General features: G+C 39.1%; 2 protein-coding genes, 1 non-coding gene and 1 pseudogene across 9 annotated transcripts; 2 read left to right on the top strand and 2 right to left on the bottom strand.

Annotated features, from left to right (window-relative positions):
- Nucleotides 1–926: 926 nt before the first annotated feature.
- On the bottom strand, nt 927–2,108 carry Dnajc14-ps2 (DnaJ heat shock protein family (Hsp40) member C14, pseudogene 2; annotated as a pseudogene).
- Nucleotides 2,109–35,646: 33,538 nt separating this feature from the next.
- Nucleotides 35,647–47,109, top strand: Mettl21c (methyltransferase 21C, AARS1 lysine). Its single transcript, NM_001106908.2, is given in 5 exon segments — nt 35,647–35,674; nt 38,509–38,599; nt 42,019–42,170; nt 45,518–45,635; nt 46,041–47,109. Coding segments are annotated over 4 exon segments (747 nt in total). The 5' UTR covers nt 35,647–35,674; nt 38,509–38,517; the 3' UTR covers nt 46,436–47,109.
- Nucleotides 47,110–52,448: 5,339 nt separating this feature from the next.
- Nucleotides 52,449–137,516, bottom strand: Tpp2 (tripeptidyl peptidase 2). Of its 7 annotated transcripts, XR_015628945.1 has the most exons (31): nt 137,277–137,516; nt 130,284–130,412; nt 107,984–108,079; nt 106,200–106,304; nt 104,110–104,234; nt 102,586–102,749; nt 100,937–101,091; nt 99,948–100,024; nt 97,259–97,386; nt 95,882–95,981; nt 92,377–92,525; nt 90,983–91,098; nt 90,166–90,334; nt 89,197–89,354; nt 88,474–88,550; nt 86,456–86,562; nt 78,694–78,848; nt 77,323–77,439; nt 77,024–77,124; nt 75,932–76,028; nt 74,648–74,785; nt 73,121–73,365; nt 72,820–72,898; nt 71,010–71,048; nt 65,971–66,122; nt 63,402–63,498; nt 62,318–62,448; nt 57,396–57,603; nt 54,110–54,229; nt 53,046–53,339; nt 52,449–52,970 (listed from the first exon to the last, which is right to left on the bottom strand). XR_015628945.1 is itself a non-coding variant. In XM_087567831.1 (30 exons), exons 1-30 carry the CDS (start codon nt 137,439–137,441, stop codon nt 53,250–53,252), a joined length of 3,789 nt encoding a protein of 1,262 aa, XP_087423957.1. In that variant the 5' UTR covers nt 137,442–137,516; the 3' UTR covers nt 52,449–53,249.
- On the top strand, nt 119,632–119,738 carry LOC120094976 (U6 spliceosomal RNA). Its single transcript, XR_015630062.1, has one exon. It is a non-coding gene; the product is annotated as a U6 spliceosomal RNA (small nuclear RNA).
- Nucleotides 137,517–144,179: the final 6,663 nt, after the last annotated feature.

Genomic DNA, 144,179 nt, shown 5'->3' with positions numbered 1-144,179 from the left:
AGAAAGGACTGAAGGAGCTGAAGAGGTTTGCAACCCCATGGGAAGAACAACAATATCAACCAATCAGACGCCCCCCCCCCCAGTGCTCCTGGGGACTAAACCACCAACCAAAGAGTACATATGGAGAGACCCATGGCTCCCATGGCATATGTAACAGAGAATGGCATTGTCTGGCATCAATAGGAGGAGAGGGCCTTGGTCCAGAGAAGGCTCGTTTCCCCAGTGTAAGGGAAGGCTAGGGTGTTGAGGTGAGAGTGGGTGGGTTGGAATGGGAGCTTCTTCATAGAAGCAGGGAGAACAGGGAGGAGGTATGGGAGAGGGGGAAAAGGTGATAACATTTGAAATGTGAATACATAGAATATGCAATACAAAATTAAATTATGGCCATCCTTGTAACAACAAGCTTGAAATTAGGTAGCTTACCCATAAAGTCAAAGTCAGAGGAAAAAGTTTCCACTCTTGAGTTCTGTATCCCCAAAATTAGGGCTACATGCTTTTCTTTTAGTTAGTATAACAGGATAAAGAGGGGGAACCCCTGAAGTGGGTTAAGAAGTCAGATACACTCATTTGAAAGGGATTGTTTTTCATATGCTTTAAGATGCAAATGATAAAAATAAAAGTTTACAGATCCCAGAGAAATCCCCAGTTCCCACACCTCAGAAACGTATTGTCTGGACTGAGTCCAGATCCTTAGTTCTTTGCTCTAGCCACCTGTTTCTTTGGTATTATCAAAAAACAAGATTCCATTCCTGGGTGTTGGGGAATAGGGAGAAGAGGCTACGGGCTTGCTCCAAGTACTGAATGAAGCATTTAAAATGTTTTCCTTTTAAAGTATTTTAAAATAAATCAAATTCTATCCCGTGCTGTACACAGCCCTTTTGACTTCCTGACATTGATTTGAGGAAGGAGGAGAAGGGGTGTCATCGTTAGGAGGGCCACCTCACTTTCTTCTACCGTTTATGTTTGGCTTCTTTCTTGGGTACTGAACTGTTGAGCCTTGAAGTTGAAGTGGTTCCAGGGCCAGGGTGAGGTGAGGCAAAGAAGGTCCCACTGGACATCGGCCCGGGAGGTACTTGAAAGATCTGGCTCAAGAAATCCTGCAGCTCAGCAGGAGAAGACTCTGGAGTGACCCTAGGCCAATCACTGGTGCCCAGTACCCAAGAAACAAATGAGAAGTGGTAAGGAATCCTGTGAGTATCTGGACTGACATCCAGGCCACTCTGTGATGACATACACCGTTCAGTCGATCAGTGCAAAACAGGAGATCTTGAGGCCCAACATCCTTGACTCTACCCAGAAGACTCCTTCCTCAGCAGGATGAAGCCTGTTACAGTCAGCACAGTATCTGGCACTCTTGGGTTCCCAGTCCTTTTCAAACCCCCTATTCTTTCCTTGGCATCTACTGCATATCATAGTATTCATTGCCTTCTTGAGGTCATCTTGTAGCTTCGACAGAAACTCATTCACTAACCGGCTGAGCTCACTCTCTGCCATTCATTTTATCTCATATTCCTTCTGCCTCTCTGGGTTGCTGACAATGTCCCAAGCTGCCCGCAAAACTTTGAAGGCCTCCTCAGCCTTGGGATTGTGATTTTTATCAGGATGGATCATTACCACTAGTTGCCTATAGGCCTTCTTCAGTTCAATATCGGACGCTGTAGCTTCAACCCCTAGCACATGAAAAGGGTTTAGTTCATCCTCAGGAAACCCAGCCATAATCAAGAGTCGGGCTACTTCCTCTTCAGGCTGGCAGTATCTCCCGCTAGCTACAGGCGCATTGCTCTGTTTCTTAGTCCTCTGCATGACTCAGAGCAGCTCCAGCCAGCCCCACTGAATTAATCTCACCAGCTGCTGCCATGGCCTGCTACCTTTCAACAGCGTCAAGCAATGATGCAAGGGTGGAGAATCCAGTCACGAGAACAGCCAAGTGGACTTATCTCTCTAGCCAAACCAGTCACCCAGTCCCACCAAAACCTCCAGCCCAGTTGTAGACAGTCCAAAAAGAGGGCTAGAGCCAGGAGGAAAAGAGCACCCACTACTCTAAGCAAATGGGTGAACCACCCTGCCGCACAGAAGCTCTGTCAGATAGTCTTATAAAAGATATTCATGTAAAAGGAATTATAAATTCTAGCTCCCCTGTATAAAAGACACAAAATCCTGGTATTTTATTTACAAACTGTAAGCCTAGATAGGGCAGCTTTTGGAGCTATTCCTCTTACATCAGAGCCATATGTCCCTTGTCACTTGTGTTTCTCCTGTGCTCACAGTCCATTGACTCTTATGGCTGCTTCCTCCTCTCTTCGTCCTTTCTCCTTTCCCCCTCTCTACCTGCAACCCTCAGCCATGTAACTGAAAACGTGCCTACCTCTATCTACTGCCCAATCACAGGTTTTAGCCTTTTATTGACAAATTAACTTGGGGGGGGGGAGGTTCACACCACACACACACACACACACACACACACACACACACACACACACACACAGAGGCTGGTATAAATGAGGACCCACTAGTCTTGGAGCAACTAGATCTTGGGGTATAGAATTTGAATACAAGCAGCATCAGATCAATCCCTATTCCACCTTTTTGCCTAAATAAAAAAGGCTCTTTCTCTTATAATAATAAGAATCTACAATATGAACAATTTTGAAAACTATTAGGTAAAAGTTATATTTAAAAAGTCCAGTCTGTTTGTATTTGGCAATCTTTGGATAAAATATCCTATCATCCACCTATCTTGGTAAGTTTAGAGTTTTGTATCTAAATCATTTTCTCATTACCATCTTAAGCATTTAAATCCTCTAACTTTTGTAATTTGCTATTACCAACCTTAAAACATCCATTTATGACTTAAACCTTCATCTTCTGCCTGGCCTCAGGCCTGAAGCGATGGAGCCAGCTGACCAATGCCTGAAACCATAACTCTATAGAAGTTGATCCTTTTGTTTCTCCCGGGTGTTTATTACAGTGACAAAGGCTAAGACAAAAGCAAAATGTCATTTGTTAAAGAACCCCAAATTTCCTTATGATTTGAAAAGTGCCTTCATTATTACTAAAATTTCTATTACCACTTGTTTCTGTTTATAGATTTTTATTTAAATGAAAACACTGATTTGTTTTAAAGTGTTATTTCAAATTTATAGTGATGCTAAATTATATTTCTCATATCTGCTTATGTATCTAAAAGAGAAAGAAATAAAATAAAAGAGGTATAGGTGCTTGGATCAGACCTCATCTACTGGCCCAATCAATCTGGGGTATAAGCCCCCTTCCTACATCTGGCAATGCTGGTCTATTTCCTGGATTAGGCAACACAGGCCTGTCCTCTACAGCCATTCACCCGGAATTTGGTTATTACCACAATACTTACATGGCTACTTTTCCCACTGGGAATCCCCAGAGGCCTTTAGATCAGAAATGTCCTCATTCAGGGTAAAATTTGAAGGCACAAAGACACAGAACATCTGTTTTCTGTTAGCCTCTCATGAAGTCAGAACACAGAGCTTAAATTCATCTATTTTAAATAATTTTTATTTGTTTTAGTTTGCGTTTGAGTGGTTTGCCCGCATGTATGTATGTGCACCATGTGTGTATAGTACCTACAGAAGTCAGAGAGAGGTTGATTGATGGTTGTGATACACCATGAGGAATCTGGGACCAAAACCCAGGTCTGTGAAAGAGCAAAAAGTGCTCTTAACTGCTGAACCATCTCTTGAACCCAGAATTATCTGTTTGTTTTTTACTTCCAAATTTATAAAAGTCAACCCCTTCCTCAGACCACCATGGAAGATGGCAGAGTTTCTCTTGTCTAAGCTATTGGCTTTACAGAAAGCTGGGAATATAGAAGCAAAGAAGCAATGAAGGTCCAAGTTAATACCAAGTACAGACAGTTATTCCTAATGTGGTGTTTTAGACCCAGAATGTGCTGCTTTGGTTACATTCCCCCTGTGTCTTGAACTGCTTTCCACGACAAGGAGACACAGAGAGGCAAGAGAGTGGCCTACGCTATCTAGGGGATCAGTTCTCATGTTGGCTTTCCCTAGAAGAGTCATGCACTTCCTATGACCCAGAACAGGATATGGATGAGTCTAAGGAATTTGTATTTTTTGTTTGTTTTTGTTTTTGAGACAGATTTTCTCTGAGTAGACCTATATGCCCTGTAACTCACTCTACAGACCAAGTGGTCTTTAACTCAGAGATTTGCCTGTCTCTGCCTCTGCCTCCTGAGTGCTAGGATGAAAGGGATGCCCTTCCACCTACCAGCTGGTATTTGTATTGTCACCGCCACTGCCACTTATCAAACTCTTAAGTGAGTTTTTGGTCAGGAAGAAAACAGAAGCAAAGTAACAGAAGCCATGCTTACCAGGACAGGTAAGCCAAGCAGCAGACAGGCAAACTCACCATCAAAGCTTCAAGATAGATCTCAGCTTGGACCTCCAGAAACAAGGAAGGAACCGAAGCAGCTCCACATGGTTATCATTAGCTTCCTGGGAAGTCCTTTAAGCTTAAAGAATTCTAGCTGAGACCCAACCAGGAGTTGTGACTTTAATGCCGACACAATAAACATGTTTTACTATAGGCAAGGAAAGATACGAAAGGCATTGGAATGAAAGTATAACTTCCCACAGGAGAGCTCTCTGGTTTCCATCCCAAATCAGGGCCCATGGAGCTGGAGATGAGGCTGAGTAGTTAAGAGCAATCATTGCAGGGGTTGGGGATTTAGCTCAGTGGTAGAGCGCTTGCCTAGCAAGCACAAGGCCCTGGGTTCAGTCCCCAGCTCTGAAAAAAAAAAAAAAGAGCAATCATTGCTCTTACAAAGGGTAATGATTCAGTTCTTAGCTCTCACACAGTGGCTCACAATCACCTGTAATCCATTTCCAGGGGACCCCAAGCCCTCTTTCACCTTCTACTGGCACAGCACACATGTGGTGCCTATACATACACTCAAGCATACACATATACATATAAAATTAAATAAGTAAACAAGCCATAATGTTTTCCTTTGATGCAGAATTCTGTTCTGAAACAGAAGACAAGATCAAAAAGGGACGATGCTGTTCCCAAAATTTTTCTGTAGTTCTGATACAATCTCTAAATACCTTTAAAATTTCTGACATCTCCCTTTAACCTAGGTGTATCTTTAGAACTATTATTTTCTCTACCTTAGCAATTTTACCACTTTAGTTTCTTTCAAATTCCAAGTAACCATGCTGCCCATTTGGGATTTTTTTAAAAAGAAAATTAGTTAAGCATGCAAAGTAAAACAATTTGGAGACAGTAAATATTACTTATTGAGAAACATGCAAGGTGAACTTATCACTACTTACATTCCTTTCCTCCCACATTTTGCTAAGTTGAATTAACACACTAATCAAATATAGAAACACTTGACAACAAATATTCACCACCCTATACATGTCCCCCTTCCTTAGTTCAGTGTTTGGGGAGGAGAAAGAAAGGACCCCCACCAAGATTAACAACCCCAAATACCTTCAGAATTCTGAAAGCCAATGAAAACCGAACTGATTGTCAAAAACCAAGATTCTTTCAAAGCCAATAAACAAGAAATGCAAATGTGCAAAATTGAAAACAAGCCTGAAACAAAAAGTTATTTAACAAATGGTGGGTCCAAAACAGCCAAAGAGCTCAACACAGTTTACCAGAGAGATAATGCCAGGTGGCTCTTTCTCACTGGGTCTGTGCTAGGACTCTACATGGAGTGTTATAATTGTCAATGTAAAAAACAAAACAGAACAAAAAATCCTGACCTCACAGAGGATAAGAAATGGTGTCTTTTGAAGCCAAAAATATAAGCTACTATGTCCTGGGAACACAGATTTAGGCTACGCCCAAATCCAGGTTCTGATATGGTAAGAGTTTGATGAACTTTTTACAGTAATAGAAAAAGTAATCAATCAAGGCACTTTCCAAATACATTGCAATATTAAGTAGACAGGTAACTGCAAAGCAGAAAGCATCCACTACAAGTCTCAGATGCTGTCTGATAACATTTTTAGTCTTTTTGTTCATGGAAATTAGCGTTTTCTTAATGCATCCACAAAGGTTTTATCTGATAGTCACAGAGTATTTGGTCAGAAACACAGGTGAGCAAGGAATGACTGTGTATGGAGCTAAAAGTAACCAAAGTTAGATTCTGGATCGGCAACAGCCCACCCTCCATGCCACTGATGTTCTGCCTCACGGAAGTTCACTTAAAGTGATTCTCTCCAGAAACTTTTTTCATGTTAACAATGCTCTGTTTTTCCAATTGTTTAAATCAACTTATGTCTTTTACCTCTACTTAAGAGTTTTAAATAACCATACTTACAAGATAAAGATGAGACAGTCTGTACTTTTGTCATCTCTATAGAATATTATGTTAAATGGTCTAGCTGATAGTATATGATCAGAAAAAGAAATGAAAGACATTCTGACTGGAAAAGAATAAACAAAACAGTATTGAAAGACATAATTTCATAAAAGAGAATCCAATGAAATCTGCTTTTAAAAGCTACTTGAAAAGATTTTAAATATTACATATAATAAATAAAATTTATATGTGTATATTATGATGAATAACCAGAAATTTACCCATGATAAAGGAAATTGTAAGAATTATCTGGGCAAAGAAATGCAAGAATTTTTCAGTGGAGGGTAGGGGGAAAATAGCTTTTTATAGAAAAGGCAGCAAGTTCAAATTTTCACCTATGAAATAGTGAAACGGAGAGAATAGGAAAAGATTCCCCATAAGTAAGATGTGTCAGTAAAAATGAGTCTAAAACAATTTAAGATGGGTCATACGAAAAGCATTTATGAAAGATCAAAGATCCATCTTCTCTAGTTGTACTAGAAAATCAAAAATCAGAGATGCCATATTTGGGTCCTAGTCCATTCCTAGTCTGTCTACTAATGTAGAAGCTTTTAAATTGTTAGAATAACTGGACATTACAGCTACAGGTGACATATATGGGGGCAGGTTAGTAATGCAGATCTCCTTAGTCAAATGCACATTTAATCACATTCATTCTCTCAAGGGAAAGGAGTGTGCCATTTTCATTCTCTGTCCTGATTACACTGCAATTCTGAAGAGACTCTTAAAAATAACCAATGGAAGGGGAAGCCCTTGGTCCTGCCAAAGTTAGACCCCCAGTGTAGGGGATTGTGTGTTGGAGGGGTGGTAAGGGGAGGTGGGTGGGGAGGGGAACCCATATAGAAGGGGAGGGGAGGGGTTAGGTTAGGGGGCTGATGTACAGGAAACCGGGAAAGGGAATAACATTTGAAATGTAAATAAGAAATAGCCAATTTTAAAAAAGGGAAAAAAATAATTAAAAAAAATAAGGGTCCTGTTTTCCATTCGTGTACGATTGTGTATTTCTGATCTCGTTGTCTATGTATTAAGGTATGCTGCAATCCTTTCCTTTACGAAGAGCCACTATGTTTTTATTTCAACATCTAGAGTGACTCATATGTGAGTAATGGAAAGACGATCCTCTGTGAGAGCTGCTGCTGATGCCACCATTATTTCTGTGCCAGGCAAAGAACCAAGCCTGTAACCAATGGGCTGATCTTTTTACATGTACAAAGCATTTAAGCTGCCCTGCAGTCAGTGTTTCAGCTTGCACTGAGTTTATGATTGAATTTTGAATGCTACTCAGGGCTTTCTACTAACATTGTGAGAAAGAATCCACAGAATATTGACCTGCAAGTTTTTTTTTTCCTTGTGGTAAAGATCTCATAACTAAAATGTGAAACCTTGATTTTTGTTGACATTCATTTTTGTTGAATCTGAAACTTGACAAATGGATTTTTAAAGTATAAGTTTTAGGTCACAGTATAATTGTGTAATATATCCTTTCACAGCTGTCTGCCAGTACCTTGAACCACAGGGGCACACTGTTAAAATCAGTCTATATTGACATCATTATGGATTTAAGGACTAGAGTCTCTGGTGCACACTGCAGCTCACTCTCAATGCTGCACACCCTCTGGGTTGGATAAACGTTATGGCATGTATTCACTGTAGCAGTATTACAGAGTAATTATACTGTCCTAAAGGTCCCCTGTGCTGTCCCCAATTCCCTACTTCAACCCACTTAGCAACTAGTGGTCCTTTTGTTATCTCTGTTGTTTTATCTTTCCAGACAACTTGAAATGGATCAAATGTAAAGTGTTTACCCTAAAGATTCATGTGTTGAAGCTTTGTATCCAGTATTGAGTAGTTGGTACATGAACCTGTTGACCTGCAGATTAACCCATTGACAAGTTCATAACTAGATGGGTGTGTTGGTTACTTTTATACTGTGACAAAAAAAAGCCTGACAGAAGCTCTCCAGGGAGGAAGGATTTATTTTGGCTCTCAGTTTCAGGTACTACCAGACCATCAAAATGGGGAAGCATTCGGCAAGAGCTTTTAGAGACTTGTTTTTTTTTTTCCATATTTTATTAAGTCTGTTAAATCACAAGTGGAAAGATAAACATAGCTTAAAATTTGAAAATATATTACTTCAAATCTTCAAAGGAACCATATTAAATATAATGCATTATATAAATAAACTGGCATACATAACTGAGCTAATAATTGACAGTGGAGATCTGAGGGTAAATGATCAACTCAAATCATTTAGTTTTAGACCTGAAAGAAGGTGTTAAAAGAGTTGGTAGAAAGGAAAATGCCATGAGAATTACGCCAAATAATACAGTCTTCACATATTTTCAGAATTTAGTTATAAGACTATATAAATATGTGGCTTTTTTTTGATTTTTTTTTTATTAACTTGAGTATTTCTTATATACATTTCAAGTGTTATTCCCTTTCCCGGTTTCCGGGCAAACATCCCCCTCCCCCCTCCCCTTCCTTATCGGTGTTCCCCTCCCAACACTCCCCCCATTGCCGCCCTCCCCCCATAGTCTAGTTCACTGGGGGTTCAGTCTTAGCAGGACCCAGGGCTTCCCCTTCCACTGGTGCTCTTACTAGGATATTCATTGCTACCTATGGGGTCAGAGTCCAGGGTCAGTCCATGTATAGTATTACGGTAGTGGCTTAGTCCCTGGAAGCTCTGGTTGCTTGGCATTGTTGTACTTTTGGGGTCTCGAGCCCCTTCAAGCTCTTCCAGTTCTTTCTCTGATTCCTTCAACGGGGGACCTATTCTCAGTTCAGTGGTTTGCTGCTGGCATTCGCCTCTGTATTTGCTGTATTCTGGCTGTGTCTCTCAGGAGCGATCTAGATCCAGGTCCTGTCCGTCTGCACTTCTTTGCTTCATCCATCTTGTCTAATTGGGTGGCTGTATATGTATGGGCCACATGTGGGGCAGGCTCTGAATGGGTGTTCCTTCAGTCTCTGTTTTAATCTTTGCCTCTCCCTTCCCTGCCAAGGGTATTCTTTTTCCTCATTTAAAGAAGGAGTGAAGCATTCACATTTTGATCATCCGTCTTGAGTTTCGTTTGTTCTAGGGATCTAGGGTAATTCAAGCATTTGGGCTAATAGCCACTTATCAATGAGTGCATACCATGTATGTCTTTCTGTGATTGGGTTAGCTCACTCAGGATGATATTTTCCAGTTCCAACCATTTGCCTACGAATTTCATAAACTCGTTGTTTTTGATAGCTGAGTAATATTCCATTGTGTAGATGTACCACATTTTCTGTATCCATTCCTCTGTTGAAGGGCATCTGGGTTCTTTCCATTTTCTGGCTATTATAAATAAGGCTGCGATGAACATAGTGGAGCACGTGTCTCTTTTATATGTTGAGGCATCTTTTGGGTATATGCCCAAGAGAGGTATAGCTGGATCCTCAGGCAGTTCAATGTCCAATTTTCTGAGGAACCTCCAGACTGATTTCCAGAATGGTTTTACCAGTCTGCAATCCCACCAACAATGGAGGAGTGTTCCTCTTTCTCCACATCCTCGCCAGCATCTGCTGTCACCTGAGTTTTTGATCTTAGCCATTCTCACTGGTGTGAGGTGAAATCTCAGGGTTGTTTTGATTTGCATTTCCCTTATGACTAAAGATGTTGAACATTTCTTTAGGTGTTTCTCAGCCATTCGGCATTCCTCAGCTGTGAATTCTTTGTTTAGCTCTGAACCCCATTTTTTAATAGGGTTATTTGTCTCCCTGCGGTCTAACTTCTTGAGTTCTTTGTATATTTTGGATATAAGGCCTCTATCTGTTGTAGGATTGGTAAAGATCTTTTCCCAATCTGTTGGTTGCCGTTTTGTCCTAACCACAGTGTCCTTTGCCTTACAGAAGCTTTGCAGTTTTATGAGATCCCATTTGTCGATTCTTGATCTTAGAGCATAAGCCATTGGTGTTTTGTTCAGGAAATTTTTTCCAGTGCCCATGTGTTCCAGATGCTTCCCTAGTTTTTCTTCTATTAGTTTGAGTGTGTCTGGTTTGATGTGGAGGTCCTTGATCCACTTGGACTTAAGCTTTGTACAGGGTGATAAGCATGGATCGATCTGCATTCTTCTACATGTTGACCTCCAGTTGAACCAGCACCATTTGCTGAAAATGCTATCTTTTTTCCACTGGATGGTTTTGGCTCCTTTGTCAAAAATCAAGTGACCATAGGTGTGTGGGTTCATTTCTGGGTCTTCAATTCTATTCCATTGGTCTATCTGTCTGTCTCTGTACCAATACCATGCAGTTTTTATCACTATTGCTCTGTAATACTGCTTGAGTTCAGGGATAGTGATTCCCCCTGAAGTCCTTTTATTGTTGAGGATAGCTTTAGCTATCCTGGGTTTTTTGTTATTCCAGATGAATTTGCAAATTGTTCTGTCTAACTCTTTGAAGAAATGGATTGGTATTTTGATGGGGATTGCATTGAATCTGTAGATTGCTTTTGGTAAAATGGCCATTTTTACTATATTAATCCTGCCAATCCATGAGCATGGGAGATCTTTCCCTCTTCTGAGGTCTTCTTCAATTTCTTTCCTCAGTGTCTTGAAGTTCTTATTGTACAGATCTTTTACTTGCTTGGTTAAAGTCACACCGAGGTACTTTATATGATTTGGGTCTATTATGAAGGGTGTCATTTCCCTAATTTCTCTCTCGGCTTGTTTCTCTTTTGTATAGAGGAAGGCAACTGATTTATTTGAGTTAATTTTATACCCAGCCACTTTGCTGAAGTTGTTTATCAGCTTTAGTAGTTCTCTGGTGGAACTTTTGGGATCACTTAAATATACTATCATGTCATCTGCAAATAGTGATATTTTGACCTCTTCTTTTCCAATCTGTATCCCCTTGATCTCCTTTTGTTGTCTGATTGCTCTGGCTAGAACTTCAAGAACTATATTGAATAAGTAGGGAGAGAGTGGGCAGCCTTGTCTAGTCCCGGATTTTAGTGGGATTGCTTCAAGTTTCTCTCCATTTAGTTTAATGTTAGCAACTGGTTTGCTGTATATGGCTTTTACTATGTTTAGGTATGGGCCTTGAATTCCTATTCTTTCCAGGACTTTTATCATGAAGGGGTGTTGAATTTTGTCAAATGCTTTCTCAGCATCTAATGAAATAATCATGTGGTTCTGTTCTTTCAGTTTGTTTATATAATGGATCACGTTGATGGTTTTCCGTATATTAAACCATCCCTGCATGCCTGGGATGAAGCCTACTTGATCATGGTGGATGATTGTTTTGATGTGCTCTTGAATTCAGTTTGCCAGAATTTTATTGAGTATTTTTGCGTCGATATTCATAAGGGAAATTGGTCTGAAGTTCTCTTTCTTTGTTGTGTCTTTGTGTGGTTTAGGTATAAGAGTAATTGTGGCTTCGTAGAAGGAATTCGGTAGTGCTCCATCTGTTTCAATTTTGTGGAATAGTTTGGATAATATTGGTATGAGGTCTTCTATGAAGGTTTGATAGAATTCTGCACTAAACCCATCTGGACCTGGGCTCTTTTTGGTTGGGAGACCTTTAATGACTGCTTCTATTTCCTTAGGAGTTATGGGGTTGTTTAACTGGTTTATCTGTTCCTGATTTAACTTCGATACCTGGTATCTGTCTAGGAAATTGTCCATTTCCTGAAAATTTTCAAGTTTTGTTGAATATAGGTTTTTATAGTAAGATCTGATGATTTTTTGAATTTCCTCTGAATCTGTAGTTATGTCTCCCTTTTCATTTCTGATTTTGTTAATTTGGACGCACTCTCTGTGTCCTCTCGTTAGTCTGGCTAAGGGTTTATCTATCTTGTTGATTTTCTCAAAGAACCAACTTTTGGTTCTGTTGATTCTTTCTATGGTCCTTTTTGTTTCTACTTGGTTGATTTCAGCTCTGAGTTTGATTATTTCCTGCCTTCTACTCCTCCTGGGTGTATTTGCTTCTTTTTGTTCTAGAGCTTTTAGGTGTGCCGTCAAGCTGCTGACATATGCTCTTTCCTGTTTCTTTCTGCAGGCACTCAGCGCTATGAGTTTTCCTCTTAGCACAGCTTTCATTGTGTCCCATAAGTTTGAGTATGTTGTATCTTCATTTTCATTAAATTCTAAAAAGTTTTTAATTTCTTTCTTTATTTCTTCCTTGACCAGGTTATCATTGAGTAGAGCATTGTTCAATTTCCACGTATATGTGGGCATTCTTCCCTTATTGTTATTGAAGACCAGTTTTAGGCCATGGTGGTCCGATAGCACGCATGGGATTATTTCTATCTTTCTGTACCTGTTGAGGCTCGTTTTTTGACCAATTATATGGTCAATTTTGGAGAAAGTACCATGAGGAGCTGAGAAGAAGGTATATCCTTTTGCTTTAGGATAGAATGTTCTATAAATATCCGTTAAGTCCATTTGGCTCATGACTTCTCTTAGTCTGTCGACATCACTGTTTAATTTCTGTTTCCATGATCTGTCCATTGATGAGAGTGGGGTGTTGAAATCTCCCACTATTATTGTGTGAGGTGCAATGTGTGTTTTGAGCTTTAGTAAGGTTTCTTTTACGTATGTAGGTGCCCTTGTATTTGGGGCATAGATATTTAGAATTGAGAGTTCATCTTGGTGGATTTTTCCTTTGATGAATATGAAGTGTCCTTCCTTATCTTTTTTGATGACTTTTAGTTGGAAATTGATTTTATTTGATATTAGAATGGCTACTCCAGCTTGCTTCTTCTGACCATTTGCTTGGAAAGTTGTTTTCCAGCCTTTCACTCTGAGGTAGTGTCTGTCTTTGTGTCTGAGGTGTGTTTCCTTAGGCAGCAGAATGCAGGGTCCTCGTTGCGTATCCAGTTTGTTAATCTATGTCTGTTTATTGGGGAGTTGAGGCCATTGATATTGAGAGATATTAAGGAATAGTGATTATTGCTTCCCGTTATATTCATATTTGGATGTGAGGTTATGTTTGTGTGCTTTCATTCTCTTTGTTTTGTTGCCAAGACGATTAGTTTCTTGCTTCTTCTAGGGTATAGCTTGCCTCCTTATGTTGGGCTTTACCATTTATTATCCTTTGTAGTGCTGGATTTGTAGAAAGATATTGTGTAAATTTGGTTTTGTCATGGAATATCTTGGTTTCTCCATCAATGTTAACTGAGAGTTTTGCTGGATACAGTAACCTGGGCTGGCATTTGTGTTCTCTTAGGGTCTGTATGACATCAGTCCAGGATCTTCTGGCCTTCATAGTTTCTGGCGAGAAGTCTGATGTGATTCTGATAGGTCTCCCTTTATATGTTTCTTGACCTTTTTCCCTTACTGCTTTTAATATTCTTTCTTTATTTTGTGCGTTTGGTGTTTTGACAATTATGTGACGGGAGATGTTTCTTTTCTGGTCCAATCTATTTGGAGTTCTGTAGGCTTCTTGTATGTCTATGGGTATCTCTTTTTTTAGGTTAGGGAAGTTTTCTTCTATGATTTTGTTGAAGATATTTACTGGTCCTTTGAGCTGGGAGTCTTCACTCTCTTCTATACCTATTATCCTTAGGTTTGATCTTCTCATTGAGTCCTGGATTTCCTGTATGTTTTGGACCAGTAGCTTTTTCTGCTTTACATTATCTTTGACAGTTGAGTCAATGATTTCTATGGAATCTTCTGCTCCTTAGATTCTCTCTTCCATCTCTTGTATTCTGTTGGTGAAGCTTGTATCTACAGCTCCTTGTCTCTTCTTTTGGTTTTCTATATCCAGGGTTGTTTCCATGTGTTCTTTCTTGATTGCTTCTATTTCCATTTTTAATTCCTTCAACTGTTTGATTGTGTTTTCCTGGAATTCTTTCAGGGATTTTTGTGTCTCCTCTCTATGGGCTTCTACTTGTTTATTTATGTTTTCCTGGAATTCTTTCAGGGATTTTTGTGTCTCCTCTCTATGGGCTTCTACTTGTTTATTTATGTTTTCCTGGAATTCTTTCAGGGATTTTTGCGATTCTTTCAGGCATTTTTGCGATTCCTCTCTGTAGGCTTCTACTTGTTCTCTAAGGGAGTTCTTCACGTCTTTCTTGAAGTCCTCCAGCATCATGATCAAAAATGATTTTGAAACTAGATCTTGCTTTTCTGGTGTGTTTGGATATTCCATGTTTGTTTTGATGGGAGAATTGGGCTCCGATGGTGCCATGTAGTCTTGGTTTCTGTTGCTTGGGTTCCTGCGCTTGCCTCTCGCCATCAGATTATCTCTAGTGTTACTTTGTTCTGCTATTTCTGACAGTGGCTAGACTGTCCTATAAGCCTGTGTGTCAGGAGTGCTGTAGACCTGTTTTCCTCTCTTTCAGTCAGTTATGGGGACAGAGTGTTCTGCTTTCGGGCGTGTAGTTTTTCCTCTCTACAGGTCTTCAGCTGTTCCTGTGGGCCTGTGTCTTGAGTTCACCAGGCAGCTTTCTTGCAGCAGAAAATTTGGTCTTACCTGTGGTCCCGAGGCTCAGGTTCGCTCGTGGGGTGCTGCCCAGGGGCTCTCTGCAGCGGCAGCAACCAGGAAGACCTGTGCCGCCCCTTCCGGGAGCTTCAGTGCACCAGGGTTCCAGATGGTCTTTGGCTTTTTCCTCTGGCGTCCGAGATGTGTGTGCAGAGAGCAGTCTCTTCTGGTTTCCCAGGCTTGTCTGCCTCTCTGAAGGTTCAGCTCTCCCTCCCATGGGATTTGGGTGCAGAGAACTGTTTATCTGGTCTGTTTCCTTCTGGTTCTGGTGGTGTATCAGGCACAGGGGTCCTGCCGCTCCTGGGCCCTCCCCCACGGGAGTCCAGAGGCCTTATACAGTTTCCTCTTGGGCCAGGGATGTGGGCAGGGGTGAACAGTGTTGGTGGTCTCTTCTGCTCTGCAGCCTCAGGAGTGCCCACCTGACCAGGCAGTTGGGTCTCTCTCTCACAGGGTCTGGGCAAATATGTGGCTTTTACTTAATCATTCCATATAACTGAGTCATTCATAATATTTTTTGAGAGCCGAGGATAGATTTTCACATGGCTTCCAAAGAACTCCTTTTGTTCTTTAGAAGTCCCCAAAGGCAGAGAAGCATCTTTTATTGAACGCTCCCCAACATTTAGGTTTTTATTACACATGAGTAAATGTGAAGATAAAATTCTATATAAGCATTAAAATACTAGACACTGAGACTCAACATGTTTTTATGAGAGGGGACTCTGTGATCAGCGCTTCTGAATCCAGGCAGTTTGAATGTAAGAATGGTGATTACAAATCACAGACTTCAGGTCAGAAAGGCAGAAAGGAATGCATAGGCATCTTATGTCAATTTTTCTTTCAAAGTCTTTACTAGAAATGTTTGAAAACTGAGTTTACTTCTGGTTCCTGCTTGCACCTGGAGCTGACCACTCCCACAGGTCTCTGGACCCATATCCCATGGGGGAGACAGCTGGACTCTCAGAAGTGCAGAGGATCCTGAGATACCGTCAATTCTGTTCACATTCCTGGACCAAGAGGAGCCTGCGTAGTGCCCTCTGGATACAGGAACAAAGAAGTAATCAGCAGCTGGAACCTTCTAGTGTCTGCCTAGGTCCAGATCTGAAACAATCCCACAGCTCTTTGTACTCAAATCCCATGGGGCAAAGAGCTGGACTTGGAGAAGTGTAGACAACCCTGAGAGCTCAGAGGAGAAAACTGCTTCTGCCAACATTCCTGAACCAAGAGGAACCCACCTAGTGCCCTCTGTGCCCTCTGGGCACAGGAACCTAGAAGCAGCCAGGGGCAGGACCCTTCCAGGTTCTGCCTGAGCCCAGAGCTGAAAGTCAGTCACCTGGAGCACTGACACACCTGAGAGAAGAGGTAGGAACAACTCTTCTACCCCAGGAGACGCACCTGGAGGCTTCAGGACAAACAAACCCAGGAGCACATCTTGGTTCCCAGATCTGACTGAAAGAAAAGAAGTCTACAAGAGTGCTGACACACAGGCTTATAGGAGGGTCAACCCACTGTCAGAGGCAGGAAGACAAGCTAACACCAGAGAAAACCTGATGGCAAGAGGCAAGCCAGGAACCTAAGCAACAGAAACCAAGACTACTTGGCATCATCAGAGCCCAGTTCTCCCACCAAAGCAAATACTGGATATCCAAAGACACTGGAAAAGCAAGATCTGGATTTAAAATCACATCTCATGATGATGATAGAGAACTTTAAGAATGATATAAATAACTCCCTTAAAGAAATATAGGACACCACAAGTAAACAATTAGAAGCCCTTAAAGAGGAAACATAAAAATCCCTTAAAGAATTACAGGAAAACACAGCCCAACAGGTGAAGGAATTTAAGGTCCAGGATTTAAAAATGAAAATAGAAACAATAAAGAAAGCACAAAGGGAGACAACTCTGGAGATAGAAAACCTAGGGAAGAGATCAGGAGTCATAGATGCAAGCATCACCAACCAAGAGATCAACACTTTGGTCATCCTTCTTCTGGAGCTTCATGTGATCTGTTGATTGTATCTTGGGTAATCTGAACTTTTGGATTAATATCCACTTATCAGTGAGTGCATACAATGTGGGTTTTTTGTAACTGGGTTACCTCATTCAGGATGACATTTTCTAGTTGCATCCATTTGCCTATGAATTTCATGAAGTCATTGTTTTTTATAGTTGAGTAGTACTCCATTGTGTAGATGTACCACATTTTCTGTATCCATTCCTCTGTTGAAGGGCATCTGGCTTCTTTCCACCTTCTGGCTATTACAAATAATGTGGCTGTGAACATAGTGGAGTGTGTGTCCTTGTATGTTGGAGAATGATTTGGGTATATGCCCAGGAGTGGTATAGCTAGGTCCTCAGGTACTACTATATCCAATTTTCTGAGAAACCTCCAGACTGATTTCCAGAGTGGTTGTACTAGTTTCCAATCCCACCAACAATGGAGGAGTGTTCCTCTTTCTCCACACCCTTGTTAGCATCTAGTGTCACCTGAGTTTTTGTTCTTAGCCATTCTGACTGGTGTTAGGTGGAATCTCAGGGTTGTTTTGATTTGCATTTCCCTGATGACTAAGGATGTTGAACATTTCTTTAGGTACTTCTCAGCCATTTGATATTCCTCAACTGAGAATTCTTTGTTTAGCTCTGTATCCCATTTTTTAATAGTGTTATTTGACTCTTTGGAGTCTAACTTCTTGAGTCATTTGTATATATTGGATATTAGCTCTCTATTGGGTATAAGATTGGTGAAGATCTTTTTCCAGTCTGTTAGTTGCCATTTTGTCCTAATGATAGTGTCCTTTCCCTTACAAAAACTTTTCAGTTTTATGAGGTCCCATTTGTTGAGTCTTGATCTTAGAGCATAAGTCATTGGTGTTTTGTTCAGAAAAATTTCCCCAGTGCCCATGTGATAGAGGCTCTTCCCCACTTTTTCTTTTAGTAGTTTGAGTGTATCTGGTTTGATGTGGAGGTCCTTGATCCACTTGGACTTAAGTTTTGTACAGGGTGATAAGAATGTAGAAGAATGTAGATTTGCATTCTTCTACATGCTGACCTCCAGTTCAACCAGCACCATTTGCTGAAAATGCTATCTTTTTTCCACTGGATGGTTTTAACTCCTTTGCAAAAGATTAAGTGACTATAGGTGTGTGTGTGTGTGTGTGTGTGTGTGTGTGTGTGTGTGTGTGTTCATTTCTGGGTCTTTAATTCTATTCCCTTGATCTACCAGCCTGTATACCAATACCATACAATTTTTTATCACTATTGCTCTGTAATATTGCTTGAGGTCAGGGATGGTGATTCCCCCAGAAGCTCTTTTATTGTGGAGGACAGTTTTCTATATCCTGGGTTTTTTGTTATTCCAAATGAATTCGCAAATTGTTCTTTCTAACTCTATGAAGAATTGAGTTGGAATTTTGATGGGGATTTCTTTGAATCTGTAGACTGCTTTGGCAAGATGGCCATTTTTACTATTAATCCTGCCAATCTGTGAGCATGGGAGATTTTTCCATCTTTTAAGATCTTCAATTTCTTCCTTCAGAGACTTGAAGTTCTTGTTAAACAGATCTTTGACTTGCTTGGTTAGAGGCACACTTAGGTATTTTATATTATTTGTGACTACTGAGAAGGGTGTTGTTTGTCTAATTTCTCAGGCTGTTTTTCCTTTGAGTAAAGGAAGGCTACTGATTTGTTTGAGTTAATTTTATACCCAGTCATGTTGCTGAAGTTGTTGATCAGGCTTAGGAGTTCTCTGGTGGAACTTTTGGCGTCACTTAAGTATATTATCATATCATTTGCAAATAGTGATATTTTGACTTCTTCCTTTGGAATTTGTATCTCTTTGACCTCCTTTCGTTGTCTGATTGCTCTGGATAGGGCTTCAAGTACTATATTGAATAGGTAGGGCAAGAGTGGGCAGCCTTGTCTAGTTCCTGATTTTAGTGGGATTGTTTCAAGTTTCTCTCCATTTAGTTTGATGTTGGCTACTGGTTTGCTGTATATTGCTTTTATTATGTTTAGGTATGGGCCCTGAATTCCTGATCTTCCCAGGACTTGTAACATCAAGGGTATAGAATTTTATCAAATGCTTTCTCAGCATCTAATGAAATGATCATGTGGTATTTTTCATTTTAGTTTGTTTACATAGTGGATTATTCTGATTGATTTCCATATATTGAACCATCCCTGAATCCCTGGGATGAAGCTTATTTGATCATGATGAATGATCACTCTGACGTGTTCTTGGATTTGGTTCATGAGAATTTTATCAAGTCTTTTTGCATTGATATTTCTAATGGAAATTGGTCTTTAGTTCTCTTTCTTTGTAGGGTCTTTGTGTGGTTTAGGTTATAAGAGTAATTGTGGCTTCATAGAAGGAATCAGGTGGTGCTCCTTCTGTTTCTATTTTTTGAAATAGTTTGGACAGTATTGGGATGAGGTTCTCTATGAAAGTTTGATAGAATTCTGCAGTAAACCCATCTGGTCCTGGGTTCTTTTTGGTTGGGAGACTTTTACTAACTGCTTCTATTTCTTCAGAGTTTTGGGACTGTTTAGATGGTTTACAGTATCCTGATTTAACTTTGGTACCAGTTATCTATCTAGAAAATTGACTATTTCATCCAGATTTCCCAGTTTTGTTGAATATAGGTTTTTGTAATAGGATCTGGTGATTAATTTCCTCAGACTCTTTTGTTATGTCTCACTTTTCATTTCTGACTTCGTTAATTTGGACACTCTCTGTGCCCTCTGGTTAGTCTGACTAAGGGTTTATCTATCTTATTGATTTTCTCCAAGAACCAGATCCTCATTTTGTTGATATATAGTCCTTTTTGTTTCTACTTGGTGGATTTCAGCCCTGAGTTTGATTTATTTCCTGCCTTCTTGTCCTCTTCTATTCCTATGCTTCTTCTTGTTTTAGAGCTTCTTTTTTTTTCTATTTTTTTTCTTTATTAACTTGAGTATTTCTTATATACATTTCGAGTGTTATTCCCTTTCCCGGTTTCTGGGCAAACATCCCCCTCCCCCCTCCCCTTCCTTATGGGTGTTCCCCTCCCCATCCTCCCCCCATTGCCGCCTTCCCCCCAACAATCTAGTTCACTGGGGGTTCAGTCTTAGCAGGCTTTCTATTTTTATCACCTCAGCTAACAGTGGAAGAACCGAGAGAGGACTGGGTGCTTCTGACGTGCGGCACAATTGGTCAGGAACAGTGCTCTGCTAGAGCTTCTTGTTCTAGTGCTGTCAAGCTGCTACTGTATGATCTCTCCAGTTTCTTTTTGGAGACACTCAGAGCTATGCGTTTTTCTTTTAGCACTGCTTTTATTATGTTCCATAAGTTTAGGTATGTTGTGCCTTCATTTTCATTAAATTCTAAAAAGTCTAAAATTTTTTATTTCTTCCTTGACCAAGTTACCATTGAGTAGAGCATTGTTTGACTTTCCTGTGTATGTGAGTTTTCTGTCCTTTTTGTTGTTATTGAAGACTAGCCTTATTCGGTGGTGATTTGAGAGGATGAGTGGGATTATTTCAATCTTCTTGTATCTGTTGAGGCTTGTTTTGTGACAGATTATTTTGAAGAAGGTACCATGAGGTGCTGAGAAAAAAGTATATTCTTTTGAGGATGAAATGTTCTGTAGTTAGCTGTTAAATCCATTTGGTTCATAATGTCTTTATTTTCTCTGTGTCTCTGTTCAGTGTCTGTTTCCATTTCAGAAAGTGCGGTGTTGAAGTCTCCCACTATTATTGAGTGAGGTGCAATGTGTGACTTTGAGCTTTAGTAAGCTTTCTTTTATAAATGTAGTTGCCCTTGCATTTGGAGCATAGATATTCAGGATTGAGAGTTCATCTTGTTGAATTTTTCCTTTGAGGAATATGAAGTGTCTTTCCTTATCTTTTTTGATAACTTTTGGTAAAAAGTCAGTTTTATTCGATATTAGAATGGCTACTCCATCTTGTTTCTTGGGATCATTTGCTTAGAAAATTGTTTTGTAGCCTTTTACTCTGAGGTAGTGTCTGTCTTTGTCACTGAAGTGTGTTTCTTGTATGCAGCAAAATGCTGGGTCCTCCCTACATATCCAGTGTGTTAGTCTATGTGTTTTTATTGGGGAATCGAGGACATTGATATTAAGAGATATTAAGAAATAGTGATTGTTTACTCGTATTTTTGTTGTTAGAGGTAGAATTATGTTTGTGTGGCTCTCTTCTTTTGAGTTTGTTGCAAGAAGATTACTTTCTTGCTTTTTCTAGGGTGTAGTTTCCCTCCTTGTGTTGGAGTTTTTTATCTATTATCCTTTGTACGGCTGGATTTATGACAAGATATTGAGTAAATTTGGTTTTGTCATGGGATATCTTGCTTTCTACATCTGTTAATTGAGAGTTTTGCTGGATATTGTATACTGGGCTGGCATTTGTGTTCTCTTAGGGTCTGTATAGCATCTGCCCAGGATCTTCTGGCTTTCATAGTCTCTAGTAAGATGTCTGTTGTAATTGTGATAGGTCTGCCTTTATATGTTACTTGATGTTTTTTCCTAACTGCTTTTAATATTCTTTGTTTTGTACATTTGTGTGTTTTGATGTTTTGACTATTGTGTGATGGGAGGAAAGTCTTTTCTGGTCCAGCCTATTTGGAGTTCTGTAGGCTTATTCTATGTGTATGGGAACTTCTTTCTTTAGGTTAGGGAAGATTTCTTCTATAATTTTTTTTGAAGATATTTACTGGCCCTTTAAGTTGGGAGTCTTCACTCTCTTCTGTACCTATTATCCTTAGGTTTGATCTTCTCATTGTGTCCTGGATTTCCTGGATATTTTGGATTAGAAGCTTTTAATATTTTATGTTATCTTTGATGGTTGTGTCAATGTTTTCTATTGTATTTTCTGTCCCTGAGATTCTCTCTTCTATCTCCTGTATTCTGTTTTTGATGCTTGTGTCTATGAATCTTGCTCTCTTTCTTAGGTTTTCAATCTTCAGGTTGTCTCCCTTTGTGATTTCTTCATTGTTTCCATTTCCATTTTTAGATCCTGGATGGTTTTATTCAGTTCCTTCACCTGTTTGGTTGTGTTTTCCTGTAATTCTTTAAGGAACTTTTTGTGTTTCCTCTTTAAGGGCTTCTAATTGTTTACTTGTAGTGTCCTATATTTCTTTAAGGGAGTTATTTATATCATTCTTAAAGTTCTCTATCATCATCATGAGATGTGATTTTAAATTCAGATCTTGCTTTTCTGGTGTGTTTGGATATCCAGTATTTGCTTTGGTGGGAGAACTGGGCTCTGATGATGCCAAGTAGTCTTGGTTTCTGTTTTTAGGTTCCTGCACTTGCCTCTTGCCATCTGGTTATCTCTGGTATTAGCTGGTCTTTCTGTCTCTGACAGTAGCTTGACCTTCCTGTAAGCCTGTATGCCAGCACTCTTGGAGACCAGCTTTCTACCAGCAGAATCTGTGTCACGGTGTCAGCTCAGGAGCAGGCAGAAACTGGAAGGATCCTGTTCCAGACTGCTCCTCAGTTCCTCTGTCCAGAGGGCTCCATGTGGGTCCCTCTTGGCCCAGGAATGTGAGCAGAAGTGGTCCTCTCACCTGTTCTCTCATGTTTGTCTGCACTTCTGAGAGTCAGACAGAGAGATGTGGGACCGGGTCAGCTCCAGGCACAGGCAGAAACCAAAGGATCCTGTCCCAAACTGCTCCCAGGTTCCTGTGTCGTGAGAGCTCCAGGTGGTCCCTCACAGCATTAGTGGTGGTCTTACCTCTGCTTTCAGGTGAGTCAGTGCTCCTGGAGACTGGCTTTCAGCTTCAGGTGCAGGAAGAGACTGAAAGAATCCTGTCCCTGACTGCTCCTAGGTCCCTGTGTCCAGGGGGCTCCAGGCAGGTTCCTCCTGGTCCAGGTATGTGAGCAGAAGTGGTGATCTCCACTGTGCTCTCAGGATTGTCTGCACTTCTGAGAGTCCAGCTCTCTCCCCTACTGGATCGGGGTATAAAGAACTACAGACTTATTATAGCTTGGAGGATCAGGAAGAATTAACACCCTCAAGACACATTACCTCAAGCTAGCTACTATCTAGGCACTGTAAGCTGAGATCACCAAATGTTCGACACAGGAGGTTATGGAGATTTATATACTTACAATAAGAGTACTTGGAGCATGTTTCTTTTTAGGGTATAATATGTCTTGACCCTAGAACCTTCCACCATCTCTCTGCTTTCTGATCTCCCTAAGAAATGTCAAGTAGTTACTTTTCTCATGGCTGTAACAAAACAGCTAACCAAAGCAAGTTATCAGAAGGAAGGGTTTCTTTTTGGCTCACAGATCAAGGGCAGAGATGTTGGCAGAGAAACCATGGAGGCAGAAGCTTGAGATGGCTGGTCACACTGCATCTGTAGCCAGGAAGCAAACCGAGTTGAATTCTGATGATCAGCTTGCTTCATTTTTATTCAGTTCAGGATCATTCCATGCACTGGTGTCATTCACACTGAGGGTCAGGTTATGGATAATTTTTACCTCATTTTACTCAATCTAGAACCTTCCTTCTGAAGTTTTTCTCCTAGGTTGGCTCTAAATCCTTGCAAGTTGATAATCAAGAGTGATCAGCAGAGCAGACATGCTCCTCTACATATTGTTTTAGATGCAAGATAACTGAGTCCTCTTGTGAAGCTGGAGTTCCATTGGTTGAGCAACTTGGAAATATGCAGAATCTGCCCCTGGCATAGCCCCGTTCAACAGGGCCTCTGGAGATTAATTTTGATGTGTATTTCATGAAGTTCTTCAGAAGTTGAGTTCTGATTGCCTGTAGTAATAAGCAACTGGAAATCCATCCATATACTGAAATTACCTTTGTATTTCTCTCCCTGGTCCTAAAGACCATTTCTAACTATTCCTTAAGAGAAGCACAGGTTAGTACAGCAAAGAAAAGAAAAATACCCAAAATGCAACCATCCAGATGTCATGAGTATTAACACCTGGATTATCATTTATTTATACATGGGATCACACCGCAAATAATCTGCATAACTAGATTTTATTATTATCATTATCATCATAATTTTTATTTCTTTGGACTACTTATTAATTTCTTCCTTGTTCCTACCTAATTTCTTCTTCATCAGTTCCCACTAATATTCCACTAATATCTGTTCCCACTAATGCCTTCTGAGACAAGACCATTCACACAACCACACACATATGAGTCATAAGCCAGTTCACTCTGGAATCAAGTGAAATAATAATTATTGTGCTCATGTATTCCCACAATTTTTTGTGTTAACCATATAGGATGGTGGCAAAACTAACTGTTTGGGGCAGCTTTCTTCATGAGGCAGCTCAGCTTGATGGAAAGATTCCATCAACTCTCTACCCAGGTTTATGCTTCATCTAGAGCTGAAAAGAAAAACAAGAGATTGGCCCAGATGTGTTTCCTTTCAGAACATTTTGAAGTTGATATACTTAAGGCATTATGTCTCTGATAGAAGGAGAAAGATCCTTAGAGACTGGCTTGTCTGAGATTACAAAGTCAGAGTGTGGGAGGCAAAGTTTCCAAGGGACAGAAGCTTGATCAGTTTCTAAAGGCAGGATTGGTGCTTGATTAAAATTAAGCATACTTCTCCAAGAACTGACAGTGTAATCTCACAGAACTGCCTCTTGAACTATTTACTGTAGAAGGGGTGCGGGGAGAATGGAAAGCATGTCATAGCATTGAACATTTCAGGATAGTTCCTCCAGTAAACACCTTCTTTCATATTAAAATTGATTTCATATATATATACATATATATATATAAACTGTGTGTGTATGCACACTCAGGTGCATGCATGAACACATAAGTGTGTGTGTCAGAATATGTGAGAGTCAGAAGACAACTTTCAGAGTTTTCAGGGATCAAGTTCATCTTCAGGATGTACTTGTGGCTGCTGAGCCATCTTGCTAGTCATTGAAAAGTTTTTTCTATCAGAATTTCTCATCCAAACCTGTTTCTCAATAATGGTATCCTTCTTGTAATTAATTCTCAGGCTTATAATTCAGTCCCAGGGCATTTTGGCTAGTATGGTAACATGCAACCTGCTGATTGCCAGTTGTGATTTATACACAGCTAAAGTTGTCTTACTATTACAGTCATAACAAAGTATGGAAGCATGTTTTAAGAACTAGGGCAACCCCTGATCATGGATCAGAAGAATTCACATTGTGAAAATAACCATCCTACCAAAAACAATGTACAGATCTGAAGCAAAATCAGTTAAAAATCTCAATGCTAATTTTTATAGAAATGGAAAAAATAATATTAAAACTGTATGGAAATAAAAAAAAAGACCCAGGTTAGCTAAAACAATCTTGAGCAAAGACTGTCCTTTTCTGTTGATGTGATAAAATATCTCAAAAGGCGACTGCATACAAGAGCTGCTGCAACTGTGATCCATGGAGGCCAGGCTAGACCTGGTAACAGAAGTTGGAAGCTCATCCATGTGGGAAATGGTCAGGTTTATCACACCAACCACCCCACTCTCAGTACTGTTTTCGGTATTAGTGGCAGATCACTCATATGGTATTAATTTTTCAGCTTCTTTACTGTGTTAATTACACTTTACAAATAAAATACTTTCATTCGAATCACAGTCTCTGTGTTTGCTTCTTGGAAAATGGAAACTCAGTAACAGCAGGGCTGCTGGATACTTGGAAGACATTGCTCATACTGTTCCTGTGCAGACTGCGCTGTGAATGCCAACCCATCTCTGTTTCATACACGAGGATGCCGAGGGGCAGGGGAGCTAGGCTACCAAGCTTGCCCAGACAGCAGACCGTTTTTTTTTTTTCTTTTCTATTTTCTTCTTTTTTTTTTTTAATTAACTTGAGTATTTCTTATATACATTTCGAGTGTTATTCCCTTTCCCGGTATCCGGGCAAACATCCCCCTCCCCCCTCCCCTTCCTTATGGGTGTTCCCCTCCCAACCCTCCCCCCATTGCCGCCCTCCCCCCATAGTCTAGTTCACTGGGGGTTCAGTCTTAGCAGGACCCAGGGCTTCCCCTTCCACTGGTGCTCTTACTAGGATATTCATTGCTACCTATGGGGTCAGAGTCCAGGGTCAGTCCATGTATAGTATTAAGGTAGTGGCTTAGTCCCTGGAAGCTCTGGTTGCTTGACATTGTTGTACTTTTGGGGTCTCGAGCCCCTTCAAGCTCTTCCAGTTCTTTCTCTGATTCCTGCAACGGGGGACCTATTCTCAGTTCAGTGGTTTGCTGCTGGCATTCGCCTCTGTATTTGCTGTATTCTGGCTGTGTCTCTCAGGAGCGATCTACATCCGGCTCCTGTCGGTCTGCACTTCTTTGCTTCATCCATCTTGTCTAATTGGGTGGCTGTATATGTATGGGTCATATGTGGGGCAGGCTCTGAATGGGTGTTCCTTCAGTCTCTGTTTTAATCTTTGCCTCTCCCTTCCCTGCCAAGGGTATTCTTTTTCCTCATTTAAAGAAGGAGTGAAGCATTCACATTTTGATCATCCGTCTTGAGTTTCGTTTGTTCTAGGGATCTAGGGTAATTCAAGCATTTGGGCTAATAGCCACTTATCAATGAGTGCATACCATGTATGTCTTTCTGTGAATGGGTTAGCTCACTCAGGATGATATTTTCCAGTTCCAACCATTTGCCTACGAATTTCATAAACTCGTTGTTTTTGATAGCTGAGTAATATTCCATTGTGTAGATGTACCACATTTTCTGTATCCATTCCTCTGTTGAAGGGCATCTGGGTTCTTTCCATTTTCTGGCTATTATAAATAAGGCTGCGATGAACATAGTGGAGCACGTGTCTCTTTTATATGTTGAGGCATCTTTTGGGTATATGCCCAAGAGAGGTATAGCTGGATCCTCAGGCAGTTCAATGTCCAATTTTTCTGAGGAACCTCCAGACTGATTTCCAGAATGGTTTTACCAGTTTGCAATCCCACCAACAATGGAGGAGTGTTCCTCTTTCTCCACATCCTCGCCAGCATCTGCTGTCACCTGAGTTTTTGATCTTAGCCAATCGCACTGGTGTGAGGTGAAATCTCAGGGTTGTTTTGATTTGCATTTCCCTTATGACTAAAGATGTTGAACATTTCTTTAGGTGTTTCTCAGCCATTCGGCATTCCTCAGCTGTGAATTCTTTGTTTAGCTCTGAACCCCATTTTTAATAGGGTTATTTGTTTCCCTGCGGTCTAACTTCTTGAGTTCTTTGTATATTTTGGATATAAGGCCTCTATCTGTTGTAGGATTGGTAAAGATCTTTTCCCAATCTGTTGGTTGCCGTTTTGTCCTAACCACAGTGTCCTTTGCCTTACGGAAGCTTTGCAGTTTTATGAGATCCCATTTGTCGATTCTTGATCTTAGAGCGTAAGCCATTGGTGTTTTGTTCAGGAAATTTTTTCCAGTGCCCATGTGTTCCAGATGCTTCCCTAGTTTTTCTTCTATTAGTTTGAGTGTGTCTGGTTTGATGTGGAGGTCCTTGATCCACTTGGACTTAAGCTTTGTACAGGGTGATAAGCATGGATCGATCTGCATTCTTCTACATGTTGCCCTCCAGTTGAACCAGCACCATTTGCTGAAAATGCTATCTTTTTTCCATTTGATGGTTTTGGCTTCTTTGTCAAAAATCAAGTGACCATAGGTGTGTGGGTTCATTTCTGAGTCTTCAATTATATTCCATTGGTCTATCTGTCTGTCTCTGTACCAATACCATGCAGTTTTTATCACTATTGCTCTGTAATACTGCTTGAGTTCAGGGATAGTGATTCCCCCGGAAGTCCTTTTATTGTTGAGGATAGCTTTAGCTATCCTGGGTTTTTTGTTATTCCAGATGAATTTGCAAATTGTTCTGTCTAACTCTTTGAAGAATTGGATTGGTATTTTGATGGGGATTGCATTGAATCTGTAGATTGCTTTTGGTAAAATGGCCATTTTTACTATATTAATCCTGCCAATCCATGAGCATGGGAGATCTTTCCATCTTCTGAGGTCTTCTTCAATTTCTTTCCTCAGTGTCTTGAAGTTCTTATTGTACAGATCTTTTACTTGCTTGGTTAAAGTCACACCGAGGTACTTTATATTATTTGGGTCTATTATGAAGGGTGTCGTTTCCCTAATTTCTCTCTCGGCTTGTTTCTCTTTTGTATAGAGGAAGGCAACTGATTTATTTGAGTTAATTTTATACCCAGCCACTTTGCTGAAGTTGTTTATCAGCTTTAGTAGTTCACTGGTGGAACTTTTGGGATCACTTAAATATACTATCATGTCATCTGCAAATAGTGATATTTTGACCTCTTCTTTTCCAATCTGTATCCCCTTGATCTCCTTTTGTTGTCTGATTGCTCTGGCTAGAACTTCAAGAACTATATTGAATAAGTAGGGAGAGAGTGGGCAGCCTTGTCTAGTCCCGGATTTTAGTGGGATTGCTTCAAGTTTCTCTCCATTTAGTTTAATGTTAGCAACTGGTTTGCTGTATATGGCTTTTACTATGTTTAGGTATGGGCCTTGAATTCCTATTCTTTCCAGGACTTTTATCATGAAGGGGTGTTGAATTTTGTCAAATGCTTTCTCAGCATCTAATAAAATGATCATGTGGTTCTGTTCTTTCAGTTTGTTTATATAATGGATCACGTTGATGGTTTTCCGTATATTAAACCATCCCTGCATGCCTGGGATGAAGCCTACTTGATCATGGTGGATGATTGTTTTGATGTGCTCTTGAATTCGGTTTGCCAGAATTTTATTGAGTATTTTTGCGTCGATATTCATAAGGGAAATTGGTCTGAAGTTCTCTTTCTTTGTTGTGTCTGTGTGTGGTTTAGGTATAAGAGTAATTGTGGCTTCGTAGAAGGAATTCGGTAGTGCTCCATCTGTTTCAATTTTGTGGAATAGTTTGGATAATATTGGTATGAGGTCTTCTATGAAGGTTTGATAGAATTCTGCACTAAACCCGTCTGGACCTGGGCTCTTTTTTGGTTGGGAGACCTTTAATGACTGCTTCTATTTCCTTAGGAGTTATGGGGTTGTTTAACTGGTTTATCTGTTCCTGATTTAACTTCGATACCTGGTATCTGTCTAGGAAATTGTCCATTTCCTGAAGATTTTCAAGTTTTGTTGAATATAGGTTTTTAATAGTAAGATCTGATGATTTTTTGAATTTCCTCTGAATCTGTAGTTATGTCTCCCTTTTCATTTCTGATTTTGTTAATTTGGACGCACTCTCTGTGTCCTCTCGTTAGTCTGGCTAAGGGTTTATCTATCTTGTTGATTTTCTCAAAGAACCAACTTTTGGTTCTGTTGATTCTTTCTATGGTCCTTTTTGTTTCTACTAGGTTGATTTCAGCTCTGAGTTTGATTATTTCCTGCCTTCTACTCCTCCTGGGTGTATTTGCTTCTTTTTGTTCTAGAGCTTTTAGGTGTGCTGTCAAGCTGCTGACATATGCTCTTTCCTGTTTCTTTCTGCAGGCACTCAGCGCTATGAGTTTTCCTCTTAGCACAGCTTTCATTGTGTCCCATAAGTTTGGGTATGTTGTACCTTCATTTTCATTAAATTCTAAAAAGTTTTTAATTTCTTTCTTTATTTCTTCCTTGACCAGGTTATCATTGAGTAGAGCATTGTTCAATTTCCACGTATATGTGGGCATTCTTCCCTTATTGTTATTGAAGACCAGTTTTAGGCCGTGGTGGTCCGATAGCACGCATGGGATTATTTCTATCTTTCTGTACCTGTTGAGGCCCGTTCTTTGACCAATTATATGGTCAATTTTGGAGAAAGTACCATGAGGAGCTGAGAAGAAGGTATATCCTTTTGCTTTAGGATAGAATGTTCTATAAATATCCGTTAAGTCCATTTGGCTCATGACTTCTCTTAGTCTGTCGACATCACTGTTTATTTTCTGTTTCCATGATCTGTCCATTGATGAGAGTGGGGTGTTGAAATCTCCCACTATTATTGTGTGAGGTGCAATGTGTGTTTTGAGCTTTAGTAAGGTTTCTTTTACGTATGTAGGTGCCCTTGTATTTGGGGCATAGATATTTAGGATTGAGAGTTCATCTTGGTGGATTTTTCCTTTGATGAATATGAAGTGTCCTTCCTTATCTTTTTTGATGACTTTTAGTTGGAAATTGATTTTATTTGATATTAGAATGGCTACTCCAGCTTGCTTCTTCTGACCATTTGCTTGGAAAGTTGTTTTCCAGCCTTTCACTCTGAGGTAGTGTCTGTCTTTGTGTCTGAGGTGTGTTTCCTGTAGGCAGCAGAATGCAGGGTCCTCGTTCCGTATCCAGTTTGTTAATCTATGTCTTTTTATTGGGGAGTTGAGGCCATTGATATTGAGAGATATTAAGGAATAGTGATTATTGCTTCCCGTTATATTCATATTTGGATGTGAGGTTATGTTTGTGTGCTTTCATTCTCTTTGTTTTGTTGCCAAGACGATTAGTTTCTTGCTTCTTCTAGGGTATAGCTTGCCTCCTTAGTTGGGCTTTACCATTTATTATCCTTTGTAGTGCTGGATTTGTGGAAAGATATTGTGTAAATTTGGTTTTGTCATGGAATATCTTGGTTTCTCCATCAATGTTAATTGAGAGTTTTGCTGGATACAGTAACCTGGGCTGGCATTTGTGTTCTCTTAGGGCCTGTATGACATCAGTCCAGGATCTTCTGGCCTTCATAGTTTCTGGCGAGAAGTCTGGTGTGATTCTGATAGGTCTGCCTTTATAGGTTACTTGACCTTTTTCCCTTACTGCTTTTAATATTCTTTCTTTATTTTGTGCGTTTGGTGTTTTGACAATTATGTGACGGGAGGTGTTTCTTTTCTGGTCCAATCTATTTGGAGTTCTGTAGGCTTCTTGTATGTCTATGGGTATCTCTTTTTTTAGGTTAGGGAAGTTTTCTTCTATGATTTTGTTGAAGATATTTACTGGTCCTTTGAGCTGGGAGTCTTCACTCTCTTCTATACCTATTATCCTTAGGTTTGATCTTCTCATTGAGTCCTGGATTTCCTGTATGTTTTGGACCAGTAGCTTTTTCCGCTTTACATTATCTTTGACAGTTGAGTCAATGATTTCTATGGAATCTTCTGCTCCTGAGACTCTCTCTTCCATCTCTTGTATTCTGTTGGTGAAGCTTGTATCTACAGCTCCTTGTCTCTTCTTTTGGTTTTCTATATCCAGGGTTGTTTCCTTGTGTTCTTTCTTGATTGCTTCTATTTCCATTTTTAATTCCTTCAACTGTTTGATTGTGTTTTCCTGGAATTCTTTCAGGGATTTTTGTGTCTCCTCTCTATGAGCTTCTACTTGTTTAGTTATGTTTTCCTGGAATTCTTTCAGGCATTTTTGCGATTCCTCTCTGTAGGCTTCTACTTGTTCTCTAAGGGAGTTCTTCACGTCTTTCTTGAAGTCCTCCAGCATCATGATCAAAAATGATTTTGAAACTAGATCTTGCTTTTCTGGTGTGTTTGGATATTCCATGTTTGTTTTGATGGGAGAATTGGGCTCCGATGGTGCCATGTAGTCTTGGTTTCTGTTGCTTGGGTTCCTGCGCTTGCCTCTCGCCATCAGATTATCTCTAGTGTTACTTTGTTCTGCTATTTCTGACAGTGGCTAGACTGTCCTATAAGCCTGTGTGTCAGGAGTGCTGTAGACCTGTTTTCCTCTCTTTCAGTCAGTTATGGGGACAGAGTGTTCTGCTTTCGGGCGTGTAGTTTTTCCTCTCTACAGGTCTTCAGCTGTTCCTGTGGGCCTGTGTCTTGAGTTCACCAGGCAGCTTTCTTGCAGCAGAAAATTTGGTCTTACCTGTGGTCCCGAGGCTCAAGTTCGCTCGTGGGGTGCTGCCCACGGGCTCTCTGCGGTGGCAGAAACCAGGAAGATATGCGCCGCCCCTTCTGGGAGCTTCAGTGCACCAGGGTTCCAGATGGTCTTTGGCTTTTTCCTCTGGCGTCCGAGATGTGTGTGCAGGGAGCAGTCTCTTCTGGTTTCCCAGGCTTGTCTGCCTCTCTGAAGGTTTAGCTCTCCCTCCCACGGGATTTGGGTGCAGAGAACTGTTTATCCGGTCTGTTTCCTTCAGGTTCCGGCGGTGTCTCAGGCAGGTGTCCTGCCGCTCCTGGGCCCTCCCCCACGGGAGCCCAGAGGCCTTATACAGTTTCCTCTTGGGCCAGGGATGTGGGCATGGGTGAGCAGTGTTGGTGGTCTCTTCTGCTCTGCAGCCTCAGGAGTGCCCACCTGACCAGGCGGTTGGGTCTCTCTCTCACCGGGTCTGGGAGCAGAGAGCTGCTGCCAGCAGACTGTTTTTTGAGGATGCCCACAATAATTTTACCACTCTATGGCAATTCCGATCCACCGTCTGTGTTACGCTTTTTCATTTTGGCCCTGTTGACATCTGAGGCCACCTAATTGTTCTTGGTGCTTCCCTGTTTGTTGTGGGATTTTGAGCCACATCATGGATTCCATGCACTCAATGCTAATAGCACCCTGTCCACTGATGTAAAAATTAAGTATGACTCAACACATTGTTCATTTGTCCTCTGTGGGAGGGGAGGATGGATTCCTATGAGCACCAGGGGCGACAGAGGCAGGTTAGGTCAGAAAAGCAAGTGAAAGTGAGGTTTGTGCTGAGGGAGAGACTGAAGTGATAGCGCCTATTGGCCCTGTCTAAGGCTGTCATCCTTCAGTATCTTCTCTCTCCAGGTCCGGACCACTTGCCATTTTGTAGGGCTTCCCATGAGCAGCTGTTCTGAGCAGCGCTTGTTAGAAAGTTCTTTCCTATTGAAGCCCTAAGCCAACTCAGGGATCTTACTTCATCAGTGTGCCCTGCAGAGTCCTAATCCTTCATGGTTCACACTCGAAATAGTGTGTCCCTGTCATCTCCCTGAGATCGCTGTGGACCCCTGGCACTCCGAGGTTCAAGAGCAAAAATAGCAACTACACCTGTCTGGAGGTCAGTGGATAATTCTTGGTTGGAAAATTCAAGCCTCCGGGCTCCTTTTCAAGCTCTAAGTAAGATTTACTGGGGATTTTAAAGCTTCTACAGATTTCTGGCATAGTTTCCTATGGGACACAGTTTCCTATGGGACATAGTTTCCTATGGTCTCCTGTTTAAGAAATTAAGTCATCTGAAATTCAGGAATCAGTTGTGATTTACTTCTTAAAGCACCTATAATGCACGTTGTGCCTTCATTTTCATTAAATTCTAGGTGGATGGATGGAGGGATCTGGGTAGGAGAGTGGACAAGGAGGGGAACAGGGATAGGGATCAGGTGCCGAGAGGAGGGGTGGGAGAGGGTTGGGAGAGTGAACATATGAATGGGGGGGTATTTCTAGGACTAGCTGGAGACCTAGAATTGGAGAGGCTCCCAAGAATCTATGGGGATGATCTAAGACTCCTACCAATTGGGGATTTGGAGACTCAAGTCGCCTCCTCCTATATTCAGGTAACTCTCTCGGTGAAGGGAAGGGGACACCAATGCACTCACAAAATCTTCAATTCAAAATCTGTCATGGCTACAAGATGTGCAGGAATAAAGATGGAGCAGTGCTGGGGGGAATAGCTAACCAGTGACAAGCCCAACTTGAAACCCATTCCATGGGAGAGAACCAAACCCTGACACTATTAATGATACTGGGCTTGCAGACAGGAGCCTGGCATAACTTTGTCTCCCAAGAGGCTTCATCCAGCAAATGATAGAAACAGAGGCAAAACATCAGGTGGACCTTAGGAAGTCATAGAGAAGAGTGAGGGATAAGGTTGAATGAACTGGAGGTTTCAAGGAAAACCACAAGACGTAGAGAGTCAACTACTTGGGCCCACGGGGCTTACAGAGACTGAACTACCAACCAGGGAGCATGCATGGGTTGGACCTAGGCCTTACAGATTTGTACTAGATGTGCAGCTTGGTCTTCATGTGGGTCCCTTAACAATAGAAGTGTGTGGGAGGATATTGTCTCTGACTCTGTTGCCAGCCTCTGAATTCTTGTCCTCTAGCTGGACTTCCTGGTCATGCCTCAGTAGGAGAGGATGAGTTTAGCCCTGCTACACCTTGATGTCTCAGGGCAGGATTGTACCCAAACAAGGCTCCCATTTCTTTGGGGAGAAGAAAAGATGATAATAGGGGGACTGGGAGGAGAGCAAGGAGTGGGGCCTGTGATCAGGATGTAAAGTGAATAAATAAATTAATTAAAAAAGCAGCTCCAGAGACTTTCAAACAGATTATTACACAAACCCTAAAATAAAAGACTCTTCCATCCAGTTGTTTTTATATAGTTTTACAAAAATATAAAAATTGTAAACAATCCCTCTACTTTTTAATTTTAAAATTTTATACCAAAAAAAGTATACAAAAATGACAATACAGAAATAAAATACTAATTAGGTTGATCTTTTCTTATATTATGATTAGATATACTTAATTTTCCTTTTATTCTCTTTTCTTCATGTTGAAACTTTTAGAATGAATATGTTTCATTATTTATAACATATGCAGTGCAGTCAGTTTTAAAGTTTGCAAGCTAGGCAAGCACTCTACCACTGAACAACACTTCCAACCCTTTATTTTTATTTTGAAATAACATGCCCTAAATTGGCCAGGCTGGCCTCTAACTTTTGATCCTCTTTCCTTCAACCAGATTATAGTTGTGTGACACCAAATTGTGATCATGTTGATTCTGTTTTCGTGGAGATGAAGGAAACTGGTAGAAGTAGGTATTAGAAACAACAGTGCAGACAGAGAACTGGCATAATTGGGAGGAAGATAATGTCCAACTGACAGGGTTGGAAAAATAGCAGAGTACCTTATCCCCTCAAGTTACAAGAAAGAAGATCCAGCATGCGTAGAACCCTAGGAATCAGTCAAGGATCCCAAGTTCAGAGAACATGACAAAGTACAATGATGATGATGATGATAGCAGAACGAATATGAAGACTGGATAGAGAAGTAAACGTTGGTTTTTATGTGTAGTCAAATTAACCACTTTTACTCTGGATACTTCATTGCCCCATCTGCCTGCAGCTTCACTTTTCATGACCTGGATTCTATTTTAAGAATTACGAAGCTTCCTCCCCGAGACTTTCCCTGAGCGTCTCTCCATACCTTTTTCCAGGAGGAGTCTTTCTAAAGTTCTCTTCCCTCTGACCCTACTTCAAACAGCCTGCATACAGGTTTAAAGCTTCAACTTTCATCCCTTCTTATGGGCAGATGCTCTTTCTTCCTGGAAACCACTTTCTTCTATCGGGTAGTGGTGCCTGTTGTTCTTGGCTCAGCATCTTGGGCAGTGGCCCAGGCAGGCATGCCTCTTGAACCACAGGAGTGTTTGCAGGTCTGTGTGAATCCCCAACCACCCAAATTATACTTCCTGTTTATTTTTAATTAAATTTCTTTTAGGTTAGTTACAAAGTTCTGGGTTTCTTTATGGGATTTTTCATACGTATGTGTTACACTTTGATCCCATTCATTCCCTCCCCAACTGACCTCCCATTTCTTTCTAGAACTGAAACTGAAATTTCCATTTAACCCTGGCTCCAGCCACAGGGTACCAGTAAATAGAGCTAGTCTCTATTTAGACATTACAGATCATTGGGGGACATTCCATTTCAGGTTGCAAGTGCTCCATGTGTGCTGGATGTGGCAGGAGAGATGGGGAGGGAGAAAGGGAAGCAGGGAGGGAGGGAGGGAGGGAGAGAGGGAGGGAGGGAGGGAGGGAGGGAGAGGTTGAGATTGAGGTGTCAGTCTAGTATGTGTCTGAGAACTCTGGGTAATGCTACCATAAATAACTTGAACTCCAACTGGCTGGCTTTTGGTCATAAAGAGCTTATCATTTCAAGTGCAGACCTATATAAAAAAACACTGGGGACTTGAGGCTACACAAACTTCGATCTCTGCTTCATAAGGTAAAGACATGTTTAAACTGATAGTTTGAAAAGGTTTTGAGGGGTTTAAAGGCAATAACCAGGAGTTGCTTTAAGAAATATTTAATTCTTTAATAGTAAATACTAATATATGTTAAAGTAATGTAAGACTCTAAAGTGATAACAGTAATTGTACTAGATTGATTTTTCAATACACAAGTTGTCTTTGGGGAAAAATTACATCAACAACAGTGGTGGGAGGGTCATTTGATTTCTCAAGAACTCTCACCATTCCTTATCTGAAACATGCTCTCCCTCCCTTGCATGTGAAATAAAAGTGTCTTAGATTACATTAGTGGCATCCCATGGTGTCAGACAGGCACTTTATTACAGGGTTATAGTGCATGCTTATTCTGTACCCTGGAGGCGGTTATACAGTATGTCCACTCCATGGCCCTGGAAGTAGTCATACTGAATGTCCAGTCTGTTGCCCTGGAGGTGGTAAGAGCAGTGGGGGACTGCATGCGTGGAGGCTTTGTTCGATTATAGCTCTCAATCCTCATGTGATAGGTGTCACAATTAACTGCATTTTCTAGGCAGATTCTGCCTAGGAGGCCCAACATTCTAACCCAGCTTCTCGTCAAGGATCGTGTCTGCACCCCACAATAATTGCGTTTTAAAGGTAGAATCATTAACTTCCCAGGTCACTGAAAGGCTGAAAAAGTAAAAGCTAAGGTAAGAAAGTGTCTGCAGGAGGAAAGATGCTCCTGTGAGGCACATGAGTGGAACACTCGTGAGAAGTTTGGTAAACTGGAGAACTGAGGCATTTACTTGAGGGCTTGAGGGCTTGAGCTGACTACACACATCACACCCGTCCACTGCAGTCCAGTGTCTTAGACACTCCCTTCACCAGGATGCCAGGGACGTGGCAGCCACATCACATCCACCGCAATCTCGTTTGACACACATAGGGACTCTGCAGAGGTGGAGGTACAAACGCTTCCTGGCGGGGGTGTCCATGGCATTCACTGCTCATTCACAGGCCCGAGTGGATTTGAGAAGATTCTGCTTTTGGCTGGGGTGCCTGCCCTCAGTAGCTGAAACAGAACGGGGCAGTAAACGCAGATGACAAAATCTACAAAAACTTGTTAGAAAGATTGAAGCTGTCAATGTACAGTGTGAACTTAATATACACTAAGTACTAGGAGTCATTTAAGAAATGGTGAAATAGGCAGCCCCGGGCAAAGTGTGCATTGCAGCTCTATGTCCACTTACGACTCCTGCTTCTGTCACTGACCATCTTTAGTTGGGATTCTCTTCCCTGACCCTCCTTTTTTTTTTTATTAGATATTATTTCTTTACTTACATTTCAAACGTTATTCCCTTTCCAGGTTTTCTGTCCATAAGCCCCCTTCCCCACCCCATTCCCCATACAGGTATTCCCCCTACTCATTCACCTTACTGCCCCCCATATTCCCCGGCCCTGGGGGTTCAACCTTGGCAGGATCAAGGGCTTCCCCTTCCACTGGTGCCCCAACAAGGCTATTCTCTGCTACATATGCAGTTGGAGTCCTGGGTCAGTCCATGTATAGACTTTGGATAATGGTTTAGTCCCTGGAAGCTCTAGTTGTTGGCATTGTTGTTTTTATGGGGTTGCAAGCTCCTTCAACTCTTTCAATACTTCCTCTAATTCCCCCCAAGGGGTCCTGTTCTCAGTTCAGTGGTTTGCTGCTAACATTGACCTCTGCATTGGACATGCTCTGGATGTGTCTCTCAGGAGAGATCTATATCCGGTCCCTTTCAGCATGCATTTTTTTAGCTTCATCAATCTTATCTAGTTTTGGTGGCTGTATATATAGGCCACATGTGGGGCAGGCTCTGAATGGCTGTTCCTTGAGTCGCTGCTCTAAACTTTGCTTCTGTATCCCCTCCTATGGATTTTTTCCCCTTTTAAGGAGTGGGAGCAACCGCATTTTGGTCATCCTTCTTCTTGAGCTTCCTGTGCCTGGCCCTCCTCTTAACTGTTGACTGAACATTAGCTTGGTGCAAGTCAAGTGGTCTACAACTCAGCTACCACTCTGCTTTAATTTTGAGACGTGACCTCTTATATTGCCAGGGCTGCCCTTGAACTTTTGAATTATTTGCCTGAGCCTCCTAGGTAAGTAGGATAGTGATGGGAGTTATTGTGATTTTGAAGACATCGAGTGGATACACACTCCTGCTGGTTCTGTTTCTATTTTATCTCACTAACCTTCATATGGCAGTATCTGCTTTTATACTCAGCAAATACCAAGTGCTCTGAATCTCTCAGGTCCAACAGTTCTGTGGCTTTTGTGCCTATCAGTGGTCTCTGGCCAATTCTCGTTACAAATCACTCTTCTTCTTTGTGAGTGAGGGGATTAAGGAGACTCCAAGTACTGAAAGTAGGAGCCAGATCAGTGTCCTAGCTAGAGCTCTGTTCCAACACAGTCTCAGAGTCTGATCTGGGTTTCTTATCCATGGTTCATTAAACCGCAATCCACAAGTGTCCCCAGTGGCACCCAATGTTGGACAGGCTTTCTTCACTGAAATTGTCTTCCGGAAGTTACTTGAAATAACTGTCCAGAACTTAATGGTGAGCTCCACAGTCCTAGACCGTGACAAGGAACAGCAGCATATGCTCCCAGGTGTACCTCTCTGGACTGCATTCTTCTTGATCATAGGGGCTGCATCTTACTCTGTCAAGCCAGCTCCTTGTGTGCCTGCCTTAATGACCCCAAGGAAGCTCTGATGAGCAGAGGTTTTGCTTGTTTTTGCCTCAGCAAACGATGAAGTGGTAAGCAGTACTCCTGGGAACCTTGCAGGCTGAGTCTGCCATGCCTTTTCCCTCCCAACAGGCTCTAGCTATGGATCAGCATCTCCACACGGCCCAGCAGCCCCTACGCTTGGGGACTCCACAGGAGGATGTTTTTGCAGGACCCTCAGTAGGTAAGCCCTTACAGCATTTCTCAGTCTCAAGATGTGTTTCTTTTAAACTCTAGGACTTTTTAAAACTGTAACAGAGAATAGCAGGAAACAAAAACCAATTACCTTCTAGTTTTCAATGTTATCACTTCCACGACATTTTATCACACGTGCAGGTCTAAGAGTGCTAAACGTTTGAAACAACTTTTAAAACCACCAAAAGGGAATTTAGATTTGTTTTTGCTTCTTGCTCAGATATATTCCTGGCATCTTTTTCCAACAGTGGTCCCCTGTTGGAGGTATTTCCTCTTAGAGTCATGTGCAAGCTTAGAATTCTGTCTAGGTATGGATTCCGAAGCAAATTAGACATAACCAAGGATGAGAACGTGAGAACCACTTAAAACAAGCATTTACAGTAGTCAAAGTTTCACCTCTGCCAAAGAGGATGTAAACTTATTTTTTCCATATTGTTTTCATAAAATTCTGAAATTTTCTAGAATTCTGATCTATTTGCTACTAATAAGTGAAACTATTTAAAGTATAATACAGATAATTTTCTCTTTATAGTCCTTCAGAGGGTCTTACATAAAATTATTTATATGCTTGTGTTTAAAATCTTATTACATTTATTTACGATTTGTTATGCATGTCCTGGCACACATGTGGAAGGCAGGAGATAACTTGCCAGAGTCAGTTCTCTCCTTCTCCTACGAGGGTCTGGGATATGTGTAGGTCCTCAGGCTTGGAAGCAGGCACCTTCAACTGCTGGACTATCTCAGGCATCCAATGGCAGTTTTCATTTTTTTTCTGGTCTCAAGTTTATTTGTAAAAACAGCACAGGACCCTGGTCATCTGCACACAGTGTGTGGGTAGATGTGTCACAGCCGTCCATCTGTCTTCACACACACTGGCAGGAGCCTTTTCTATGGGGCCTTCACAAGGGCCTGGGCACCTTTGGGAGCCTGCGCTGGAGCTGAAGCCTGGGCCTTAGCTGGAGCGTTGGCCTCTGCCTTGGTTTGAACCTTGGGCTTTGGTTCGCAGAGCCTACAACCCTTGTTCATTTAATACATTTTTAACTATGTGTGTGCAAGTATGTGCATGCCACAGTATGTGTGTAGAGCTCAGAGAAAAGCTTGCAGCAATCCGTTTTTAATGTTGATTGACTGAAGCAAGAGCCAGTGGTGCACACCAGTGTCCCCAGGACAGGAGCGGCTAAGAAAGGGGAATCAAGAAAGCAGGACTCACTCGTTTTACATATCGCAAAGTAAATAAATAAATAACAGTGAATACTACTGATAGGGATAGTATAACCGCCAAACTTAATACTTGTCTACTTACAAAATCAGCCCACCAACTTATCTGTAGCACTGAGAGAAAAATTGTTGCCACAACAGTGGTCCTTGGGAGAAAAGGATACACACCGGGTGTGGTAGGTTAGAGGAACCTGATGGCGTGGGTAGGAATCACTGATGGCCATGAATTCCATGAACTTTGGATCTGGTTGTTACTTGTGGCCGAGAAACATTTGATGTTATGTAACTAACAGTTAGATTAAAGACCAAAGTTAACTACACCCACTCGAAATCTTAGGCCGTACAGACTGCTCAATGGTTAAGAGCACTGGCTACTCTTCCAGAGGATCCAGGTTTGAGTCCTAGTACCCACAGGTGGCTCGTAGCCATCTTAATGCCAGTTCCAGATCTCATATCTTATGGCCTCTGCAGACACCGCACCAAGCACTGTACCCACATGGCACACAGACACTTGGAGGCCAAATACCCACAGACATGAAAATACACTTTAAAACTACTCAAATCTCACCCTTAGTTGTCTCACACATCTCACTGTGACATATGCTTTTCATGTTACTTCCATTTTCTCTGTTGCTAGAACACACACTACTCATGGTGGGTATGTTCATACAGGGTCCTTGTAAATACTTGTCAATCAGTGTCTCTTCTTCCTTGTAGAACCCTGGGAGTAAAACATTCTCCACTGTGTTCCTTGGCTTTCTATCTGCTGAACTAGATTCAGTATCAGCTCACAGCCTCATGGTTCTAGGACCTCATCAATCATTCATAACGATGGGGCTTATCTGTCAGGTCACTGTGAAGGCTGTGGGTCTGTGCCCTGCAGCTTTACAGTGAAGAGTGGCCCACGGTCTGCGCTAGCCCTAGATGAGCACGTTCCTTCACACTTATTGAAACTTAGCTGTTGGATCAGTACAGGAGTTTCTCTTTTTTGAGTGGTGTAAATCAGAATTGCCTGTTAATAACCACACCATCAAAGGAACATAGATTAATCTATAAATGACTCAATCACCCTTACTATTGGTAAAAACCTGTTCCTAATATGTCCTACCCTGATACCACCTTAAAATGCAACAAACTTTTAGGGAATAAAAATGAAAACATATATAGACACGTAAACTATGAGCCCCAGTTTATTTTCAAATCCAGTGCAACAGTCAGTGTCACCTGAAGCCCCTGTAGGCCTCCCTGAAGGACGCTGCAGCTGTGTAGTCCTTAACAAACTCTCCTCTGTCCACCTTGTCCTTTGTCCACCTTAACAAACTCTCCTCTGTCCACCTTGAGTGGTTGTTCTGAAAGACATCAAATGTTCATTGATTGCTCTCCCATCTCTTTTCTAGAGACCAGATTCTACTCCTGTCAAAATCTAGTCATATCCCAGGATACAAAGACAAGGGCCACGCATGACCCCTCTGCTCCTAGATAGAGTCCCCATTGTTGGTGCCCCCTTAGTCCTTAGCCAACAGTAGACTATGTGCTCAGCATCCTCACCCTTCCTCCTGACATTTCACCTCAGGGATCCGCTGAAATATTGGAAAACCTATGAGGATTTGTGACTGCATGATACCAGTCCTGTCAGGTGCTCTCTTCCCATGTTATGACATGTGAGAGCTGCTATTGTAGCTTACGGGGCTCAATGAGTATTTAAAGCAGTTGTAATTTAATATCTGGAGTTTGGTTAATCGCCTCCCTGTGCTTGGAAAGCTGGCTCGACTTTGGGTAGCTTATACCTTCTGAGGGTTAGTTGTGGATTTAAGAGAACATGTTCCTGCCAACATGTGGGAATACCATCTCACCCCAAGATCCAAAAATAGCCACATGCATGTTTATCTAGCTCCTCAGTGTTCAGAAAGCTCACACGTTGTTACCACTGTACAGATAACCAGATAACATTACTTTCTCTTGGTGGCAAGAAAGTGGGGATGGAACTTTGCCTATTCTGTCCTCTCCTATGGAAAGACCAGGGGCATACTTTGTCATTTTGTCACATGTGAATTCCGTGTCCCTATCATCCTATGTAATTCAGTTTTGTGTTCTATGTACAGTCATAGCTATTTATGGTTGCCCTCCTGTTAGAGAAAGTTTCATCTATTATCATCTTATTGAGGCCCATATGATTTTTCTACTTCACAGAGTCTGACATGATAGAATCATCTCTTCATAGCATCCAGAAATTTGTTCCTACAGACTATGCCAGCTACACACAAGAGCATTATCACTTCGCAGGCAAGAAGATCATCATTCAAGAATCCATTGAGAACTATGGCACAGTGGTGTGGCCAGGGGTGAGAATTGCTACATTTGTGGTCCAGCTTTCTGGAGATAAAACTTTTTGTACATCCGTGTTGCCTGCAACTGGCCATGTGCCCTCTTACTTGTGTGCTTTTGCAACTAATGAATAACTGCCTGTTATCCCAGGGATTTGAGCACTGGCTTTGAAGTAAAATCCTCTCCCATTCCTCTACCTTCCTCCTCTTGCTACTTGACCATCCTTTTCCTTCCTTCTCATGATAGACAAGTGATCCACCACACACACCCCTACCCTAATCAATATTCAGTGAAATATTTCAATTGATATAAGTAGAGTATATTGAAAATGGGATGTAAAACTGACACAACTACTATATGAGAAAAGTTAAAATTTAATTTAGAATTCCCAATAGGCACTTTTGAGCTCCCCTCATTCTCAGGCATTCAATAATTTCAGACTCTTTCACATGGTAAATGGTACATACTTCAGAAGAAACATTCAGGAGTCATTTCTTTACCTCTTGCTTTCCATGATTGTAAGGATGGTACTGAAACAGACAAAATTCTCTATTTTCAGGTTGTATGATCATGGACAGTCACTGTCCATTATCTTGTGTCCATATTTAAAATGGGAACTACTGCTAACAATTAGTTGCTGACATGATTATGAAGATTAATGAGGCCCACAATAGCTGTAGTGATTGGAACAACATTATTCCTACCTCACAGCTGAGAATATCAGGACTCAGTAAGGTTCTTAGATTTGGTAAACCTCAACTCTTGAGTGGTCTGAGGCCCAGTATTACCAATTTCTCCAATGCAAGGCTGTCCACATCAGAAAGAGTCCAGAACAGAAATTCACAGATGTTTGGGAGCGATATTAAGATATTTAAATATTTTGATTGATGACTGGGTGGGGAAAGGTGACTGTTTCTTAAAAACTGTCTGATACATATACATGGTGAAGGGACTCTAAACTAGAAAGCCATGATGGTGGCACTGTGGAACACTGAATAGTCATGAAGAGGGTCCCATTGGACTCTCCGGGTGGTCTTGCAGACTGGTAATAGATGAGAGAAAAGGAGCCAGGGCTTTAGGTCTGGGAGCTCTTTTAGTAATTTATACACAGGTATGATTTCCTTCCAGCAATGGTCTTTCACCTAACCAGAAGTTTGAAAACACCAAACCTCCTGTTACACCAGGTAAACATGTAACTACAGTGATGGTAAGACATTACAAAAATTAAGGCCTCAGATTGTCCTGCACCAAATGGGCCTGTCTTAGGATTTGTTTCAGACAGTTGCACAAAAAAAAAAAAAATGTATGATTTCTGGTGCAGCTGTCCGTGGGTAGAGTAGGTGCTGAGATGTCAAAATGATACTCTGGATGATACTTCAATATTGGAGGACAGGGTGTTCTCAGAGCTGAGGGAGGCTGGCCTAAGTCATCTTCACAGGATTGCACAGAGTATGCTATCTGGAACACTGTAGGTGACACTCAATATTGAAGACCCACAAAGAACTTTCTCTTTGCCAACCAAAACCCCCTCCCTTGCTCTGTGCTGTCTGACATCTGCTACTCTCACCTGGCAGTCCACATGCAGCTTTACTCAGTTGGCTCACCTCTCCCTGCATCAGGAAGGCAGTACTGACTTCCAACTGACCTTTAGTCTGCCCACTCCCACCTATATGCCTCATTTATGCTACATAAAGCACAGTAATTTGTAACCGGTTCACATGTCTTACACATCACTACAGTACCTTGACAGCATAGCTATTGCCCTTGAATATCCTTCAACAAGAACACAGGATGCAAAGGGGTAGGTTTTTTGTGCTATCCACCCTATGTCTTAGTTAGGGTCTTATTGCTGTGAACAGACACCATGACCAATGTAAGTTTTATAAAGGACAACATTTAATTGGGGCTGGTTTACAGGTTCAGAAGTTCAGTCCATTATCATCAAGGAAGGAGCATGGCAGCATCACAGCATCCAGGCAGGCATGGTGTAGGAAGAACTGAGTTCTACATCTTCACAGGAACAAAGCCAGAACAGACTGAACATCCTCAGGCAGCTAGGAGGAGGGTCTCGGAGCCCACCCCACAGTGATACACACCCTCCAACAAGGCCACACCTTCTAATAGTGCCACTCTCTGGGCCAAGCATACAAACTACCACACCCTATGACCTGCAATGGTGAAAGTTCAGGAATTCCCTGGCCAGTAACTTCCTGCCTAGCCCAAATAAAAAATGGAGTACAAATTAGGGAGCTCAACTGCTTTTCATCTCCATGCCTTCACTGGAACCCTAGTCTGTGTATACGTGGGTTTGTTACTCTTTTGTGAATACTTTATAGTATTTCCCAGGGCATTGCGGATATTTCATTTGCACATGTATATGTGTGTGTCCCCTTCAACTCCCTCCCCCACCAAATTCTGTTTTGGCAGCAAGGTCCCAGCTGTCCTGGGGCTCACCTATGTAGCTGAAGTTGACTGTGAACTCCCAGGGATCCCCTTCCCTTTCCGAGTGCTGGAAATAAAGGTGTGTACCACTATGCCCATGAATCAATGAAATGGCATATATCATTATAGAAGTACAGATTGGTTCATCAGGGCTGATCTAGACATGTAGACCACAAAAGCTAAGGATCTGGACCTTTAACAAACTCTGAACACTTTGAGAAGTACTTTTTGACAATGTTTTTCACCCAAGAGGAGGAAGGGGAGAGAGGAAGTGAGGGAGGAACCCAAACTGGTCAGTTGTCCAATGTAACAAACCTAATTAATCTTTCATAGAGCTGGGAGCAAGGTGTTCAAATTTATATAACTTATATGAAGCACCCAACATGAAAAAGCTGGTAGGATTTGCTATTTTTCAGTGCACATTTCTGACTTAAGAGTAGAACTAATTCTCTAGGTCTTTAGGTAGAATTATTCGTGGCAGAGATGGGTATTAGAGTAAGTTTTCCTTTCTGTTTTGTTCGTTTTTGGACCAGGGAGAAGAACTGCACAGTAGCTCAGGCCCACTCAAGTTCCTGGTGCTTACGGGTCTGACCACTGTATCTGGTTATACTGGTCCCATGGCCCCCATACTGACCACTGTATCTGGTTATACTGGTCCCATGGCCCCCATACTGACCACTGTATCTGGTTATACTGGTCCCATGGCCCCCATACTGACCACTGTATCTGGTTATACTGGTCCCATGGCCCCCATACTGACCACTGTATCTGGTTATACTGGTCCCATGGCCCCCATAGGACACTTACAACACTAGAAATACGTACGGTTATGCTTTGATATTCAACTATAAGCAACAATGGTTTGCTCCTGGCTTCTAGTGATCAAACTTCAAAGAGACAAATTGTTGTTAATGTCTTTTAGGCTACAGCTTTGTGCCAATATTTAGAAGACCATACAGAAGAATTAAATCTCGAAGATGCTAAAATACTTGAAATTGGTGCTGGACCAGGCCTTGTTTCCATTGTGTCCAGTCTTTTAGGTTTGTTTTTTTCTTGTTCTCATTTAAAAAAAAAAATCTCTTCCGTGACAATTTTGATTTCTTACTACCGGCAGGGTGTGGCTTGGCCACAATTTTATTGAATTGCCTTTAAATGTCACTTGACAAGCATCATTAGTTATTTAAATAGTCTTGGAGACATTAGTCTTCAAGTACTTTAATTTACCTAGTTTTCATGCATGGAAATTGAGAGTCTAAAGATATGAAACTGAATCTCTCTGACATTCATGAGTTGGGGTGCTATAGGAGGAAGCTGCCTAGTTTAAAATGCATCAGTTTTCTCAGCCTATATACCATGGGGTAGTAAGGCGATGTTTCTTGTCTATCTCTTAGTAAACTGTGGCTGCCCGTATCTTGAGGCAGCATTACCATTTCTTTTTCTCATAGGAGCTCAAGTCACAGCAACAGACCTGCCTGATGTTCTAGGAAATCTTCAATACAATATTTCAAAAAACACACTAGAATGCACAGCCCATCTACCTGAAGTGAAAGAACTGGTATGGGGGGAAGACCTGGACCAGAAATTCCCTAAGTCATCCTTTTATTATGACTATGTCCTGGCTTCTGATGTTGTCTACCACCACTACTTCCTGGATAAGCTGCTTGCTACCATGGTGTACCTTTCCCAGCCAGGCACTGTGGTGCTCTGGGCAAACAAATTCAGATTTAGTACTGATTATGAATTTTTAGATAAGTTCAAGCAAGCTTTTGATACCACTCTCTTGGCTGAACATTCAGAGTCATCAGTCAAGCTCTTTAAAGGAATATTAAAATGGGACTGAAATGTAAAGAGCCTCTCAAACCATCAGTGTCTTGTGAAGCTGTTATAAGGTATACTATACCATACTGGTAAGGCTAGAATAAATGCATTCAATATACAACTTTCTAAGATGGTAAGAATATGTGGTCAACCTAAGTATCTAAAGAAAGGAAACAGACACATGAAAGTAGACTTGCTGAGTTCCCAGTGTATTAAATGTATTAAATAAGAGCTTACACAAAGAAGTAAATGAACAAGTGGGTTCCTGTTTGTGCTCTAGTACCTGGATTTTACATGTGCCAATATGCTTGTCATAATTGTGGACTCACTGTGTAACCCATGGAAGCTTTGAAATAGATATGCACCTGCCTGATCACGGTCATGTGCCACAGTGACCGCCTCACTGTAGCTAGAGCATATATATGGATTATAGCAGGGAGAGGGTAATACTGACTAAAGATGGAAAATGTGGAAATTGATGGAATGAGAAAACATATGTCTTAAGAACCTCCCCTTTGAGGGGCTGGAGAAATGGCTCAGTGGTTTAGAGCACTGACTGCTCTTCCAGAGGTCCTGAGTTCAATTCCTAGCAACCACATGGTGGCTCACAACCATCTGTAATAGAATCCAATGCCCTCTTCTAGTGTGTCTGAAGACAGCAACGGTGTAACTCATATACATAAAATAAAATCTTTCAAAAAAAGAAAAAAAAGAACCTCCTTTGAGGCGTCGGCAAGATGGTTTAGCAGATAAGTTCAACGGTATGCAGTCATGGTGGCTAGAGTTCAGATCCCAACACCTACAGAAAAAGTTGGTGTTTAGCAAACAACTCTTTAAAGCTCTGAGGGATCTGGATTCTGAACATCACAGGTGCGCATGCGCACACACACACACACACACACACACACACACACACGCACACACACACACACACACAGCTGAGCACAGCAGCACATTCATGAAATCCCAGGGCTGGGAAGGTAGAGACAGGAGAATTCCTGGTGCTTGGTGGACAGCCAGGCCTATCTTACTTAACATCAAGTTCAGAGACGTGTCTCAAAACGGTAGATATTCAATTCTGACTACCATTATTTCGTATATACTTATATGTATTGTGGGTATGTATACACACACACACACACACACACACACACACTGTATAGATTTTAGCTTCTGTGGCAAAGAAAACTTTAAACACAACTAAAAACATAATATAAATGCCTGATGTAATGGTGTTGGGTCAGAATCAGATAATACTTTTGGTTTAGTATTCTACATACTACTTCCATAGAACAATAGCACCTAACTTTTTTTTTTTTTTTTTTTTTTTGCTTTACCATCATTTATAAAAATTAATGTGGTTTTGCTCGTAAAAGCAGACTGTAGCTGATGTGGCTTTCAGGGCACCCTAACAGCCCATAGATGTGTAAGTCATCTGCAGTAGGACTTTTAAGATTTCTAATAGTTTAGCCAAGAAGATAAATGTCAGAATGCAAAGTGCATTATATATTCTAGCCATAGATCTCAGGAACTACAACTTCACTTACAACAGCAGTGCCAAATACTTAGGATGATCTACTAACAGATATGCTAGAATCCTACCCAATTTTACAGTATTATTGAGAAAAACTAAAGACAGTAAGTAAATGGGATGACAAAGCAAGTTCCTACATTAGAAGGCATTCCAAAGATCAATTTCTCCAAGTTTTATCAATGGGTAATGGGAAGTCACTGCCAAATTCCCAACATGTTTCTGTGAGATGAATTTGTTCTGTAGATTCTAACTACACTAAAATGAAAAGGCTAAGAGGTGTCAGGATACTCCTTAAGATTATGGTGGGAAGGCTTGTTTTATAAATACCTGACTAATAAAATCCTATCTCTAGACAAGGAGCTATTTGTAACTGACAGCTACTTACTGGGAAAGGGAAACTCACTTTCTCACTCTTCTTCAATGGAGTCACAGTGGGTTTAACAGCTGACCAACACACACTAGACTCCATAACTGGATTGTGTGTGTGTGTGTGTGTGTGTGTGTGTGTGTGTGCGCGCGTGCGCGCATGCGCGCGCAAGAGTGTTTAAGGTGAGAAAGAATATGAAGATGAGAAAGTAGGTAAGATCTAGGTGTTCATGGAGGAGAAATAATATGATCAAATACACTGTATGAACTTCTAAAAGAATAAAAATAATAAAAAGTGTCCGGGCTAAGATGACAACTCAGTGGTTAAGAGAACTCACTGCTTATTCAGAGGACTGATATTTGTTTGGCCCGGAACCCATATGGTAGTTCACAATTGTAGATGCAATTGTACAGGATTCAACACATTCTTCACAAAGTTCTGGAAATCTTTAAAAAAAACACACAAACAAAAACCTACTAGGGGTTCTATTAGGAGGCAGAGATAGGGGAATCTCCAGATAGCCTGGTCTACATAGTGAGTTCCACGTCAATCAGGATTAAAGAGAGACTGTACCTAAAATAAGATAAAAATCATGCAATTGGATTTACCCCTACAAAATAAAGCACTTTGTGTACCAAAATACATGAAGAACTGAAACATGATAAAAAAAGTGGGCAAAATTTGGAAGAGCCTTCCCCAAAGAAACAATACATGTCTAATAAACACATTATTTATTGTGGGAATGCAGATTAAAACCACAAAGAGATAACACAACCACTACCGAGTTTTAAAAGTAATATCATTAGGTACTGAGAAGGATGAAAACCAAAAGCACCACCACAACAAAAGACCTAAAAAACCCATGACTCTCACTTGGCAACTAAGATTTAAATCAGCCTAGCCATGTTGGAAGACAATTGGAAAGTTTCACACATCAAAAAAAAAAGTTCAATAAACAGTAATTTTGTTTCAAAATATTTACCCCAAAGTAAACATACTCATCATACGCAGATAGGCAGAAAGAGTACATTATGTATTATGTCATGTAATTATGTATTAGTATTAATAGTGTGTCACTCACCACAGCCTACAGTGTGCATTAAACTCAAGAATACTGCATTAAGGAAGACTGGAGAGATTTTGCATTTTGTCAGTCCAAAACTGGAAAAAAACTCAAAATTGTAGTTAGATTAGAAGCAGGCCACGGCTTGTTTAGGGACAAGGTAAGAATGAAAATTGACTACAAATGGATAAATGACTTGTTTAAAACAACAAAAACAGGGTGTGCTAGTGGATTGTGACATAGTTCAGGGGGTAAACAAGGTTGCCTCCAAGCCTGACAACCTCAGTTCAATCTCTAGAATCCACAGATGGGTGGGAATCAACTCCCACTGGTTGTTCTTTGACTGATGTGTATGGGTGCATATGCCACATCAACAAATGTCATGAAATAAAAACATTCAAAAAAACGTTAAAAAATAAGTCTCCCAAATAGAGCCCGATTTTTTTTTAGCTGCACTAAACTACCTTTGAAATATATAATGTAGAGAAATAAAATTATAGCAAATGGTTCCTGTCTCCTAAATATCTTCTTGGACTTACAGATATATCTTATTTCTAGGTCTAGGGCAGGACTCAAATCCCATGCTATTCTGAAAATGGACAGAATACTTTTAGAAAGGCTGGATTGACTATAGAATAGACAGAAAAACTACTGCCTGGTTTCTTGACCACAGTTCATTACATAGCAACCACAGCTCACTGTAACAGCAGACACAGAACAGCCTGCTGCCTCCCATCCCCATTGCATTTCAACTCATTCAGTCCTTTTTTCCCTCTAAACCTCGTTACTTTTTCACTGTTATACATCTGAAGAAAATTACAGGAAAATCTTTTTCTGCAAGTTCAGTTTGTCTCAAAGTATGAGATGTGAACTTTTTTTGAGAGGTTTCTGTCTAGTTTTGGCTGTGCTGGAAATTGCTCTTTAGACCATGCTGGCCTTGAACTCTCCTGTCTCTGCCTCCTGAGTGCTGGAATTAAAGGTGTGTGCCACCAGTACCTGGCTCTAAAATACATTTTTTTCTTAAATAATTTAGTAATAAAAGCAGTGTGTGTATTTCACTGCCCCATGACAAAGCATCCATAGTATCTCACCAGACTCCCAAAGGTCTGTTCTTTCCCTCTAGTCTATTTCCACATACTGTCCCATATGCTCTTGTTCTTGTAAATCATTCATTCTGATGACTCAGACTTGGAAACAGCTAGTCACAAAATTTGCTCCTAGAAGCTGAATTTTGAGGCAGTTAGCTTATGGAATTACTGCCAATATGTGCTATGTAACAATCTGTAAACTTATCCATGAAAACAAAGGGAGTTACATAGCTCCTCTATATCCTGTGCAGATTTTTGCTAAGAGCTGGCTGTCTGCTTCCTGAATACATTGGGTGTGCATGCCTGGGAAGGCATATACTTCACTCACTGCAGAACTGTCATTACACACTAACTGTTGTATGGACAAGACTTACTGAATAATCCATATAATGACCAGCTGCTCAAGACCTTCTCACAATAGCGAAGGTTCTAGAAGAAATTAAACCAGCACCTTTGTAGGCCAGGAGTAGCCATTTCTTTCTAAGAGCAGTTCTCCCTCTGGATTCAGAGGGCCAGGATGACAGAAATTCTGTCAGGGAGAGTTGTCTGTTAACCTTCCCTGGTAGAGCAATATTCATATATGTTTAAACTCAAGTCTAGCTTAATTATTACTTTCCTTTTCTTCAAAAAGAAATTCCATTCAAGAGGTTTTGGGCACACTCCCTTACCCACCTCCCTACATGCTGGCTTCTCCCATCTTACACGCAGAGGATGAAGACGCAGGCACTGGCTGACTGAGAAAGCAGAGCAGAACACAGGGCACAAAAGCTGCAGGAAATCAAATAAGCAGTTTCTGAATGAGGAGCGCCTTGAGTGCACTTTGACTTTCTCATGGGACATGGTAGTCAATTCAAGGGCTTTTGAGTGCCTACAGATTAGACTGCAAGGGTAGGTAGGCAGGTGCCACATTATCCAATCTCTGGTCAGTAAGGCAATGGTACCACAAGGAAGATTTGAGTCTTGTATTACCTTTGAAAGGACTGGCCTTTCCATAGGTAAAGAATATGTAATTATAGGATGTAGGTTCCGGTATGACGAAGGAGTACAACACCCCGTGACAAACTGCTTATAACTGGAAATGTTCTCGGGGAGTAATCCCAAGCACACTTTACAGCTCTGTTTCTTTAGGAAGTTACTTTCCTGAGTTCTTCAGTTGTTTTCAGTGAGTAGTGTAGTAGGCATCTGATACAATGACTTTCAGTCACCACTTCACCCATGCTTCTTCTCTTACTTTTTTTTTGGTTGGAGGATATGGTCTAGTGTAGAGCTTAACTGAGATCATCTATTCTCAAGAAACACAGTATGATCAGACAGGAAATGATACATGGTAGCACCCTGACTCTCCCAGCCACAGAACTTTACCAATACAACTATTTACACATGGCTCAATGGTCATAGTTTACTGACCTTTCCTGAGGTACTTCAGATGAAGGGGCAAGACCTGGCTGGTAAAACTAGCTTATGTGCTTGTATGTGACCAAGTGAAAATACATACAAGAGCTCATACACTCAGCTAGCTATCCACAGAAGGATATTAGACTCTAGATCCTGTAGAAACTGCATGCAAAACATTTTAAAGCTTATTTGTAGTTTTTCATAAAGCTCTAATGTTTTTATCAAATAAAAATCAAGATTCACTGGTAAATCTTTTATAGCAGTAAACCAAGGAACAAAGATCTCTCTCTCTCTCTCTCTCTCTCTCTCTCTCTCTCTCTCTCACACACACACACACACACACAGCTATTAGATTAACTATAGCTTTTTTAATATTGTCAATTTCTATCTATTTTATAGATCTAGGAATACTAGATATAAAGATAAAAGATTAAACATATATAAGACTTAAACACATGATAAGCACTGGAAATATATACCCATAGGAAACATTATAAAATAAATTACCTCACTTTCTGGCCTATAGATGTAATAAACTAGTCTGTGTTCTAACCCCAAACATTATGAAAAATTAAGACCAATCTTGAATAGCTTCAATATTTACTTTTATTTATAAAAAACAGGTATCAGAGTGCATATGGTGTGCTGTGCCTGTTGTTTTGCACATTTATTCATGTATTTTACATGATTTCAATGTTATAAACATACTGTGTATATCTTTACAAAACCAGATAGATTCAACTGTCTGGCACCAACACATGAAATTTTAACTTATTCTGATGCTGTGTACTTGAGGATGCTGTAAAAACAACTTGCTTGTTGTGACTCCGGAGTGAAGATTACATTAACACGTTTCTTTTCCCAGTTGCCATGTATTTATACCTCCCCACCATACCCATTAATTGAATTTATTTTTAGAAGTCTGGAAATTATGTTCTCGTAATTTTTAGTCAAATAAATAATTTAGCTACACCCAATGTAGCATTTTTAAGGCCTCTATATAATTGGAAAAATTTAGCATGTTTTAACCTTTTTGATTTATAAAATAAAAACTGGATGACGTTTTACAGTTAAAAATTAAGAGATGAAAACCTCTCCTGCAGTGAGCAGCTGCATCCCACCCAGGTTGGGGCTGGCAGGCAGGCTCTGCCCTCCCTAGCCAAGTGTGGGAGGCAGCAGGAAAGCAGCATGATGTCAGAGGTCTGTCTACATTACATGTATGAAGCCACACACCATTGAGTTCTCTGATAAATACATAGAGTTTTAATGATCAGTATTCGATAGTGGATGAAGACATGCATTAGTTAGACTAGAAATGCCACACATTTGTTCATATATTTGTTCACTATAAAATTTTCTGTTTCGAAATTTAACGTTTTGGTTCCCATTTTAGAATACACAATAATCAGGAGGATACATGATGGGGAGCCAGTTTTCAGTAAAAGACGCACAATGGGTCCATCCGAGTAATTTCATCAGCTGTAATAAAAGAAAGAATTAGTAAAGAACGTGACAGGTCCCAAGTCCAAAATTCAGAATAATTTAATAATAAGTCACAATGCACAGAAATCTTCCTTCTACCATTCTATTATTCATTAATCTATCTACCAACTGACTATCCTTCCTAACCCTTCCCAATAAAACACAAATCTTTTTCACAGGAGCACAAATACACAGAAACAATAACAGGAACTCCAGAAAGAGTTCCCTTAACCTAATCAAGACTCGAAAGGATTTAAACTATCTTACCATTTGTACTGAGTGATGAACATAGACAGAAAACAAGATGGCATTAAAATACTTTCCTTCATATCTCAAGCTAACTCATAGAGAAAGATCCAACTATTTTTGCTTCGCATATGCAATATATGGTAAATTAATAAAGGTGAAAATCATCTCAGATAAAACTCCACAAATTCAACCAGTTTAAAACCAAGGCAATATACATTAAGAAGGACGACTTCTTCCTTCAAAAAGGAAAAGATTGTCTTCTAACTACAAAGTAATTCATCTTTGCCCTTGCTGAAAACATTCAAGGTTAATAAGGGTCTCTGAATAGCAGTGAAAATGTTTTAGAAAGTTGGATGGCTACAAATAAATAATGCATTTATTATACAATTCATACTGCTTTAGTAATGGTAACAATTGGCCACAATAAAAAAAGTTTTATAATGAACACAGGTTTTTTTTTTTTCCCAGTGTTTTTGTCACTACATAGTATGGAAGTAATATACAGTATAATTACTTACTTGAATACAATTTTTCCAGTTTTCTTTTGTTGGTTTTTCTTCTACGAGTTTGGTTGCAAACTTAAGGCCTCTCCCGTACATCTTATTTACTAATGCATGCTTGTATGCAAATGTCAAAACCTACAAAATAAAATAAAAATAAAAGATTATTTATGGCATACACATATTTTAAGGGATATAGCTTTAACAATGAAATAAGGCTTTCACCGAAGTTTACCCTTTCTTGTGTGTAGGCATACATGTGTCAGTATAAGGTATCTTTCTTAATTGCTTTTCAGCTTATTAAGGTTGATGTGGCTAGAGTGGTGGGCCCACAGATCATCCCAATACTGATGTCACAGTTCTGGAATTATCGGTTCATGTCATAGTGCTTAGTGCTTGTTTTTTGTTTGTTTTTTTTTTTACACTGGTGCAAGAGATTGAACTTGGGTTCTCATATTTCTGTGGCAGGCAATTTACTGAATGAGACATCTCACCAGTCTCTAAAAGTATAGCTTAAGTTGAGTATGTTGTATCAAGGGAAATTTAAAAAGATGTCTTTTAAGTGTATGCCGACAGGAGCCTGATATAGCTGTCTCCTGAGAGGCTCTTCCAGAGCATGACAAATCCAAGGGAGATGCTTGTAGCCAACCACTAAACTGAGAACAGGGTCCCCAATGGAGGAATTAGAGAAAGGACTAAAAGAGCTGAAGGGGTTTGCAACCTCATAGGAAGAACAACATTCTTTTTTTTTATCTTTATTAACTTGAGTATTTATTTACATTTCGTTGTTATTCCCTTTCCCAGTTTCCGGGCCAACATCCCCCTAGCCACTCCCCCTCTCCTTCTTTATGGGTGTTCCCCTCCCCACCCTCCCCCTATTACCTCCCACCCCCCAACAATCACGTTCACTGGGGGTTCAGTCTTGGCAGGACCAAGGGCTTCTTCCCCTTCCACTGGTGCTCTTACTAGGATATTCATTGCTACCTATGCAGTTGGAGCCCAGGGTCAGTCCATGTATAGTCTTTGGGTAGTGGCTTAGTCCCTGGAAGCTCTGGTTGGTTGGCATTGTTGTTCATATGGGGTCTCGAGCCCCTTCAAGCTCTTCCAGTCCTTTCTCTGATTCCTTCAACGGGGGTTCCGTTCTCAGTTCAGTTGTTTGCTGCTGGCATTCACCTATGTATTTGCCGTATTCTGGCTGTGTCTCTCAGGAGAGATCTACATCCGGTTCCTGTCAGCCTGCACTTCTTAGCTTCATCCATCTTATCTAGTTTGGTGGCTGTATATGTATGGGCCACATGTAGGGCAGGCTCTGAATGGGCGTTCCTTCTGCCTCTGTTCTAAACTTTGCCTCCCTATTCCCTCCCAGGTATATTCTTGTTCCCCTTTTAAAGGAGTGAAGCATTCGCATTTTGGTCATCCTTCTTGAGTTTCATGTGAAGAACAACAATATTAACCAACCAAACTCCCCAGAGCTCCCAGGGACACAGGGATGGACCAATGGCTCCAGCCACATATGTAGTAGAGGATGGTCTTATCACCCATCAATAGGAGGAGAGGCCCTTGGTCCTGGGAAGGCTAGTTGCCCCCAGTGTAGGGAATGTCAGGGCAGGGAGGTGGGAGGGTGGGTGGATGAGACAGCACCCTTATAGAAGCAGCGGGAGGGGGGATGGGATGCGGGGGAGGTTTCTGAAAGAGAAACCAGCAAATCGGATAACATTTAAAATGTAAAAAAAAAAAAAAAAAATCCAATAAAAGAAAAAACTTTTTAAGAAAGATGTCTTTTAAGGGCAAATAATTACATAAAAGAGTATAGGAAGAGTATAGGAAGTAAATAAAGAGAAGTCATAAGCTATTAAAATCCACTTTAAACCATTATTTAAACCATTATTCTGTGCAAAATAAACCAGTTGACATAATCACAGAAAACAAAGAATAGAAATAAAAACAGCCAACATCAATCATTTAATTTGTAAAGGACATATTTTACATAAACATACTCTTTCTATCACGTTGTTTCTTTGTTTTGCCTGAACTGTGGAGTGTGGTAACCATCTTCAAAGAAAAATATCCTGTTATGCTGATTTGTTTTCTAATGGACAAGACATGTATTAAAAAATGTTCAATTAGCAGGGTACACAGGTCAGTACTGTAGTGCATTACCCATTGTCAGCAGTGTCACTGTGAAGATAAGGTATGTATAACAATCTCACTGTGGTGATTGTAAGTATTTATCACCTTGTTACACTTCTCAAAGACAGAAGCTATCTATCTCTCTTTCCAGGAGGAAGTAGTATTTAGCAAACGGTAGACCTTCAATAACTGTTAACAATGAACAGCAATACCACCAAGGGCTTTGCATTAACTTAATATTTACTGATACCATTCAGGTAAGAAACAATCAACAATGTTCAGTAGCCTATGACAAAAATGGCACAAGGAAGAATCAAACTCAATTTCAGGTCCTAATCTCTAACCCCTGCACAATTCTGCCTGTTTTACTTTCCTAAGTACTGTTGATGCCATCTACACACGCACTACTGGTCTGTGGGGGAAATGGAACCATACAGAAAGAAATTTTTCAAGTTTTAGTTGTTTTGTTTTTTTAAATTAAATATTACCATAGTTAATCCTGAGAACCCATGATTGACAACAACAGTGACCTTTTCTCTGTGAGGAGAACTCATCTACTTTTCCTTCCTTTCCTTCTTAAGGAAGATTAATAAAAAGTTATATAATCATTGATGCAAGAATAGACAAAAGAGATTTAATGTATTTTTTAAAAATCCAAATTCAAAAATTTTCAACTTTGCTTTTCCAAGCATTTGCTTAAAAGTGGTAGCTAAAAACTGAGATATGTAGAAGTTACAGAGTTTTGAGGAAAATAAATAATAATATCCAAAATAAGAGTATTTCACCCTAAAATTAATATAAAAATTTCAGAAAATAAAAAAGGACAATTTTGGGGTTGGGGATTTAGCTCAGTGGTAGAACGCTTGCCTAGCAAGCACAAGGCCCTGGGTTTGGTTTCCAGCTCCGAAAAAAAGAAAAGAAAAAAAAAAAGGACAATTTTCTAGAAGATCATATTACTGTCTTAAAAGGCTGCTATGAATATCCACAAAATTGTTTTCAAAATCATTGTTGAACACTTTAAAATACGTTGGACGAATGCAAGGTATTTAGGTTAAGATGCATCTTCTTGAGAGTGGAGCTTCATCTTCGTCCTCTTTGGCAGACAGAGCACAAGAAGGCCTGAGATTTCACTACTCAGAGCTGTACCAAGACCAATAGCAAAAGGGTAAATTACCTTAGTGTCAAAAAGATCTGTCCACTTTGTAGTTTCCCAATAGGTTTCTGATAGAGATTCCAAGGTACTTTCTCCTTCCTCTTCTTTTGCTTCTGCATCTCCAGCTGCTGCCCCATCGTGGGGCTGTGCATGAAGAAGGTGGTCTGCCAGAGCACATCCTTTCCTGCAGAGGGCATCTACCAGGGTAGATTTCTGCTTGTCCATATCACTGGAGAGCAAATAAAATTTTTTTTCACACATCAGTTAAACATTTTCCAAGGGATGATTTTATTTGAAGTACATATGTTCTTTTCTCTAAAACTTACCATGCATAAATTTTGTACAACTATATTGTGTAACAAAATTAACATCCATGATATGTAACAAAATGTGTTACACATCAAAAGACATTGTTATCCATAAGTATCATAAGGTTCATCATATATACAGATGAAATCAGTTGGAGCAATTGTACTTAGTTAAAGCAGAATGCTATAGCAACAGAGTTGAAGGATTATCCAGTTGTTACGTCAGCCACACAAATTTTAAGAAGGCCGGTTAAAGTCTTTACATTTAAAAGAAAAAAAAAAGTGGAGACCCCTCCAACAATTCCCTGATAGCCTGGTTTGCCTGGGGTACAGCCCACAAAGGTATGCTCCACTCAGGACCCTGACCTCCAATGTCTTGCCTAAGAGCCTGTGTGTCTTCCTGAAGAGCCTGCAGGGACCCAGGAAGTTACAGGTCCATGACTCTGGCTACCTCCAAGAGGAGCTGTGTTGGCATCAGGAACATCCAAGCAACACCAGGACAACCAGATGGCTCAATCAGGCTACGAATACAACCAACAAGAGGAATATGGTAGCAACACAGTGGAAGCACAAAGGATGACCTTAAATCAAGTCTTAGAAAGATCAGAGCCTTTTAAAGAGGAATCATTAAAGATATACAGGAAAAAGTTAGAAGCCATTAAAGAGGGAACAAATTCCTTGATGAAACACAGGAAAATACAACCGAACAGGTGAAGGAAATGAACAAAATAGTACAAGACCTAAAAAAAAAAAAATGGAAAAAAAAAACAATAAAGAAATCACAAATGGAGGCAACCCTGAAGCTGGAAAACATAGGAAAGACAACAGGAACTATAGACAGAAGCATCACTAACAGAATACAAGAGATGGAAGAGAGAATTGTAGGCATAGAAGATACCACAGAAGAATTGACACATCAGTCAAAACAATGCCAAGTGTAAAAAGTTTCTAGTACAAAAACATCCAGGAAATTTGGGACACTATGAAAGGACCAAACCTAAGAATAACAAGAGTAGAAGAGAGAGGGATTCCCACTTTAAAGGGCCAGAAAATCTAGACCAAATGGATGATTTTCAGGACAGATACCATGTACCAAAGTTAAATCAGTATCAGGGAAACTTATCTAAACAGTCGCATAACCCCTAAAAAATAGGTCATTAAAAAACTCCCAACCAACAAAGGGCCAGGGACAGATGGTTCTAGTGCAGAGCTCTACCAGACCTTCAAAGACGAGCTAGTACTAACACTCTTCAAACTATTACACAAAATAGAAACGAAAGGAACACTACCAAATTCATTCTATGAGGCCACAGTTACTCTTGATACCTAAACCACATGAAGACCCAACAAAGAAAGAAAGCTTCAGACCAATTTTGCTTATGGACAATAATAAACTGAATCCTTGCAAACTGAATCCAAGATCACATCTAAACTATCATTCACCATGATCAATTATGTTTTATCCTAAGGATGCAGGGGTGGCTCAATATATAAAAACCCATCTATGTAATCTACCATATAAACAAACTGAAAGATTAAAACCAAATAAATGATCATCTTATCAAACTGCTTTGACAAAATCCAACTCCTCTTCATGTTAAAAGTTTTGGAGAGATCAGAGGTTCAAGGTAAACACAATTTTTTAGGTAAATACAATAAGTGGAAAATGCAGCAAGCCAGTAGTCAAAAATCAAATTAACCTAAAAATCAGTTCCAATAAATGGAGAATAAGACAAGTTGCCATTCTGTTCTTGACATTCTAGTTAGAGCAATGAGACAGCTAAAAGACATCAATGGAGTACAAATTGGAAAGGAAGAAGTCAAAGTACCAATATTCTCAGATGATAAGATAATATGCATATGGGACCTCAAAAATTCTACCAGAGAACTCCTAGCTGATGAACACCTTCAGCAAAGTGACCTGATACAATATTAACTTAAAAAAAAAAAAATCAGTAGCCCTCCTTCCTTATACAAATGATAAAGAGACCAAGAAAGAAATTAGGGAAACAACATCCTTTACAATAGCCATAAATAATATAAAACATCTCAATGTAAACTCTAACCAAGCAAGTGAAAGACCCGTTTGAGAAGAACTTCAAGTCTCTAAAGATAAAAGTTGAAAATATCAGAAGATTGAACAATTTCTCATGCTTACACATCTGCAGGACTAACAGAATAAAAAAGATCATCTTACCAAAAGCAGTCTACAGACTGAATTCCCATCGAAATGACAACTCAATTCTTTAGAGACCTTGAAAGAGTAGTCTCAACTTCATATGAAAAAAACAAAAACCCCGGATGGCTAAAACAATACTGTACAACAAAAGTGTTTTTGGAGGTCACACCATCCCTAATTTAAGCCCGCATTACGCAGCAACAGTACTAAGAACCATGTGGCCTAATAACAGACTGGGTGATCAGTGGGACAGAACGAAGACCCAGAAACAAACTCACACCCACAGACACTTAAAGAAGCCAAAACCATACAATGTGAAAAAGGAAGCATCTTCAGCAAATGCTGCCGGTGTAAATGGATGTCTGCAGGTAGAAGAATGCAAATAGAACCATACTTACTTTCCTGCACAAAACTCAAGTCCAAATGGATCAAAGACTTAAACATAAAACTGCATACAAAGAGAAAGTGGGGAACTACCTTGAACTCACTGGCACAGGAGAAAATTTTGTGAACAGACACCAATGGCTCAGACACTAAAAAAAATTAACTAAATTAACCTCATGAAACTGAAAAGGGTTAGCAAGGCTAAGGACACCATCAATAAGACACTACAGCAGTTTACAGAATGAAAAAAATTCTGACAGAGAACTTATCCAAAAATACACAAAAAACTCAAGAAATTAAGACATCAATAGGGCTGGAGAGATGGCTCAGCGGTTAAGAGCACTTGACTGCTCTTCCAGTGGTCCTGAGTTCAAATCCCAACAACCACATGGTGGCTTACAATCATCTGTAATAAGATCCAATGCCTTCTTCTGGTGTGTCTGAAGACAGCTACAGTGTACTCATATATAATAAATAAATAAATAAAAAACTTAAAAAAAAATAGACATCAAAAATCCAAACAGCCCACTTAAAAAGTAAAGTACAAAGCTAAACACAGAATTTTCAACAAAGAAAAGTACTTAAAGAAATGTTCAATGTCCTTAATCATGAGGAAAATGGAAATCAAAATGACTCTGAGATCATTTTACACCTGTCAGAATAACTAAGATTAAAAACTCAAGTGACATGACAGCACATGCTGGTGAGGCTGTGAAGCAAGGGGAATATTCCACCATTGCTGTTGGGAGTGAAAACTTGCACAACTTCGGCAATCAATTCGGCAGTTTCTCAGAAAATTGGGAACATTTCTACCTCTAGAGCCAGTTATACCAACCCCTTGGCAATACCCAAAGGATGCTCCCCACCATATGACAAGGACAATTGCTCAACTTTGTCCATAGCAGTTTTACTTGGAATAGCAAGAAACAACCTAGATGTCCCTCAAATGAAGAATGGATATAAATAAAAAAAGGTACACTTATACAATGGAATACTACTTAGCTATTAAAAAAAAAAAAACTACATCATGAAATTTGCAAACAAATGGATGGAACTAGAAAATATCACCCTGAGTGAGGCGGTAACCCAGAGCCATAAAGGCAAACACGGTATGTACTGACGTATAAGCAGACATTAGCTGTAAGTACAGGACAGCCACCATGCTACAATCCACACACCCAAAGACACCAAACAGGAAGACGGCTGGATCTCACTCAGAAGGGGAAATAAAATAGGTCATGGAGGTGGAAAAAGCAAAAGAACTGGGTGGGAGGGGCTGGGGTGGGGAACAGGTCTCTGGAGCATTGTGAAGATTTGGGGAATGGGAGAGAGAATGTAATCAGTGAATAGGGGACATCTCTGGGACCACCTGGATATCTGGGATGAGGAGGCTCTGAGGAGTCTATACAGGTAACCCATCTGAGACTCCTACCAGCTGCGGACATGGAGACTATAGTGGTCACCTCCTATATCCAGGCAAGACTTCCAGTGGAGGGAGGGGGACACCAACCCACCCACAAAACCTTCAACCCCAAATGTATCCTGCCTATAAGATGTGCAGGGACAAAGATGGAGCGGAGTTTAAAGGAATGGCCGACCAATGGCTGGTCCAACCTGAGACGCATCCCATAGCAGAAAGCCTAGCCCTGACATTATTAATGATACTCTGCTATGCTTCCAGAGTCTCCTGAGAGGGCTTACCCAGCAGTCGACGGAAACAGATGCAGAGACCTACACCTAATTTACAAGGAGTTCAGAAGAGCGGGGATAGGGTTGAGCAAGTTGGAGGTGTCAAGGACACCACAAGAAGTCCTACCGAGTCAACCAACCTGGAGTCACAGTCTCACAGACTAAACCACCAACCCAAGAGTGGGCATGGGTTATTTTCTTGGGCTGTGTTTTAAAAAGCTGAAGAAAATTATGAAATTTCTGAGGGAGATGAAAATAAAAAAAAACCTGGTGAACCTAACTAAGTTTTAAAAGAAATAAAAAAATCTTCACCACTAGTCCCTAATTATTAAACAGATAACTAAGAAATGAGATGCAAGAAAGATTATTTACTGGTCAGGTACTTTTTTATAGTAGCTGCATCAGGCCTGGGGTCAGTCTTCATGGCAATGTAAACAGCGAGAGCGGTCTGATCGATGTGAGAAATAACAGCATTGGCAGCATCAACAATTTCATTAAGTCTTTTCATCCGCTCCTGGGTAGGAAATAAAGGAGTGTATAAAATAGTGCATCAAAACATTTTTATTTCTACTGTCTCACAAATGAAACTGTATGGGTACTATGTTACTTCCTTGTAGGCCTAGAGCTCTGTGCTATCTTCTAATGTGACTTTTACCATTTCCAGTGTTCCTGGAAAACGGGCTCAGATGTGACAATATCTAACTTAAGTCTGTAGTTCTGAATTGAAAATAAAACAAATTATATAAAGTTTACCAACATGACTTCTTTTAAACAAGGAAAATTCCTTTCTAGCACACCATTAAGACGTTAGAGATAACTAGGTCTACTTTATGCCACGTCACAGGAAAGAGCAGGAATTAGAAATCCCCCAAATCCTCATTCCCAAACATTCTTTCTAAACAATCATTAAAATAAGAAAGATAAGAATAAACAAAGACTATCTTGATTACTTAATTGTTTTCTCTTTTGTCAAACTGATTTTGAGAGGCCTCTTTTAAATATACTATTCTAGTTCACTCTAAACCTTCATGATTTTGGCATGTTCCTACTTCCTTTAATAGTAACAACAGCTGGCCTATGGTCCACCTTAGACAATCTGGAATTATAAAAACTTTGGTAACAAAGTAGTTACTGAAAGTGTTTAGATTTCCAGCTGCCCAGAACAACTCATCCTTTAGATCAAGGCCAACAATCAGACCTTATACTTTTCTCGTATTAAGACTTCACTAGTCATTCAAGTACCATCACATAATTACTACACAATATTGCTCTTCATTACCAAAACTGAACTCAGCAGTGGCCCGTTCTTATAATTATCTTAATGATATATTCAATTGGAAGAGATTCCAGGAAAATTGAGTAGGCAGGAAAAGAAGGCAGAAAGAAATGCACCTTTACTCAAAAATACAAACTTTAGCTACTATTATACAAAAAGCAAATTAGTAAAAAAAAATTAGTTTATCCAACCTTTTCAGCATCTAATTGATGAAGACGTGCAACATACAAAGGAAGGTAAGCAGGATATGTTTCTTTCAATTCATTGTAAATGTCAGTAGAATCCAGCCTGTGTAAAAGACACATATTAGTAATTTTCAATTAAAAGCGAATTTTGGTTAAAAATAAATTTAAACACTGTTTTACAGTTGAAGTCATTAAAATATTTTATAATTATTAGAGGGACTAGTATCTACTGAAAATTACTTCCACTAAGAATGGAAAACCTATAAAACCTTTATGAAAGTAGGCGTCAACATGGGCTGGAGACATGGCTCAGGGGTTAAGAACTCACAATGCTCTTGTGTTTGTGTGTTTGTATTTGGGTGTCTACAGAGACCAGAAGAAGGTGTCAAAAACAAAAACAATCCATGGAGTTGGAGTTCTAGGTAGTTTTGAACTGCCTATTATGGGTGTTGGGATCCAAACTTTGGTCCTCTGGAAGAGCAGAGCATGCTCTTAACTCCTGAGCTATTTTTCCAGCTCATGAGGTGAGCAGTTTTGATGGAGGAAGGACACATGGTCTTTAGGCTGGACCTAAGCCTTCAGCAAATAATAAGAGTATGTGCAGGGTAAGTAAGGAATGGTACAACGAAGCTAAGGCAAAAGACAGTATCTTGGTGGTGACAGTCTAAGTCAAGATTTGGCAGGGAGAAGCCAACAGTTTGTAGTTAATATTCTTAAAAAAAAAAACAAGGGGCTGGGGATTTAGCTCAGTGGTAGAGCGCTTACCTAGGAAGCACAAGGCCCTGGGTTCGGTCCCCAGCTCCGAAAAAAAAAAAAAAAAAAAAAAAAACCACACCAAAAAAAACTGTATAATTGTGTGTGAAGAGCCATAGTTCAATCTTGGGATCATTTCTCAGGTATTCTGGCCCTTAATTTTTGAGACAAAGTATTTCATTGATTTTGGGACTTGCTGATTAGGCTCTGTTGGCTGTTGGTGAGCCCATGAATATATCTGTTTCCACCTCAGTAGTAGGATTATAAGCAAGTACCAGCATGCCTGGCTTTTTAATGTGGGTTCTGAAGATTGAATTAGGTTTTCTCATGCGTGTGAGTAACTCTTTTACTGAGCTATCTTTACCACCTACCATAGTTGTATATATTCCTGATTAGAAGCTTCCTCCATTTGCAGTTTGCCTTTAGAACCATTTCCCCAAATTTTGAGAGTTCTTTTTCTTTATATAAAAATTTCCCCACCACCAGTTTCACTGGATGGCAGAATCAAGAGACTTCTCAGGCTCTCCTAAGAGAAGCAAATCTTTCCAACTCTGAAGAAATTTAAATTGTATTGTCTGCTATTCATAAGTAGCAGCCAAAGACTGACATGGTTCTTTGAAATGTGGTGAGCTACCCTTAGTTTTACATAGGCCAGCAAATATGAATACAGACTGACATCATACTGGTTTAATCTCTGGGAATTCTATTCCCATCATTAAAGCTTCCTTCTTTTTCCTCTCAGGCCACACACAAAGATGAATAGACAAAGTCTGTGAAAGAGGACTCCCTGAAAACTATCAATAAGACAAAAGAATGGGAAAAGCAAGTGATTCAGCTTCCTAGAATAAAGCTTTGTGTTAAAAGGTAAGCTAAAGGTCAAAGGATAAACTGAAGGAAAGTAGTGATAAGCAAATAGTGTCTTTCACATTAAAAAGTTGAAGCGCATGAGAAAAGCCTGGCATTCTAATGAAGAACGGCAAAGCATATGCTAGGCTGAGAACAATAGGTATCAGGACAGCACAACTGTCAGCAACAACAGCTTTCCCATTGTGTATAGACACTGATCTTATATTTATACCAAAACCTTGATATGGTTTGAGAAACTTAACTAACAGACTATACTATCTGACAGAAAATTTAAAAATATGTCCATTAAGCCAGGTATGCTTGTACAGGACTGTTATTTCAGCCTCTGGGAGGCTGGATGACTAGGATTCAAAAGGTCATTCTTGTACAACCAGAGACCTGAGGATGGCCTGGGATAAAGCAACAGTCTCAAACAACTAAAACCAAACAGATAAGAAAATAAAGTTAAAACTGTATGTATAAGAAAGTCATCACCAAATTACAGAGAAAAGCTATAAACATATATTCTAAGTAAGTTATCAGATTATACTGTACTTATAAAATAACAAAGTATAAGTCACTAAAAATAGAATTTTAAATTATTAAATGACACAGGAAGTGCCCAACACCAAATTAATTGGAAAAGTAGGGTATATAATTACTCTCACTGCTACATGCTCAGAGAGAGAACAAATAATAAGAGCAATGGTGATTTCTTAAAAAAAAAAAAAGTTATTTTTCTTTTTTATGCCCTTCAATAAAATTCTCCTCCGGAGCAAATTAAAATAAAATTTTACATACTTTATTGTCAAAATTGTATATGTTTATACAAAGTATAAACAGAGGAGAAGTTAAAAATCCTGCAACTCTCTCATCAAAGTCAACAATTTTGAGATTTCTGAGTAAAGTCTATGCACACACACAATGCATTAGTTGAGAAAAACTCACACGATTGGCACCCACTAAAATGACCTACTTGGTCATCCACTGAATTTTAAGATCTCGTAAAGCTTCAGTAAACTCTTCTTTCAAATCTTTCTCTTTTTCTGAATCCTTTTCTTTATCTTTGCTGCCATTCTTAGTCTTTGTTGGTGGAGGTATTAGATAGTAATGAACAGGGATCACATCCTGGGAAGGCGAAAGAAAGCTCTAGGTTAAAGTACTTCATTCCACACCTTTTACAGTCATTGTCAAAAGCTCAGAGTCTTGTAATATGGGTTTTGCCTGCCTAAGTTGTATTACATTGTATTCCACATCTGAAGGCTCAAAAACATAAAAAAAATACCAATTTTCAATTAAGTTTTCCCCCTGAACTTTAAAATCACTTAAGTTTTTATTCGTTCCATTAAAATAAAAGAGGTAAGAACTTTCCTCCTGAGTGTCTTTCACATTCTCAGTTGCACCTTAAGGACAGTCAGTGTACTTTGTATTTTCAAAGCTGAACAGAAGAAAACAAGTTAACACTAAAAAGATTATTTTTTTTCTCTTAGTAATAGGGCAGAGTAGACAAGTACTATTCCAGCACTTATAAATACATTCTCCACCTAAAGTTAGTCAGACAATAAACACACAAGTAAATAATTTCTGAGTGACATATGACATACAAAAATGAATCAATAAAGGACAGTGACTGTTGGGTAAGATAGGAAAACCACACAAACAAAGGTTATGGAAAGGTCAGCGAAGCTAAATGAAAACATGAATAACCTAGCTGAAGAGAGGAAAAGCCCTGACCCCAAGAGTTTAGCCTAGGAGTAGAAATTGAACAAGTACAAAAACCTGAAGCCAGTATATGAAAAGTTATATATAAACCAACAAAGTGGACTACAGGCATGGAGAGTTTGGTAGGACATGGTTAAAAATATAGATCCTATTTTGAGTATATGAAGAAGCCGATCAAATATTTTATGCAAGACAGTGATTAAAGACTGCTTTTTAATGACTTGGCTTTATATATATGTTAAAAATAGGGTTTACATTTTGTAACTCTTGATGATCTAAGTCTTAAGAACAGACTACAGAAAAGAAAAGGAGAGGTAGAAAAACAAACCAGCAAACAAGCCTAGTAATCTCTACACTGTGTGGAACTAAATAATACATTGTGGAAACAAAAGAAAATGAATAGATATCCTTTGAAAGTGGAGCTAAGAATGTTTGCCAACAGTGCTTAAAGTCATGACATGAATAAAACTAACAGAGATAAGAGAATAGAAGAGAGTAGATCTGGTATTATTGTTTGGGCCAAAGATGTTCTAAGACAGGGACAAACCAAAAGGAATTAGGGGTTTTGAAAACCTTGAGGATGCCCATGCAGAAAGTAGTAGGGAGGGCAAGACGGTCGAGACAGTGAAGGTGCTTGCTGCTGAGCACGAGATAGCCTAGATTTGATCCCTGGCCTTACCCAACAGAAGGAGAAAACTGACTGCCCTTAGATATCCTTCCTTCCTTCCCTCTTGTTCTCCTCCACTCCTCACACAGAATAAATAAGTGAGTTTCAAACAAACAAAAGAATGGAGTGATCAACTGCTAAACCAGAAGGAAGATGGTGAATAATGGAGAAGAGACTTGGCTGCAAGGAGCCTACTTTTCCCCTTGGCAAGAGTACTATCCTGAGATAAAAACCAAGGATACAGAGAACAGGGGAATAAGCCTACAACTCTTTGAGAAACTTCTGTTTTGAAGATGACAGAAAAGGGTAGCTTTATTACTTTCTCTATGATGTATCTTTCCTATAGACATATATTGCTTTGGAAATATTTAACAATGCTTAGACTTAATTTTTGGCAACAAACTGATTGTCCTCAATTAAGTCATTATTTAAGTCAGCTTTTCAAATTCTATTTTCAGGTTTATATTAAAACTCTGCTAAGTTAGCATCTACATCTATTTTATTGAAGTTTCTAACATTAGAACAAACATATTACCAAAGGGACATATACTACCCCTTTGACATTACTTCAGAAAAACCTGAGTCTCCCAAATAGGACTTTTCTGTGTAAACAACGCATGCACTTTAACAGTATCTGATCCTGGATTCTGGGGTAAAGTGAATGATGCAACGGTCCATGAAGAGTGACTGCTACTCTCTACTATCACGCCATCATCTCTTCACGACCCATTTAAAAAGCAGAAAACAGAAATGAGACAGCCCTAAAAATTTATCTGCAGCTCACTGTTATATTCTCTGGGGTAAGGGAGCCAGAGCCCAAGAACAAAGGCTCACACAAGGTCCAAGACTAGAAAAGGAAACAGGTCTACTGTTGGGCTTGCTTCCTTAGGACCCTGCCACCTATCCATCCTTCTTTCCTCACCACCACAACTATTTGTATTCCTGAGACCGGCTCTACGCAATAGAAGCCATGTTGACTCTAAATTCATGTTTGTGTCTCAGAGTCCTTCCTCCCAAACTCTGACAGTGCTGGAATTATGGGCGGGCCCCACCATGCTCAGCTTATTTTCTTCTCCACTTCTTGCTTGGAGATCACTTTCCTGATTGCACCCAGACAAAGCAAAAATGTATTTGAAAAATCTGACCCTATAACATCAAATTCTCAAGAAAGTAGCTACATTGTCATGTGTTTAGCATGACATGATATAGAAGTCTTCAATATTTATTGTAAATATGGTTTATCACCCTTAGAATCAAGTCCTTCACATAGCATGTTACATAGACTGTAAGTCACCACTCGCCTGACAGTCCCTATTCATTTAAGAGGCTAGAAAGTGGGAAACACTTCCATGTACAGAAACTTATGTTTTGGAAGGCAATCTCATCTGAATTACAAAGATAAGGCATATTTTATTACTGTTTTAGTATGGAAAATAGAAAATAGAATTTAATGAGTAATATGTTAATATACAAAATAAAGGTAACACCTATGAAAATATAAAATCCTATTATAGCAAGATTGAACTATCATTAAAAATGAGTAAAAGTTTATGATCTTAGAAAAAAATCAATAACGGTACAATATTAGTAAAACATTAAAAAATACTTTACAACAAGAATTTTCTATTATTAAAATTATAAATGCTGTATTTATAAACTCTAATCATAAGGAAAATGGCAGTTGTTTTATATTGTACCACCATGATCACACTCTTTCTTTAATAAACATTTTTTTCAACTCACTTAAGGAACTAATATATAGTTAATTTAATAGTAATGATTTTGTACCTTAAACATGAATGACTGTGTTGTTTTAAAAAAGCTATTTAAGAATATTCATAGTAGAAATCTATAGCGTTCTCAATAAAAGAAACTTCATATTAAGATTGGAAAAAAAAAAAAACCAAAAATCCCCAAACCCAAAAATCTTTGTAAGCTATCCATTAAGTATTTCAATAGTATTCAAACCAAGAATACTTCTCAGAAACAATGTTATCTGTAAAACCAGTAATTGCCCAGTAGACAGCATAACACATCACTTAGTTCTTGTTCTGGTTCAAAAGGCCCAGTTTCTTGAGTTATCAAAGTAAAAGCTTTATGAAAGCTTGATGATTTTAAAGATTAACATCACTGGTGCCATTTATAGTTTATTAAAAAATCTAAATTATATGTGTAAGTATTTCTTTGTAACTTTATAATTGCTTTTTATGAAAGAGCTGTACTATGCCATGTATTTGTACTGATAGGAAGGGATGGACAGAAGTAATTCTAGTTTGCAAGTTTGTCACACAACTTTATTCAGCTTCCAGTAATAATCTTGTACTTCAGTACTATCTATTATACCTTGTATATCCTTAGCCCAATTGTAGGCCAACTAAAAAATACAAGTGAAGAAAAGAAATGCCTAAACCCTTATTGAAATATGCTTCCTTTTGTAGTTGACTTCTGGGCAAATCTTTTCTAACTATTCATGGAAACTCAGAGGCACATATCAGTGCATAAGATAATATTTTTAAAATGCTGTTATGAATCATTAAATGGATTAAGATTGTACCCAAATGGGTCAACCATCTGAGAAATACTGGTCTTCAGTTTCTTCACTAGAAGATTCTTTATGGTGTACTAGAGCTTATCAATACACAACAAGAACATTCTGGATGACATTTCAATACTACAAAACATAACTGTTTCTTCCATTACAATACCTCTTGGATAAATAAGACCACTGAATGGCTCTTCCTCAAATGTATCCCTTTCTCTGTACTCAGAGTAGAGACATTTAAGTTAAATGTGGGTCTAGCAGTCAATACAGACTCTCATATGCTAACAGAAAACAAGTAGAATCAACTACTCATAGCATCAAATCTGTCTGTATTTTTATTACAGATTCAGCTTTTAGTTAGAAATTCTTATTTGATATTTTTTAATCTGTCCTCCTATAACTAGGATAGATGCAAGAGCAGAAACCAGTTTAATTAACAAAATCATTTTATTTAAAATGGCTTTTAGACTATAAGATTTTTTTACATTTTTCTTACATTTTAAATAATTTATTTGTTTACTTGTTCATTTATTTATTTTAGTGTGTGTATAGGTGAGTGCCATAGTACACATGTAGAGGTCAGACTACAACTCTCTTTCCATCACTTGAGTCCTGGAGATCAGACTCAGGATGTTAGACTTGTCAACAAGTACCTTTACCCACTGCATCATCTCGCCAGTCCTAGATTTTAAAAATAATGACTGTTCTCCAATGCATTCATCTCTTTATGACTTTGGATATGCAAAATTTCAAACTTTTCAACTTGACACCTTATCTAAACCAATGAGAAGCAACAAAAAATCATCCATACCATTGGAAAATATGGTTTAATAAATGATTTCCATATTCCATAAATATGGAACATAAAACATAGGGTTATAGTTTAAAAAGCCTTTTACAGAAAGGCAATATGTCAACACTGCTTGTAGGTATTAACTAAGAGAACTATACTGCAGAATGTAAAGAAAGAAATCTAAGGGAGAGATTCTTTAAAAATAAAGCTTTATAATAGTGAGAGAAAAAAGTTTAATAACTATGTAAATAAGGCTTTAAGACATCGTTTTTAAGAACTGACAATCAGTACCTTTTTAAATTTTCCTTGTCGTTTTGCTGCAGACTGCCCCTGGGAGTTAGAACGACATTCTGTAAGAAAACATGCATAATCTACACAGGATGGAGATACCACCTCTGCCTAACTTTCTTCCAATTTAACATTCCATCTGTATGTGTCACAGTACTCAGAAGGGTCAGATCTGTGACCAAAATGGCATGCTTTTAAAGAAAGCAGCACTGCCATGCCAATTTTTAAAAATAAAAATGCAATCAAATATGCCATTTTAAGGCAAAATTCTTTCCTGCATTTTAGTTTCAATATTTAGTGATTAAATTCTATTATCATTAAAACATTAAAAAAAACATTTAAATTTAGCTGACAGTCTGCAGAGTCTGATTGTATACAGGTTACAACCATTACACAAGCCTAAGTAAAAAACCAAAACAAAGAAAAAGCAAACAAAAAAACAAAAAAGAAAAAACCAAAGTAACACTCAGGGCTACAATGAAAGGTAAAGTGAAGTAAAATGGCATTTCCTTTCCTTCCTACCAAAATGTAGGAAGTATGAAACTGTTGAGGAAAGTTTACATAAAGAACCCAACGGCAATTATACTCAATAACTTTAGATTATTGCTATTTTCTTATAAACAACCTTTCTACCAGCTAGCAACAGTTAATTCTAAGCACTTTTAATTTCAATATTGCCTCTAATATAGTCAGGAAGTACTATTTGTGAATTCCTGTAAGAACACTTCTGCCAATACTTCTTTTCTGCTATACTTTCCATAAGCAGAGGACTTGTGAGATGAGTTATCTATGATCTAGGTGAAAAGCTCAGTTCAAGTCCCACACAAGCAACTATTTAGGTAAATCTACAAAAAGATCTATGAGGATTTCTTAAATCAGTTCAAGAACAAACTCCAGTATCAAGTGCTGATTTACTTCAAATGACACTGAAGTATGTATGAGTAAGAGTACACACTGAAATGCACCCTGAGAGATGTCAAGGTAAACGTTTTCTAAGCACAAAATCCCCAAATTATTCCTCAGTGGCTATGAATATATGACCTTGGTTGAACAGTGACAAGAAAAATATATTTCAAGATAAATGAGATGAATTCACTCTGACAACAGCATTTATAGATCCCAGGATTAGGTTAAGTAGACTTACATAGTTTTGTATGAACTAATGCTAAATGAGAAATACACAGATGTAAGAATTGTATTACACCAAAATGACCTATGATAAAGGGTGACAGATTCACATAAAAAACATTTTCTGCAACAAATCTGTAATAAAAACAAGATGGAAAAACCTGAAATAAATACCCTTACGTTTCTAATAACAGTTATCTCTAAACTAGAAACAAAAAGCATCATTTTGAAACTATAAAAAGCAACACCACAAGAAACACTGTACATTTTCCACATAATTATACAAGACCTCAACAAGCCTTCCCAAATGTGAGTCAATATCCATTAATAAAATCTTCAGATTGGTCTTTAGAAACAAATGAAGAGAATCTGACTTATTCCAATATGGTTGAAATTCTAGGGCATGCTATAATTTTACATATTCTATTTGCTTCAACCAATTATGACTAGATGTCAAGAACTTTAGGAACTGAGCTGGGATAGGTTTAGGACATGAGGCTTGTAGAAAAGAACATAAAATACTTTTTAATGACACATTTAAAAAGGTACCAAATATTAATCCGCCTCCACTGTTCCCTCCCTGCAGGTATTCTTTTACCCCCTCTGAAATATGGACTTAAAGCCCATCTTCAAAGAGATGGGAAATTTTAAACAGGTACTTTCAGTGTAAAACACTAGTACTTACAGCTTTCTTTCCAAGCTCAGTCTTTGACAATGTCAAGGAGCCTGCAAGGTAGCATCCGGGTCCTGCCCCCTTAGGTATTCTAATGAGAGAATTAAAAAGGGAAAAAGTAACAGAAGAAAAAGTTTCACAAAAATACTTAGTGGAAAACCATCAAAATAATTCCAAACCGAAATATTTCCCATGTCCAAATTTTCAAAAATCAAACTGAGAAATAACTTCAGACTAAAATGATAGCAAATTATAAATCTAGATTAACGTATGAACCATAATGTCATTCAGTATCATCAACATCACCACTTACTTATCATCAGGTAAGGAAGTAACAAAGAATGGCTGATTATATTTGGGTGGTAATGTCAAACTGCTTGATTTCTTCTTTCCTAGAAGTGCAAGGCTATGATTTTCATGAATATCTAAGCTCAAGGTATTAGACAACCTATGCGAAACAATAAACGGAAGATCTTTGAGACGATCCAAATCACTGATTTGCTCATGACGAATCTGTAATCGAATCGTATAATCTCCTTTCTCCAATTTCAAAGAATACTAAAAAAAGAAAACATTTGGAAAAAGTAAATTTAGTTCAGTAAAATGAGAGTAAAAGGACAAAAGAGACAGTTCCATTTATAGAATGTACAAGGTATGAGACGGCTATACTCAAAGTGTCTAGGGTGTTGGTGAGCAGGAAGAAATTGAAGTATCAAGTGGTTTGCCTGTCATACATGAACTCAAGTAAGTTTTGACCCCAATGTCCTCATTTTTGCACCACAGGGTATCTACATATTCACACAATCAATGTTCATAAATAATTAAGAAAAGCAAGTATACTTTCGTTTATGGGTCATAAGAAGCATGAAGTGGTAGTCAAAGTCAAAATTAGATTTGTGTATTATCTAAAACATTCATGTATATGCACATGTGTGACTTCTCTAACACTTTACATCTTAACTGTGAAGTGTCACATTCCTTTATAACAAGCAGAGAAAACACGGAGCCAAGGAATGTAAAGCTACTCCACCCTACTTTGCTAACAACATGCTCATGGACTAGAGATGCTGTCAGTGCCCTGCAGAAGCAATGTCTCCTGAGCCACTGTGAAAGTACGCAAGAAACATTCCAGACTACAGCGGTGAGACTGCTGTTTGCTTGACAGGGGAAACAAGGATCATTCCTTAAATGACTAAAGGCAAAGGTGCTCATAAACCATTTTTATTTATTCAGCAAAAATCATGAGCATTTCAGGAAAAATCTTCTATTTCTTCAAATACAATTCAACTAGAGACAAAATTTTAAATAGCCACAAGTCAAGAGATCTTCTTTTCCTTTAGTGTCAGTAAAAAACAAAGTGTACAGCATGAAGTTCGATGCTCAGTACAATTTCAGATCTGAAGGTACTAAGAAACTGAAGCCACCAGGCCTTATTAAAACCCCAGTGTTCCACTCAGACCTGAGACCACTTCACGGTCTCCCACTCACTGTCTGTCTTTAAGTAAGCAGATTAGAGTGTAGGAGGGAGAAACACTGCAACAAACAAACAGATACACTAGAACTGGAGGTCTGATCTAGTGGAAGAGTTCATGCTGAGCATGTGCACTCTTTGCTGTAGTCCCTTCTCAACTGAAAATGCTCTGCTGGTCAGTATTTGTAAGCAACATCCTCTAGTATGTGGCAGAAAAGCTGTCAAGTCTGTTGCTTAATAACTACAATAAGCAAAAAAGATTTCCATAGGTGTCAGAAAATTGAATGTAACTTTATGGTATTTAAAAAAAACCTTAAGTGTTATAACTTAATAAGAAATTTGGGATTTATTACTTTTTATAATATATACCTGATGTGGATAGGCATCGCCTGAGCCCATCTGTCTTTTGTTCTGGTCAAAAATAATCCACAACTGACTGTCAAATTCTGACTCATATAATAATTCACAAAGGAGTGGACAACTAGGTGTTACTTCTCCGCTCTTGGGCTATTAAAAAAAGAAAACAATTATTGATATGATTTATATATAATAACAATAACACGGTTTCAAAAAAGCATTAAAAATACATTCCTATAACATTTTTTTTCAAAGTATACAATAGTTACTATCTTGGCATTAAATAGATGCACTTTTGTAAACTTTAAAATTTACAAACCTAGTTCTCTTTCTATACTCACACATACATTTTTAACAAATATAGTTCTAACATATAGTCTCTTATTTCTTTATAAAACTAGAATCTAAAAATTTATCAAAATCTTCCAGTATGTAACATTAAAATTAAATTCACATTATGCTTCAATAAAGTAAGCATAATATGAACTGAGATCTCATTGACTCTAAAAACCCCCTGGATCCAACATTTACAATGATCTTAATTATTTTGACTATTGACTCTTTCCAGAGCATCATCAGGCTAGGTCTTAAAAATGGAGAACTGTGTTATGGTCAAGAGGTGTAGTATCTCTCATAAAAGCTGAATACTTGGTACCTAGCTGGGGATGCTGTGTTGTGTTGGAGATCACTGAAATTCTAGGAGGCAGGGCCTCACTGAAGGGTGCTGGGTGGCAGGGACCACGCTGCAATTCAGCTGAGCAGCCTCTGCTAAAGGTTCATACTACCACTGTGTACTGTCTGGAGCCATTTGCCTATTTTTGAAAGCGGAGTAAAAGTTTGCCTGTTTCTCTGAAGCAGAGAGAAAGAAAAAGAAAGAATGAGTCTACTTCCCAGGCAAGGTCAAGGTCAAGGTGGGTAAGCATTTACAGTAGTAGTCCTTCCAATTCTATCTCTTGTCTCTGTATCTTCTTTCTGCCTTTCCTATCTTTAATCACTGCTCCCTCCTCAGAGATTGCTCTACTTTGCTGGTGGGCTCTGGTACAGTGTACTGCCAGACTACAAGTCCAGACACATAGAGCCCAGAGAGTAGTACCCTCTGAAACAGTGTGGCAGAGTAGCAACTCCTTCCTGTATGTTTTTCTTTCTTTCTGTTACCAGTCCTATCAACCAAAAAACCTCAATAAATTCTGAATAAAAACTAGGTCTCAAAGACAAGCCACATCTTTCCATCTGTGATTTCATAGTACACAAAATAGGAATTTCCTACACAGGTCTATTTTAATAGGAAACACATACCTGATGAAAGCTGTATGTCAGGACCATCTCATAAAGCTGGCGATTATTTGGCAAAACATCTCTTGATCCTAAAGGTCTGGTTTTTGCATTTACTGGGCTGTAACAAGGCAACTGCATCACTGAATTACGTCAAGACTTCATTTAAAGAAAGCAGTTAAAGATGCCCAGGTGAGGACTACTCCTTAAACTGTCATTTATAGTAAACTGTGCAATCTTTTAATTGCATATTTAATATACAGTCCATATTGACTAAATTTCTGCAGTACTACAAAGACATGAACAGAAGTTCATGATCAAAAACACTTAAAAATGTTACCACAGAGCTCTTAGCACAGCCAAATCCCAACACTTGGGTGATGATTACCAGTAAGCGTTAAAGGACATTTCTGACGTGTACACTCACCCACACTTGCTGGTGCTGGGCTGAGGTATGGCATGGGCCACATCGTGTGTCAGAGATATAGCTAGTCCTTGTCCTAAGGAAATGACACTGCCAAGGTATCAGCAGCACAACACTAAGACTGGAAAATCCTCATTCCTTTTTTTCGGAGCTGGGAACCGAACCCAGGGCCTTGCGCTCTACCACTGAGCTAAATCCCCAACCCTCCACAGAAGTAATTTATGTCATACATTTAGGAGACAAATTTCTTTTCTGTCAATGAGATTTTCTGGTACTAAATTTTCAAACAATGAACAGTGCATTCACAAAATAAAAATCTGACACTGTTAATTTGCTTTGCTGTAATGCCTGACATTAAATTGAGGGTCTTACACATGGATGGAAAGTAAGCACTATTGTTAATTCTTTTCCTCAACTTTTTCAGGTATCCAGGTAGACTTGAACAGTCTGAACTGTTAATTTGTTTTGTCAAGAAATAAAATGGTCAACATATAGGGACACTACTGACGATAGGAGGGCAAAAAGTACTGCTGAGCCATATTTTAGAAACTCTGGAGCATTCCTAGACAGCAATAAAACTTATCATTCGTTTAATGCGAGCATCACATAGATAAAAGTTAGAAAAACAAAAAGCAATAAAAAAATTCTTCCATTAACAATCAACTTTTGTATTTCTTAAAACAATGAGGTACCGTAGTGTTTGCACCCAGCTCTTCAAAGTTATGCAAGGAGCCAGATCTTCATATTTTAAAGAGGACTGGACATCAAAACGATTGATTCCTTCAGATGCATGCTACAAAACATATTTAAAAATTAACGTCTCAAACATTAATAGACAATATTTTATACATACATTCATTAATGCAAGTTTTAAAGACCCATGAATATTCAGATTTATAGATTGCTTTCCAATAAATTTTGCATGTACCACAGGAGTTATTTTTCATAACAAAAATGACAGTAAAAATAATGAGAATGTTATAGTACTTACAATGTTTAACTGTGGTGCAGTACACACTATGCCATGGAATGATATGGTATAATCAATATTGACATCACTGAGACTTGCCCACCAACGAGCAATACAAAATTCAATTGCTTTCCCACCCTGGAAGTAAAATAAGAATGTTAAACATGATTCTGTGTTCTAACTCTTCATCATACACCAAATTACCTGTTTCTAAACAAAATTTTGATTTGTAGCAGGAAATAAAATATTTTATCACTCATTATCTACTCATATTTATTTAAGAATATTAATAAAAACCCTAGGCCCAATTTAAACATAATTAAGTTTCAAAATGAGAAGAAATATTACAAAATTTATAAGGCATACTCAATAAGCATGAGTAAATTTTGGTTTCAGAGCCACCTGGCAACTTCAGTATCAAGGAAGTTATAGTCATATCATTATAAGGATCAATTTTAAAAGAATATCCTAAGCCCTGTCGTCCTAGTACATTTAAGGAGATGAATAAAGCTAACAACACCCCACTTAAAAGTAACAGAGACAGAATGTTAGCGAAGGAAATGAAGACCCAAAGGGGCAGCATGGCAAGCACAGCACACCTTCTCCTTCCATGCAGGAGAGACTCATCATTCCTAACACTGGTACAGACAGACGGGACGGTGATTTTGTCTGCAAGTTAAACTACTTATATGAGATTCTTAACAGTAGGACTTTAAGTAAGATAGTAAATGTCAAAGTAAATGAAGGTCCAAGATTAGAACTTATCTTTGAGCGAGGTATCATAATTAAAGAGATGAATATTGGTTGGGGTACAATTCATCTCCTTGCCTTAGATGCACAGACCCTGAGTTCCACCATAGCACTTTAAAAAGGGGAGAATAGAGGAGGAAAATTCACTTCTGAAACACAGCTTAAGTTTTATTAGCATAGATTCCCATTATGTAAATCATGCTGGTCTTGGAGCTCTTCCTACTTCTGTCTCCCAAATGCTAGGATTACAGTTAAGCACTATGAAAACTGGTTTGGTTTTCAGGGTTTCTTGTTTTTCTTCTTTAAAGATTGATTTATTTTTAGTTTATGGATATAAATTTTTGCTTGCATTTGGTGTTTTCCCAGTGCATGAGGAGATCAGAGAGGGCACAGGATCCCTTAAAACTGGAGTTACAGATGGTTATAAGCTGCCAAGTGGGTGCTGCGAGCTGAGGCAGCCTATTCTACAAGGGCAGCAAGTACTCAAGCCCTGAGCCGTCTCTACAGCACTGGATTTTAGTATTCTTCATTAAATTACCAATCATCCTGCATTACTGACAGGCATGAACAGAATCTAAAATCTCTTACATGGTCTAGGTACAACCCATAATGTCTAGGGATTTTCCTGTTAGATAAACTTACCAGAACAGGAAAGGCTTCAATGAGTGTTCCTTTTTCTGGAAGGGAACAAAACTTATAAAATTCATGACTTCGATATGCTCTCTGCTTCACAAGCTGTACTGCATGAAGAACAAATTTTGCTGATACCTCAGAAGAACACGAACACACGGTAACTTCTATAAAGAATTAAAGAAATTAAATTTTAAACTGGCAAGAATTAAGATGCTCATAAAATGATTATGAAATTATTAAAATTTAATCTGTTTATTTAAAAAATAAAAATCGTATGTTTTAGATTTATTTATATTTTATATATATATGTGGGTGCTCGTATTCCTGTAGGTCTGCACAACATGCACATTATCTGCTGCCTGCTGAAGAGCTCACTGGATACTCTGAAACTGGAGTTATAAATGGGTGGTAGCCTTTGTGTGGGTGGTTTGAATCAAACCCAATCTCTCTGAATGAGCAGCAAGTGCTCTTAATCACTCTTCTCTCTAATCCCTAAACTTGTTTTTTCCAAGGAAAGCTATAAGTTTCATGAGACAAAGAACAGAGTATAAGTATAGATGATATTCTGTAAGAAATAAATCATTATTAAGTAACCAACAAACCTTACTATAGTAATCCTTCCAGTTACTTCTGGAACTTTTTGTTCCAGAAAGAACAAAACTGATTCTGGATCCATAAACAATTACAACTAGGAATTTGAATAAATATCTCCTTTCTCTTGTTTTAATTGGAAAGCAAATTAATTCACAATAAAATTATAATTTTAGATGCCCCCTATTTATCATGCCTAAATTTTCGTCCTAGCTTACTCTATGTACTTCTGCTTATTTCCTTGAAGTATCACCATCAGAGGCACACCTGCTTAGCTTTACTGTCCTGCATGGCCAGAGGTAAACCAAAATTATGAAGAGGCAAGATTTTTTAAGGAACACTCGCTCTAATTTAAGGGAACCAAAATAAAGTTTGGTTCTTACAGACCAGGGAGCAGAGAGGGGAAATTAACTAATCGCTACGAGTACACACATGACGTTTTGATAATATTTTGAATAATATGAAATAGAAGCCATCAGAACATTTGTAGTCTAACACTGTGAAGTGATATTTACTCTTTGGTCCCACAATTAATGAATTTTATCAAAGCCATGAGCTACATAACCCCAAGAGGACCTATGTTAAGACAGCAGCACAGGAAATTCCACAACTTGACCATAAAATAGCCTACAATTTCAACTCACAATTTTACTGTAAATATCTTTCTATCACCAAATACGACAAACTGCTAACAGTACAAACTGTTAAAAGTATGAAGGTTGACTTCTACTCATATTCCTGGCCCAAGAAGAATTTGCCTAGGGCCCTCTGAACACAGGAACCTAGGAGCAATCAGGAACAGGATCCTTCCGGTCTCGGTCTCTGCCTACACCCAGTGCTTGAAAGCCAGTCTCCAGAAGTTCTGAAATACCTGAAAGCAGAGGGAAGACCACCATTCTGCTCTGCTCTGAGAGACCAGTCTGGAGACCTCAGGACACAGGAACACAAGAGCAGTCTGGGGGTTGGGGATTTAGCTCAGTGGTAGAGCGCTTGCCTAGGAAGAGCAAGGCCCTGGTTTGGTCCCCAGCTCCGGAAAAAAAAAGAACAAAAAAAAAAAAAAAAAAAAAAAAAGAGCAGTCTGGGACAGGATCCTTCTCATTTCTGCCTGCTTCCACAACTGACACTGTGACACTTATCTCTGTACCCGGATATTACTGGAAAAAAGCTGGTCTCCAGGAGTGCTGACAAACAGGCTTACAAGAGGGTCAAAACACTGTAAGAGACAGCAAGACCAACTAAAACCAGAGACAACCAGATGGCCAGAGGCAGGCCCAGGAACCTAAAAGCAATGGAAACCAAGACTTCTTGGCATCATTAGAGCCCAGTTCTCTCACCAAAGCAAATAATGGATATCCCAACACCCTGGAAAAACAAGACCTGGACGTAAAATCACATCTCATGATGATGATAGAGCACTTTAAAACCATAAATAATTCCCTTAAATAAATACAGGACAACACAGGTAAACACACACAATCCCTTAAAGAGGAAACATAGAAATCCCTTAAAGAATTACAAGAAAACACAACTAAACAAGTAAAGGGATTGAACAAAATCATCCAGGATCTAAATATGGAAATAGAAACAATGAAGCAAGCACAAAAGGAGACAACCCTGTAGATAGAAAGCTTAGGAAAGAGATCAGGAGTCATAGACGCCAAGCATCACCAATAGAATACAAGATATAGAAGAGAAAATCTCAGGGGCAGAAGACATCATAAAAAACATTGAGACAACCATCAAAAAAATGTAAAATGCAAAAAACTTCTAACCCAAAACATCCAGGAAATCCAGGACACAATGAGAAGATCAAACCTAAGGATAACAGGTATAGAAGAGAGAGAGAGGACTCCCAACTTAAAGGGCCAGTAAATATCTTCAACAAAATCATAGAAGAAAACTCCCCTAACATAAAGAAAGAGATGCCCATAAATATAAAAGAAGCCTACAGAACTCCAAATAGACTGGACCAGAAAAGAAACTCCATCCGTCATATGATAGTCAAAACACAAAATGCACAAAACAAAGAACATTAAAAGCAATGAGGGAAAAACATCAAGTAACATATAAAGGCAGACCTATCAGAATCACACCAGACTTCTCACCAAAGACTATGAAGGCCAGAAGATCCTGGACTGATGTCATACAGACCCTAAGAGAACACAAATGCCAGCCCAGGTTACTGTATCCTACAAAACTCTCAATTAACATAGATGGAGAAAACAAGATATTCCATGACAAAAGCAAATTTACACAATATCTTTCCATAAATCCAGTCCTACAAAGGATAATAAATGGTAAAGCCCAACACAAGGAGAGAAATTACACCCTAGAAAAAGCAAGAAGTAATCTTCTTGCAGTAAAACCAAAGGAACAGAGCACACAAATGTAATTCTACCTCTAACAACAAAAATAACAATAAACAATCACTATCTCTTAATATCTATGTCCTCAACTCCCCAATAAAAAGAACTTACACACTGGACAAGTAAGGAGGACCAAGCATTTTGCTGCATACAGAAAACACACTTCAGTGACAAAGACAGAAACTACCTCAGAGTAAAACACTGGAAAACAATTTTTCCAAGCAAATGGTCCCAAGAAACAAGCTGGAGTAGCCACTGTAATATCCAATAAAATCAACTTTCAACCAAAAGTTACCAGAAAGGATAAGGAAGGGCACACTTCAGACTCATCGAAGAAAAAAATCCACCAAGACGAACTCTCAATCCTGAGTATCTACGCTCCAAATGCAAAGGCACCTACATTCAGAAAAGAAACCTTACTAAAGCTCAAAGCACACATTGCACCTCACACAATAATAGTAGGAGGTTTCAACACCCCACTCTCATCAATGGACAGATCATGGAAACAGAAACTAAACAGAGACATAGAGAAACTAACAGAAGTTATGAACCAAATGGACATAACAGATATTTATGGAACATTCCATCCTAAAACAAAAGGATATACCTTCTTCTCAGTGCCTCATAGTACCCTGCCCAAAACTGACCATATAATCGGTCACAAAACAGGCCTCAACAGACACAGGAAGATAGAAATAATTCTATGCACCCTATCAGACCACCACAGACTAAGGCTGCTCTTCAATAACAAAATAAACAACAGAACACCCGCATATACATGGAAGTTGAACAATGACCTACTTAATGAGAACTTGGTCAAGGAAGAAATAGAGAAATTAAAGACTTTTTGGAATTTAATGAAAATGAAGGGACAACATACCCAAACGTATGGGACACAAGGAAAGCAGTGCTAAGTGGAAAAGTCGTAGCTCTGAGTGCTTCCAAAAAGAAACAGGAGAGAGCATATGTCAGCAGCTTGACAGCACACCTAAAAGCTCTAGAACAAAAAGAAGCAAGTATACCGAAGAGGAGTAGAGGGCAGGAAATAATCAAACTCAGGGCTGAAATCAACCAAGTATAAGCAAAAAGGACTATATAAGGAATCAACAAAACCAGGAGCTGGTTCTTGGAGAAAATCAGTTATTAAAAATCTCTCAACCAGGGTTGGGATTTAGCTCAGTGGTAGAGCGCTTGCCTAGCAAGCGCAAGGCCCTGGATTCGGTCCCTAACTCTGAAAAAAAAAAAAAAAAAATCTCTCAACCAAAAAAAGTCCTGGACCAGATGTCTTTAGTGCAGAATTCTATCAGACCTTCATAGAATACCTCATACTAATACTATACAAACTATTCCACAAAATAGAAACAGAAGAAGCACTACCCAATTCCTTCTATGAAGCCACAATTATACTTATCCCTAGACCATAAAAAGACCCAACAAAGAAAGAGAACTTCAGACCAATTTCCCTTACAAATATCAATGCAAAAAGATTAAATAAAATTCTCGCAAACAAATCCAAGAACACATCAAAATGATCATCCATCATGAGCAAGTAAGCTTCATCCCAGGGATGCAGGGATGGTTCAATATATGAAACTCCATCAACGTAATGCACTATGTAAACAAACTCCAAAAAAAAAAAAAAAAGATAGAGAAAGCATTTGACAAAATTCAACACTCCTTCATGATAAAACTCTTGGAAGATTAGGAATTCAAGGCCACATCTAAACATAGTAAAAGCAATATACTGCAAACCAGTAGCCAACATCAAACTGAATGGAGAAACTTGAAGCAACCCCACTAAAATTAGGGACTAGACAAGGCTTCCCACTCTCTTCCTACTTATTCAATATAGTACTCTAAGTCCTAGACAGAGCAATCAGACAATGAAAGGAGATCAAAGGGATACAAATTGGAAAGGAAGAAGTCAAAATATCCCAATTTGCAGATGGTATGATAGTATCCTTAAGTGACTTCAAAAGTTCCACCAGAAAACTACTAAGCCTGATAAACAACTTCAGCAAAGTGGCTAGATATAAAATTAACTCAAACTAGTCAGTAGCCTACTTCTACTCAAAGGATAAACAGGCTGAGAAAGAAATTAGGGAAATGACACCCTTCATAGTAGTTCCAAATAACATAAAATACCTCAGTGTGACTCTAACCAAGCAAGTGAAAGATCTGTATGACAAGAACTTCAAGTCTCTGAAGAAAGAAATCAAAGATGATCTCAGAAGATGGAAAGCCCTCCCATGCTCAGAGATTGGCAGGATTCATATAGAAAAAAATGGCCATCTTGCCCAAAGCAAGGATTCAATGCAATCCCTATCAAAATTCCAACTCGATTCTTCATAGAGTTAGAACGAACAATCTGCAAGTTCGTTTGGAATAAAAAAACCACCCAGGATAGTGAAAACTATCCTCAACTATAAAAGATCTTCTGTGGAAATCACCATCACTGACTTCAAGTTGTATCACAGAGCAATAGTGATAAAAAACTGTATGGTATTGATACAGAGACAGGCAGGTAGATCAATGGAATAGAATTGAAGACCCAGAAATGAACCCACACCCTATGGTCACTTGATCTTTGACAAAGGAGCCAAAACCATCCAATGGAAAAAAAGACAGCATTTTCAACAAATGGTGCTGGTTCAACTAGAGGTCAGCATGTAGAAGAATGCAAATCAACCCATTCTTATCACCTTGTACAAAGGTCAAGTCCAAGTGGATCAAAGACCTCCACATTAAACCAGATACACTCAAACTAATAGAGGAAAAAGTGGGGAAGAGCCTCGAACACATACATGGGCACTGGGGAAATTTTCATGAACAGAACTCGAATGGGTTATGCTCTAAGATCAAGAATCAACAAATGGGACTTCATAAAATTACAAAGGTTCTGTAAGGCTAAGGACACTGTCATTAGGACAAAATGGCAACCAACACATTGGGAAAAGATCTTTACCAATCCTACATCCGATAAAGGGCTAATAATATCTAATATATACAAAGAACTCAGACTCCAGAGAATCAAATAACCCTATTAAAAAATGGGGTGCAGAGCTAAACAAAGAATTCTCAGCTCAGGATTATTGAATGGCTGAGAATTACATAAAGAAATGTTCAACATCCTTAGTGTTCAGGGAAATGATAGTCAAAACAACCCTGAAATTACACCTCACACCAGTCAGAGTGGCTAAGATAAAAAACTCAGGTGACAACAGATGCTTGCAAGGATGTGGAGAAAAAGGAACACTCCTCCATTGTTGATGGGACTGCAAGCTGGCACATCCACTCTGTAAATCAGTCTGGTGGTTCCTCAGGAAATTGGCCATAGTACTACCTGAGGACCCAGCTATACCACTCCTGGGCATATACCCAAAAGATGCCCCAACATACATCAAAAACACATGCTCCACTATGTTCATAGCAGCCTTATTTATAATAGCCAGAAGCTGGAAAGAACCCAGATGCCCTTCAATAGAGGCATGGATATAGAAAATGTGGTACATCTACACAAGGGAGTACTACTCAGCTATCAAAAACAATGACTTCATGAAATTCAAAGGGAAATGGATTGAACTAGAAAATATCACCCTGAGTGAGGTAACCCAATCACAAAAAAACCACACATGGTTTACACTCACTTCTAAGTGGATATTAGCCCTAAAGCTCAGATCACTAATGGTACAATCCACAGACCACATGAAGCTCAAAAGAAGGGCAATTAAAGTGTGTATCCTTCAGTCTTTCTTAGAAGGGGGAATAAAAATATTCATAGAGGAGGAGGAATGGAGACAAAGCTTGAAGCAGAGAATGAAGGAATGGCCTTTCAGAGCCTGCCCCACCTGGGGATCCAATCCATATACATACATCCACCAAACCCAGAAAATATTGCTGATGCCAAGAAGTGCTTGCTGACAGGAGCCTGATATAGCTAACTCCGGAGAGCCTCTGCCAGAGCATGACAAATACAGAGGCAGATGCTCACAGCTGATCATTGAAATGAGAATTGGGGTCCCTAGTGGAAGAGTTAAGAGAACCGACTGAAGGAGGTAAAAGGTCTTGCAATCAACTCCATAAGAACAGTAATACCAACCAGCTCCCAGGACTAAACTACCATGTACACATGGACTGACCCATGGCTCCTGCTGCATGTGTAGCAGAGGATGGCCTGGTTGGGCACCAATGGGAAGAGAAGCTTTTGGTCCTGCTAAGGCTGACCCCTCTGTGTAGGGGAATGTCAGGGCCCGGAGGTGGGAAAGGGTAGGTGGATGGGTGGGGGAACACCGTCATAGGAAAAGGGGGAAAGGGAATGGAATAGGGAACTTATGGATGGGAAACCAGGAAAGGGAATAACATTTGAAATATAAATTTTAAAAAAATCCAATTAAAAAGAAAAAAAAAAAACGAGTATGAAGGTTACCTTAACATAAATAAACACTTTATAATTGTTTACTCTTAGAGAAGAGGGTAAGTAGTATCAGTTAAGATAGAAACGCCGCTACATAAAACCAGATGTTCCAAGTTAAATAGTAGCCTACACCTGAGCCCAGACTCATTCCCCCAAAGCAGGGTCATCTCACGACTTCATTCTACCTCTTCCTCAGCAAGTTAGAATTTTCTAAGGTACTCTACAGAAAAGCCCTCTAGAAGCAGTCCTCCTAAGGGCCTACTATAGACATAAAAGATATAAAGAGTAACTCCTGAGAACTCTCAGGAGGAAATCAACATAATAATAGCACATCACCAGCAGTTCACAAATTCTCTAAAAGGTTTAAAAAGTAAAAACATCACAGACAAATTTTACTTACCAGCCCAAGTTGCCCCCTCAGGAACCTCAACAAAATGTCTTCGAATCTGACCAGGTTTAAAATGTACATCTGTAAAGGCTAGATCATAATGTGATGATTCATTTACTCTGAAAATTAAAAAAAAATTAAACATGATATTCTAAAAATCAAACTATACATATAAACAATATGGTCATCAATTCTAGATGTTATCCAGCAGTGGCAGGCAGGAGACCAGCTTGCTAACAATAACCTCAGGAAGCTGCGGTAAGTCAGTAACAACTGCAGGTACAATACTCCCTCATTCTGTAACACAGCAGTAGATACAACCTTTGACAGCAGCACACAGATGTTTCTTGACACAGAAACAGTAAAAAGCTCATGCTGTCTCCCATTAAAGCAATTTTACAAAATTCCAGACTCTCAACTCTGATTTCTAAAAATAAAAAAAAAAATTCTCAGATAAGGTTTCTCTTGTATATCTCCTAGCTGTCCTTGGACTTCCCTTGTAAACCAGGCTGACCTCAAATTCACAGGAGATCTGCCTACTTCTGCCTCCCAAGTGCTGGGATTAAAGGCATACACCACCACACCCAACCATGAGTTTCCGATGTTAAAATTGAAATATATTTTGTGTCAGTGATAGTCTTACAGATGTATGAGTAATACATAATAAATTAAGTCCCCCCTTGCAGTTTTAAAATGCCCCAAAGACAAACTACTTCCATAAGCAATCCAAGAAATGTAAACATCAAATGGGTAACTATGTGTTATGGAAATAAAACACAGGTTGCAATTACATTGTCTTTATTTTACAAATAAGAAATGAGTACCTCCTATGTATGAGGTACTGTTATTTGTAGCTAGAAATATTACAATGGGTAAAATATAACCCTTTCTTTGCTCTATAACAATTGGTGGGGAGAGAAAAAACATTTAATATAGCAAGCTCCAAAAAGAAATTGAGAAAAACAGAAGAATGGTTACATCCTAAGAGTGAGCCTGCAGATTGTTGAAAGTCTTGTCTAAATTCCCACTGAACTTACACAAAATATATATGGGAGAATTTAACTGTGATGTAATTTTCCCATGTACATGCCATATTTTAATCTTATCAATTTTATCCTATAGGCCTCATTGGCTGAGGCCTATTACATAATTAATATTTAACTCAAATACCTCCCCAATGGTATTAGACTGTGTAAATACATCTTACATCCTCAGAGGACTTGCAATCAAATGATACTTATTAAATTTTAAAAAATTGAAACACATTAGCTGAAGACTGTCCGGGAGTTTGCAAAACGTTTCAAATACAGAAGGATCTCCCCTCACCTAGAATGACCAGAAATAAGTCTGCCTATGTAACAGACAGGCAAATGAAGCAAAGAAACCAGTAGTGCAAATGCATAAATACCAAGGAAACCATGAGTGTCAGGAGAGAGAGCTGGCTAAAAATGTATACTTTAGTTACTCAGTGATAGGAAACTATCTGGGACTGTAATTTTAAGTTATTCTTGAGTGCTTTTTAAGGACTGTAAACCTGATCCTTAAGGAATGCTCCTGGTGTGTTTAAAGCAGGAAGTAATATTATCAAAGTTAAATTTCCTGATTCCAGAATGCTTAAGATGGAAAGAATAAGGCTGGAAGTAGAAAGTAATCAGAAGCTTCAGGAGAGCATGATCACAGACACAGGAAGGTAAAGCAGGGTGCCACAGAGGAGGATGAAGAATCACTACTGAGTGAGAAGAGAGGTGAAATAAAGGCAGAAATAGTCTCGCAGTTGGGCAGTATGGAGTCAATGGTAGTATGGGCAAGACATTTCAATAGAAGGTGGGCAGATGCCCTCAACTAATAAAAGAAATAGCATTGCTAACTATATGCCAACTAGAATGCTAGCTAGGAGCAGAACCTAGTTGCCTGCTTCTATCCTAATCTTTCTAGTTAGTTACTTCTGGGCAATCCTCCAAAAATCAATACTATATCATATATAGGCATTAACAATTTATACATAATAATAAGCTAAACATCTTACTTACTTTGCTGCTATAACTGCAGTGATTGGAACTCTGAATAAAGGACCTGCATTGGGGGATGCTATATCATACCCACATACCTTGAAGAAAGAATGGTAAGTTTCAACATCCATGAAAAAAGTTGCAGAACAGGAAGCAAAAGGTGTAATGTAAGCATAAAATAATCTAATCTTAAAATTTAAAGGTCGAACAGATAAGTTTATACTAGATTACTGACATTAACTCACATAATAACCCAAAGTCCCCAAAATTACATAGCAAATCATGACTGAGTTGAACAGGTAATAAAGTATCAAGTTTAAAAAAAAAAGGCATTTTATTACTCTCTATCACAAACAAAAACTTAGCACTATAAATACTTTTGTACAAAGATTAATTACATACTATTTTGTTTATTTACAACTGCCACATTTAACAAATGTTTCCTCGAAATAGTAAATAAAGCTAACCACAGCACCAAATTTAGCTACACTGAACAATTAACAAAGTACTGAGGCCTGATCAAAAAGGCTTTGCTATCTGTATCTCCCCTTATCCTTCTTCACAGAAGGATGTAACACTATATAACTGCTTAAATGGATACAGAAAAGCTAGAAAATCTAGCAAGTGAAAAGGTATATGGTTGCTTTTTTTAATGAAAGAGAAAACATAACAATTCAGGGATTGTTCACTTTCACCTCTTAAAAAATTTCAAAGAGAAAAGAAAAGCAGTAGATGTGACAATACCTCTGTATAATGTAACCCTTCTCTTAAGCCCCTGGGGTCCACACGTATGTTTATGTGCCGACATTGATTCATGAGTTCCAAATGGCTGGGACATTGAACCCAAGATGAATTTGAAGTTAAAGCTAAATGAAGCTGGAAGGATATTTTTTCAGAGTTTTCTGGCATTTAAAAAAAAAAAATCAAAATTAAACTCAGAATTTCCTCTTTTCCCTGAGAAGTTCTATTAAGAAAATTTAGTTCAGTCAATTGTATAATTCATTAGACAGAACACACAAATTATAACAAACAAAAATGCAGCATCTTCTCGTCATTCACGCATATTTTTATCCAACACTGCTAAGTTTTATAAACATCTTTTGTATCACTGCTCATAGAGATCAAGCAGCTGACTAAAATAAACTGCAAGGTATAGAAGGACAATTCCTCACCTCCCCACAGGTATGTTTTACTTCCAACACTCACCTAAAGCTCTGTCTTCTATTTCAAGGAATGAGACATGGACAGAAAATTAATCTGTGTAATTTTATTACAGGCATAATAAAAATATGGGCCACTGAAGGCCTGGGTCAACTCTTTTCCTCCATTGTCAAGATGCTGATTGAACTGCCATGGTCGTGGGGTCTCTAATATTTTCCACCAAATCTATTAAGTTTTAAAATAATCACTTGTTAATTTGTATCTTCTCCTAAGAACAGTGAGTGGTCATGACAAATCCTTCACAGTGGTTGCCTAAGTCCACCAGAAAACACAGATATTTACATTACAATTCATAACTGACAAAATGACAGTCATAATTTTATGGTTGGGGGTCACCACAACATGAGGAATTGTATTAAAGGGTAAAAGTATTAGGAAGGTGGATAACCATTGCTTTAAAAACATTAGACAAGCTGCATTCTTTTTTTTTTTTTACCATTCATTTAAGGCACAAACACAAATGTTTCTGCTTATTGCCACCCTAGTACTCACCTGTGTTCTCTGGAAATACAGGCTCAATGCCAACACCATGATCTGAAGGAGCAGCCACCTGAACAGGATCTCGGAGGTAGATGCCACGGTTATTTCCAACTGTAACTGTAAAACCTAATCTGTTAGCAAATGATGTATTCTGAATGAGGTAGTCATAAGCTTTGTCAACCTAAAAGAATATAAACGGTAACATGTAAATGGCTAGGTGAAGAAAATATTTTATTGCAAATTATGAATCAATTACATTTCAGCTATATCAAAGCTAGTTTCTATATTCACATCTCTAAACTAAATCAATACCACAGTTAAGATGGCAAACCAGCTTGGCAGTGGTAGCCTATGCCTTTAATCCCAGCATGTGGGAGACAGAGACAGGGAGATCTTTATGTTTGGAAGCCAGCCTGGTCTACAGAGCTAGTTCCAGGACAGCTAGGGCAACAAAGAAACCCTGTCTCGAAAAACTGAAAAAAGAAATAGAAAAAGAAAAAAAAATAAAGAAAATACCATTCTGATGATCTTCTACTTCAGTCTGCATTCCGTTATTCTCATGTGATCTAAGGTCACTCAGTAACTTATGCCTGACCAAACCAATGCTTACTTTTACCACTTTGAATTTCTAATCTCTATACACCCTCAATGTTTCTTTTACTTAAATGAAGCTAATCTCTTTTACCTATAAAGAGTCTTTGTGTTCTTTTTTATTATAGTTCTATAATGGCCACATCTAGAGTTGAGACATGCTGAATCACCATTACAGAGCAATATTTACAACATTATCTCAATGCTTTCTAGTTATTTTGTACACAGACAATAGTACCTGAATAATTCCATGTCCTTGGGCAAATACTTCTATATTGTCAGCTTTTATTGCAGTGTTTTCTAGAGCTCTTCTGACTGAGTGAACAGTATAGTCAACATTATTTGCTTTCAGCCCTAAAAACAAACAATCAAAAACCTAAGAAACTAATGTTAATGAACTCACTAGTTGAAACACTCCCCCTTCACCAAGATTTTAACATGTACAATCTTCTGTTGTCTCCTTTTAACATTCACTTCCAAATGTTTTCTTAAAAATTAAACTGTTGATTTAAACTGCCTGCATCACACAAATACTTTTAAGAAAAAAAAAAAATCATTGCATGCCAACCTCCAATCACATCAATGCAAGCTATGTAGATACGACATGGATATACCAAGCAGGCATCTTAGCGCATTCTAATGGCACTTTCTTTAAAATATCATAGATTCAGCACTACGGCTGACAACAGCAATTTTCAACTCAATTCTATTTTATAATCACCAGTGGAACTTAAACAAATCAAAAACACCGGACATGTTTCATGGCAGATCAGAATCTTCAAAGACTATGTACCATGTGATTACAGTGTATAGCCAGATTTCAAACACAGAAGGTTATTGCCAACATATTACTCATTGTTAATGAATACTATACTATTTTTGTCCTCAAATCCTTCAAATGTTACATTTAGATATTGTAATATGCAAAAAACCACAAAAACATAAACAAAACAAAACAAAACAAAAAAACAAAAACAAAACCAATCAAGTACCCCATAAATGCAAACTAAGGAAAATCCAGAAAAGATGAAAGTCCATTAGGAACAACTGGTAGATGAGCTATGTAGAATATGAGTTTTCAAATATGAAACATGGCAGAAAGGATTTTTAGGCAAAAAAGTTGAGTATGCAAAGAGAGACATATGACCTTGAAATATTTGGTGAGTTTGAAGGAGTAGAAATGAGTAGAGCCTAGAATTTGTCCTGGAGGTCTGACTCCCCCTCAGGTGACTACTGACTAGGGATAGGAACTAGAAGAGGCAGGTGGAAAGTAAGACCTGAAGAGGACAGGTTTGAGGCAGAAGTCTGAGTTCTAAGTGACCTGGTGACACCCTATTTAATACTGTACAACATTCAACACTTGGTAATGTAGTATAAACATTCTGAATTTGTTTACAGTCTGCATTCTGCAATAAATTCCCCATCATCTTTTGATATTCTATCCATTGATTTAGCTCCAGAACTAAAATACTATTTGATAATCATTAATAGTAGTCAATACAGTTTATTTCCTGAATGACTGAATATACACTCAAAAGATTATTATCCCATGAATCATTTTCTACTCTCACCATGAGAACTTCAGAAAGCATAGCCTACAATACAGAAGAGAAAAGTATGCAATATCCTTACCTGAAAGTACCAGGGCAATGCCACCACAGGCATTGGGGGAAGACATTGATGTCCCATTCATTAGCTGAGTCCCCCTCAATGTCCAGTTAGGCACAGAAGCAATAGCACCTCCTGGTGCACTGATGCTCACACCAAGGGCCCCATCAGCACTAAACAGAAAAAAGGTGAAGATAGCTGGGCATGAGCAATCTTTAAAAGGTCCCAAGTGAGGTCCTAAATGATACTATAATTGCAGTAATTATAAAAGAAAAAAGACAGAAGGCAGAAATATTATTATGAGGCAATAATGGAAGAAAAATGACCAAACATTGCTAATTTCTCAACACATTTTTTTTCCTTTTAAGTGAAATGTTTGTGCCTATGTATCTATGTGTATGTAAGAAAGGCATAGGGGTCAGCTATTTGAATGTCCTAACCCTTTAATGAAGGTATTTCTTTTACATATATCAGAAAAGTTTCACTTTGTCTAACAGAAACATAACATCCCTTTATATCTAATTTTAAATTTTCTAAAGTTTAAAGTTTGACAGAGGGTTTTTCTGTGTAGCCCTGGCTATCACGGAACTCATTCTGTAGACCAAACTTGTCTTGACCACAGAGATCTGACTGTCTCTGCTTCCTGTGTATTGGGATTAAAGGCATGCAAAACCACCACCACCTGAAACATTAAAGAATTTTAAAATCATACTGTGTGTGTGTGTGTGTGTGTGTGTGTGTGTGTGTGTGTGTGTTCACACAGAGGGAGGAAAGGAAGGAGGGATGGGGAGAGAGAGAAGAGAGACAGAGAGGTAGAGAAACAGATATGCTGTTGGGAGTGGTGTCATAAGCTGGTGTCATGGTCTACCTGTGTAGGTCAGAAGACAACTTACAGGATTTGGCTCTCTCCATTATATGGGGCCTGAGGATGAAACTCTGTGGTATGTCTTGGCAGTGAGCACCTTTAATCAGTTATCTTACCAGCTGTAAGATCACAATAGCACCCAGCACAGCTCTATTCTGTACCTCAAGTAAAGATATGAGACATGCTATTTCCCCACAGAGATTGTTGAATTTCCTTTCATGATCCTTCCCCAAAGACAGTCATTTTTTTTAAAACCCCTAGTTAAAAACCTTGCTTATAATATCTGCAGCATCAACCAACAGTCACAATGAGAGCTAGTTATTTAGCAACCAGAAGAAGACAATTACACAGAGTCAAAAATGTACTGATTTCCTATTGGTTTTAAACTAATTTCTCACTATCCTTTGTTTAAGTTGCTAATCTAAAAATGAATTTAATGAAGAACCAACAAACAAAATTTGGAAATTTGGAAAAATATTTTCTGTGGTTACTTTTAATTGTCAATTTGACAGTCTAGAATCATTTGGCTAGAACTGTAATGAGTAACTGTCTAGATTGGGTTGGACTGTGGGAATGTATACAAGACCCAGCCTAAAGATGGGTGGTGGCACCATTTCCTGTGGCAGAGCCCTGGAATGAAAATAGTGAACTCAGAACTACAAAGAAACATGCATTCCTCTCTGTTCTCCCAAGCTTCTGAACCCATGACTTCCCTGGTCTGATGGACCTTATTTGGAACTGGGAACTAAAATAAACCCTTTCTCTCCTAAGTGGAAGGGTCTTTTATCCATCAACAGAAAAGGAAACAAAGAAACTAGTAATGGTGACAAAGCTGTGGTAAACCTCTTTGGAACTGAGTAATACGTAAGATTTTAAAAATTTAGGCTAGAAAAGCACTGAATACTATGGGAAAAGCTTAGTGGAATCTTCTTGTAGGAATTTGGAAGATAAAACTGCTGAGAAAATGTAGACTGTAGAGATCTGGCTCATGAGTTTTCAAAGGGGAACAAATATTCTACCAAGAACTAGGAAGAGGTCATTTGTATAATATTTTGCCCAAGAAGCATGCTGGAATACTTGTTTTATAAAGCATGACGGGGTAAGTTCAAAGCCCGCTTCAACTGCATAGAAAATTTCAAGGCAGAATAAAATTCAAGCTGGTGTTAAAGCAGCAATTATAATTCAGAGATTAACATTTTCAAAATGAAACCTATGTTAAACTGGGACAAAAGGAAGAGTGCTCTGAGGGCAATATCACACCCTCAAAGGCTCCATTACATAGTGATATGAATTAACCCTAAGATGACATGTAGCTGGGGGTTCCTTTAAAAAAAAAAATCACCACATGATCCAGAGCCCTTCTGATCCCACATATACCTGCACTCTTTGCTGTAGATTTTACTAAAATAATTCTTTGTGCGTTAGTTTTGGTTTTGATGCTGAAGATCAAATTAATCCTTACATCTGCTAAGCATACAGTCTGTAACTGCACTATCATATGAAGAAACTCCTCAAATTTTCTACAGCAAATGACATTTGCCAAGGCTAGCTTAAATAAGTTCTTAATACTGTTTTTATTTTAACTATAATTTCATTTTAAATTTCAACCTAAAACTTGTAATCTAGAAATCAGATTTAAATGTAATTTAGTAATTTTTACATTAACTGAACATAAACTTTTTGTATTGCTGAACATACAGGCTTTGTGAACAGGATTTCTTTTTAAAAAAATTTAAAAATTTTTATTACTTTTAAGTGCGTGCGTGCGTGCGTGCGTGCGTGCGTGTGTGTGTTGGTCGGGCAGGGTATCAGGTTCTCTGATGAGTTGTAGCGAGTTGTGAGCTGACCGACATAGGTGTGGGAAACTGAACTCAGGTCTTCTGTAAGAGTTCTTGCTATGTCTTTTTAGTTGCTGAGCCATCTCTTCAGCCCATACTTCAGATTCTCATCTATAGCTATTGTTACTGGCATCAGATGTATGGAGTAGAGCAGCCTATGATGACGGTACCACACAGACTTTCCTTATACATCAGAGATTAGTTTAGTGTAGTAAATTAGTTCTAAACCAAACATGCTCATCTTTGACTCCATGCACTCCTCCACATAGAACTTCTTCCTATATATCTTAACATTCAGTGAATTCTTCAAAACTGTGACCTCCTCTAGAATAGGTTTAACCAACCAATCTTACTCCTATTGACCCACCATCTGACAATGTCAGTTGCTGAATCAAAATCAAAATTCTTCTAAATCATTTCCAAAGAAATAAAGAGATAAATTAAAATGGACTTCCTTTTTTAATCAGGTGTCAGTACCCAGAGGTCCTAATGAGGTAGTATTAAAATTAACTTATATAATCTCTTAATAAAAAAAAAGTTCCTAGAATCAGACACAAATAGTGCAGATGTTAAAAACAAAAACAAAACTTGTCAGCTTTTTGCTTATAGATCTCACCCAAAATGCTCAAAGTAGTTTACAACTTGAAAATGAACATAGGATCTGTTACCATGAGCAGTTGTGAAAGCACATTTGTTTTACCAAAGTTTAAACATCAAAATTTGCTCAAAACAAGGCTATCAATATTTTTTATCTACTAGCCACTCTCCCAACAGTGTAACGTCTAATCAAGTACATGCATTACTTCCAATAATTGCTTGTGCTTACCTTGGGCCTCTAGAAGACCATGTATATTGATTTGCAGGTAGTTTCTCTCTCAGTGAATACTCTGCAACCATCATATCAGGAGAAACATAAGCTCCAACACCTATTAGGATGGATTTTGCCATTAACAAAGGGGAACACAATTCATCTCATGCATCCTAATTTTTTCCCAGTGGAATACACTATGCTTAATATGTACATTAGCACTGTCTCTCTTGTAAAAATGTTAAGAGAAACCATTTACTACAGAAACAAAGGAAGTTTATGTTATACTATGTACACTGCTTTTATACATATAAAAATAACTTCAAGGATTAGCATGTGCATTAAAAAATTGCCAAAAAGTGTGTAGATAATTCTGTTAAACCTCTTTTGTAGGATGATGTAATTATATAGGTGAGGGCTAGCACAAGTTAGATCAAGGCCATGATTGGACAGTAAAAGGCAGGGACAAAGTTTTTGTAGGGAGGAAGAGAAGGAGAAAGAATCAAAATGGAAACAGAGAAGGACAACCCAGATCCAGGTGGTCCTGAATTGCCAAGGTAGCTGGGATGGATGTCTACAGACAGACTATCTTATCTAGGTGGGCGGTTTATATCCTTATCAATTGGTTGTGAGTGTATCGTGTGGATGTACTGTACACTGAGTATTTAACACATAAATCTGGTTTTTGGGTTACAGTCTGTTGACTCCTGATATTACCGGGTATCTGGGACCAGAGTTCCCAGCTGGCCAGGGTGACTAGCAATGGGAGCGGAGAGACCACTGGGGCCAGAAGATAGCTAGGCTAACGTGGTGTGGTGCCACACTGAAGCCAGCCACCGCTGAGATAAATTAAGGTTAGTTCTATATGGCCCTACAGTGCAAGAACTAATGCCAGGAAGCCACTGCCTGGGTCTGAGAGTACCAGGGGTCCAGCATGCAGCAGTGACATGCAGGAAGCAGTCGTGCCCTTTTTTAATTAAACCGCACTCTTCCTAAATTACAATAAATTCTGGGTAACACAGTTCTTCAGATTTTCCTAGGAACACATTTAAGGTATATGTGAAGGTATGTTCAACCCGTGGCTCACAGGACACACGCAGCCCACAAAACTGTAAGCTTACTTAAACCATTATGAAGGTTTGTTTATGTAACTTGACTCTATAGATGAAAACTTCCTGTCACAATGACTGAAAGTACCTGAGCCTTCAGTGTTTCATATACAGGATAAGACATAATAATCAATTTAACAGTGGTTTACTGTTTGATTTATAGACTTTTGGATACAGGGTGTCTCTAGTATCATGGGCTAACCTCAAACTTGTGCTTTCCTTCTTTAGTCTCTTGTTTTGCTTGTATTTAAACAAATCTATTTCTGAAATTGTAGAGCTTACTAACCTATCACGCTGGAAGTAGTTCCTCCTGGACAACCCACTGTAGAAAGGCATGGACCATTATTTCCAGCACTTGAAACATAAATTGTATTATGTTTCCATACTGCTTCATTAATTACTTCACAAATTCTCCTGCAAAAGAGAGAGAGAGAGGAAGAGAGAGAGAGAGAGAGAAGGGAAGAGAGAATTGCTTTGAGCAAATACAACTTCCATATTTAATTTATAACCAAACAAATAACATTGATTCCAAGCCATGTAACTGACAACAGCTTTATATGAGGAGATGTGTATCAGGTACATTCAGTTATGTGATTACCTATACATGGACAAGTAGGTTCTTAGTAGGACACAATGCTATTACAACTGCTATACCCAAGTTGAGCTTCATGAAAGTGGAAAATCAGATTAAATGGAAGAATAACATAAGATATAGCCTGGGTGATGGTGCACACCTTTAGTTCCAGCCCTCCAAAGGCAGTAAGAAAAGTAGCTTTATGAATTCGAGTTCGATATGGTTTACATAGAGACACCAGGCCACCCCAGGGTAAATAGTGGGACCCAGCCTCAAAAGAAGCAAGTAAGCAAACAAACAAAACCTAATGTGGGAAAACAAACAAACAAATCAAAAAGCCCCTAAACCTACAGAGCACTAAAATATTAACAGGGCTTGTGAAGTGTTAACATTGAGAGAAAAATGAAACTGAACAAAAGAAAACAAAACAAGTGACTCCTGCATGCACTTGACTTTTGACTAGATTACTTGACTAAAAAAGCTAGCTAGTATCTTTAGTGACAAGTTACATGGCAGGTGGGATAGGGAGAGACCAATAGAAAACCTAAGAAATTTAAAATCTAAGAAATCTAGTTAAAGATTGACAACAAACAAGAGAGTTTACTGGCATTATTGTTAAGGGAGATGTTAGATGAATGAAGAAATTGGAGATTATAAATCATCCAGCTCTAAAGGGCCTTGCAAAACCCAATGTGTAACGTCTAACAAGAAGTACAAGTTTAATTATCAACACACAGCAGTGGGCTAAACCCGACTTTGACTCCAGCTCCAGTGAACTTACTCCCTCTTCTGAGCTCCAGACACGCCATGCACAACTGAAACACACACACACACACACACACACACACACACACAGAGAGAGAGAGAGAGAGAGGGAGAGGGAGAGGGAGAGGGAGAGAGAGAGAGAGAGAGAGAGGATGAGAATGTAAGTATAACTGGCAAAGGAGAAAAAAATCACTCAGCTGAAAAAGATAGAGTTGACAAGGGTTAAAAGTGCACTACAAAAAGAAATGGTGAAAATTGGGAGGGACTAAATCACAAGGGCAATAAAGAATCCCAATTACCTACCAAAAAAAAAAAGTGAATCATTTGTTAACAATAAACAACAGCCTCTAGGTTGTTAAAGCTTCCCTTTTCATAGGACCTTAAATATAGCTTTACATACTTGGTGCTGTGAGTGATACAGACACTGATCACTAAGTAAATGCTCTAAATATTTCAGATACATATAAAGGAAAAGAGCTAAGGTATATCAAGTTAAGGCCAACACCGTACTTGGAAGAAAGGATGTGGATGACATATGCAACAGTTTCCTCTGAGGTCGAAATGTTTCATGCTGAAGTGAAGCTCCTCCTTATGCAGGAAGGTAAACAATTCAAAAAGGTTCCTTCAGGAAGTTCCTAAACCTGACTAAATTCACTAGCCCCTCCTTGCCAAAGTCAGCAACGAAAGCTGGGAGTTTCTCTAAGAAGAATGAAGTTAAACTGCTATGAAGATACTCAAAAAAGCTAGACTGCAAAGTACACTCTGAGACCAGAACAGCTGCTTGGGCTAAGCAGAAACCAGCCAATGCACCTGAAAGAGGTTTACACCAACCAAGGCACCTGGAAAGGACATTTCAAACCTGTTAAGCTGCCTGCAGACTATGGAGTATGGTCCCAATTCCCAGCCTTTTTGAGTTTCACCCATGCTAGAGTGGGCTTTGGTGCTGTAGCTGTCTTTGAGCATTTCTGATCCTGTAAATACCCTCTCACCCATACTCCTATAAATAACACCAATTAAACTCACTGGTTCACTCAAAGGTAGACTTTGATGATGTCTGAATTTTGGTCTTATGTTTGCCATCTTCCGAGGAAACATTTTGTCACACAACAAAATTTTAAGAAAGAAGGGGATGCAGGACAGAAAGTGGCACAGACTGAAGAGACAGGACAGCTTAACAAGTGGAGCCAGCATGTGTCACAACAGAAAGGTTTGTAGGTAAGGTCAAGTCACTAAAGGGATAACAAGGAGCATATCTGGGCATTTGTCAGGTAAGGACCACTGAGAAATCCCAGGACCTCTGTGAATGAACTATTTTGGTGATGGATGGCCCAACAAATCCAACTTGTCTGGAAGGGAAAGAAAATGTAGAACAATGACCAATGCCAGAGGGCCTGGAAGGTTTTGAGTCTCAGAACCACACTATGGAGGAGTGACTGTGCTTGGAATAGTCTAGCAAAGTGCAATGATGAGACCTGGCATCAAAGACATGACATGGGAGTGAGAATCTGACCTACAAAACACAACTTTCTGCTGATCAGGGTTATATTTTATTGTAATTTCGGCTCACATACGTACATCATTTGATCATCTTCATTAATTAAGTCTATGATGTAACAACTGCCAAAAAAAAACTTACCCAGAATTTGGCCAATGAGTTGCTTCTCCATAACTGTAGTTGACAAGATCACACTTATGATTTATAACTTCTATCATCTATTAAAAGATTAAGAATCTGGTTTAGGAAGACATTTTTAGAAACAGATTAACCAGGAAGTAAAGTTTATAATCCTATAGTGTCTAGACTAATCAAAAGATAGCAGGGAAACAAATTCAGTAACCTGCCAGTTAAAAGTGAAACTATTCTTTTTAGAATGGAAGAACCATAAATGAAAATGGGTAGAAGCAATACAATGACTCAGATTAGATTTTAAAGGTACTTAAGTTATATGACATACAAACATACAGAATATTAAATTTACTAAGGCCTTTCTTTAATTTTCTTTTAGAGTATTGGGTCAAGTTTTATATATATATATATGTATATATGTATATATATATATATATATATATATATATATATATATATTTTTTTTTTTTTTGGTTCTTTTTTTCGGAGCTGGGGACCGAACCCAGGGCCTTGCGCTTCCTAGGTTAAGCGCTCTACCACTGAGCTAAATCCCCAGCCCCAAGTTATATATTTTTTAAAATTATCTTAAAAAAGTTTGCTAAGAGATTTAGTACAATGAGTATGAAGTATTTTTTTTCTATAAAGACTTTAAATCAAGAAACTTTTTCCCGGCGATTTCAAACTTTAAATTTTTCTGTTGCTCTTTTGAGACAGTGCTTTCTTAGCTGTCCTTAAACTCACTGCTGATCTGACTAGCTTCAAACTCAGAGATCCACCTGTCTTTCCTTCCCGAGTGCTGGCATTAAGACAAGCACCACCACCACCTAGCAGCTTTAAAAATGTTACGATGAATTAATCAGCATTGGTTTGTTTCTAAAAACACAGCTCTGCACATCAAAATACTGTTAAATAAAGTCTTGAAAAACCAGCAGCATTTTATAAACATGTTTCTAATCCCCTAAATTATTCATCTGTATCAAGAACTCCTAGACACTTACAGCTCTGATGAGGCCTGTGCCTGTTTCCATGGTGCTTAGCCTTGTATCACCAATCTTAATGGATAGAATTTGAGCACCAGGAGCAACTCCATTCCGTTCAGGCTCTTCTGGAAAATGCCCAGCAGCTATACTCGCTACATGGGTTCCATGAGCTCCTATAGACAGAAATGCTTTGTGAATAAGATGACAAAAAATGCCATCACATGTGAAAATTTTAACCATTTCAACATTTGTATGACAAAATAATTTAATAAAAATATAACCTGATTATATATATCTAATGTTATCTCAAATATATTCATGTAAGTCAAACAAAATAAATTTCAATTACATATTTATTTTTTTCCTCTACCCTGATAAAACTCTGTAGTAAGGAAAAAAAACATAAGCCACAGAAGACAGCAAGTATTTGTAATGCATAAAATTCACAAGTTAACATGTTATTCAAAGTATATTAAAAACTCTTTCAAATACAATAAAGTAAGACATAAGTGGAGATACCCTGTCCACCAAGAAAAATGGGTGAAACATGTAAAAAGGCATCCCACAAAAAGGATGTCCACAAGGCATACAAAAGATGAAAACATGTTTTGCTTCAGGCGTCATCTTAGAATTACAAATTACTGTCACAATGAAGTGTATCTATGTACTTTGCACCATAACCAAAGTGTTAAAGGTTGACAATAGTTCAGAACATACCACGTACTGTTATCGTTCAAGAAGTCTGAACAGAGGCATACTTAGGAATTTAGCCAGTCTCACTTTAGTTAGTCTCATATAAAAACTAAGTTTATGCCATTTATATAATTAGAAAAAGGATAAATCATGTGGAAACTGAAACTATTTTATCACTTGTGATGCAACACAAACAGCTCCATATGGTCCAAAAACTGTAGTAATGAAAATCAAGATTTAGAGAATGAAATTAAGGTTATTGGTTTTTCTAATGTTAGCACACAAAATAATAAATTTCATCATTCTTGTATATGTCTACCATATTTTAATTATATTGTGTCCTCATTATCTTTTTTTGACCTCCCACATCTCTGGTCTTTCTTCTTAACACAGTCATAACTTACTGCACTCTCCTTTCTCCTCACCTGCCCAATACTAAAGGTCTGAGCATAAAAACACCCAAGCCTATCTCCAACCCACAGTATTATTCAGCATGCTCTTGCACTATATAAAAAATTTTATGATGGATATACTTTCACTAAAACTCATGTATTTGGCATTTTGTATATACTATTTTTGATTACATAACACTTTACATCATAAGTATGCAGAATCTGTCTTGGACAGTTACCTAGTAGTACAAATATCTAGTAGCCAATTTTTAAAAAATTTACATAGACAACTATAGTGATATTCTTTTTATATAAGTATCTACAGTTAGGGGTGAATTTTTCAAAGATTAATATTTGCAAGTAAAATCATTTCACATTTATTCATGGATTTTCAGATGTTGTTTTGTTTTTATTTATGAACTACTTCTACAGGGTGTATAATTTAAAAAAAAAAAATCTAGGCTTGGTCCTTCAATAAAAATTTCTATAATGAATTCACTAGAGCTGCACTCTGTGTGCTGCAGGAATTTATCCTTCAGCCACTACATGACTATCTCTCACTAGTAAATTTGAGACAGGTACCTCCACTGGTCACAATGGAGAGCAGGTTTCCATCATCATAAATATTAACAGAGTAATTCAGCATCTCAGCTGTGCCAAAAGAACCATATTCTTGAGCCTCTTTGTAGTTTCTCAATACAGTAGATTTACCCAAGTCCCCATTTTCATTCGAATCAACACAGGCTCTGTTGAGAAGGAGAAATAGGCATTAAAATTTATCCTTCCAGTCCTCTTTCTAAAGATCACACAATACAGTTTCTCAGTCACCTTCTCATTACTTACTTCTCCCACAGATCCCTTTGTTCCACAGAGTAAGCAGTTAGGCTTAGGTTACAAGTTTCCCAGAAGTCAATGCTAAAACCACACACAAGGACACTGATGGTCACAGATGGTATGGAAAATCATCTGGGCAAATACTAAAGCTGGGTTTGGAGTGTAGACTAGTTTTAGGATGATTAAAACATGATCTTACTTCCTGCTACCATTTTTAGTGCTGCCATTGTGAATCCAGCAGCCTTTCGAGCTGTCTGACACCAGATAACTAAAAACTTTAACCTTAACTCACATAGAGCAGTAGGAAGACATTTTTTAAACAAAATAAAATTTCCACCTAATTTTATGGTTTTCTTCCTCCCTGCTCTTGACCCATTTTATTACTTTTTTAAAAATTTATTTATTTATTATATGTAAGTACACTGTAGCTGTCTTCAGACACATCAGAAGAGGGCATCAGATCTCATTACAGATGGCTGTGAGCCACCATGTGGTTGCTGGGATTTGAACTCAGGACCTCTGGAAGAGCAATCAGTGCTCTTAACCACTAAGCCATCTCTCCAGCCCTTATTACTGTTAAAAATTAAAAGATACATACTTAAACACATTATCAGACTGTTTAAATGAATCTAAAAGTCACAGGTGAAATACATGTTATATAAATATCAACACTTTTTGTACGTTTGTATGGGCATGTTTGGGTGATTACTGACCATTTTGCTACACAGTCCCAAATGGACTGATATTCACTAAGCAACTTGTGGCTACCCACCTGCCTAGCCTACCAAGTAGTAAGGTTGCACATACGAATCATTTTGTCTAACTCAAAACTGAACATTTAATTATTGTGTTATTTGGTCAAGTTAACTTAGCTATTCTATCTCTATTTAAAACATCTAAGTCCAAATAAATTTTCTTTTTCACGTGCTCAACATGTTTTTAGTAAATGTCCTGTAATATTTGTGGTTACTTTCCAAATTGTCCAGTTTTAACAAGGAACATTTCTACATATATCTCAGTGATCAATCTGCCAAAAGGTGGCTAATGAAGCAAGTTTTTGAAAAAAATAGGTAAGTATAATGTTTACTGTGAAAAATACTAAGTTCAAAAAGCCTTTCCTCAACTAACAAACACTGATATGGCTTTCACATAGTACTGCTAAGTGATATGGTTATATAAATCAGAACTCTGTATAGCTCTGAGGGTTTAAAGTTCTTCAGGGTAGATAAAAACATTTTTAATAAAGAAGATCTTTAGAATACTTGAGATTACCTCCAGGTCTCACCATCATGCCACACCAAGCAGTCATACACAGGGCCTGGATCACTATACTTTTTCTCAAAAGAATTAAGTAATTCCACTTGACTCTGCAACTCTTCCTTGATTAGTTTATTGGCCTATTAGTCAGAAAACAGATTAGTATTAGATAAAACTCTGAATACCTGAAAGTTGTATTAACATATGACAAAAGACAGTGTTGAACAAATAGAAAAAAAAATCACTTCTCTTTGGGAAAATAAGGAAACAAAATGTTTCTGCAGTGTTGGAGACTGAATCTTGGGTGTTGGACATGTAAGGCAAGTGCTCTACCACTAAGTTACAATTCTACTTTTGATTAAGAAATGTATATATTCATAATAAAAACAATTCAAAACCTTTTTATTTGTTACTTATTTGCATGCCTGGATTGTTCAAAGTTGCTGCAATTAACACACTATTTTCACAATATAGACAAAATATTTTCTATAAGTGAGTCCACATATATAGTATATTTCATGAAAGTCCCTTGAATGCACTCTCAAGGTTTAACACATTTTTCAATGCAAAGTCCCTAAATCAGCAGTGTCTACCTCTGATATCATGAGTAGCTGTTATCATACTGTGAGACCAAAATTATAAATTATGTTTTCATTGACTATTTCTAGTACTTTGTATGCCATACTAAACTTAAGGTCATTTTATTCTAGAATTATACATTTCTGGAGGGAAAACCAGGAAAGGGGATAACATTTGAAATGTAAATAAAGAAAATATGCACTAAGAGAAAAAAGATTAACTGTTAAAAAAATTATAGCTATTCAAATTATAGTATGACAACTGCTAGTGTTGTTTAAAATATAGTTTTGAAAATTATGAGAATAACCTGAGAATACTGATTTACTGTCCCCGAATCTCAGAAGAAAATCCTGGAAAGCTGAAAACACCGAGAAGCTTGTTTGTTTTTTCAGTGTTGTAGATTGTAACATTGTCGCAGATAAACATATCTTGGTTTTTCTTTTTAAACAAAAAGCATAAAACCAAAAAAAAAAAAAAATATCTAAAAGGACATTATTTTCTTTCATCTATAAACTACTTTAAAAATTAATGGAGGGTGGAGGGTAAAGTAGACCTAGGTTTACTTCCTTCCCAGCATCCACATGGTAGCTCCTAGCTATCTAATTTAATTTCTAGGGGATGTACTACCCTCTTCAGGCCCCTGAGAGTACCATGCACACATGGTGTAGGCCAACACTCATACATATAAAACAAAATAAATAAAATCTTTAAAACAACATTAGTGGGTACATTTATATAGCTATGGTGGGAATATAAACTGGCTTATGGTCTTTGAAAACTACATTATGGTCTATGAAAAGCTACAGCCAACAATATTTAAAATGAGTATTTTCTTTTTTAAAAGATTTATTTTGATTTTATGTATATAGCTTTATATGTATATATGTGCACCACCTGCATGCCTGATGCTTGTAGAGGCCAGAATACATTGGATCTCCTAGGAATAGATTAACAGACTAATTTTTGGGTATTCCTCAAGTGCAGCAAGTGTTCTTAACTGCAGTGCAATCTCTAACTTCTAAAATAACATCATTCAAAATAGTCAAAATAAAAACGCCAAAGCCTGCACCTATGTGCAAGATGAACAAACTGTAGTATACCTATAAAAATAAAATAAACTGTAATACCCAGGCCACACAAGATATCCTAACATTCTTGGCAAAAGAAACTGTGTTAACGCTTTGTATGGTTCCATTTACAAACTTCAAAAAGAAAAATCATTCTATACTGTTAGAAACCAGAATCATGATTATTTCAAGGAGGACAACTGAGATGATGGCTAAGAAGATGTACAGAGGAATTTCTATATTAGCTAGTAGAAAAGACTTTATGACCGTGTTTTAAAACATTCCTAAATACATATGTAAATTGGTGAGGTATAAATAATAATGTCAGAACTGGTAACTTTAACCCACAGAGAAAAAAACTGTCAAGGGATGAACCCTATGAAAATGCAGTCTACTGAATCCTTTAGAATACTAATATAATTCTGTGAAAAAATGTAAATAAAAGTGAGTAACACCAACTTGGGAAGAGCCATTATTGGCAATATCAAATTCTTCTTGTTTTCTACAAGCTTCTGCAAGCGCAACTCTGTGAATTGGATCCCAGATTTTTTCCTTCCGTTCTTTCTGCAGAGACAAAAAATTCACCCCACAATTAGGTAGACAAAATAATGAGGTAAACCTACATGGTTATGTTTGTGCCTTGCTAGCAACTCAAATACTACAAAGTTATTAAACAAAGGCTTACAAAACCATTTCTAGTGAAGGTAAAAGTAGTGGATTACTGAAGCTGGTTATGAGAACAAGTTTATCAAGTCATACCAAAATATTTGCATATTGTTATTCCTCAATTTATACCCACCCTTCTCTGAAATGTAGTGTGTCACATCAGGAAACAAACTAAATTCCCTGTCACTTAAAATACAAATAATGATCCTGGATCCATACAAAATTGAAAAACTGCAGATAGGTAAGTAAGGTGATGACTAAAGAAATGCTACAGCTTCACTGGGAAGGGCAGATATCCTCAATTCCTTCTGGGCATGGTGCTTCATCCTCTTTCATTGGACAGGGCTCCAAACTTCTGAAATTGGTCTTAATTAACCATTATCTCCATTCTTCATCACATAGTATCTCCTAACAAAAGTCTGCTAGATAAAAGAATCCTTTCATTAAATTAATAAACTGGACTATCCAGAAAAAAATCTACTGCAACTATATGATCCATATTCACATGCTGATATTTTCTTTACCAAAACTGACCAAGTATAATACACCAAATTAAAAATGCCATTATATCTGTGTGTTCATATTCAATCAAAGCTATGTGTATTAAAATGAGTCCTGGTTCATGGGTATCAAAGGAAGTGTACACTGTGATTAGATGACAATACCCACATATCAGGATTACTGGCAAGAATAATACTTTGTTTCACAGTTAAAGTAATGAATTCACATCAGTGATTAATGTCATAGTGTTCAGAAATGGCACTATGCAATACAATACACCATGGCAGTTCCCTTAATAAAACAGATATTTAAAACTTCAAACATTCACATCTTCAAAAGAAGTTCCACTGAATTAAAACTCTTTATAGCAGACTCCTAACCACACTTAGCTCTTCTTTAACTAAAGTCTTATCTGATCTATGTGTATGTATGTGTGTCTGTGCTATTTTTTGTGCACTATATGCATGGTGGTGTCCATAGAAGACAAAAGAGGGCATAAGATCCCCTGGAACTTGAGTTACAGGTGGTTATGAGTCATCTGATGTGCACATTGGGAACTAAACCACGGTTTGATGCAAAGACAGTAAGACCTCTAAACTGCAAGGCTATTTCTCCATTGTGTGCAAGCATGTGTGTTCCTTTCTTTTTTATTTTTTTTTGCATGTGTGTTTCTTATACACATACTTCAACAGCTTTAGATCTGATTAACAGAATAATACTAAATGATGAAAAACTTGGAGCAAAAAGACTAGGCAATATGAAAACAAAAATAGAGGTCTATACTTTAAGACCTTCAAAAACCCTAAAGCTCAGTTACATCATCTACCCACCCACACCCGCTTCAAGACAGAAGCTTGAGAGCTTTAGTTTAGTGTTGTTTTGATCTTCCTTAAACTAACTAGTCCATGTACCCAAGACTAAGAATAACCACTTTAAGAAAAAAACATACTCAAGAACAGTCTTTCAAAGTTCAATACCCTCAAAGACTCAAGACCTCATGAGAGTATCATTTTTCTTCAATTAGGAATCCAATCTAAGCATACACAATTGCAAGTTAATACTGGGTTTGTCATTACCTGTATCCTTTCCTTGAGAGCCTTTGGATAGAAGTCATAACCATTTTTAATGCCAATATGATATTTTCCTGAAGGATTTGTCCAGTTTGCAGGAATCTGTAGGTAAAACAAATTGTCCACTCATTTTCCAATGCCAATGACATACCACTGTGAGAACAAACTACCTCGTATCTAATCTACTGGCTCACACTGGGTAAACAGGTTTATCTATTTGAAAAATACTTTTAATATTCTAAGTGGTCACTTAAGTGTCACTATGGTTTCATAGACTATAAAGTCCTTTGAAAAGGTATTATGCCATTAGACCACAATGATTATTTCACAGTTCTTTAGATTGCTGATATCTCATTTCTCCTTTCACCACACTAGTGCAAATTACATAGCAAGAGGAAGAGCGATGCTCAGGACTTTCTCCACAGTCTGACTTCCTACTTAAGAGTAGGAGTGGCATTCTTCTACAATAGCAACATATACATAATACACAGATATAAAACAACCCTTTGACTCCTTGTAGACAAAGCACTATAAAATCACATTAATTTCAGATAAGATCTGCAACACTCTCAAATTATCTCATAGCATTTAAAAATAGGTTTTAGCAGAAAGATGAAACTAAATTACTTATACAAACAATAGGAAGGTAAAAATTGGAATCTAGTTCCATGAAAACCAAAAAATTGAGTTCAAAGGATATGAGATTTTAAATCAGATAAATATGGCTATTATTCTAAACCATTAGTGGGGCAGAGGAGATACAATTATTTCCTTCTGTGTACAAGGGAAAAATATTCCATAATCCAAGCCTTATGACTTTATTTGGGGGTGGGGGTGTGCATGTATGTGGTCTAATATTTTTGGAAGCAAAAACAGCTACAAAACTCAGTTTAAGAAAAGGTGATGCACCAAAGCAAGCAAGCACTCCAAAGAAGAGGGGAGATTGGGCTGTCTCAAAAGTGAAGTGGCAAACCATGACATTATTGCTAATGCTAAGAAGGGAGGGCTGACAGGAGTTCCCTGAGAGGTTCTACCAGCACCTGACCAACACAGATAGAGATACTCATAGCCAACCATAGGACTGAGCCTGGTCACTCAAATTGGAAGGGGATTGCAACCCCATTGGAAGAACAGTATCAACTAAACAGACCACCCAGAGTAGCTCCAGATACATATACCAGAGGATGGCCTTATCTGGCATCAGCGGGAGGGGAGGCCCTTGGTCCTGTGGAGGCTTGATACTCCATGGTAGAGGGATACTAGAGTGGTGAGGTGGAGAGTTGGGGAGTGGGTGGAGGCCCTCCCTCATGGAGGTAAAGGGAAGGTGGAGAGAGGGATTGGGATGGGGGAGTTGTGGAGGGGTAACTGGGAAAGGGGATATCATTTAAAATGTATACAAATAAAATGATTAATAATAATAAAAAATAAAAAAGTGAGTTGGCAGCACTGTAGTTCTAATATATATGCCTTAGAGAAGTTTCTACAAATATTTATGAGGTGGGTGGAATATTCATGGGGGTAAAGAGATAAATCATGGAAACACAAAACCAGAAAATAAGTGAAATAATGAAACTAGGGTCTTTTGAGGATGCTGGCCCTTCATAGTGCATGCATAGAAAAATACCTTGCACCTTAGTTTCTGATATACTGAAAACCTATCACAGTGGGAACAACTAATCTGTCAGCAGCTTCAAGGTCATTTAACCACAATAAAGCATTATAAAAATTCAAATACCAACATACACTCACAGTTTCTTGGTTAACTCCCTTTGAGACTGGCTCAAATGTTCATGACTGTTCTCATGTTCTCTGTCAGTTGATACCTCTCCAGGATTAAGATCATCTGTTTGTTACTTAGAGCTTAATGTGTCATGAAAACTAGGATTTGCAATAGACAGGCAGACTGCTCAAAGAACCTCACCATGGTTTATAGGCTGTTTAGCAATACCACTCATATCTATCTTCTACCAAACAGTGAAGCTAGGAGACATAATCCTATGATTCATATGAATAAAAGCAATAAGCACCAACCAATTTAAAATTTCAAAATCCATTCCTATTCATTTTAATTATATATATATATATATAAAAACCTGTTATCCATGTACTAAATACAAGGTTGAATTACTAATAACTCACACCTGGCTGGCTTACACTTTTAATTCCACATTTGAAAGCAGAGGTAGGTGGATCTCTGTAGTGAGCCACATTGGATTTGGGCCTGGCCGCTTTGTAACTGTATGGCCACAGTTAAGAAGCCATGGGATTATTGGACAGAGGCCTCTCCCATGTATTTACGGCACAGGAAGAAAAGACCAAGTAGTAAACACCCTTGTCTCCACTGCATGACCTCTGCTGAGCCCGGCTGATGCATGTGGAACCGACACACCTGGACCACACCTGGGTGGTAGTCAATTTACTTCTGCCTTTTGCTTCCTCAGCCTTTATCCTTGAGATTTAGGCTGATCTTCTCGGATTTCTCCCTAATTAATTCAGGTCTCTTAGTCGGTCTTTTGTCACCGAAGTCAGAGCCAGGTAGTCAGGAGCCAGGGTTTCCCACTGTGCTTCCCAGATATTTTCTACCTGGAGACTTGGGTACATAAGTGGTGAATAAAGCTACAGGAGACTCTCCTGCTCTTCCTCCTTCCTCTTTCTCTCTGACTCTCTTCCTCTCCTCCTCTCCTGGCTTGACACGATAACCTCTGTGTGTGTGTGTGTGTGTGTGTGTGTGTGTGTGTGTGTGTGTGTGTGTGTGTGTGTGTGTGTGTGTGTGTGTGTGTTTTCTTTCATCCCGCAGGCTTTCGCCGTGTCGGTGCAGGCACCAGGCGCCGACAGATCTCTGTGAATTTGAGGCCAGCCTGATTTACATGAGTTCCAGAACAGCCAGGGCTATGTACACAGAGACACTTTTTTAAAAAACAAGGGGAAAAAAAAAAGAAAAAGAAAAAGAAATACAGAATCCTCACGTGTTTCACTTGTATAGTATTCCATGTTCCATAGGAATTATTTCTCAGGTAGAAAACTTTTGGGTGAAAATTTCATACAATTAGGTGTATGAAAATTATTAGAGGCCTATGTTTTAACTAAAATTTTCTGTATCGATTGGCTGTCTAAATCCCATCCATGTTCTTCAGAAAACATGTTCTTGATAGTCTTGTAGTGCTCTTGACATAACAAAGAAGTGTTGCCACAAATTGCCACTATCAGGCAACAAAAATACCCACTGTACATGAACCTTTGCAAGCTCTGCCTCGGGACAACTTCAAAATATTCAAAAGGCCCTGAAATGCTAACAAAGAAAAACTCTCAAGCCATTAGACATGTTTAATCACACTAGCTAGCATATATATGACACAATGAAAATAATCCAGTTACCGATTTACATTTAACTATAAATAAAACAACAACAAAAAAAGTTCAGGGTCCAGAATCACATACATCTCAAAATTTATGACTATATGTTTTCCTTAAAGATAGTTATAAAAATTATACAAAAAAATTAAAGTCATGCTATCTAAACGTAGGCAGTTATGGAATGTCATTTGATGTATTTAGTACACATTTTGAAGTTACATACTGTCGGGGACCAGACTGCCGGACTAGGCAAAGCTAGAGCCCTGCCCTGAGCAGATTCCTGAGAAAGGCTTGACCTTTTCAAAGAAAGAACAGGTTCCCAGAAGACTGTTGCCTCATTGTCTAAGGAGAATATCTTGCGGTTTAATGATTCACCTTACTTACGTCCTTGGGCACTTCCTAGTACTGCGCCCCCCCCCCCCCATGCTTCAGTCCCTGCTTCAATTCCTGCTTCAGAGCTTTAAATGCTGTACACTCCTCTCAATAAACAGACCTTGACAAGGACACTGCTTGGTCTTGCTCCTCTTTCTCGCCCGTTCTCCCGCAGGTATGGGTCCCCCTCGACCCCCATGAATAACTGGGTCCCCACTGGCGGGGGCAACATATGATATCTTTAAGAAGCAAAGGTTTACATTTTCACCGTTTTAAGAAATCTTTATAATGGTTCAAACTACATACAATAATTACAATGACTATCTTCTGTCTGTAATGTATGTCTGTGTGGGTATATGCAGTGTTGCACACATGGAGCATATGGAAGCTAAAAGTTGATGCAGAATTCCTCTATTGCTCTCCATCTTGTTTTATGAGATAGTTTGACTGAACTGAAGCTCACTGATTAGCTGACCACTGAGATCCATGGATCCTACTAATTCTACTTTCAAGTGCTGACATTAGAAGCATATATTGCCACACTTAAATATTACATAAAAGCTGGATCTCAACTCAGGTCTTCATACTCACATGGCAGACATTTCATCTCCTGAGCTATCTCCACAGGTCCCCATCTCTGTCTCTTCTTTTAAAAATAGAATATTATAACATATGTAAAGCCACTTTTCCTGGGACTCAAAATCCCTATGTCTGGAGTACATAATCCCTTTAATTACAAATTACAGTTCATTTCTGAAACTCTTAAAGATATGCTCCTAATAAATGGGACGATTTTCTCAATGAATCAAGTGTCATCATGACCTGTGATTTCAGTCTTGCCAGCTTTTATAGCAAACACATCCTTGTATACTCAGATGCTATCTGCTTCGGCTATAGTATATCTAGCCCCACCATTCTGTACATTTGCATTAGCTTTTTAAAAGATTTTTCAATATTTGAGACTATATATAAATGATTTAAAAAATGTTTAACTTAAATGTGGTAAAGTGAAAACAGCATGGTGTTCCCTTTTAAAATGCTTCTAAAATTAGAATGGGGTAGAGAAACTACTGGAAAACCAGAGGACAAAGAGAACTACTTGCAGGTGTAACTTTAATTTTTTTCAAACCTTACTTTTAATGATGATCCATCACCCTGAGCTCCTGAAAGAAATAGTGACAGTGGTGGGTCTTTCATTTGGGGGCTCGTCCGGGATCAGTGACCACCCTCGTCTCCGAAGACCCACTTGGAGGTGAGATAGCATCTGTGTCTTTGTCTGTGTCCTTGTGTTTTGTGCCGGCTAAACTCTGGGCCTGTATTTGCTCGTGAGTTCTGGAGTTCTGGTTTTTCAGTCGCTCCCATCTTGGTGTGAGAAGGAAGGCTCGTGTCTCAGGAGAGACTCGAGAGTGAGAGGCAGACGTGCCAGGGGCTCACCGATTGTGCTGCCCTGGGAGACGTCCCATCTAGGTGCTGGTGAGGATTCGGTGATTCTCCTGGATTAGAGAAGAGACCCGTCGTCCTCCCAGCTGTCTGTATTTCTTTTCCAGGGTGGTCTTTGTCTGTGTGTCTTAGGTCTTTGTTTTGTGTTACTTGTGACTTTGGTGATGGGACTCCTCTGAGTTTGACTTTAGACCACTGGACTGCTAGAGCACACAATTTGTACCGTGACAGACCTTTTGCTCCTTGGAGTGGCCGGCGTTTGATATTGGCTGGCCTCCAGAAGGCACCTTTGACTTAACCATTATTTTTGATCTGCTCTCCTTCATCTGTCTTTGGTGTTCCCTTGGGAAGGAGGAGTGAAGTAGAATCTACTCCCCTTCATCTGTCTGTGGTTGAGAAGGAAGAGTGATGTGGAATCCGCTCTCCTTCATCTGTCGTTGGTGAGCTCACGGAAGCTCCCTTCTAAATCAGTTCAGTTTTGTGGTAATCTCGCTGCAGACGCTTGTTTTTTGTTTTTGTGCGCACCTCTATTTTTTTGTCTGTTAATCTTTTGATTGTCTTTCTGTGTGACTGAATGCTATTTGTCTTCTTCGGGGGACCTCTATTTTCTGGACTCTTGTTTTCTCACCATCCCACTTGAGATGCTTGTTAGTAGCCGTTACAGGAAATACAGAATCCTACTAGAGGCCAGAAAAAAATGTTCCAGACATGGATGGAAGGCCCTCACTTCTGCCTGTTGACTTTAATACGCCTGAAGGTAGGGAGCGCCAGTTCTACCGTCAGACTCCAATGGTTGGTCTCTAAGGGGCTGAAAAAATGCCCCACCAATTTGGCTAAAGTAAGGAAAAGATATGAGGAAAAAGTTGCAGAAACTTGAAGGGTTAAGCTAAGTCGCTGAGAGAGTTACTGTAAGTTGCAGAGAAAATAAGGTTGATGTGTGGTTCAGGGTCTGTGCAAAAAGTGGACAGCACCTAATAGCTGTAGAAGAAGATGCAGACAGAGAGACTAAAAAAAGAAAGAAGACAAAAAGAGCAGAAAGCTAGGGAAGAAAAGAGACAAAAAGAAGAGGAAGCTAGAGAGCTAAAAGACAAGAGAGGAACATATACTGGCCACGGTAATTAGGGAACCTAGGAAGACGGTACCTGGCAACAGAAGAGAATTCCTGGCTAAAGATCAGTGTGCCTAATGCAAAGAAAAAGGACACTGGGTCAGGGACTGCCCCAGAGAGAACAAGAGGGGCCACTGGAGAGCCTCTCGGTCCTAGAGTGCTGGCTATGCGCAAAGATAGAAGGGAAGCCCGCCCAGTTGTTTTGTGGATACAGGGACCCAACACTCTGTGCTCCTATGCCCCAGCGGACCAGTATTCATCAAAGACCTTGGGTACAGGGGGCTACTGGCAACAAACAATACTCATGGACTACCCGGAGTACAGTGGACCTTTGTGTGGGCCGGGTAACCCACTAGTTCATGGTCATCCCTGACTGCCCCATCCCTTGCTCATGAGAAATTTGCTCTCCAAAATGGCTTTCCTGGGCTGAAATGGCTGGGTGAGGCCATGTGTATGCATGAGTAAGTGATTGCTTAGCAAGCAAACAGGGCAAAGAGACCTAGAGAGTTTAGTAGAAAGTCAAAGTGAACTTCACTGAGATAAAAGAAGAAGAAAATATGATCACAAGTATCTCCTAGTGCTTGTAGATACCTTTTCAGGGATAGAAGTTTTCCTCACCAAGCAAGAGACAGCCTCGGTAGTCATCAAGAAGATACTGGAAGAAATTTTCTCCCCGGTCTGGAGTGCCCAAGATAATCTGGTCAGACAATGGCCCTACTTTCTTGCCAAGGTAAGTCAGGGTGTGGCCAAGTATTTAGAGGTTGATTAGAAATTACATTGTATTTACAGACCTCAAAGTTCAGGACAGGCAGAGTAGATAAATAAAACTCTAAAAGAGACCCTGACCAAATTGACCATGGAGACTTGCGCAGACTGGGTGGCACTCCTTCCCTCTTGCTCTCTTCAGAGCAAGAAATATCCCTTCCAGATTCAGCCTTACCCACTTTGAGATCTTATATGGGGCCTCGGCTCCTCTGACTGTATTAGATGATGTTACTGAACCAATGATGTTACTGAACATAATGATTTGTACGCCAGGCTAAAAGACCTACAGGTGATACAGAAAGAAGTCTGGTCACAGCTGGCAGCAGCCTATGCCCCGGGGACCCCTGAGACATCTCATTAGTTCCAGGTCTGAGACTCAGCTACATACAACAACACCGAGCCCAGACACTCGAGCCTCACTGGAAAGGACCGTACCTGGTGCTGCTGACTACCCTGACAGCCATCAAGTCTCAGCCCTCACCAGCCGCGTACTAGAAGTTGGGGCTGAGAGCTGGGACCTAGAGGGACATTCAGATCTTGCAAAAGCTCCCTAGACTTGCACATCAGATAAGTGGATACATCAGAGACGTGACTGGGAGGTTGCTATAATGCTCACTTGAGGAGTGTGCTTTAGAAACAAGAATTTCATGTTTGCCCTGGGTTCCTTCGGGATAGGTGTGGGGATAGGCTTGATTTCTATTGCAAATGATGTAACACTGCATGTGTTAGTACTCCTAACACTTCTTGGAACTGTGCCTCAGGGATAACAATCTGTATAAGTTTAGAAGTTCTAAAAGACAGTCATGACCTTGCTGTGTACGTTTAGATAGTGTCCAGATTGGAATCCTGATGCTAAAGACTTAGTAAGACACAGAAGAGAGTTGAGAATTACTTAGGGCTATCTCAAGGCTAAGTCTAGGTGTTGCAAGGGCAGATACAAAGACATCTGCTGTTCCCCTGCAACACAAGGTGAATTTGGAACTGCCATTGACTTAGATATAGAAAGAATAAAAAAGACTTTTTAGCTGACCTCCAAGAATCCCTAACCTCCCTCTCAGAGGTAGTCCTTCAGAATAGAAGATTAGACCTGATATTTCTTTTAAAAAAGGAGGTCTGTGTGCTACACTAAAAGAAAGAATGTTCTATACAGACCATTCAGCAGTAATTAAAGACTCCATGAATAAACTTAGAGAAAGGTTAGACAAAAGACAGAGAGACAGAAGTGCATCAGGGATGGTTCGAGAGCTGGTTTAGTAGATCTCCTTGGATGACTACTCTGATATCCTCCCTTATGGGACCCTTTTTAGTTTTGCTTTCTGCTTCTGATTATAGGTCCATGTGTGTTAAAGAAACTAGTTACCTTCATTAGGGAAAGAGTGAGTACTGTTCAGATTTTGATGTTATGTGTAGTGAGCCATATTGGATTTGGGCCTGGATAGCTCAAAGTGGCTACGTGACTCTTGGCCACACATACTCCTAAGAGCCTCTCCCATGTATTTACGGCACAGGAAGAAAAGACCAAGTAGTAAACACCCGTGTCTCCACTGCATGACCTCTGCTGAGCCCGGCTGAAGCATGTGGAACTGACACACCTGGACCACACCTGGGTGGTGGTCAATTTACTTCTGCCTTTTGCTTCCTCAGCCTTTATCCTTGAGATTTAGGCTGGTCTTCTCGGATTTCTCCCTAATTAATTCATAGTCAGTCTTTTGTCACTGGAAGTCAGAGCCAGGTAGTCACGAGCCAGGGTTTCCCACTGTGCTTCCCAGATATTTTCTACCTGGAGACTTGGGTATATAAGTGGTGAATAAAGCTACAGGAGACTCTCCTGCTCTTCTTCTGCTCTTCCTGGCTTGACACGATAACCTGTGTGTGTGTGTGTGTGTGTGTGTGTGTGTGTGTGTGTGTGTGTGTGTTTTTCTTTCATCCCGCAGGCTTTCGCCCGATTCTCTGTACCGTGTCGGTGCTAGCGCTGACAGTTATGCCAACAGTATCATGCTTTAGGAGGACAAGAAAGCCAATATTATAAAGATACTAAAATTTAGTTCTATGATTAGAACTAGCCACTAGAAGAAGTGGGGAATGAAAGAATAAAAAATGCAGCTAAGAAGTCAGAAGTTTAAAAAAGCCCTAAATACCTCAAATTCCAGACCCAGCCCTCTACCTGTAAGTAAAAGGTCACAATTCTAGAGCCTGCTCTCCCAGGAACTAGATAAAAGGACTTAAGATAAGGTCCTTAGATATGCGATTCCAGACCTACTAAAGATAACAGAAAGCTTCTTCCAGGAACTAGCTGACCATAAAGTTAGATTCAACCTCGATAAGTAGGAAGCTCCTAGGAACTAGGACCATAAAGTTAAGCAATCTTGAGACAAGGAGCTTCTCCTTGTGATTTTCCAATGACGCCATACCTGCCCCCTAGTGTTGTGGCTTCTTCCTTTAAACACCCTTTCTCCCAGCCTCTCGGGGTCGAACTCTTGTGCCCCTGTGTGGGATATTATGAGTCTCGACCCCAGTGCACTGGTTCCTATCAATAAACCTCATGTTTATTACAGCAAGGACAGTCTCACGTGAGTTCTTGAGGGTCGTATCATCCTGAGACTTGAGTGAGGGTCTCCCTGCTCCAGGGGTCTTTCAGTGGGAAAAAAAGGATGGGGGTAAGGGGAGGACGTGGACCTGTTTAGAAAGGTCCTTTGGAGTAACTCCCATCTATGCTGTCTGGAAATCAGCAGTTCAGTTTACAAGTTAGCAGCAGCAGCATGATTCACTCACAAACATTCATGGATACAGCAGCAGTCCAGTTTGGTATAGTCAGCTTAGCAACACAACCTAGAGAAGACAGCCAGGCATCAGGCTTGGCTCCAGTCAGCAGGAGGGACCAGGAGAAACACCAGAAGTTCTTGGCCGTGCCAAAGAAGAGAACCCCACACTGCACAACTAGCTGTACCAGCAAGCTAAGTTCCGTCACTCTGTCACTCCATCAAGTCCTATTTATATCCTCCAAACATCACTTGTATCCAATCAGCCCGAGTCCAAGGAACACTGACAAATGAGCTCAACTATGCAGTATAAGGTGGACTTACACATGGATATTGTTAGCAAAGAATCCTTCACGTGCTTGCTTTAATTGAACATCCTCTCTCCTGTGTCTGCTTCGGTGAAATGTTTCTTCACAAGTCTGCCTTAGCTGTTCACATCTGTGTCCACCTTAACGAAACTTGCCTTCACATGCTTGCCCAGGAAAACACCATCCAACCGACTTTACAAAGAACCCCTAAGTTTCCTCTTCATACAAGTTTGTCCAACCTTTGATATTTCTAACACAACACTGTCATATACAAAGTTCACAACCTAGAAGCCACCCTATTCCTAACCGTCACTGGATGTTTTACATAAATGCCTCCTGTGGGCTTCAGATTAGACATACCCGCTAACACAATTTGAAGGTTGCAATGGAAAAAGAAAGATACAAATACTACTGGGAATGTGTGATGTTAGCACATTAGGTATTCTTATGGGAAAAATAGGACACCAACCTCAAACTATGCGTAAAATAACTTCCAGTTAATATCTCCAGAATGAATAAGAAAAAACACAATTTTCTAGGAATATAGTTATAAATTTAATTAAAGTTTTCATTTATTAAATATGTATATATGTAAAATTGATATGCAAAAATAAAAAACTTCAGTGTAAAATAGAAAATGATTATGTAAGAAACTCACCAGTGAAAAAGCAATTGACAGGGGTTGGAGATTTAGCTCAGCGGTAGAGCGCTTGCCTAGCAAGCGCAAGGCCCTGGGTTCGATCCCCAGCTCCGGAAAAAAAAAAAAAAAAGCAATTGACAACTTAGTAGTATTAAAAAAAAAAACAGAAAATGAAAAAGTAAAAGAACTTTAATAGCACTATGAGAGGACCCAAAAGCCTAAATCTGTTAGAAAAATAACTGATTTCACTATAAAAATGCAAATCAAACCTACAATACACTGATATTTCCTACATAAGAAATTAAAAACAGGTCTGAAAATTCAAAGTATAAGAAGTTAACAGTTGGGGGCTGGAGAGATGGCTCAGTGGTTAAGAGCACCGAGTGCTCTTCCTGAGGTCCTGAGTTCAAATCCCAGCAACCACATGGTGGCTCACAACCATCTGTAATGGGATCCAATGCCCTCTTCTGGTGTGTCTGAAGGCAGCTACAGTGTACTCATACAATAAAATAAAATCTTTAAAAAAAAAATAAAATTAAAAAAAGAAGTTAACAGTTGGCCAGGCATGGTGGAATATATCCATAATCACAGCAGCTGGGAGGTGGAGGCAGGAATATCAGAAGAGTTCAAGGCCAGCTCAATGAAAAAGCTGTTACACATGACCTAGTAAACCTGAATCTCCCTGACTCAGCAATTCTATTTCTGGTATACATCCTGGAAACATCTGCACACAGGCACAGGAACTGTGCCTAATGCTTTTGAAATAACTGTTAGATAACAGTTCCAAACAGTAAGAAACAGTTTAATAAGCAGATAGTGTAGAAATCATAGCATGGTACTCAGCAGTGAAACCAAACAAATTATTGTTACAATAATGATAAAGGCCAGTCTTAAGAATCTTAAATCTTGTGCTCTGTTCAGCAGCACATATACTAAAATTGTAACCATACAGAGAAGATTAGCAAAGCCCCTGTGCAAGAATGACATGCAAATTCAAGAAGCGTTCGATATTTTTATACTCAATAAAATTATCGCAAACCAATTCCAAGAACACTTCAAAACGATCATCATGATCAAGTAGGCTTCATCCCAGGGATGCAAGGATGGTTCAATATATGTAAATCCATCAACTTAATCCACTATATAAACACACACAGAAAAAAAAAAACCACATGATCTTCTCATTATATGCTGAGAAAGCATTTGACTAAATTCAACCTCCATCCCTTCATGGTAAAAGTCTTGGAAAGATCAGGAATTCAAGGCCCACATCTAAACATAGTAAAAGCAATATACAGCAAGCCAGTAGCCAGCAGCAAACTAAATGGAGAGAAACTTGATGCAATCCCACTAAAATCAGGGACTAGACAAGGCTGCCCACTTGCTCCCTATTTATTCAATACAGTACTTGAAATCCTAGCCAGAGCAATCAGACAACAAAGGGAGGTCAAAGGGATACAAATTGAAAAGGAAAAAGTCAAAATATCACTATTTGCAGATGATATGATAGTATACTTAAGTGACCCCAAAAGTTCCACCAGAGAACTACTAAGCCTGATAAACAACTTCAGCAAAGTGGCTGGGTATAAAATTAACTCAAACAAATCAGTAGTCTTCTACTCAAAGGATAAACAGGCTGAGAAAGAAATTAGGGAAATGACACCCCCTTCACAATAGTCACAAACAACATAAAATACCTCAGTGTGACTCTAACCAAGCATGTAAAAGATCTGTATGACTAGAACTTCAAGTCTGTGAAGAATGAAATTGAAGAAGATCTCAGAAGATGGAAAGATCTCCTATGCTCATGGATTGGCAGGATTAATATAGTAAAAATGGCCATTTTGCCAAAAGCAATCTACAGATTCAATGCAATCCCAAACAAAATTCCAACTCAATTCTTCATGGAGTTAGAAAGAGCAATTTGCAAATTCATTTGGAATAACAAAAAACGCAGGATACCAAAAACTATATACAACAATAAAAGAACTTCTGGGTGAATCACCATTTTGCCAAAAGCAATCTACAGATTCAATGCAATCCCCATCAAAATTCCAGCTCAATTCTTCATACAGTTAGAATGAGGAATTTACAAATTCATTTGGAAGAACAAAAAATCCAGGATAGCAAAAACTATCCTCAAAAATAAAAGAACTGGGAAGAATGCCCACATATACGTGGAAATTGAACAATGCTCTACTCAATGATAACCTGGTCAAGGAAGAAATAAAGAAAGAAATTAAAAACTTTTTAGAATTTAATGAAAATGAAGATACAACATACTCAAACTTATGGGACACAATGAAAGCTGTGCTAAGAGGAAAACTCATAGCGCTGAGTGCCTGCAGAAAGAAACAGGAAAGAGCATATGTCAGCAGCTTGACAGCACACCTAAAAGCTCTAGAACAAAAAGAAGCAAATACACCCAGGAGGAGTAGAAGGCAGGAAATAATCAAACTCAGAGCTGAAATCAACCAAGTAGAAACAAAAAGGACCATAGAAAGAATCAACAGAACCAAAAGTTGGTTCTTTGAGAAAATCAACAAGATAGATAAACCCTTAGCCAGACTAACGAGAGGACACAGAGAGTGTGTCCAAATTAACAAAATCAGAAATGAAAAGGGAGACATAACTACAGATTCGGAGGAAATTCAAAAAATCATCAGATCTTACTATAAAAACCTATATTCAACAAAATTTGAAAATCTTCAGGAAATGGACAATTTCCTAGACAGATACCAGGTATCGAAGTTAAATCAGGAACAGATAAACCAGTTAAACAACCCCATAACTCCTAAGGAAATAGAAGCAGTCATTAAAGGTCTCCCAACCAAAAAGAGCCCAGGTCCAGACGGGTTTAGTGCAGAATTCTATCAAACCTTCATAGAAGACCTCATACCAATATTATCCAAACTATTCCACAAAATTGAAACAGATGGAGCCCTACCGAATTCCTTCTACGAAGCCACAATTACTCTTATACCTAAACCACACAAAGACACAACAAAGAAAGAGAACTTCAGACCAATTTCCCTTATGAATATCGACGCAAAAATACTCAATAAAATTCTGGCAAACCGAATTCAAGAGCACATCAAAACAATCATCCACCATGATCAAGTAGGCTTCATCCCAGGCATGCAGGGATGGTTTAATATACGGAAAACCATCAACGTGATCCATTATATAAACAAACTGAAAGAACAGAACCACATGATCATTTCATTAGATGCTGAGAAAGCATTTGACAAAATTCAACACCCCTTCATGATAAAAGTCCTGGAAAGAATAGGAATTCAAGGCCCATACCTAAACATAGTAAAAGCCATATACAGCAAACCAGTTGCTAACATTAAACTAAATGGAGAGAAACTTGAAGCAATCCCACTAAAATCAGGGACTAGACAAGGCTGCCCACTCTCTCCCTACTTATTCAATATAGTTCTTGAAGTTCTAGCCAGAGCAATCAGACAACAAAAGGAGATCAAAGGGATACAGATCGGAAAAGAAGAGGTCAAAATATCACTATTTGCAGATGACATGATAGTATATTTAAGTGATCCCAAAAGTTCCACCAGAGAACTACTAAAGCTGATAAACAACTTCAGCAAAGTGGCTGGGTATAAAATTAACTCAAATAAATCAGTTGCCTTCCTCTATACAAAAGAGAAACAAGCCGAGAAAGAAATTAGGGAAACGACACCCTTCATAATAGACCCAAATAATATAAAGTACCTCGGTGTGACTTTAACCAAGCAAGTAAAAGATCTGTACAATAAGAACTTCAAGACACTGAGGAAAGAAATTGAAGAAGACCTCAGAAGATGGAAAGATCTCCCATGCTCATGGATTGGCAGGATTAATATGGTAAAAATGGCCATTTTACCAAAAGCAATCTACAGATTCAATGGAATCCCCATCAAAATACCAATCCAATTCTTCAAAGAGTTAGACAGAACAATTTGCAAATTCATCTGGAATAACAAAAAACCCAGGATAGCTAAAGCTATCCTCAACAATAAAAGGACTTCAGGGGGAATCACTATCCCTGAACTCAAGCAGTATTACAGAGCAATAGTGATAAAAACTGCATGGTATTGGTACAGAGACAGACAGATAGACCAATGGAATAGAATTGAAGACCCAGAAATGAACCCACACACCTATGGTCACTTGATTTTTGACAAAGGAGCCAAAACCATCCAATGGAAAAAAGATAGCATTTTCAGCAAATGGTGCTGGTTCAACTGGAGGGCAACATGTAGAAGAATGCATATCGATCCATCCTTATCACCCTGTACAAAGCTTAAGTCCAAGTGGATCAAGGACCTCCACATCAAACCAGACACACTCAAACTAATAGAAGAAAAACTAGGGAAGCATCTGGAACACATGGGCACTGGAAAAAATTTCCTGAACAAAACACCAATGGCTTATGCTCTAAGATCAAGAATCGACAAATGGGATCTCATAAAACTGCAAAGCTTCTGTAAGGCAAAGGACACTGTGGTTAGGACAAAACGGCAACCAACAGATTGGGAAAAGATCTTTACCAATCCTACAACAGATAGAGGCCTTATTTCCAAAATATACAAAGAACTCAAGAAGTTAGACCGCAGGGAAACAAATAACCCTATTAAAAAATGGGGTTCAGAGCTAAACAAAGAATTCACAGCTGAGGAATGCCGAATGGCGGAGAAACACCTAAAGAAATGTTCAACATCTTTAGTCATAAGGGAAATGCAAATCAAAACAACCCTGAGATTTCACCTCACACCAGTGCGATTGGCTAAGATCAAAAACTCAGGTGACAGCAGATGCTGGCGAGGATGTGGAGAAAGAGGAACACTCCTCCATTGTTGGTGGGATTGCAGACTGGTAAAACCATTCTGGAAATCAGTCTGGAGGTTCCTCAGAAAATTGGACATTGAACTGCCTGAGGATCCAGCTATACCTCTCTTGGGCATATACCCAAAAGATGCCCCAACATATAAAAGAGACACGTGCTCCACTATGTTCATCGCAGCCTTATTTATAATAGCCAGAAAATGGAAAGAACCCAGATGCCCTTCAACAGAGGAATGGATACAGAAAATGTGGTACATCTACACAATGGAATATTACTCAGCTATCAAAAACAACGAGTTTATGAAATTCGTAGGCAAATGGTTGGAACTGGAAAATATCATCCTGAGTGAGCTAACCCAATCACAGAAAGACATACATGGTATGCACTCATTGATAAGTGGCTATTAGCCCAAATGCTTGAATTACCCTAGATCCCTAGAACAAACGAAACTCAAGACGGATGATCAAAATGTGAATGCTTCACTCCTTCTTTAAATGAGGAAAAAGAATACTCTTGGCAGGGAAGGGAGAGGCAAAGATTAAAACAGAGACTGAAGGAACACCCATTCAGAGCCTGCCCCACATGTGGCCCATACATATACAGCCACCCAATTACACAAGATGGATGAAGCAAAGAAGTGCAGACCGACAGGAGCCGGATGTAGATCGCTCCTGAGAGACACAGCCAGAATACAGCAAATATAGAGGCGAATGCCTGCAGCAAACCACTGAACTGAGAATAGGTCCCCTATTGAAGGAATCAGAGAAAGAACTGGAAGAGCTTGAAGGGGCTCGAGACCCCAAAAGTACAACAATGCCAAGCAACCAGAGCTTCCAGGGACTAAGCCACTACCTAAAGACTATACATGGACTGACCCTGGACTCTGACCCCATAGGTAGCAATGAATATCCTAGTAAGAGCACCAGTGGAAGGGGAAGCCCTGGGTCCTGCTAAGACTGAACCCCCAGTGAACTAGTCTATGGGGGGAGGGCGGCAATGGGGGGAGGGTTGGGAGGGGAACACCCATAAGGAAGGGGAGGGGGGAGGGTGATGTTTGCCCGGAAACCGGGAAAGGGAATAACACTCGAAATGTATATAAGAAATACTCAAGTTAATAAAAAAAAAAAAAAATCAAAAAAAAAAAAAAAAAAAAAAAAAAAAAAAAAATAAAAGAACTGGGAGAATCATCATCCCTGACCTGAAGCAGTATTACAGAGCAATAGTGATAAAAACTGCATGGTATTTGTACAGAGACAGGCAGATAGATCATTGGAATAGAACTTAAGACCCAGAAATGAATCCACACACCTATGGTCACTTGATCTTTGACAAAGGAGTTAAAACCATCCAAAGGAAAAAAGATAGCATTTTTAACAAATAGTGCTGGTTGAACTGGAGGTCAGCATGTAGAAGAATGCAGATCAATCCATGCTTATCACCCTGAACAAAGCTTAAGTCCAAGTGGATCAAGGACCTCACACATAAAATCAGATACAGTCAAACTAATAGAAGAAAAAGTGGGGAAGAGCCTTGAACACATGGGTATTGGGGGAAAATTTTCTGAACAAAACACCATGGCTTATGCTCTAAGATCAAGAATCGACAAATGAGATCTCATAAAACTACAAAGTTTCTGTAAGGCAAAGGATGCTGTCATTAGAACAAAATGGCAAGGAACAGACTGGGAAAAGATCTTTAGCACTCCTATATCGGATAGAGTGCTAATAAAGTTAAGACTCCAGATAATCAAATAACCCTATTAAAAAATGGGGTACAATCATTAACCTACTGAACTGAGAACGGGACCCTTGTTGAAGGAATCTTAGAAAGGACTGAAAGAGCTTGAAGGGGCTTGAGACCCCATATGAACAACAATGCCAACCAACCAGAGCTTCCAGGGACTAAGCCACTACCCAAAAACTATACATGGACTGACCCTGGACTCCAACTGCATAGGTAGCAATCAATATCCTAGTAAGGGCACCAGTGGAAGGGGAAGCCCTTGGTCCTGCCAAGACTGAACCCCCAGCAAACCTGATTGTTGGGGGGAGGGCAGTAATGGGGGAAGGCTGGGGAGGGGAACACCCACAGAGAAGGGGGAGCGGGAGGGGTTGGCGGATGTTGGCCCGGGGAATAACAATTGAAATGTAAATAAGAAATACTCAAGTTAATAAAGATAAAAAAAATGGGGTACAGAGCTAAATGAAGAATTCTCGGCTGGGGAATACTGAATGGATGAGAAGTACCTAAAGAAATGTTCAACATCCTTAGTCATCAGAGAAACACAAATCAAAACAATACTGAAATTCCACCTCACACCAGTCAGAATGGCTAAGATAAAAACCTCAGGTGACAACAGATGCTGGTGAAGATGTGTAGAAAGAGGAACACTCCTCCATTGCTGGTGGGATTGTAAGCTGGTACAACCACTCTGGAAATCAGTCTGGAAGTTCCTCAGAAAATTGGACATTTCACTACCTGAGGACCCAGCTATACCTCTCCTGGGCATATACCCAAAAGATGCTCCAACAAATAAGAGAGACATATGTTCCACTATGTTCATAGCAGCCTTATTTATAATAGCTAGGAGCTGGAAAGAACCCAGATGCCCTTCAACAGAGGAATGGACACAGAAAAGGTGATACATCTACACAATGGAGTACTACTCAGCTATCAAAAACAATGCCTTCATGAAATTCATAGGCAAATGGATAGAACTGGGAAATATCACAGAAAAACACACATGGTAAGTGAATATTAGCCCAAAAGCTCAAATTACCCAAGATACGATACCCAGACCACATGAAGCTCAAGAAGGATGACCAAAGTGCGGATGCTTCACTCTTTCTTAAAAGGGGGAACAAAAATATTCGAAGGAGGAGATATGGAGGCAGAGTTTGGAGCAGAGACTGAAGGAACGGCCATTCAGAGCTGGCCCCACATGCCCCATACATATACAGCCACCATGAATGACTTGATAAGATTGATGGAGCTAAGAACTGCATGCTTACAGGGACCAGCTATACATGTCTCCTGAGAGGTTCTCCCAGAGCATGACAAAAACTGAGGCAAATGCTAGCAGCAAACCATTGAACTGAGAACAGGACCCCGTTGGAGGAGTTAGAGAAAGGATAGAAAGAGCTGAAGAGGCTTGCAACCCCATAAGAACAACAATGACAACCAACCAGAGCTCCCAGGAACTAAACCATTACCCATAGACTACACCTGGACTGACCCATGGCTCCTGCTGCATCTATAGCAGAGGAAGCACTTGTTGAGCACCAATGGAAGGGGAAGCCCTTGGTCCTGCCAAGGTTGGACCTCTCCCCCTCCCTCCCAGTATAGGGGAATGTGTGTGTGGGGGGGTGGGGAGATGGAGGAAGTGGTAGTAGATGGGGGGGGGCACCCTTATAGATGAAGGGGAGGGAGATGGGATAGGGGGCTTATGTCCAGGAAATCAGGAAAAGGAATGACATTTAAAATGTAAATAGAAAAAATATCCAATTTAAAAAAAAAACAAGCCAACTTCTTCCCTATTACATCCCTTATTGAGCACATGGGGGAGTTTTCTTTTCTTTTCTTTTTTTTTTTTTTTTTTGGAGCTGAGGACCGAACCTAAGGCCTTGTGTTTGCTAGGCAAGCGCTCTACCACTGAGCTAAATCCCCAACCCCTCACTTCTTTATTTGGGTGAAAGATGGTTAGAAAAGATATTTTATGGAGATAATTTATTGTAATGATATTCCTTTGTGTCTGGCTTTGGGTGAAATGTTTCAGCAAAGCCTTCGCTATGTTTGGGTTAATCAGAAAAGGTTGAGAAATTGTTCTGAGACTGTTTGAACCCTGAAGAAATGTCTCCTGGGAAAGTCTGTACTTGGTACTATGTGAGAGCTTGCAGCTACACAGACTTTGGTCCTAAGACACTCCTGGAAAACCTTTGGTTATGGATAGCCATGGATAGCCATGGTCAATAAGGACTGAGATTTGTGTGGTCTGTCTGGTCTCTTGGGCAGTAAGGGCAAAATAACTTTGTTAGTTTTAACCTTTCCCAGCCCAAATTAATTTTGTGTTTAATGATTGAATAAAGTAACTGGAGCGAGCTAGTCGGGGTCAGTCTTTTTTCCAATAAGGCTGAATTCCTCTGCTCCTTCAGAAAATGAAGCCTTAAAAAAAAAAGTGCATGCTGACAGGAGCCTGATAGAGCTGTCTCCTAAGAGACTCAGCCAGAGCCTGACAAATACAGAGGTGAATGGTAGCAGCCAACCATTGAACTGAGAACTGGGTCCCCGTTGGAGGAGTTAGAGAAAGGTTTAAAGGAGCTGAAAGGGCTTGCAACCCCATAAGAACAACAATACCAACCAACCAGAGCTCTCAGGAACTAAATCACTACCCAAAGAGTACACATGGACAGACCTATGGCTCCAGCTGCATATGTAGCAGAGGAAGGCCTTGTTGGGCACCAAAGGAAGGACAAGTCCTTGGTCTGCCAAGTCCTTGGTCCTGCCAAGGCTGGACCCCCAGTGCAGGGGAATGTCAAGTTGGGAATGGGGAAGGTTGGGGAGGGGGAACACCGTCATAGAAGAAGGGGGAGAGGGGATGGGATAGGAGGCTTATGGATGGGAAACCGGGAAAGGGAATAACATTTGAAGTGTAAATAAAAAAAAAAATCCAATTAAAAAAAAGAATCTCAAATCTTACAAATATCAACAATAGGAAGAACTGAGGACATTCATGAAAAGTTGGTTAAATTAAATAATGTACTTTATGTAACTGCAAAATGAAGAAAACAAAGAAATGATTATCACATAAGTTTAAACAGGTTGTGATCTGGAAGAAGAGAGTAAAGACTGTACAGAGGATTATCATCTGTAGACAATGGCTACCAATATGTTCAAAGCATTACCTTGTACCTGGTCTTAAACCAGAAGAATGAGGTTCTGTTCGCTGTTTCAGGGTATTTGGAAGGAGAAAAAGAGACAGACACTTACTTCACTGTAACACATGGCTAAGTCAAAGAAACTTACTGTGCTACTTTCAGTAAACTCTTCAGGTACCCTAAAGAGCTAAGGAGACCCAAGTAACCATGGGACCAGTGACTAATAATTACTGAAACACATCTGAGTAACTCTGCAAGTACATTGTATGCATGGATGAAGAAGAGAAAGGCTGGCAGAAAAGTTTGTATGAAATGCAATTAGTTTTCCACCATCCCATTTTACAAGCTATCCATAACCCCCCCAACATGTGGACTCAGAAGATGGTCTAGATGCCAACTTCCTGGGCAACGTGCATAGCAAATGAAGCACTGAAACACACTGGATATCAGTCTGCATGTGGGTAAAAAGGCAAAATTATCAGCCTTAATTGTTTTATCTTATTTAGTAAGCAATGCTATATTTTACATAATTTCTACCTTTGATTGAACACTAGTGACAACAGTTCCTATGGTTTAATTAAAGTTTAGGTTTTTATAGTTATCCAAAAATAAGCAATTAAGAATAATTATGTAGATCTAAATCTGCAAGGCTCACTAGAAATGTGATTTACTGTCCTAGAATAAACTAATGCATTTCAAACTAAGTCTGTTTTAAAAGATTAAAAATTACTTCTAAATCTATTTATTATTTATTGCCCCCCTCTAAATCTATTAACCAGTAATTTATGAATAGTTCTATGATTGTTTTACAGCTATTGTCTCATGCTTAGCTTACCCATGCCTTTCTACCAAGGACGAAATTAAAAAAAAAAAAAAAAAAAAAAAAAAGCCGGTCATTTAAATTGGTCAATATTAAAGTGTAAATATTTCTTCCTGGTCAGGTTCACTGAGAAAATGACAAAGGCAAAACTATACAGGTGGTTATTTTCTGTCTTTCTACTGAAATTTAAAACCATCTGTTGACTTCAATTAAAGAAAACAATCCCAATTATAAGTACTTTACTGAACAAATAACTTCTAAAATGGCCCTCATGGTCCACACCTTACTGTATGCATCATGCAATTATGAGATACCTCCTCCATGTGTCTGCTTATTACCCACCAATTCCCATGAAGTAGAAAACAATGAAGAGATGGCCTGACACTTGTCACTAACCTTACAGAAAGACCAAGCCTTTCACCTTCGTCACTTTCCCATAGCTCTTGCCGAGAGAAGATGGCTTCCATATTACTACACAAAGGCTGTACGAAGAGAGCCATGTGGTGAACGAACGAGACATAGTGTTGCAGCTTTAATCCCAGCACTCGGGAGGCAAAGATGGACATCTCTGTGAGTCTGAGGCCAGCCTGCTCTACCTAGAATTTCAGGATGACAAGGACTACACAGAGACACCCTGTCTCAAAATACAAAACAAAACAAAACATCCATGCAACAGCTAACTTGTCAATGTACCTGAGCTAACTTAGCCTTTAAATAAAAGCCAGCCTTGGGCAACAATTTACAACTTCAACAGAAACCCGCAACTACATCCATCCATCAAGATCACACCTAGGTCCCCAGGACGCAGTAATGGAACATCTGCTTATTTTAAACCATGGGGTTTGGAAATACTTCACTTTACAAGTAACAGGTAAAGACTACAATATTGTTTAGGTTTAAAAAAAAAAAAAAAAAAAAAAACATGTTTTGAGGCAACATTACAAAAAGAGGAGGGAGGGAAAAACAAACCAAACAAAAAACCAAAACCAACACACTCAACAAGAGCAATGTTCCGACCTTAAGCACTCTTCCAGAAAGACCAGTGATTTCGCCATCTTTTGGTTCTACTTCTGTAGCAGTATTCACATCACCACTTCCTGTTGTATCAATGATATCAATGATTTTTGGTTTCCCATCAGTCGTGACCTAAAAATTAAGGCAAATAAATTATTGTCTTTAAAGAAAGTAATGGAAATCTACATATATATAAACAAAATTGCCTCTAAGAAAAATTTAAAATATTAAAAATTTAATTGAAGTACAACAAATAAACACTAATGAAAATAACTAGTCATGGGGACAGTATACAACTCTTCAAGTGCTTCATTTATGTCTTTAATATTTACAACCTTTTAGGTGTTAGATGTAGCAGTTGCCAGTACACAAAAATCCTTTATATATTGCAGAGGAAGCAGACACTATATAAAGATGTAATATACTGAAAGAAATTAAGCAAGAAGACAAAAGTGGTATGGATTTTTCTATTTTAAGTTGGTTGGCTGAAGAAAGTCTTGCTGAGAAGGTGACATCTGAGCAAATGTCTGGAAAAATGTGAGCTTTGGAATGGACAGAAAATACTATTTCATTATTGAATGTCACACAAGTACTTGAAATTTACCTAGTTCTAAGTTCAAAGGTAGCACACTCCTGAATTTGTTTTTTTCCAAATGCTCCTAATTAGGTATCCTCACACACAGTTGTCCAAGCCAGAAGCAGAAGTGTTTCTGATTAGCTAGCTTACACCTTGCATCACAGCTATGAGGAAGTACTTTCTCTAACATAGAATTTAAATCCACCTTTCTACTTTTTATCACCATTGTGTCAACTTGCCAAACTAACAGCATTTCTTCCTTCCATATGCATGTATCAGCTTCTTAAACTGAGTTGAAACTCACTCTTAGTGAGTCCTTTAACTAATCTCATATGGTGTCACAAAAACCCTGACAACAGTAAAAAGTTACTAAAATAGAACAACTAAAACTTAATTCAAAACTACATGTGTAATGATTCCAAAGTGTTTGTGGCAGCACTTAATGCCAGCTGCACTGTATAACCACTGTGGACGTGGTTTTAAACATCCAACATGCATACTTTGTACTGTGCATGCTATCATACCACCAAGTTCATTGAATATTTGAAACATCTCAGGATGATTTGATCCTACTGTATTCTACAGACTGGAATATTTTTACTGCATGAAATTTCTTCTCTTATAAAAACCTAATACTTTTAATATTTTCCATCATTGCTCAGCATATAAATATCCAAGTAAAAGTTTATCACCCCTTCAGAAAAACCTCTCCAATGATCACTTAATGTGTTCTAAACTTGATCGTCATACTACACATTTTTTCACTTCACAGGACATAATCCAACTTGTGCATACACATTAGGTGGCTCTCATCAGTTTCTCCTTTCGATTCAACTTGCCAACATACACTGGACAACACACAGTGCTCTTTTTTTTACTCCTGAGTAATCCATAGCATTGGCTCTAATTTTGGTAAGGTATGTTTCTTTATCAGCCACAAACTTTCATGAGACACAATACTATTGCTAAGGTTAACAGTTCTAGTGTATTGTCATGAAGGGATTAGTTGATGGGCTCTTTGGGGGTTATTTTGGAAAGGCAAGTTGTTGCATTCAATATATATACTTAAGGAAAACACATATACTTAAGGAACCTTAATACTAATTTCCACAGTGGCTGTTCTAATATATATTTCCACCCAACATATATAAGGATCTTCTTTGCAGTCCTCAATTCATCAGCATCTGTTGTTTTCTCAGTGATAGAAATTCTGAGTTGGTTAAGTTGAAATCTCAATACAGCATTTGTTGCTCTAATGGCTAAGGATGCTGAATAGTTTTTCATGTATTTATTGAATAGTCAAACATTTTTAAAATTACATTTTATTATGTATCTGTGGGTACAGTGTGAGTACAAGTATGTCACAGAGTTTGAGTAGAAGTCAGATGACAACTTGTAGGAGCTGGTTCTTTTTCTACCATATGGGATTCAACTCGGGTTGTCAGGATTGACGTATTTATCTACTGAGCCAACTCACAAGCTCTGTTCTTTTGAGAGCTAATTTATTTTCCCATTTATTATTTGATTTTTGGGGGACATACATATATAAAATTGTCATGAAGAAACACATAATTTGTACAACTGATATATACTAGTTAAAACCTGTAGTTGTGGGTACACACACACACACACACACACACACACACACAAAAGCTGGAATTAGGCACTGAAACACAAAGTCTGAAAAAAAAAAAAGAAAAATATATCAAATGTCAAAAATTAACAACCATAAGCTCTTTAGACTTTTCTTCAACCTAGAAAATTGGTAAATCTTTAAAAACATGGTTAATGGCCATTATTACTGAATCTTTTTTACCACCATGAATCTTTTCTCCAACCCCAAGTATTTCCTCTATAGTATATGCAAAGCTTTGTATTTAACATATACTCAAGGAAGAAGTGACTCTTACAGGTAACAAGGCAGAATTTTTTTTCTTGATAGGGCAAAGAAGGTACAGCTGGTAGATCCCACAAACTCTTGTCATGTTGCCTTGAAAAACCAACAGCGTGATGGTATGAAGCTCCATAGGCCCAACGGGGTTAGCTATTCTTTTTATGAACAACAATTCTTTAGTTTTTTTGGGTTTTTTTTTTAAGGTATTTATATTAGAAGAATGCTGATAACCAGAAAGCCCTATATCACAATTCAGAAAACAAAAAAGTCAATTATCAAAATAATATTAAACTAGTAAAATAAATCCTCATTATCAGTATGTGAGCAAAGAAAATAAGAGGAAAAAAGTCAAATGGGATTTATTTATCACATATTATTTCCCTAAGTTTTACTTATAAGTGCCCCCCACTTCACACACACACACACACACACACACACACACACACACCCACCCCAAGCAAAATACATATGCAGAAAATTTAAATTTCGTGTTCACTCGAAAGTGAACATTGTGAAGATTTTTCAGAGTGACCATAGAATTGAAGGATAGAAAAGAACATAAAGGCAAAAGCATATGAGAACTTTGCAGTAGAGCTTGGGGTAAGAAGGAGATACAACTGGTAATGGTGGAAATGTGATTTCCATCTTTGAAGAAGCAGAGGTCCATGGGTGAGGGCTGGTTAACCTAGAAAATGGAATTATGGGAAAGCCACAGTAATAAGCCCTCTGTTCCTTAGGGAGAAACTGGTAGATACTTCCTGGCTATGCTAGGTAAATAAAGAGAAAATGCCTTTTTATTTATATTTATACTTATATTTATACTTATTTCTCCAATATACCTATTATGAAGCAAGAACTGGTATGGGTAGAAACTATTCATTAAGAATCTTTAGAACAGGATTGGGGATTTAGCTCAGTGGTAGAGCGCTTGCCTAGGAAGCGCAAGGCCCTGGGTTCGGTCCCCAGCTCCGAAAAAAAGAACCAAAAAAAAAAAAAAAACTAAATCAAAATTATTGGGGCTGGGGATTTAGCTCAGTGGTAGAGCGCTTACCTAGGAAGCACAAGGCCCTGGGTTCGGTCCCCAGCTCCGGAAAAAAAAAAAAAAAAAAAAAAGAACTAAAAAAAACAACAAAAAAAAAAAGAATCTTTAGAACAGACCAGAACAAGAGGGAGTAAGCTTGCAAAAACATCAAAAACAAAAGTTCACTAAACAAAAGAAACAATGTCAGTATACATAGTTTCTTGACATTTCAAGGGAGATACTGAAAAGTTCATTTAAGTAAGGGAATTCACATGAGATTACACCTTAGTAACTTTTATTCCAAGAACATGATCAGTTCACAAGGATCCCTGCTTCTAGAAAGCTTATCATCAGTTAGGATAACAGATGAGTAGAGATAACGATCCAAGATGTAAGGAGGTAGTCACAAAACACCTTAAGAACTCAAAGTCAATTTACAGAAACTAAACCTAGGTAATGGACAGGTAATAAGAATATTAAATAACCAGTTATAGATGTAAATATTTGGGTACTAATATTTTACTAAATTAGTGTATTAAAATAGACTTTTAAGGGGTTACTTGCATCCTTTTATCCCAAACTGTTTTTCTCCAAGAGACAATTATATTTCCCTGTCATGACAATTATATTTCCATGTCAAAAAAATGAATATTACTAGCAGATTTCATACCAAATAACCTTGCTATATGCTTTCCAAGAATTTTAACCAGAAAAAATGTAAGTGGAAGTAATAAAATGGAAAAAAAATTAGTCACTTTGGGGCATTTACAACTTGGCAGGAAATCAAAAAGAAGAAAAAATGAAATCTTTGTTAGCAGCGACTGACTGGACCTTACATCTCTGAAGCCACAGACCTTAACAGTAGAGCTGGCAAAAGGCTGAATTAATCAGTAAGGTCTTAAAGAATGAAGCAGCAGTTTGCAAGTGATTATAGAAAACTGTTGGGCAAATTAAACACCATATGCAAACACATATGAGGACCTGAGACATTTGGATGACTGGGAAAGACAGAAATCAAATATTCAAGAGAGAAGCATAGGGTGGTGTTGAGGCTAAACTCAAAGGTTAGAATTAAAAGGTGAAAGGCCTTATAATAAAATTCAAAATTTTAGAGTTTTATGCAAAAGCAAACTGACTTTGTTTTGAACAAAGATGTTGCTACTTGGTTTGTTTTTGATGAGAGTAAATTTAGAAAAGCAAAGCACGTATCAATGGTGAGATTAGTAGCAGTGAGAATTGACACATATAGCTATATATAGCTTAGACCAAATTTTATCTTGTCAGGAACCCCATTCATGATCTCAGTCAGTCTTCCTGTCATCTCACCTCTGTATCTCTATAACAGTTACGTTTGCAGGACTTCATTATTTAATGCAATTGTAGGCACTGACCAGGTGCTTGAATGCTTGCTTAGAGAATATTAACTATTTATGCAATTACTACTCTCCTCATGCTGTCTGTATACAGGACAGTACTATCACATCTGACTCTGCCCTCTATTTTGCATATACCCAGAAGCTGTAACAGAAAAGGACTTGGTCTGCGGAAGTTAAAGGAGGAGACAACTGGCTGTTTCCTCTAAGTTCTGATTTGTAACCTCTAGTCCTTTCTTTACTTAAATCCCACCGGGCAACTGAAAGTCAGGTAGGCTTCCTTTTCTATTCTTTTCTTTTAATTTCTATTTGCTTTTTTACCTTAATGATGCATACACAGAGCTACAAAATAACTTCCTCAGGTAAGAAAAAAGTTAAAGTCACTTGTGTAAGTTCCTTGCTGAATTTAAAAAGATCATGTTTAGAATCTGAGAATAAATACTGAATGATCTTATGTTTTCTTTTGGTTCAATGTTTTATTGACTAAATGTTTATGTAAATGTCAAGCATATTTTCCCTTCAGACAATGACCCAGCATGAACTCCTTCTGCTAGCATTTAGTGTTTATTCTGAACCTAAAAAATAGTATTTATTTAACACTTTACTTTAGGACTGTAAAAATCACCTTTAGTTGACTCTCTCAATTATCAAGTAATTCTATGGGGGTAAAAACTGTTACTATACAGAAACAAAGTACTCTGATAACCAGAACTGAAAATTCTACAAATGTCCTAGTACTACTCTAAAATCTTCAAAATTTTCTGATCCTCTAACAAAAAGATCCAGTGAGCCACTTGGTCTAGCTGTTCTCCTACACCCTACAAAAAGTAAACACACACTCCTATGTATTGGGAAGCATTTCCATTATGTAATAAATTCTCAATGTGGCACTGCTGTTACTAAGTTTTACACCTTGGCAATTACTATTATATAAAATAACACCTTGGCAATTACTATTAATAAAATAACAACTGTAGTCACAGAAAGGCACCAGAAGTTCATACTTGAACTTCTAATCAGAGACTCTGCCACTGTGTGCTTCAGGGCACAGGTGTGCACCAAAAAGGGGAAGAAGTAACAAAGATTTGGAAACAGGACTGCCTGAGAGTCCCAAAGAGTAGCCACACAAGCTTCTTTCCTGTCCTTTCCAATAATCTCTAACTTTTATGTCAACTATCTTCCTATCCATTCATGTTAATTATTAGGCAGCACAATGAAAAAAACTAAAGACTGGAGGAAAATCAAAGGTTAGGAGGAGAGGAATTAACTTTTGTGAGGAGCAAGGGTAAGATGGTTTCAATGTAATCTCATATATCTATTTGATAGATAAACTTAAACTGGACAGAAAAGAAGGAAAATAAAGGGTAGAATTAGTCAGAGAGGATCTTCAACAAATTTTAGAGAGAATTTATTAGTGGGTTTTAGTAAGAGGCTAGTTTAGTTTTAAAAACAGAATACATTTTACTCAGACATTTTTAAACACCACTTTTCAATAGGCCCACGCTCTTAAAGACTTCTAAGACTTAAAGACTTGATTAAAGGAAAATGAAGTCATTTTTGGGAAGCCATAATCAAAATATGTCCTTTTATGTTTAGAGGCTTTAGAACGCATATTTTCATAAGGCCTGAAAAGCTCACCCAAAACAAATTAGCCGGGCCTTTGGTAAAAAAGACTAACCTAGAAGATTTCAAGGACTCTGAACAAATACACAGCAGATAACTTAAAAATAGAACAAAAGTATCAGAAGAAACCATTCCGGAAGCGGACTGGGTCGTATTCTGGGAACCCAGCTTTGCTGGTCTTGCCAAAACCAGTATTTCTAAACAGCACCAAGTTCTTTAAGGCTGTTACCCCTATCGGTGGTGTCCCCCAGAATTAAAAACTGTAAAAATTTTCCCTTGTCAACCCTGAAGAGGTGTGGGGCCTGGAACGCTCAGGCTAACCAGCAGAGCTCCCCCCGCCCCACCCCACCCCCATCCCGAACAGCCACGCTGACCACGCCGCTTTTGTGCGGAGAGGGAACCGGGCCCGGCGGTCGTCCAGAGCTGTCCGGTCCGCCCCTGGTCCATCCGGTCCCCGGCTTGGTCCAGGCTCGGCCCTCTCAGCTACCGGCCCTCGGCGCCGCCTCACCTGCATGCCCGGGGCCCCGGGATCAACCCCTGTGTCCAGGACGGCGATGAGCACCCCGCGTCCGTCATACTCCGGGTAGCGGCACAGGAAGGAGGAGGCCCCAGTCTCTTTCTTTGGTAGAAGACCATGGAAAGGGAAAGGCTCCTCGGTCGCAGCGGTGGCCATGGACGCAAGCTGGAGGACGGACGTGGAAGAGGTAAACTGCCAGGCAGCGCGCGGACGAGGGGCGCGAGGACACCCGGCGACCGCGGGACGGAAGAGGGGAAGGGGCGGGGCCTGGCCACCAGTACCCAATCGCATGCGGTCAGATATGTCTAGCCAATCATATACTTCAACGTAAGCTAACGGCGCCGCAACGAGGCAAGACACAGGAATGTTTGTTACCCAGGCTGCAGAGCGGGGGTGGAGTTTGCGCTGGTGCCAATGACAACGCACTGGAGGGAGGTTCTTAAAGGGTCTGTGGGGAGCGAAGAAGCCGGGACTTGCATTCGGAGCTGTCACTCTCCAAGAGACGTCGCGAGAGGAATAGGCGGTCTGCCTGAGGCGTGGGATCCTCATGAAGCCACGGTTGTTGGCTTAACCCACTGCGGACCGGAAGCTGGTAAAGTCGAGCTGGGAAGTCTCTACTCGAGCGGTGGAGGCTCTCGGTTCGGTGCTTTCTGGCAGAGTGAGGTGCTGTTTAGGCAACAGGAAGTGGGTTGTCGGCTATTTTGTCTCCAGAGTCCCCGAAGAAAAGTCCCCTCCTGTCTTCATGGCTTACTCTTGGCATCTGGGAGTTATGAAAAATACCTGCCTTTTCTCCAGTGAAGTTCCTGTTTGCCACTGTTTGCAGTTTTTTCCCATTAGGATGTACAGTGACCTCAACCATAAATGAAATTTAAACTACACATATTAACCAGTAACAAAGGTTGCCTACATTCATAATTAAGAAAATGTGGCGGACGAAAATAATTTTGTCCTATCCAATGCTTCCTATGTATGCTTTCTGTGGTCTCTGTATGAGCTGGCTGTCCCTATACCGCCCAGGGTAATGGAAAAGGTTTCCTCAGTAACTGCATTTGTGAGCTGAAGCTATGTGGCATCAGAACTTTGCTTCCTACATAGGCTTCAGATGCCACTGCATGAGTACTTACCCAATGCTCTTGAAACATGTGCTGGACATGGTCTGTTCTGTAGGAAGTCCCTGTGGCAGCTTCAGGGACTGGATATGTATCAAGTGTTTAACCACTTTGAGATTTGCATTCACTGAGGTATGTTCGTGTGAATTTGAGGGCTGTGTGCTTCTGTAGTCCAAGCATCTTGAACGCATTTTCCCCCCAATACGGACACCTCTTTGCACTTCTTATTCTTGTAACAATGTGCAGTTTATGAGGGCTCTGGGGTTTTCCACTGAATTTTTTTTATGATCTTAAGATCTAGGCTGAAACACTTTATCTGGACTTCTTGGTGGGATAAATTTGTGACAAATCAACTCTGTACCAATGGGAGATTCTGCACCTTTATTCACAGTCTGCAGTCTGCCTGGAGGCCTCTGAAGCACTTGAGCACAGAACCCTAGCCATAAGTGTGGTAATTGTTTAGTGAAAGCAACTCCTGTGTTCACTCCCAACGTCCCAGCAGCCAGAAGGCGTCCAGGGTAATCTTAATTGTCCCATCAACAAACTCAAGAGGCTTCTCACAGCGATGTTTTTAAATTCATAAGATGAAATCTTTATGATTATACAGGAGGTACAGGTTGAAATAGTTATAAAAACTCAGTTGTATTTCATTCACATATTTAAATAACATATCTTCTCTTTTTTAAATAACAGAACCATCATCAAGTCTAAAAAAAGTAATGTGATTTTTAAATTGGGAAGCAATCATAAATGACATTTGAATATATCTAAACTACACAGATTAACCAGTAACAAAGGTCGCCTAAAATTTGGGGGATGAAAATAACTTTTTTCCTATTCAGTCAAAGGCACTGTGCATTTCTATGGTCTCCAGTTTAAGAGGCAAGGTCACAGAATCCCTTGTATGCCATTTTCTCAAACCGTAGCCTTTCCATTGACTCCTCATTCCCATTGACTTGCTCTAGTGTCTGCAGTAATTCCTGATGATCCTCTTCTTTTCCATTCTTTAAGGTTAGAAGAGTATAATTCTTGGTGGTGGGGTAAAGGAACAAGGTTAATGATTTCTTTATACCTAATTCTGTTTCATTAAGAATTGGAAAACACTTCAACAATAAAGGAAAAAAACGGCAAACTCTCCAGAGATGTTCAGTATTGAACGTGCAGTGGCAGAATGCATTGATTTGCAGCTTCACCTGACCATGACCCCACCGCTTTATTTCACAATGAGAAAATGACTCTGATGGCCATAGGTTACAAAATAAGGCACTGCTGAAGCTAAGTTCTTTTTTCATGGTTTGCCTGCAGTACATTTTACCCTACTGTGTTGTGCCCACCTGTCAGCATATGAATGCCTATGGGGTGACTGCCTAGAATAGAACTGTTTATTATACAACAGAGCCACAGGATTAAAAAAATGATTTTCAAGTTTCTTGTGGTGTCTCCCACATTTTAAAAAAAAAAAATTAAGTTTCCTTTTCTACAGTTGTAGGTGACATCTGATACTATATTACAGCCTTGGAGATATAAATGAACATTATTTCTGGTATACTTATATACTAGCACTCTTTATATCTATAAAGCCAGTTGAACAGTATTCTTTAATGCCTAACATTCTTTATTTATAAAACACCCAAACACTGAAAGTCAACCATTCTATATCTATTTTCATTTGGTATTTTCATTCCATAACCACTTTCAGACTTTGATCCTGGTATGATTTACATTTTCAAGCTGTGACCTTCCATTATAAATGCATCTCTTATTGTATTTATATGATATAAAATATCTCTTATTAATACATAAGAAAATAAAATGCATTAAGTTGTAACTTGAAAGAATTTCTTGGGATCAGAATATTAATTATTCTTTTAGATTAAGTTATCTTACAATTACAAAGTTGATAGAAACAATGAGTAAATTTTAAGATTAAAATGAAAAGGGAAGGGACAGGGGAGAGAGGGGAGGAAAGAAAAGGCAGCTTTTACAAAGATGTTTGATGTGAATTAGCTATATTTCCATTCATAACAAGCTGTTCTACTTACAAGTGTAAGATCCCCATGTGTATGTCTCTTATGAAATCAGAGCCATCAGCTGCTGCCTTTTATGGACCAAAAGTGGGATATAGAAGTATTACATGACTTGCCTCAAAGGTGACTTGAGCAGCATCTGAAAGCACAGTTACTCCCATCTTTTGAACCACTCATGATAAATGCTGTCTTTTGCTATAATCTTTGTCTAAATTGGAGACCACGTGGATTTAATAATATGGCGACAATTAAATACAAAGCACAACAAAGCACTGCATGCTGCTGCGCTTTCCTGCTCCTTCCCCGGCTCTTCCTCCACATAAAGATCCTGAGGTATTTCGAAGGCCTAACATTTATTTGATATGGCCCCTGGCTGTGGCACCTGTAATCATAGCTCCTAGAAGGTAGAAGCAAAAGGATTTTGAATTGGAGGCCACACTGAGATATACAAACCAGACTTTATCTGAAAAAAATTTAATTTATCCTTGATTGAAGTTTTTATTGGTTATTTTATTTATATTTTAAAAGTTATGCACCTGCCAGGTTTCCTCTCTGAAAACACCCTATCCTATCCCCCTTACTCCCTGCTTTTATGAGGGAATCCCCACCCACCCACTCTCAGCTCACCTCCATAGCATTCCCCTACACTGGGACATGGAGCCTCCACTGACCGTGTCTTCACTCCTTTGATGTCAGATAAGGCAGTCCTCTACTACACATTCAGCTGGAGCCATAGGTCACACCATGTGTACTCTAGTTGGTGGTTTAGTCCCTGGGAGCTCTGGGGGATCTGGTTGGTTGATTTTGTTGTTCTTCCTATGGGGTTGCAAACCCCTTCAGCTCCTTCACTCCTTCCCCTGACTCTTCCATTGGGGTCCTGTGCTCAGTCTGATGCTTGACTGCAAGCATCCTCATCTGCATTGGGCAGACTCTGGCAGAGCCTCTCAGGGGACAGCCATACCAGACTCCTGTCAGCAAGCACTTCTTGGCATCAGCAAGTGTCTGAGTTTGGTGTCTGATGATGAGATGGATCCCTAGGTGGGGCAGTCTCTGGATGGCCCTTTTTTCAATCTCTGTTCCATTTTTTATCCCTGCATTTTTTTTAGACAGGATCAAGATGGGTGTGTGGCCCCGACCCTCGACCAGGAGCCTTGCCTAACCTCTGGATATGGTCTCTACAGGTTCTCTCGCCTCTTTGTTGAGTATTTCAACTAATGTCATCCCTCTTGTATCCTGGGAGACTCTTGATTTCTGGCATCTGGGACTTTCTAGTGACTACCCCCAGGTCCCCATCCCCTACTGCTACACATCTCCATTCAATTTCCTGACCCTCTGTACATCTCCCCTGTTTCTTCCAACACCTGATCACCATTTACCTCCCCCGCATCTCTCCCTCCCAGGTTCCTCCCTCCCTCCCTCCCTGTACCTCCTGTGATTATTTTGTTCCCTCTTCTAAGTAGGACTGAAGCATCCACACTTTAGTCTTTTTTTTTTCTTCAGCTTCATATGGTCTGTGAGTTGTATCCTGGGTATTCCTAACTTTTTCCCAAATATCCACCATGTGTGTTCTTTTGTAACTGGGTTGCCTCACTCAGGATGAGATTTTCTAGTTCCATCCGTTTGCCCGTGAATTTCATGAAGTCATTGGTTTTTTTTGTTTGTTTGTTTGTTTGTTTTTCTTTTCTTTTTTTCAGAGCTGGGGGCTGAACCCAGGGCCTTGCGCTTGCTAGGCAAGCGCTCTACCACTGAGCTAAATCCCCAACCCTGAAGTCATTGTTTTTAATAGCTGAGTAGTACTCCATTGTGTAGATGTACCACATTTTCTGTATCCATTCCTCTGTTGAGGGACATCTGGGTTCTTTTCACCTTCTGGCTATTATAAATAAGGCTGCTATGAACATAGTGGAGCACGTGTCTTTGTTATATGTTGGAGCATTTTTTGGGTATATGCCCAGGAGTGGTATACCTGGGTCCTCAGGCAGTGCTATGTCCAAATTTTTTTTTTTTGAGCTGAGGACCGAACCCAGGGCCTTGCGCTTGCTAGGCAAGCGCTCTACCACTGAGCTAAATCCCCAACCCTGCTATGTCCAATTTTTGAGGAACCTCCAGACTGATTTCCAGAGTGATTGTACCAGCTTACAATCCCACCAGCAATGGAGGAGTGTTCCTCTTTCTCCACATCCTCACCAGCATCTGCTGTCACCTGAATATTCGATCTTAGCCATTCTGACTGGTGTGAGGTGGAATCTCAGGGTTGTTTTGATTTACATTTCCCTGATGACTAAGGATGTTGAACATTTCTTTAGGTGCCTCTTTTCTGTTTAATAATCCTCAGTTGAGAATTCTTTGTTTAGCTCTGTACCCCATTTTTAAAGGGGTTGCTTGGTTCTCTGGAGTCTGACTTCTTGAGTTATTTGTATATATTAGTTATTAGCCCTCTATCCCTCTATTAGATTGTTCCCAATCTGTAGGTTGACCAATCATTGTTGCTTCCTGTTATTTGTGTTGTTAGAGGTGGAATTATGTTTGTATGGCTCTCTTCTTTTGAGTTCGTTGTAAGAAGATTTATTTCTTGCTTTTTCTTTGGTGTAATTTCCCTCTTTGTGTTATAATTTTCCATCCATTATCTTTTGTAGGGCTGAATTTGTGGAAAGATGGTGTTTAAATTTGGTTTTGTCATGGAATATCTTGGTTTCTCCATCTATGGTAATTGAGAGTTTTGCTGGGTGTAGTAGCCTGGGCTGACATTTTTGCTCTCTTAGGGTTTATATGACATCTGCCCTGGATCTTCTGGCTTTTCGAGTACTCAGAGGCCTCAGGGTCTGCTTTTTTGGTGCAAGCACCTCGAGATGTCATTTCTGCAACTATTCTTATTATATATCACTCTTCCTATCTATTTACTGTTCCTTCTCTTTCCTCCTTCCTTGATTAAACTGGTATTTGGTGACCTGGCAAGACCTAGTAGGAGCCCACTTGATATCCAGGGACTAGATGTTTAACTAGAGGACGCTCTACAAATTTGGGGAAATTGCACCCAATGTTGAATTGGACATGGCCATAGTTAAAACATCTTGGGAAAGTTGGCTATGTTAGGGTCACTTGCTCGAGGTGGAAATGAAAGTAACCTAGAGCCACAGGCAGAGATGAGAAAATCTGCAGCTGGTCCCCCAGTCTTAGTCAGTATAATAAAAACAGGATTTTTTTTTTTACTACAAAACTGAGGATGGAATTATATACAGATATTTCCCAGAAATTCAGCAATGGGTTCCTTGGGTTCAGGGATGATGGTGTCAGCTCCTCTAGGAATTCTCCACACAGGTTAAGTGAGGATGTGTTTGTAGATTGGGTCCTGGATGTTTGACCCAGATTAGAAATCTTGTGAGATTAGGGGATGGAACCCAGTACTAGGAAGGGATATTGACAAAGGGAAGTGCTCTTTGCTATATTTTTAAGATCACCTTGGAGCACATTGCCATGGGACTGTAAAGACTGCAGGGTTAGCAGTGTGATCTCATGTCTGCCCTTTTATGAAACCATACTGTCTCCCACATGTCTGAAAGACGTTGACTTTGTAACCAAAATACTGCTGCCCCCGACCCTCACCAGAGACTTGTGGTTGGTGATATAAAACAATTGTGCTTGCTATAAAACCTTTATGTTTGAGATTTTATAGTTCCTTTTTTTTCTGTTCTGTACTACTCTGGATCACAAGAAACTGTAGGCACAGAAGAGTAGAGAAGCATTTACTCATCCACCCC

The sequence above is a fragment of the Rattus norvegicus genome, chromosome 9 (assembly GCF_021556685.1).
Source record: "Rattus norvegicus strain SHRSP/BbbUtx chromosome 9, alternate assembly SHRSP_T2T, whole genome shotgun sequence".
In the NCBI taxonomy this organism is placed as follows: Eukaryota; Metazoa; Chordata; class Mammalia; order Rodentia; family Muridae; genus Rattus; species Rattus norvegicus.
Note: the sequence above shows the minus strand (reverse complement) of the source record. Positions and strands in the feature narration are given on the sequence as shown.

Coding starts and splice junctions, on each gene's coding strand:
- Tpp2 (XM_087567831.1), bottom strand. CDS start 137,441: ATGGCCACCGCTGCGACCGAGGAGCCTTTCCCTTTCCATGGTCTTCTA. Junction 91,099..92,376: donor CATTGCCCTGGTACTTTCAG/GTAAGGATATTG, acceptor GTTTGTTTTTAG/GGCTGAAAGCAAATAATGTT. Junction 63,499..65,970: donor AAAATTCAGTGGATGACCAA/GTAGGTCATTTT, acceptor TCTTTTACACAG/GCTGGATTCTACTGACATTT.